Source organism: Sceloporus occidentalis, unplaced genomic scaffold (genome assembly GCF_023333645.1).
Source record: "Sceloporus occidentalis isolate IW3139 unplaced genomic scaffold, rSceOcc1.0.p SCAF_6, whole genome shotgun sequence".
Taxonomy (NCBI): Eukaryota; Metazoa; Chordata; class Lepidosauria; order Squamata; family Phrynosomatidae; genus Sceloporus; species Sceloporus occidentalis.
This window is the reverse complement of record NW_028316986.1, coordinates 33,379,960-33,524,138: the sequence shown is the minus strand read 5'-3', so window position 1 is coordinate 33,524,138 and position 144,179 is coordinate 33,379,960. Positions and strand designations below refer to the sequence as shown.

General features: G+C 41.6%; 2 protein-coding genes across 4 annotated transcripts; one reads left to right on the top strand and one right to left on the bottom strand.

Annotated features, from left to right (window-relative positions):
• Positions 1 to 44,470: 44,470 nt before the first annotated feature.
• On the bottom strand, positions 44,471 to 79,597 carry LOC149310591 (denticleless protein homolog). 2 transcript variants are annotated; one of them, XM_089528316.1, is made up of 15 exons: positions 79,326 to 79,597; positions 77,265 to 77,390; positions 76,162 to 76,260; positions 75,353 to 75,414; positions 73,375 to 73,495; positions 72,542 to 72,607; positions 72,237 to 72,352; positions 71,278 to 71,351; positions 69,700 to 69,803; positions 67,528 to 67,632; positions 64,327 to 64,439; positions 56,966 to 57,055; positions 55,104 to 55,239; positions 48,065 to 48,873; positions 44,471 to 45,004 (listed from the first exon to the last, which is right to left on the bottom strand). In XM_089528316.1, the coding sequence occupies exons 1-15, from the start codon at positions 79,459 to 79,461 to the stop codon at positions 44,936 to 44,938; spliced, it is 2,226 nt and encodes a 741-aa protein (XP_089384442.1). In that variant the 5' UTR covers positions 79,462 to 79,597; the 3' UTR covers positions 44,471 to 44,935. The 2 variants fall into 2 exon arrangements, with proteins under 2 accessions (XP_089384442.1, XP_089384443.1); XM_089528317.1 differs by lacking the exon at positions 79,326 to 79,597 and adding an exon at positions 79,067 to 79,165.
• A 69-nt stretch (positions 79,598 to 79,666) lies between these two features.
• On the top strand, positions 79,667 to 134,534 carry INTS7 (integrator complex subunit 7). Of its 2 annotated transcripts, none has more exons than XM_089529259.1 (20): positions 79,667 to 79,882; positions 81,225 to 81,354; positions 82,454 to 82,600; positions 83,904 to 84,041; positions 84,996 to 85,042; positions 87,483 to 87,682; positions 88,912 to 89,034; positions 96,255 to 96,372; positions 97,869 to 98,003; positions 100,506 to 100,603; positions 103,150 to 103,389; positions 106,847 to 106,984; positions 110,268 to 110,474; positions 117,448 to 117,642; positions 119,754 to 119,857; positions 122,334 to 122,402; positions 125,491 to 125,623; positions 127,499 to 127,597; positions 132,224 to 132,409; positions 133,070 to 134,534. In XM_089529259.1, exons 1-20 carry the CDS (start codon positions 79,792 to 79,794, stop codon positions 133,367 to 133,369), a joined length of 2,898 nt encoding a protein of 965 aa, XP_089385385.1. In that variant the 5' UTR covers positions 79,667 to 79,791; the 3' UTR covers positions 133,370 to 134,534. The 2 variants fall into 2 exon arrangements, with proteins under 2 accessions (XP_089385385.1, XP_089385386.1); XM_089529260.1 differs by lacking the exon at positions 79,667 to 79,882 and adding an exon at positions 80,757 to 80,890.
• Positions 134,535 to 144,179: the final 9,645 nt, after the last annotated feature.

The window sequence follows — 144,179 nt, the reverse complement described above, 5'->3', positions numbered from 1 at the left end:
GTAACATAAATAGTTAAGTAACAGAGATTAGGTGAGTCTATGGGTGTGATACGCAAGGATAGATAAGAAACTTAACAGAGAAAGGGGAGTCTTAAAGGGAGAAAAAGAAAAGAATGTGGACTCCTGTCTGGTTGGGCTGGCATGCAGAGATAAGCCCAATCATGGTAGATTGTTCCTCTTGCCATCCCAGAATGAACCTTCTCAGGCCCCATTCATACTGACGTTTTTGCACTGGAAGGTACTGGGAAGATTCAGTCCCCCCCCCCCCCCAATCCCTCCGGAAGCAAGTGCCCACTACCTCAATCAGGGTATTTTCATAGAATCATAGAATCATAGAATCATAGAATCGTAGAGTTGGAAGAGACCACTAGGGCCATCCAGTCCAACCCCCTGCCATGCAGGAAATCCAATTCAAAGCATCCCTGACAGATGGCCATCCAGCCTCTGTTTAAAGACCTCCAAGGAAGGAGACTCTATCACCCTCCGAGGGAGTGCATTCCACTGTCGAACAGCCCTTACTGTCAGGAAGTTCCTCCTAATGTTCAGGTGGAATCTCTTTTCCTGTAGCTTGCATCCATTGTTCCGGGTCCTGTTCTCTGGAGCAGCAGAGAACAAGCTTGCTCCCTCTTCAATATGACATCCTTTCAAATATTTAAACAGGGCTATCATATCACCTCTTAACCTTCTTTTCTCCAGGCTAAACATCCCCAGCTCCCTAAGTCGTTCCTCATAGGGCATGGTTTCCAGACCCTTCACCATTTTTGTCGCCCTCCTTTGGACACGCTCCAGTTTCTCAATGTCCTTTCTGAATTGTGGTGCCCAGAACTGGACACAATATTCTAGGTGGGGCCTGACCAGAGCAGAATACAGTGGCACTATTACTTCTCTTGATCTAGACACTATACTTCTATTGATGCAGCCTAAAATAGCATTGGCCTTTTTAGCTGCCGGATCACACTGTTCACTCATGTTCAACTTGTGGTCTACTTGGACTCCTAGATCCCTTTCACATGTAGTTTCATTCAGCCAGGTGTCACCCATCCTATATCTGTGCATTTTATTTTTCTGCCCTAAGTGCAATACCTTACATTTCTCTGTGTTGAATTTCATTTTGTTAGCTTTGGCCCAGCTTTCTAGTCTATTCAGGTCATTTTGAATCTTGATCCTGTCCTCTGGGGTATTAGCTATTCCTCCTAATTTGGTGTCATCTGCAAATTTGATAAGTATGCTCCCAATTCTGTCATCCAGGTCATTGATAAAGATGTTGAATAGCACTGGGCCCAGGACAGAGCCCTGTGGGACCCCACTGGTCACTTCTCTCCAGGATGAAAAGGAGCCATTGTTGAGCACCCTTTGGGTTCGGCCGGTCAACCAATTACAGATCCATTTAACAGTTCCTTTGTCTAGCCCACATTTTACAAGCTTGTTTGCAAGAATGTCATGGGAAACCTTGTCAAAGGCCTTACTGAAATCAAGATATACTATATCCACAGCATTCCCTCCATCTACCAAGCTGGTAATTTTATCAAAGAAAGAGATTAGATTTGTCTGGCATGACTTGTTTCTCTGAAACCCATGTTGACTTTTTGTGATTATGGCATTGCCTTCTAGATGTTCACAGACTCTCTGTTTAATGATCTGCTCCAGAATCTTTCCTGGTATTGATGTCAGACTAACTGGACGATAATTGTTGGGATCCTCTTTTTTCCCCTTTTTGAAGATGGGGACAACGTTTGCCCTCCTCCAGTCTGCTGGGATTTCTCCTGTTCTCCAGGAGTTTTCAAAGATTATTGCCAATGGCTCTGATATTACATTTGCCAGTTCTTTTAATACCCTTGGATGGAGTTCATCTGGTCCCGGAGACTTAAATTCATTTAGATTAATAAGGTGTTCCTCTACTATCTCTTTACTTATTCTGTGCTGAAATTCCCCTATTCTGTCCTCTGCTCCATTATCTTCAGGTTGAGCACCCTTTGCCTTTTCTGAGAAGACTGAGGCAAAGAAGGTGTTGAGTAATTCTGCCTTTTCTCTATCTCCTGTTAGCATTTTGCCATCTTCTCCACGCAGTGGCCCTACCGTTTCCTTCTTCTTCCTCTTGCTGCGGACATATCCAAAAAAGCCCTTTTTATTGTTCTTAACCTCTCTAGCAAGCCTGAGTTCATTCTGCGCTTTAGCTTTTCTGACTTTACCCCTACACATGCCTGCTATTTCTTTGAATTCCTTTTTTGTGATTTCCCCCTTTTTCCATTTCTTATACATGTTCCGTTTCAAACTTAGCTCAGTTGAAAGTTCCTTAGTCATCCATCCTGGTTTCTTGAGACGCCTCCCGTTTTTCTTTCTCACTGGAACTGTTTGAAATTGTGCCTTCAGTATCTCTCTTTTGAGAAACTCCCATCCATCCTGAACTCCTTTATCTTTTAGTATTTCTGACCATGGAATCGCCCTCAATACTTCTCTAAGTTTACTGAAATTCGCTCTCCTAAAGTCTAGGATGCGTGTCAGACTATGCCTGGCTTCTCCTTTCCACTGTATTACAAACTCCAGGAGAACATGGTCACTTCCACCTAATGATCCCACCACTTGCACCCCATTAACCAAGTCATCCTTGTTGGTTAGGATCAGATCTAAAATAGCTGACCCCCTTGTTGCCTCTTCCACCTTTTGGACCATGAAATTGTCTTCCAGGCAAGTGAGGAATTTGCTAGACCTTGAGGATTTTGCTGAGTTTGACTTCCAGCAAATATCAGGGTAGTTGAAGTCGCCCATCACTACTACATCTCTCCTTTCTGAGTGTGTGGTCATCTGTTCTAGAAAAGCATCATCCAATTCCTCAGTCTGACTTGGGGGTCTGTAGTAGACTCCCACTGTAACATCCTTGTTGTTTCCCTCCCCTTTGATTCTTATCCAGATGCTCTCCACCTGGCTTCCATGATTGATGTCCTGGATCTCTTCACTGGTGTAAATATCTCTGACATATAGTGCTATTCCTCCTCCTTTCTTGTTTGGCCTATTTCTCTTAAAAAGGTTATACCCCTCTATTTCCACATTCCAATCATGAGACTCATCCCACCAGGTTTCAGTGATGCCTATTATATCATATTTGCTTTGTTGTACTAGGAGTTCGAGTTCATCCTGCTTATTTCCCATGCTCTGTGCATTAGTGTAGAGACATCGCAGACCATGGTTCCCTTTTACTTGCTGCCTGTGCAAGTTTTTTTGCCTCCCACTGTTGGGTCCTTGCACTGTTTGCCTTGTTTCCTCTGTGTCAGTTTGACTAATTTCGCCATCCCTTTCGCCTTCCTTAATTTTAACCCTGGATGCCCTCTGAGCTCCTGCGGAGAAATCGGTTTAAAATGCTGTCAATCAAATTCAGTTCCGCTTTCGTCATAGGTGACGTTTCCTGCACCCATTGGGCAATCGGAAGTGTGCTTCCCCCCCTCCTTTTTTAAAAAAAAAAACAGGCGCCAGTATGCGCATATTTTGTAAAATTTAAAAACCTCCAGTGTGCGTTGTGGTGACCTCCTGTGTGTGTTGTCATGATCAGGGGCAAGTTCATATTCGCCAAACCCATTTTTTTTCAAAAGATACAGCTTTTACCCCGCTTCCAAATGACCCATGCTAAGGGGCATTTGCCCCGAAATGGTTGTGGAAGCCTCGGATTCATTTGTTGGAGATTCAGGGCGAATATGAACTTCATGTGCATAATTCGGTTCCTGATCCGGGGTAAAAGGTAGTCTGAATGGCCTTTCAGTAAGTATAACATCTCATTTTCCCTCTCTCCTACCTGCCTTCTCTTTATCCAGGGTTCTCCCACTGGCAAAAATCAGAGCAAGGGCTCTGTGTTCCCCATCCTACCCTATGAAAACTGTAATGTTAGTAATTCTTAAAGAAAATAAAGTGGCATCAGAGAAACTAAATGGCAGTCTTGGCACTCCCCCTTTAGGCAGTATCATCTGCCTTGGCAATCAAAGGCATGGTGAGTTTCCAGGAAAGAAGCATTTGTATCCAGTATGTACAAATATGGTACTGGTCCCTATCATATGTGGGCGAGGGTAGTTGTCAGTTCTCCACATCAGATAGCTTAAGAAACAGTACTGTAGGTGAAATATGTTGGTGTAACTGAAGTTACATTAGCAACTGCACTTTTGGGGTTGTTGCAGAAGGAAGCATCAAGTAGCTCTTTGCACAACCTCCTTCTGTGCAACAGCAGTTTCATGATGCCAGGTGACACTTCCACAACCAGTTAGTGATAGGGGAAAGGCAAGGGACACATGGAAAGCATCTGCTGAAGTTGTAGACCTAAGTGTGTGTGTGGGGTGGGGGGGAATCACATTTAGCTTTCCAGAGATGCACGGTGTGCTTAAGTACATTTCACTGGAGATAAAAAAGAACAAAGGCTGTACAACAGTAACTGGATGCTGCTGAAGTGCTTCCCATGCTTCCCTAGACCCTAACTGGCTGTAAAGCACACCTCGTGCCATCAAGCTGTATAATGGGAGTGGAACTCCAGAACTTTATCCTCCTCTAGGATGCTATTTAATGTCAGCCATAGAATCTTAGGGGGAGGGGGGGTTTGCCAATAAAAATGTAAAAACCCACTATTATTTTTACCTGAGAAAACACCTCTAAGAATCTCCAGGTACTCCAGTGTAACTCTATGGTCAACATCTGCCAAAAGATAACAGAATCATGCTAGATGACCTACAAATGCTAATAGAAGAGTTTTCTCTAGGAACTTGTAGGTTCTCCAGCAAAACTCTATGGTCAACTTCCGGCGGAGATGCACTAGAGGCCCTAGAGATTTCTAGAGGGAACATATTAACACCACAAATAATCAAATGCGCAGAAGTCAAAGCCGCAAATGTGGAAGGCCAACTCTAATGCTTTTGGCGCTAATGTTACTGCTGTTGCACAGAAGGAGCCCTGGTGGTGCAGTGGATAAATGCCTGTACTGCAGACACTCACTCACAAACCATAAGGTTGCAAGTTCAATACAAGCGAAAGGGCTCAAGCTTGACTCAGGCTTGCATCCTTCTGAGGTTGCTCAAATGAGTACCCAGATTGTTGTGGGCGATTAGCTTACACTTTGTAAACCACTTAAGGAGTGCTTAAGTGCACTGATAAGCGGAAGAAATCTACTTGCTATTGATATTGCTATAGTGTTACTCATAAATCATAATTCCGCTATATCACTGAATGTAATGGTAATAGTTGTGACATAAACAACTAGCAATATTAAAATTATACTTTTAAATTACAATATGATACATACAGATGAAATGTATTTACATCTACATAGTTTTATGTGGCTAAAGTGAAAAATTTGGTAAGATGTGATTTTAATTTTTTAAACAATAATAACTAATTTTTCAAAAAAATATTTTAAAAAATCCCTGGGTCCTTTCCTTTCTCTTCCCACTGAGCCTCACTCCACTCACACCATCTCTTCAGCATTTTCAAGGGACATAGGCAAACACTACAACCCATTTCTGCCAAAAACTGCATGGTTGGAAAGCATTAGTATCACACCCACACCGGTCATCTGGTGTCACTTGGTGTGCCCTGCGCCCCCCAATAGTCACGCCTCTGACATATGTATGCAGTTGATGATATTTTATTTAAAGTGTTTAATTAGGAAATAGCTTTCTAATTAGAGAATTGTCAGTTAACCTGTGTAACACTACTTTTTTAAAATAATTTTTTTTCAGATGTTCAATAAAATAAAAGCCAAATAAAAATAAATAAATAAAATTGATTAACCAGGAAAACAAACACACAGCTACAATTTATATCCTGATGAAGACAGAAAAAAGACAGGGAAAAGTGAGTGAAGGGAGGAGTATTTCCTTATAGCAAGTGAGCCTACAACTGAAGTCCAGACTGAGAGTCATCAATGATAACGAACTGGTCTATTTATTAATCTGTTAAAAATGCATAAAAATGCAAGTCTAAATGGCATTTGTTGAAAATTCCATTTGTTGTCAGTAGACATCAAAACCAGGAAACCACAGTTCCAAAACTAATCTGGAAACCTTTCCTACTGTGCCCTTGCTTTGTGGAATGAATTTGTTGACAGTGAATAAATCTCATATTCTGTCAAAATACTGCACAATAGAAGGGTGTTTGTTGTTCCTTGTGTATTCATGTGTGTATACAACCAACAAAAATAAATCAGTTCTACTAGCTCTGCTGAGAATCACTTGTGCATGGGTAACTTTGGCAGAACTCATTTTGGACTCATTAAAGAACAGGTAACAAATAATTAGGTTTTTTTAATGAAAGATTCAATGTCACTTTTTATCCTAGAGCTCTCACAATTCCCTAGTGACTGCTGGAAGATTTTGGGAACTGTAGTCCAAAACAGTAACTTCTCCAAGTTTTGTTTGTAGTCAGTTTCTTTTTCCAATGATGAAGATATAATTTAAGTTGAATTACAGTTGTAGCTTAATGAGTGATAACCTCAGTTCTTTTATGATTTAATTATAAATCAGCTGGGGTTAGGTGTACAGGACCCCCATGAATGTGGAAAAACTGCAAATAACAAAAACACTATGCTTTTACCTGAGAGAACAGCTGTCTAGGAATCTCTAGGTCCTCCAGCGCAACTCTGTGGTCAACATCTGCCAGACATTGACCATAGAATTGTGCTGAAGGAACTACAAATGCTTAGTGGAGTGCTTTTTCTAGGAATCCTTAGGTCCTTCAATGCGACTTTTGGTTAAAGTTTACCATAGAGTTGCGCTAAAGGACCTAGATATTCCTAGAGAGAACATATTAATAAAATCCGTGGATAATCAAAGCCTCAAAAGTTAAAGCCACAAATTTGGAGGGAGAAGTGTATTAGTTTTAGCCAGTTCTATACTGTGGATGGCCTTACTAAATGCTGGAGGAGGATTACTACATGGTTCAAGTCCTAGCTCATGTACAGAGATGCCATATGCTGTTGCCTCATTGTTTCTTGAGGGTGTTGAGGCAGTGACCAGTTGGACAGGAGGAAGATGTGTTTTCTGCCACAGAGCAGTGGCTTGTAGCATTCAGATCATTTTTAAGTAACTGAAAAGTAAATAGATCCATGCAGGGACATAGCCAGGATTTTGGGAAGGAGGGGGTCCAGACTAAGTGACACCATTATAATGGGGCTTGGGTGTGGCGGCGCAGCAGCACGCACCATTCATTTTATCTAACGGAAGGGGGGGATCCGGACCCCAAGAACCCCCCCCGGCTACGTCCCTGATCCATGTGTATGGTGCGTGGCCCCTGGCCCACTCCCTTTCACCTCATGTGGCCTACTAGTTCTGGTTCATTTAGAAAAAGATATTCTGAAAACTATAAGTCACTCCGCTGTCATTAATTTTATCTGTTCAACACCCGCAACAGGATTTAAGGCAGGAATAAGAGCCAGTGTTTCAACTGTAGGATATTCCTCCTCCACCATTTAGTTAGGCCGCAACTCCGCACCCATAAAATTAAATAAAACATAAGTTATAATACACATGGAATATCCTTCCTTATCCCCTATTCAATACCAGTCATAAGGTGATGTAGTTAAAACTTGGCTATTGGGGAAATGAATACATTACAAATAATTGTTGTGTGTAAATAGCTCCTTCCATGTCCTAGGAGCAACATGGTCTTGTAACTCCTCGATATACCTGGTTTGATGACAAATGTTAGAGGATAACCCTTAACAGATTTTCAAAATTTTTCACTTAGGATTCTCAGTTTCTTCTGAAGCATCTTAGTTCCACAGAAGTTGACATATGGTTGCAGATGGTGGCCTGCCGTGGGCCAGAACAAGCATGCTTCACCTCTATTCAGCCTTTATATCTTCCGTTTCCAGCACCCTTCAGGGCCATGTGCAGCCTCATTATTAGCATTAGTCAAAGAAAGTGCCATCTCACGCTAGGTCTAAAGCTAATATGTTTGTAAAAGTTCATTTCTCTTACCAAACAAGAATCCTTTCTGAATGTATTCCCCTCCCCCCCCCCCCCCCCCGTTTCCTAAATTAAATTAACCGAAGACTTATTAGGCATTCAGATGCTCATAACAAATTGTGATGACTGTATGAACGCTACTCCCTCCTGTCCCTGCCAACTTGCAGAAAGGGCTTAAGGGAAGCTATCATGCTTCAGTTGTTTTCCTTCAAACAACTCTCAGGTATAGCACTAAATGCTGTTTTGTTTCTCAGAATTTCCTTGTCTTCTCCTCTGACTTAAGTTTTCTGGTAGTTTATATATTGAATGGAATTGAAAAGCATGTTTTAAAAGCTCTCACTCCTGTTTACCAAGGCAAATTGACAGAACTAGTACAGGTTGAGTCCCTCTTATATAAAATGCTTGGGACCACAAGTGTTTTGAATTTTGGATTTTTTTGGATTTTGGAATGTGTGTGTGTATGTATCCTGGAGATGGTATCCATGTCTAAACATGAAATTCATTTATGTTTTGTATACAGCTTATACACATAGCCTAAAGATAATTTTATATATAATATTTTAAATAATTTTGAGCATGAAACAAAGTTTGTGTAAACTGAAATATCATTGTCTCACCCATCCATGTGGATAATTTCAGATTTTGGATTTCAGAATTCTGGGTAAGGAATTCTTATAAAAATAAGAGACATGTTAATTTATATCTTTGACAGACAGAATCATAGAGTTGGAAGAGACCACAAGGGCCATCCAGTCCAACCCCTTGCCATGCAGGAACACAAAATAAAAACACTCTGAACAGATGGCCATCCAACCCCTGTTTAAAAACTTCCAAAGAAGGATGCTGCACCAGACACCAGGGCAGTGTTTTCCATTGTCAAACAGCTCAAACAAATTTTCTTGTGAGCAGGGCCCACCCTCCCTTTAGACAAAGTGTAAGAATCACTCGAGGCTGCTTTTGCTCAGAGATGGGGAGCAATGGTGAAGATCTGGAGGACAGAGTTGTTGTGTGCCTTCAAGTCATTTCAAACTTATGGCGACCCTAAGGCAAGTTTATCACAGGGATTCTTGGTGAGATTTGTTCAGAGGCGGTTTGTCTTTGCCTTCCTCTGAGACTGAGAGAGTGTGACTGAGAGAGTGTATGACTATGTCTTTGGGGACCTTGGGCACAAGGTCCCCAGAGACATAGTCCAGCACTCAAATCACTAAACCACACTGGCTCTCAGAGCATTTTATACCTATCCTGTATTCCTCAAGGTATCCTACTTACCTTAAGTAAAACAGAAAACATTGTCATATTGCCTAATTAAAGTAAGAGCCAACTGACAATTTGGTTGGCTTCTTAACGTTAAAAGTGTGGAGATACCATTCCTCTTCTTCATCCTTTTCTTTTAGAGTCAGCAAAACGCCTTAACATAGCTTTATATGAAAGTAAGTTTCACAGTATTCCCTATATGTAAGTGAGTTTCACTGCATTCTTCTAGGAAAATACGCCTAAATACTTGTTTGTTTGAAACTTTAAATAATAATAATAACAAAAACCTCTTCAGCCAAAATGACCTCTAGAGTGGTTTACAAAAATTAGCAATAAAACAGATTCTGCCATTGGGTTTATTGTCTGAAAGACACGGCATAAAAAAGAGAGAGAGATTGGAAGAGCAAGGGGGGGGGAAAGCTAGTTATAGAAGCTCTCTTAATGATCAGAGGGAATGAGTGGGGGTCCCATGTCACTGAGGTGGTGAATCCATTCTGTTTTTTATTTTGTTATTTTATCTCTCACCTTTCTCCTAACACAAACTTTAAAGAAGCTATTCATTTGCTGACTCCCAGTTCATTAGGGCCCCCAAGGCAATTAACAGTAGGTTAAATACATTATTTAAAACATTAAATACAAGCAAAACATTTTTTAAAAAAACATCAACTTTGATAGGCTCATATAGAATAAGAAGGCATTTCCAAGGTGCTAAGTCTGTTTTTGTGTAGGCTTTAGTGCCTTGGATATTTCTTTTAAAATTGGAACTGAAACCCAGAACAGATTTGTCTCACCAATGTAATGGAAGTCACTAGCTGCCACTGGGTAGAAAAGAAACTTTCACACATTGCCCAAGGCACAGGGGGTGAAGAGTAACTGACATTTCTCTTCATTTATATACGGAGGGTCCCCAAGATCAAATCACAAAAGTCTCCATTGCTCACCATTTCCTGCAGGGCAGCAATTGCAATTGCTGCTTTCTTATGTTTAATAAGTGGGTATTTATCTAACTGAAAAGAAATCCCACCTGTTACAACCAGTCTGTGTTTATAGAAACTAGGCTGGTTTGTTTGGGGATGGATTAGGACATTTTGTTCCAGGTCCAGAATATTTAAGCATAGCGAAAGAGCGATTGTCTTTCATTGTGTCCTCTAAGCGTCATTTCTCATGTTTTAAACAAGAGGCCACAGTGTTATCACTGGGTCCATGTTCAAAACAGAGAAACAAAGTGTATGTTTAAAAAATCTACAAGCACACAATGCTACTTTTATTTGATGCCTCTTTGAATTTCTCTCGCTCTCTCTGTCTTTCTTTCTCTCATATTTCTTTTAAAAAATGTACATGACATCGATACTACTCAGAGACTGGGGCAAATTGATTATGTTTTACTTTTCCTTCTTCTTTATATTTTCTTTCTAATTTATCCTTTACTTTAAGAATAGTGCACTCTAAACTTTGTTGCCGTGATATTTATAACAAATTCATATGAGCCCACTATCATAAAAAATAACATAAAACCAAAGTGAACATAAAAGTGTCATATTTTAATATATAGAATCATAGAGTTGGAAGAGACCGCATGGGCCATCCTTTCACTAACTCTGGCTGAGATTCCAAGAACCAATGTACACAAGGCAAATGTCTTGGGCATTTATATTCAAATGCAACATTTCTCAACATAGCACACACCTCCAAAGGTGCTGGGCTACAACCTCCATCAACCCCAGCAAGCGTGTCCGTTGGCCATGCTGGTTGGGGATGGTGTGAGCTGTGGTCCTGCCCATATTGGGGGGTTCTGGGTTCAGGAAAGCTGTTCTAGTGTAATTTAAACTAACACCTTGCCTGTATAAAAACTAAAAGAGAAGTGGCTGAAAGTATCCCATAGTTGCAGAGTAAAATAGACTTCACTTTAGGCTGTCAAGAAGACAGAGGGCATGTCCAGACGAAAGATTCCCACCCAACACAGAGAATGCCAGGCTGTAATCCAGTGATTATATATAATCCTTTTCAGACCAGCACATGGAGTTTAATAAATGCACTTAAAGGAAAGAGCAGTGGTATTGCCATGGGATACCCTAACCCTGGGCTCTCACCTACATTCATTTAGTTCACTCCTTTAAAGATCAAACTAAACCCTGAATTGGATTCACCATCCCAACCACCATGGGAGCCACTGGTGCTATTGCATAGCTGAGGAGAAAGGCTCTAGTAGAGGGTAGAATTTGTACTATTCACTTATTATAGCTGTATTTTGCTGTTCCTGTGAGATGCTCAAAGCAACACTTCAGCCTAGGGTGGCCATGAATCCTGCTTTGAGGGAGATATGTATATTATTCTCCCAAAGGGCATTTTTAGTGAAAATCAACTGCCTGGATTGTAAACAGAAGAAGGAGAATAGTTGGAAAGAGCTGTTTTCCCTTCCAGCTGTTTCCTTAAAATCACTCCTTCAAGTATCTTTTACTTCCTGTATCCTATTACAGTCTCAGAAGCTGGTTTTGATTAAATGAGGAACCCCTTTGAGAAATCATCAGGTCTAGTTTGGCATACCCCATACAAAAGTCTGGTAAACACACTATCCAAGATCACGAGCATTTATGTTATCTCCAGTTTCTGTCATGAAACACTACCACAGGAAACATCGCACGATGATTCATGCTTTATTCTAGCTATAACGTGTCCTAAAGCAATAACCTCTCAACACCATTGTATTCAATAATTTAACATACAGAATTTAAATTCAGTTCTTGGTAATGAGGTATATCCTTTGTTTATCTTACAGATGATACATTTTAAAAATGTAATTCTTCATTCTTTGGCCTCCTGGGGAAAAAAAGAAACAAAAGGTAGATGCACAAATCCTGTTAAAATGCATATAGATCATAGCAGAACAGATAATGTTTACTAGTTTTATAATGACAGACAGAGCGCCAGCGGGGTAAGTGATTCAAATTTCAGATATAGTAAAACAATACATCAAATTCCTTCTATGTTGTTGTAAAATACTACAGCTTATTGCCTTCCCATTTTGGGGGTGGGGGTGGGTGAGAATAATAATTGATGGACATCAAATTGTTGTTGTTGTTGATGATGATGATGATGATGATGATGTTGTGTGCCTTCAAGTCATTTCCAACTTATGGTAACCATAAGGTGAACATATCATGGATTTTCTTCAGGGGAGGTTTGCCACTGCCTTTCCCTGAGGCTGAGAGTATGTGACTTGCCCAAGATCACCCTATAGGTTTCACGGCTAAGCAGGGAACTGAACCTTGGTCTCCACAGTTGTAGTCCAACACTCAAACCACTATGCCATGGTGGCTCACCTGTATGTCTAGGGATATGTTTTTTTAAAAAAACCACCCACATTTGGTTTGGATTTCATTCAGCATTTCAGAAAAATGATCTAGGCTTGCTTTGGATAATTCAACCTGGTTAGGGTTAATCCAAGTGAACCCAAGTCAAGATTCAGAAATATCAATATCTGTGTCTCTATAACAGGCAATACAATAACAGGGCTAAGCTAGCCTACTGCTTTAGGTGTTATGGGTTCAGTTCAGTCAGATTTTCTACTGAAGGGAAACAGTACAAGGGGGAAAGTGCCATCTTGTCCTTTGTCTTTGACCTGGGTCCACTGTGGCCTTCAGTAAATACAGGCTTCTGCCCCATGCCATAGTGGCTGCTGAATTCCATATCAGTGGAGTTGTTGAGCCACTCAGGAGTTTAGTCTAAACTTTAAAAGAACTATCCTACTGCGGAACCTGGAATCTCCAAAATAGCTCCTTTCCCATTTGGAGTAAAACTCAGAGCAGATTCACTGCTGCCACTGACCTGGCAAGACTGAGGAAGGGGAGAGCGAAAAAGGCCCAAAGGAAGATTGGGTCTACTAGTATGAAGTCTTGTCATACTCTACTACCAGGGCAAAGCCCTCCCTCCCCAAGAACTGACTTCAAAGTTAAGTTGCCTCTCATTCCTAAAGGAAGGATGTCTCTTTGATAAACAAGGCCTTCTTATTATATCTCAAGGAAGATTAATTTGTATCTTCCCGTTCCTTTGCCATCGCTTTTCTTTCCCCATGACCTTGTCTCCTTAGATTGTGTATGCCAGCAGGCTGGGTTTGTTCTTTTTAATTATATCACTGTATCATGCCTAGCTATTGAGGTGCTTTATAAATAATCAGTATAATTAAGTAAAGGAACAGGAGCAGAGCTTGGGATTTTACTTTTAGGGCTTCAGCTTCCAGAATCCCCTAACCATCATAAGGCTGGTGGTTTCTGGGAGCCGTTAGCCCAAAATGTAACTTTTTCCAGTGCTAGGAACGAAGGTTGGAGACGAGCCAGTAGCACTGAAATTACCTCTGGCAGCACAGTAACAAGTTTCCACTACTCTCTAACTAGCTCAGAACTCAGGTAATCGTAATAAGCTTGTCAATGTAAAAACTATAGACATATACCTCTGCCCTGGCCAGGCCCCTTCCAGTATATTGCACAGCCTCAAGGCAAATGTATTTCCAACCAGACATGCAGCTATTTATCAGAAACATGATGGCCAAATTGTGTTATGAGCTGAGCCAAACAGCTTCTTCTTCATCATCTTGGATCTTTTCTGTTTAATATTTCCAAAACCAGTATGAATAACAAAGGAGACAGTGGGCAACCTTGTCTTGTTCCCTTCTTTATATCCAAAAGGTTTGTCCTTTCGCCATTGATTTGAGCAGTTTGTTCTCTATAGATATTTTCAACCGATGAAATAACATCTTGGCCCACTTCCATTCTTCACAAAGTCTCTGTCATAAAGGTCCAATTGACATTATCAAAAGCTATCTCCACATCCAGGAATATTATTGCCAATTTTCTTTCATGGCTTTTTTCATAGTATTCAGTAATGTCCAACACAGACCTTATATTTGTTTTTAGTGAGCTATTTGGGAGAAAACCATTTTGATCTGGATGTATTAGATTTCGTAATATTTTTTTCAATATAGCTGTGATCCCAGAAATGAGAGAAGTGGAGAAAACATGGAGGAAAGTAGAGGTGTGGGGCAGGGCAAGGGAAAGACACATTATTCCCCTTTCCATTAACTCCAGTCTTTGTTTAACACTACAGACCTTTAATCACACTGGCTACATCTAACAGAATCCTGCAGTTTAATGAGGTACTAGAGTTCTCTGGAAAATAATTCTATATACTTCCCAAAACTACAGATTCCAAAATTCCATTTAATGGAGAAACAGTATTGTGATATATTGTAAATGTTAATCTATCACAGAGAGCCAACATGGTGTAGTATTTTGAGCATTGGACTAGAACTCTGGAGACCAGGGCCTGAACTGTAGCTGAGCCATGTAAACTCACTGTGTAACCTTGATTAAGTCACACTCTCTCAGCCCCAGAGGATGGCAATGAAGAAACTTCCCAAGAAAACACCATGATAGGCTCACTTTAGGGTTGCCATAAGTCAGAAATGACTTGAAGGCCCACAACAAAAGCATCTACAGATTATCTTTGTATCATTTCTCTACCTCATTTATTTATTTTAACCTGCCTTTTACTCGGCCTCAGAGGGAGCGATCAGGCAGACCCAGCAACATCAGGGACTGCCTGAAGGAAGAGGCCCCTCCCTCCTCAACTGTCATCTCGGCCTCAGAGGGAGCCATCAGGCAGACCAGCAACATCTTGGACTGCCTGAAGGAAGAGGCCCCTCCCTCCTCAACTGTCATCTCGGCCTCAGAGGGAGCCATCAGGCAGACCAGCAACATCTTGGACTGCCTGAAGGACGAGACTTCTCCCTCCTCAACTGTCATCTCGGCCTCAGAGGGAGCCATCAGGCAGACCAGCAACATCAGGGACTGCCTGAAGGAAGAGGCCCCTCCCTCCTCAACTGTCATCTCGGCCTCAGAGGGAGCCATCAGGCAGACCAGCAACATCAGGGACTGCCTGAAGGAAGAGGCCCCTCCCTCCTCAACTGTCATCTCGGCCTCAGAGGGAGCCATCAGGCAGACCAGCAACATCAGGGACTGCCTGAAGGAAGAGGCCCCTCCCTCCTCAACTGTCATCTCGGCCTCAGAGGGAGCCATCAGGCAGACCCAGCAACATCTTGGACTGCCTGAAGGAAGAGGCCCCTCCCTCCTCAACTGTCATCTCGGCCTCAGAGGGAGCCATCAGGCAGACCAGCAACATCTTGGACTGCCTGAAGGAAGAGGCTCCTCCCTCTTTAACTGTCATCTCGGCCTCAGAGGGAGCCATCAGGCAGACCAGCAACATCTTGGACTGCCTGAAGGACGAGACTTCTCCCTCCTCAACTGTCATCTTGGCCTCAGAGGGAGCCATCAGGCAGACCAGCAACATCTTGGACTGCCTGAAGGAAGAGGCCCCTCCCTCCTCAACTGTCATCTCGGCCTCAGAGGGAGCCATCAGGCAGACCAGCAACATCTTGGACTGCCTGAAGGAAGAGGCTCCTCCCTCTTTAACTGTCATCTCGGCCTCAGAGGGAGCCATCAGGCAGACCCAGCAACATCGGGGACTGCCTGAAGGAAGAGGCCCCTCCCTCCTCAACTGTCATCTCGGCCTCAGAGGGAGCCATCAGGCAGACCAGCAACATCAGGGACTGCCTGAAGGAAGAGGCCCCTCCCTCCTCAACTGTCATCTCGGCCTCAGAGGGAGCCATCAGGCAGACCCAGTAACATCAGGGACTGTCTGAAGGAAGAGGCCCCTCCCTCCTCAACTGTCATCTCGGCCTCAGAGGGAGCCATCAGGCAGACCAGCAACATCAGGGACTGCCTGAAGGAAGAGGCCCCTCCCTCCTCAACTGTCATCTCGGCCTCAGAGGGAGCCATCAGGCAGACCCAGCAACATCTTGGACTGCCTGAAGGACGAGACTTCTCCCTCCTCAACTGTCATCTCGGCCTCAGAGGGAGCCATCAGGCAGACCAGCAACATCTTGGACTGCCTGAAGGAAGAGGCCCCTCCCTCCTCAACTGTCATCTCGGCCTCAGAGGGAGCCATCAGGCAGACCAGCAACATCTTGGACTGCCTGAAGGAAGAGGCCCCTCCCTCCTCAACTGTCACCTCGGCCTCAGAGGGAGCCATCAGGCAGACCCAGCAACATCTTGGACTGCCTGAAGGAAGAGGCCCCTCCCTCCTCAACTGTCACCTCGGCCTCAGAGGGAGCCATCAGGCAGACCAGCAACATCTTGGACTGCCTGAAGGAAGAGGCCCCTCCCTCCTCAACTGTCATCTCGGCCTCAGAGGGAGCCATCAGGCAGACCCAGAAACATTGGGAACTGCCTGAAGGAAGAGGCCCCTCCCTCCTCAACTGTCATCTCGGCCTCAGAGGGAGCCATCAGGCAGACCAGCAACATCAGGGACTGCCTGAAGGAAGAGGCCCCTCCCTCCTCAACTGTCATCTCGGCCTCAGAGGGAGCCATCAGGCAGACCCAGCAACATCAGGGACTGCCTGAAGGACGAGACTTCTCCCTCCTTTAACTGTATTTTTTATTGTATTACGATTTTACTGTACACCGCTATGATCATTGCGGAATAGCGGTCTATAAATAAAACATATTATTATATTATTATTAAAATTCTTTTCCAGACGTTTTAAATGAAAGAGAGGCATACCCCATAACACCATAATGTATTAATGTTAAATTTAAAAGAAAAATGTATTAAAACCATTCCAGTCACATCCATTAACCTTATTGCAGTAAGGTTTTTTAAGTTTTTATTAAAAATATAATTTAAAACTTACAAACCTAAAACTCCATAGTTGGGGGAGGGGAAGCATTATTGTACAATAGTGCTAAACTTTTCTTTATTTAAAAATATATAGGCAGGAAATTATTTAATATTAGTTATTATATCAATTAAAATCAAAAATTAGTTGCACCCATGAGAAACATTAGAGTAAATGGCAGGAATCCTATTTCAGCTACTTAGTTAAGTAACAATCATGGATACAATCATGAATATTAAACCATTAAAAGGTCAAGGTTTCCCTTTTGACAAGGTTGTCAAGTTGTGTCCAACTGTAAGGGGCAGTGCTCATCTCTGTTATTAAGCTGATGAGGCAGTGTTATCAGAGACAAGTCTGTGACCATGTGGCCAGCATGCCTGCAGAGAACGCTGCTACCTTCCCACCAAAGTGGTAGCTATTTATTTACTTGCACTTTTATATACTTTTGAACTGCTTGGTTGGCAGGAGCTGGGACTAGTGATGGGAGTTCACTCCATCATGCTGTGTTTGGGCCTTGACCTGCCAATCTCGCAGTTTTCAGAGTCAGCATCTTGATGAGTAAATCTAAGTAACTGTTTCATATTCACAATTACTACTTATTCATGATGGTAACACTACTGCAATTGATCACAACTCTCTCCTCCACCTATTGTACTGGGAATCAGCTCCATGGGGAGAAGGAGATCTATTCTGCCAGTGACAGGAGCACAGGTGAATGACATTTGCATCAGGTTGGAGGAGGTGGGACAGGAGAGATTACTTAATTAAGTATACTTAACTATGGCTGCATCCACACTGCAAAATTAATGCAGTTTGACCCCATTTTAACTGCCATGGCTCTAGAGAGAGAAAATTCCAAGCTTGGAGTATCCAGACATTGCTGGATTATAACTTCTAGAATCCTTGACGATTGACTACGCTTACTGGGACTTCTGGGAGTTGAAATCCAACACTAGTAGGGAATCTATGTTTGAGAAGCACTGGTCTAGAGAGAACATCTTACATGGTGAAGGTCCTGACAGTGAGAGCTGTTCGACAGTGGAACACACTCCCTCAGAGAGTAGTGGAGACTCCTTCTTTGGAGGTCTTTAAGCAGAGGCTGGATGGCCATCTCTCAGGGGTGCTTTGATTGTGATTTCCTGCATGGCAGGGAGTTGGACTGGATGGCTCTTGTGGTCTCTTCCAACTCTATGATTCTATGATTCTATACATGTTGTGACAGAAATATGGATTCCTGAACCCATGATTCCCAAGTAATATTACTAAGCAACCTGAGAAGGAATATGTCCTGCAGAGAATCAGGTCATTGGGAAATGTTTAACTCTTCCATGCTCTATAGATGCTTATCTGAAAATCTCCCTCCTTGACAATTTTATTTTGTTCCCTTCACCAATAGAACTATGAAACCATGTAACATGTTGGAGAGCTGAATGCCCTTCCAGGATTTGCTGTTTGGTTAAGAAAGGTTTTTATTTTGGGGGGAGAAGGGAATCCCACCTGTCTAACAATCCTCTTCTAGAAATGTCTCCTCTTGCCTGTGCATTTGTGTTACTTCAGCAAATGAGGGTTTTAGATCATTGTGCGTTTGCCAGGATAATGTCTAGCTTGGCTCTCCCTCATCTTGCAGGAGCTGAAAGGCTGGTTTGTTGTGGAGATGAGCCCATCCAAATACTAAAAAAACTTACGTGCTGATTATTATTTTTAAGGAAACATTATCTGAACAAAGACCTGTTTTGTATTTTAAGAGAAAATTGAGGAAGTAAAATCTGAGAGCTACAGCTACAGAAAACAGGATTTCAATTTAAGCGAAGCATTTGGACAAAGCAAAAAGTTGGCTTCTGGCAGCGACTAAGGTGTTATGAACATTTTAGGAGGAAACTTGGGAAACTTACAATTCTCCTGTACTCCCATGAGCTATTGGCTCTTTGAACCAGCAGCTGCATTACTTCAAGTGAACCTACAAGAGCTACAAAGTGCATTAGTAGAACAAATTGAGCAACACTGAATATTGAATGACAAAGTATATCATAGATCATTTCATTTAGAAGGATATTTGTTGAGTAAGGCAAGCAAGTAGGGAAATTCAACTAAACAAAGCCTCTCCCCTTGCTATTTTCTTCTTTTTAAATGGCCTTTTCCCTGCTCATGCAGACCTGGCATGCTTCCCAGTCTGCTGCCATATGCTGTGGAACAGGTTTTGGACTTCAGACAGAAAACAGGCTAAACACGCCCTGTGCTGGAGGGGATGAAATGTCCTTCCTTCTCACCTGCCTTATAATTGGTGAACTGGCCTGTAAAAGTAATTGGCAGACTTTATATAAAGTAGGCGTAGGCAGAATATGTTATATAGAGTTAGAAGGAAACAGCACACAGTTGGAATACTTCGAACAAATGAGACACTGAACCTGTATTTAGAGTGTTCCCTCCTGTGGTGAAAGTCATTTAATTGTAGAAATGTGTGGTTTCCTCACCAACTATGCATCAAACATTTCCTGTGCTTTGTTTCAGCTGTAGGATGTTGTAATTCCATGAGTTATCTTCTCACCATAGTGAAACAGTCAAGTCTCCCGCTTATCCCACTTCCTCACTTCTTTCTCTTCTTTTGCCTACTACTACGGTTAAAGGCAATTCCTTTTCTAGCATCCTGTTTGAATTGTTTTCTTCTTCTTTGCAAAAGAATCCTTCATTCCCATTGTAGACACCCACAATACCAGTTTAGCTAACCCAGTATGTGAGAAGGGCTACATTCTGAGGGTTGTAGGATTTGAGCAGGGAGTATGGGAAATGCTGAATCAGGCCTTCCTAGAATCATAGAATTGGAAGAGACCACAAGGGCCATATAGTCGAACCACCATGCCATGCAGGAAGACATTATCAAAGCATTCCAAACAGATGGCTGTATTTCTATTGTTACAATTTTATAGCTTAATTTATTTTATATTTGTTTTGTTTTAGGACTGGGATGGGGGGAGTCGTCTAGGGATTAATTTTCAATTTTATTTGACTTGTTTTGCAATCTTGTATTTTATTTGACCTTTAATTGATATGTATTGCATTGTAGTTTTTTATTGTTATATTGTATTTATTTATTGTTGTAACATGCCCTGATTCTACGTAATTGGGCAGACTATAAATAAATCCTTATTATTATTATTATTATTATTATTATTATTAGTCTCTGTTTAAAAATCTCCAAAGAAGGGGACTCTACAACACTCCAGGACAACATATTCCACTGCCAAACAGCTCTTACTATCAGAAAGTTCTTCCTAATATTAAGGTAGAATCTCTTTTCCTGTAGCTTGAATCCATTGCTCTGTGTCTTAGGCGCGTTACAGACCGCCTAAAAGTGGCGGTCTGCCGGCGCTGCTGGTTGCTCCATGAGGGAGCCGCAGCAGCCAAACCGCACGGCTCCCGCACGTAGCAAAAAAGAAGCCCCAAAATGGTGCTTCTTCCCGCAGCGCGGTTATGATGCCACGAGGCGCCGATGGCGCACTCACGACATCATAAGCGCCATGCAACATGTGGACGCTATGCGTCCGGAACGTAATAATGGCGGCGCCTGTGTGTATAGGGCGCTGCCATTATTACGCCCCCGTCACGTGCTAGGGGTGAGGCCGGTGTGGACGCTAGGTCCCCGGCCAACCCCTGGCACATGATGGGGGCGCCTCAAGAGCCCATCTGTAACGGGCCTTTGTCTCTAGAGCAGCAGAAAACAAAATTGTTCCATTCTCTATAGAACATCCATTGAAATATTTAAACATGGCTATCATGTTGCCTCTTAACCTTCTGTTCTCCAGGCTAAACATACCCAATTCCCTAAGCTGCTCCTTATAGGGCATGTTTTCCAGACCTAGTCCCTCAGAGTCAAGATTTGTGGAAGGATCCATGGAGACTTAAACATTTTGGCATTCCACTCTGTTGTCACCTGAAGTGTTGGAAACAATGCCCCAGACACTTACTATGTGTAGATTTTTGTCCCAACTAATTGATTATTGTCTGCTTTTCAGATACTCTCCCCCTCAAACTAATATAATGTAGTCTGAATCCAGACTCAGTCTGAATCCAGAGAAAATGGAAGTACTCGTGATAGGTTCCCCAGGCCCGAGGAAGGAAATTTATCCACCTGTCCTGAATGGGGTCACACTTCCCCTGAAGGACGAAGTTTGCAGTTTAGGAGTACTTCTGGACTCGTCCCTGCAGTTGACATCTCAAGTAGATGCAACGGTCAGAAGTGCTTGCTATCAACTTTGGTTGATAACGCCAACTGCGACCCTACCTGGGCCAAAGGGACCTTGAAACTATGGTACATGCTCTGGTAACCTCCTGCTTAGATTTCTGTAATGCGCTCTACATGGGGCAACTCTTGTACCAAACTCGGAAGCTTCAGTTAGTACAAAATATGGCAGCCAGATTGGTCACCGGTGCTTCCAGGTTTGACCATATAACACCTATTCTGAAAGATCTGCACTGGCTGCCTATTCGCTTCCGAGCACAATACAAGGTGTTGGTTATTACCTATAAAGCCCTACATGGCTTGGGCCTGAGTTACTTGAGGGACCGCATCTCCCCATATAATCCGCCCCACACACTCAGAACAACCGGGAAGAACTTGCTGGAAATTCCACCTTCTAAATATGTTATTACATCCCAGATGGCCTTCTCAGTAGCGGCCCCACAAATCTGGCATAGCCTCCCTGAGGAGCTCCGTCTGGTCACCCCCCTGGAAACATTTAAAAAGAGGCTTAAATCCTTCCTCTTCTGTAAAGCCTTCCCCCCTGGAAAATGAAGTTATGTACTTGATCCCATCGACTCTCTGCCTCACTCTATTCAATTATTGTTTTTATATCTCCATATTGTACATCATGTTATTGGTTTTTATCTATTTTATGATATGTTTGTAATTGGTTTTAATTCTATGTAAACCGCTTTGATTTTTTGGAAAAGCAGTACTGTATATAAATAAAATTATTATTATTATTATTATTATTATTATTATTATTATTATTGGGACAAAAAACTTTTTAGCAGTTCATGTAATCCATAGGATTCTCCTCTAGTGCCACATTTCAAATGAAATATTTATCTTCCTGTCAGCTTTTTTTTACTGCCCAGCTTTCACAGCCATACAGAGAAATCAGAAATACTGTGCCAAAGATGATTCTGACTTTGGTATGTAATTATATATCTCTACACTTGAAGTTCATATCTAGTTTCTTCTTAGCTACCCTTCCAAGTTTTGTTGTAGTGCTCCTGTTTTCCTATTGCGTTCAACTTTACTTAGAATTATCATCTTTCTAATTAATGTTGTTATCTCATGACATGTCCAAAGTACAATAGCCCCAGTTTAGTCCTTCTAGCTCCTAGAGCAGTGATTCTCAACCTTCCTAATGCCATGACCCGTTAATACAGTTTCTCATGTTGTGGTGACCCGCAACCATACAATTATTTTCATTGCTGCATGCAAATATATGTTTTCCAATGGTCTTAGGTGACCCCTGTGAAAGGGTCGTTCGACCCCCAAAGGGGTCCCGACCCACAGGTTGGGAACCACTGCCCTAGAGGGAGCTCTTGTTTGATTTGCTGCATGACCCATTTGTTTGTTTTCTTTTGGCAGGTCATGGGATCTGTAGAATTCTCCTCCAACCCCACATTTCAAATGAGTTTTCTTCCTGTCAGTTTTTTGTTCAGTAGAAATCAGTTACCGGTACAGTATATTATGGCATTCTTCTGATTTTCTTTTTCTGACAGTTTTATATATCTTGCCAGACAGCAGATAGGAGGGAATGGTGGCAGAAACCTTCCTCATTGTAAACAATCACAAGAACAGGTCTCTACAAACCTAGAGGTGGAAGTAGCATCAAATATGACTGATTTGATGTGACCCCCTCAGTTATTCTCAGTTGGTTGCCTGTACTCGTTGTCAGGTGTGTTGATCAAGGGTGGACAGGCATCTCAGTGGCAGAATAGCTCAAAGCTAGAGATCTAGAGGCACTGAGAAATGACCGAGCTGTAAACAGCAATAAACTGCCCACGCTGTGGAAAGTAAGTAAGTTTTTATATTCCATAGTAGCACCACCAATTCACCTTTCAGCATTACTTGACTTCCAAGACAGAAGTATCTTGTGCTGCTATGTCAAACATTTGAAGGAGTCTCACAGTGTATTCGCTGGGCATGATGAAGGTTGTAGTCCAACACATCTGAAGGAGCCCATGTTTAGGAAGGTTGATCTGCATCATATAACTTGTTCTATATTGTAATGGTTCATGTTGCCCAGTTTTGTCAACACTGACTGGCCACAACTTTCTAGGGTTACAGGCAGGAGATTTTCTAACAATACCTGGAGAAGTCATTGATTTAATCTAGAACTTTCTGCTGGCAACACATGTGGCCCATTCCCATGTCTCCTTTATTTTTTAACTCTGTCAGTCATGGTAATTTTAGAAGATAGTCTCTGTCATTTCCATAGAGCTTTGCAGATGTAACTGAAGAGCTCAAAACTAAAAAAAAAAATTACGTAAAATTAACTATTAAGTAATTACTCTGTTGGTAACAAGAATTCAACAATACATTTTTAAAGCAACCTAACAAGACATGGCAAAATTACTTAATTAGTTTAACAAATAACAATTTAAAAATTGTTTTAAGGTCATTTAAAGAGGCATTTTTACAATACTAGAATTTTAATGAATATAATTGAATATTATGAACTGCATAAGGAGAAGAAACTAGGTATTATACTACTTGATTTAGAAAAAGCATTTGATGATGTTAATAGGCTCTTCTTGAAGGAGGTATTAAAACAAAGTGAAATTGGAGAAAGATTTTCAAACTGGGTTAATACAATATACGCAATCTCCACTGCATCCTGTAAGATACTGTGAGTAATGCTACCCTTCTAGGGTGGATCTTAGGTGGACTACCATGCCAATCCATTACAGCTGCTCTTTTCTAAAACCCATCTCACAAGTCAAGAGCAGTAGCAGCAAAAAGAACTAAGAGTCTTCTGGCATCTTAAAGTCTAAAAGATTTACAGTGACCTCTTGGTATCTGCTGGAGTTTGGTTCCAGGACAACACCAGCACACACACACACACACACACACACACACACACACACCGTGGATACCAGAATCCATGGAGGCTCAAGTCTCATTATATACAATGGCATAGTAAAATGGTGTATCTTGTAGAAAATGTTAAAATCAAGATTTGCTTTTGGGAATTTTTTTAATGTTTACAAGCTGAGGATGGTTAAATCTGTGGATACAGAGGGCTGACTGTATAATAATAGTCAAATCTTTATGGGGCAAGAGCTAGCCATGTTACTTTGTGCCTTTTTCCTTCATGTTGTTCCCTTCCACATTCCTTGTTCAAAAGCTCCTTGGAATAGCAGTTGAATCTCATTTCAATACTGGCTATGAAACAGTGTTCCACCAAGCCTAGGATGGCAAGCTTCTCTAGGAGGGCCTGAAAAAAACTGGTTCTCCTATAGAAATAGCCTAGAAATGTGGCAGGAATAGCTAGGAGGCTGCCACTAATACCCACCATTACCTATTGCTTGCAGTGACTGCATCACTCTGCCTAATGGGAGGGCTGGTCTTGTTTACAAGCAAGAGCTGACATCAGCGGTTGCATAAAGTAATGACCCCTAAATGGTTAGCTAACACTGATTTCAATCCTGGGTACAAGGAGAATTTTTTTCCATCTTATAGGGTAAAAGGCAAAGAAAAGAAAAGGTCAAGGAATGCAAGAGATTGGTATCCTAAACCACCCACCTACCCTTCAGGCTACATATGAAGCAGCTAAAACTAGTTTGCCCAGTCAGATAACAAGGGTATAGTGGCAAGTAAAGTTGAAAGGGATAATTTGTGTGTCAGGCTAGCACCTTAAGAAAATTTGGTGGAGTGCATTGTGAATATGTTGTTGGGACGGCATAGATGGTACTGTTTCAGAACCTCTAACACAATTTCTTAAGCTCAAAATTCATTGTGTTCCGCAGGGAGCAAATTCTCTCCTGCTGCTATAATGTCCAAAGGAAACTGACAATGTAATAGTTGGTTTAGTCTTCCCACTGCCTTGTGAAAGGGAAACACAGAACAATAGATTATTCCTAAATGCTATTTCACTGTGCCATGTATGCCAGACTATCAGAAAGTATAAGATATGTTACGTACCCCAAAAGGGAGTTTTCTGTTATTTTATAAGGTTGTTGGCATGCTCCATTTGATTAAAAACGACTTCATTTCCTTCCTTAAACTATTATTTGAGGTTGCTGTGGAGCAAAGAAACTTTGCCAGAGCAATAGAGCAGGAAAGAGTTTTAATACTATTTTATATAGTGTTAGAATTTTCTGTATAGTATGAATTGTTTGAATGGTTTGCTGTACACTTTGAATAGTGTTTGCTCTACAGTAACAAATATCTCACAGTGCCATGGGATGGCTTAGTTCTAGTGTTACCACCAAAACATGTTTGGTTCTTGAGAACATGTTGTGAAATTGTGTGTAGTTTCTTCTCCTCAACCTTCATTTGCTCTGTTTCCCTTCTTCACTTCCTGCTTCATAATAATCAGTTTGTTTGCTGTGATTCCCATGTTGAGTGAAGTATGATTCTCACTGAGGCCCCATTCCCACTGGGGCTTTTGCCTCCAGGTAGACCAAAACTGCAGGTTAAGGTGGAGCCTCCTTGTTGTCAATCAAATGATGTCAATGGTGATGTGTCATGCAGCCATTTCTCAATGGCATAAGTGTTCCGCCCCACTTTTTTAAAAAAAACCCTAGTGGCAAGGTTTGCATATTCTGTCAAATTGTCATTGTGTTTAATCAAGCTTCCTTTCCATGGGAATTCCCCTCCGATCTACCTCAAATCACAAGCATCCTTGCCCTGGGGTTTCTCCCCCGATCTGCCCCCAAAGAAGCCTTCCTTTCCATGGGATTTCTCCCCCAATCTGCCCCAAACCACAAGGATCCTTCCCTGGGGTTTCTCCCCCGATCTGCCCCCAAAGAAGCCTTCCTTTCCATTGAGTTTCTCTGCTGATCTTCCCCAAACCACAAGCATTCTTGCCCTGGGGTTTCTCCCCCCAATATGACTCCAAAGAAGCCTTCCTTTCCATGGGATTTCTCCCCCCCCCCCATCTCACCCCAAAGAAGCCTTTGCTTCTTTGCTTTTATTTTGGCTGCTGTGCCGGCCCAGCTGCAAGCAAACAAAAGGGAAATGTAGCACAAGCATACACATTCTATCAATATGTATCAATCTGTAGCACAAGCATTTGCATAATCTGTCAAAATAAAAATTACCCCCCAAAAGAGAAAAAGCCGCTTGCAAAGCAACCGGTGTGAGAGGGGAGACATGTCCCACCCACTGCCCACCCTCTGACCTAAATCCCTCCCCTGAACTCGACCCAATCATAACCGGGGCCAAGTTCACATTTGCCGGCAGCAGGGAAGAAATGGGTTTTCCAAAAAGAAACGGGGAAAAATCCACTTTCCGAAAATCTGCTCCTTGATCTGGTGTGCAAACCCCTGATCCGGGTGTATTAAAACCGGCGCCAGTGGGAATTTCCCACTTTTAATCCGGGTTACAATTCAGTGCAAAAGGTAGTCTGAATGACCCCTAAGATAGCTCTTTCTAACCTCCATATCTGTGGAAATCTACAGTTTTGGTTCTTCCTAGCTCACATGGTTGTGTCTGTAGTGGTTTAGGTTAATGGGAAGTGGCATCTGGAGAATCCTGGTTGATTAAAACAGCCACACACAGAGAAGAAACCAGAAACAGAAATCTTCAAATCATATTTCTTAATTATCACTTGAAAGCACTGTTGTGGCCATAAACCAGAAAGTAGAGAAGAAGATATCAGCAGAACTTAGAAGAGTTGATTTTTTTCCAACTGGTACCAGCTGGGGAAATGTAGGAGTTGTGATCCAAATGTAGGAGTTGTGATCCAAAAAAGATTCTGCAGCTGAAGGTTAAGAGGTGATATGATAGTCCTGTTTAAATATTTGAAAGGATGTCATATTGAGGAGGGAGCAAGCTTGTTTTCTGCTGCTCCAGAGAACAGGACCCGGAACAATGGATGCAAGCTACAGGAAAAGAGATTCCACCTGAACATTAGGAGGAACTTCCTGACAGTAAGGGCTGTTCGGCAGTGGAATGCACTTCCTCGAAAGGTGATAGAGTCTCCTTCCTTGGAGGTCTTTAAACAGAGGCTGGATGGCCATCTGTCAGGGATGCTTTGATTTGGATTTCCTGCATGGCAGGGGGTTGGACTGGATGGCCCTAGTGGTCTCTTCCAACTCTATGATTCTATGATTCTATGATTCTTTATGAACACAGTTTGGCCCTGGTACGAAACCAAACTGGTCAGTCAGATGGAGACAGGATACTAGAGTGATATCTCCTTGAATACTCAGAGCTGTGCTGCAAATGCACAAAGAAGGTTGTATAGCTCCAACCAAGTCCAACATACTTCTTTTTTAATGTAATAGAACACGTAATGATGTTTTACTATCTAGACATCTCTCACAAAAAGGCAGAGGGTTTAGTACACTCTACACAAACTGATCAACTATTCCAGGGTGGGAATCATGTTGCTGGACTACAACTCTCACCATTCCTCACTATAGGCCATGCTTGCTAGGACTACTATGATTTACAATCCTGCAACATTTGGAGAGCCATGATTTATACTCTTGAAATATGCCAAATAATTCAGTCAGTTGCAGGGATTCAATAAATCTTATGTCTTGCTGTCTATTTGGTAATACACTGCAAAATAAATAAATTGCTGCAGTCTTTTGTGTCTCTTTTTTTATGGATTGGGATGTATATACATATTATATATGTCTGGCCATAGACTCTCAGAATTAGAAGGAACCACAAGGGCCATTTTATCCAATCCCCTGCCATGCAGGAATATACAACTGAATCACTCCTGAGAGATCGCCATCCAACCTCTGCTTAAAGACCTCCAAAGAGGAGAGTCCACCAAAACCTTCTGAGATACTCTATTACACTGTTGAACAGCACTTATAGTAAATAGGTTCTTCCTAATATTTAGGTGAAATCTTTTTTCTTTTAAGACTTGGTTTTGTAGTAGGTAGCCTGACAGCCACTTCTAATCCATTTAACATTTCCAATCAGTCCTGTAAACAAGGGCACTGCTTGACCCGTAAAGGAATTGGTGTCTGGGCCTATGGGACACAAATTTGTGTAAATTTACCTCTCCTCCTTCCTACGTTAGGTAGGAATAGATCTTGTAAGCCTTAGGAAACAGATTCAGAGAAAGGGTTCCCTGAGCCCAGGCCTTGTAAGACTCTTGAAGGTATATATCTTCTTCTACAATCACCATTGTTGCCATCTATTTTATTTATTGTTTATGGCACATCACTTCCAGAAATCATGATTCTGTGTGTGGTACTGCAGATGCTCAAGCATGTATGTAGGATTTGTATTGCATAGATCTATGCCAGTGGGCCATATGTCTGGTAATGCCTTCCAGGGTAGCAGTTAATGGGCTGGGTTGAACTGTCTTGCCCCCAGTGCAATACACAATGCCCTTCTTCTGTTAACCTTCAAGCCCTTGTTGTACAAGTGAGTGGCTGATGTAGCCCCTATGGGGAAAATCACTGCTGGAAGAAATTCCAATCCTTCACTAACTGTGTCATTTAATTTTTTAAATTTTATTATTAAAATACATATAAGATAGGACAGACAGCAAAACATTACCTACATATATACAGACAAACTTATCTCTAAACATTTAAATAAAATATACTTCCCTTCCTTTACTTTGGATATTGTGTTTATGTATAGAGCTGCTGCCTGCTTAATCAAATGCAGGTTGAGAAGGTTTTGTGTCAAATAAAACATGTCAGATTTTAAAAATCCACAAGGCTCTTTTTTTGTTTTTTCTGCAATAGACTAATACAGCCAGACACACGCCCCTAAACAACAGCCATCATTATTGTTATACAGTAATGTTATTTTAAGCCACCTTGAAACTTCTCAGAATTATCATGTAAAATATTTTTAAATAAGTACCGCAAACAAAATACCCTATTGAAATGTATCATTAAAAGGATGATATATTTTGTTCAGGTGCTTGCTAAAATAACTAAGTGTCATTACTTTTAACCACATCTTTAATCAGAGTTGATGAAGTCTATGGATATTTATGCTAGAATAAACCAGTTAAGTCTCAATAGTACTACTGGCTTCCTTTAACTCAATACTTTAACCACATTAGTGGGGAAAGGATATGTATGTACATGTTTATGAGAAGGGCTGCCAAGTCAGGACTATTCCAGACCCTGAGATTTTAGGGCCAAAACCTGAGAACTAAGGATGACCTCTTGTGAGGTCACAGGAAATGAGCCCTGGTTCTGTTACGGGAATTATGTTACAAGGGACAACTCCTCATGAGGCCATTAAGCATGATACATTAAGCATCAAACACAGTTGCACAAAGCATACAGTTTAATTTTAAACACACACACAAATGGGGAAAATGCATATACACAGACTTTTCAAGACAGTACTCTTTTCCCCCTCCCCACCGCACTATTAATAGGGTTGCCAGATCTCAGGCTCTGAAGACAGTTCATATCCTGAGATGTAGAAACTTTATTTATGAGAAAGCTCTCTATTTTATATTTCTTTAAGATCAACTAGCAGTAAAGTAGCTAAAGAGTACTTTACGGTCCTCCAGATGTTGTCAGAATATTGCTCTCATCACCCTTTAGCTGGCATAGCTAGCAGTGAGATCTGATAGAAGCTATAAACCAAGAACATCTGGAAGGCTATAGGTTGCCTGTCCTTACTAAAAAAAAAAAGTCCCTGTCTGTTATTTGTCTGTGCAAAAGGTTCAAATAGATAGGCATGTAGGCATCAAGAGTCTTCCACATTTAGCATGCAATACAGTTGCCTCTCCGTTTGTGTGGACTTCATATCCGCAACCTTGTTTACTCGCGAGGAGCAAACAGAGGAGATTAAAATGGGGGGGTGCGCCCGAGGAATGCACCTGCAGCCACTCCTGGGCACGCATGACCATTCGAGCCTGTGGGGCTTGAATATTATGAGTTTCCATTTTTGTGCCCCCCCCCCCCCCCAGAATGGATCTCTCATGAAATTGGAGGGCTGACTGTACTGTCGTCTCTTTGCACAGCAGATTTATGCTGCAACAAGAGTTATCTGAGCTGCAATCTCATTAAACCCAATGGCTGTAGAGTCTACTGTGGCTGTACTTTTTCATGAGCAGCATATTTGTGTAATACACTCCTTTCCTTCACTTCTGTTCCTGCTGTCTTTTTCTTCCTGGCCAAGGACACCAGTTTAAGTGAAGATTCAGATGAAGTCAGCCTTACTTCAGTGCTATAACCATGGACTCTGGAACTGGGAGGAGAGTGGCTCTTCTGGACTAGAAGCGCTGATCCCTACCCTGAAATCACCATTAAAACTACTATGTCATCAAATCCCATCAGGAATTATAAATCAGAAATGAAGGAAACATACATACGACATTTAAGAATATTACTGTAGCTGACTTCCAGGAATATCAAAGGTTGAGTGCAGTCCATTCTGTGCAACCTTACTTGGGAGCAAGCTAAACTGAACATATGGAGAGGTCTTCTTAGTAAACACTATGCTTGTAACAGTCTTCATGTTCAAGGATGACTGAATGACAATAAACGGGAGAATTTGTGCTCCTGCTGACTATGTCCTCAAGATCTATGACAGCTGTTGTGATGGCCTGACTGGAGAATCTGGATCACAATAGCAGCAGAATGTTCTTCACGCAGTGGCCCAAGGAAACATCTCTGCTCCCTTAAAGAGTTGTTTCACAGAGTTAAGAGTGGACTTGGATGGGGCAGGAAAATGAGGCTAGGAAGCTTTGCAGCTGTTTTTTTTTTTTTTTAACTATGTGTGCTAGAGAGAAATTTGAAGAAAAAAGTCCTACTACATATTGAGACTCAGAGTTATCCTTGAGTGAGCAGCATCCAAAATACGTTTTTTCTGTAATGATCTATATGTGCTCTGGGTCTAGTTTCTCTTAGGGCTTTAAATGACCATTCGGAGAAATACAGTTACAGGTAAGCAACCTGTCCATCTATGACTGTATATAATAAAAGTGAGGAGGAATTGTTACAGGGATCCAAATTGCTGGATTGTGGCACCAAAGATTGCAGGTGGGAATGGAAATGTCAGTCTGCTACACCTCAGTCAACAGAAAAACAGACTTTCATTTATAGTGGCTGCTGCCAGGTAAATCAGGTTTGGGGGACTTTTGTGATCTCTGTGTATTTCCTGCACTATTTACTATGTAGTGGTTATGAATTGGAATTAGTTATGGATGTGTAACTCTAGGTTACAGATTCGTAACTGTGATTGTGAATTCCAGCCAGTGTTTGGTAAGTTTAGATTCTGGACCTGCCTTACTGGATTGAGAGGTGTGATGTTTAGATCATCATAAAATACTGTATTACTCCAAAATGTGGAAAGGTATACTTGGAGGCCTTCTGTTAATTATGACTTTCTAATTCTGCCCAAGATTCTTACTCTAACTATCTTAACTAACTAACTACTAACTAAAACTAAAACAAATAGTATGTATTTGGAAATTAGTACCCTGTATCCAACCCCAGTCAGGATATTTAGAAGAATAACAACAAAATTTTGAAAAGCTGCTGGCATATTCACTGAACAAAATTGGATCTCTCTCTCTCTCTCTCTCTCTCTCTCTCTCACACACACACACACACACACACACACACACACACTCAGGAGAAGATTTATATTTAAGCCTGCCTTACTTTTCAAGAAGTTAGTCCTGGAGCCAGTGATGTCATCCAAAACATGCAAAGATTTGGCAAAGCATAAGGAAAATCTACATGGTGTTATATATGAGGTTTTGGTTGTCTTGGTACCAGCACCTAGTATCTCTGATATTATGGCAATATCATCTGAATGAAACAGAATGCAAACGTACTAAATTTAAATGATAATTTAAAAATTACCCACTGCTAGCTAATGATCAAAGAAGGCAAGAACATGAAGGAGGTGATAGTGGGGAGCAGAGAGAGAGTACAAAACAGGAAAATCCCAGCTCAACAAGGCCAAATGGAGCTGGTTAGCAAGCTGCCAAAAGTACAAGCTGTCTGAAGTCTTAATAGGCCAATCCATCAGTGTACAACAAATCATTTGTGATGCTACCTCCACCCACACCCAACTCCACAGCCAGGAAGTGTGTGGGATCCTCTTTGACTATCAGTCATTTTACATGATTAGCTCCACTATATTGCAAAGTGAGGTAGTTCAAAACAGCTGCGGACAAAAACAACCTGGCACTATCAACAACATTATTATTATTATTATTTTAAAAAAAGGGTGAATAGCATATGGCAAGAGTTTGTCAGTTTAGAAATTATTCTTCAAACTATGATGTAGAGCCCTAACTAAATCAATCTCATCTCTTTTGGTACAGCCTAAGTTTTCACTAACTGCCTTAAAAACTCTATATCCTTCTAAATTATACTGCCTTCTGCAGTTCCAGCTATCCAATAGTGAGACCTGTGGAACAGGTAGCCTTCCTTAAAATACTACCTTGGAAATTATGGATTGAAATACCTTATCTAGCTCCCTAGCTTCTGGGATTTAACTGTGTCAGGCTAACTAGGCAGTGTGTGATGCCTGCAACCTTCACATCTGAGAGCCATCACTATGAGGACATCATACCACCACAAACGTATTCATGTAGGACCATGGCGCACAGTTTGTGAGTTTCTAGAAAGCCAGCATGTTGTAGTGGTTTGAGTGCTGGACTATAATTCTAGAGACCAGGTTTCAATTCCCCACTTGGCCATGAAACCCACTGGGTTTCAAATCACATGCTCTCAGCCTTAGGAGAGGCAATGACAAACCATTTTCTGAACAAATATTGCCAAGAAAGCTCCATGATAGGTTTGAGGCAGGATTATAGCAATAAAACAATTTCATATAAAATACAATTGTTAAAACAATGACATTACTATTAATTCATTAAAATAACGGATCATCAACTAATATTCACACTAATATTCATACAATCAGCACAGAAGCGGAGTACAGGTATTTCAGATCTCTTATAAAAGATCAGGTGGGTAGGTCCGCGGGAAGAGATCTGTCTTTAGTGCCTTCTTGAAGGCGTACAACACAGAGATTTTGTTGGAGTACACTCCCATCAACCCTAGCCAGCATAGCCAATAATGAAGAAAGATGGGAGCTGGAGTCCAATAACATCTGGAGGGCATCAGATTATCCACTTCAGATTAGGTTCTTAATGATCTGCCATTTAGCATTATTCACCTATCCCCTAAGTATATTCTTGACATAAGAAAGTTTGTCCACTAAAAATGCCTCCCTTATGTGGGATAATTTCTCTTTCCCTTTCCTCTTACTTCTCTTACTAGTAGAGGGTATTGGTTCCCTCTAACCACAGAGAGATTGTCACAATGGGAATGGTGGTTGCCTCTGCAGCAATAGTTTTAATCTATCATGTGCTCGAAGGTCTTATACATCTCTCTGCTCCTCTCCTCCATACCTCTCCTCTTTCCTTTTCAGGCCAATCACCTATATTTCAATGGGAGGGAAATTCCTTAAAGCCACATGCTGTTGCCTAGTCTCAGACACCCATCATTTGTAGCTATGAACACAATTCATCTGTTTCTTTAAAATGTCTTGTTATACCATCCAGGCTGGCAGCAGTACAAATTCTTAGAGGTTATTCAGGGCCCCATTCTCACTAGCCCATTTGCTCTGGGTAGAACTGGGTAGATCCGGTTGCCCCCATATCGAATCAGCCCAGTTACAAGGCCCACTACCCTTTGCCTCAATTGGGGCAATTTGCCCCTCTGAAGTTCACATTTGCAGTACCGCTTTAAAATTGACCTTTGTGGTCAATCAAATTCACTACCACTTTCGTCAAAGGTGACATATCCTACAGCCATTGGCCAACCGAATGGGTGCTTTCCCCCCTCCTTTAAAAACAAACAAACTGGCGTCAGTGTGCACATATTCTGTCAACTTGTCAAATATAAAAACTTCCAGGTGTGTGTGTGTGTGTATTGTGTGTATTTGGGTCACTACAGATTATGGCAAACCTAAAATGACCCCATCCTGGGGTTTTCTTGGTAACATTGGTTCTGAGGAGATTTGCCACCGCCTTTCCCCTGAGGCTGAGAGAGTGTGACTCCCCCAAAGTCATGGGTTTTCACAGCCTTCCCTCTGAATGCCAGCCTCAAGCTTCCCCTTTGCTTCCAACCCAGCATTTCCTCCTCTTTGGAAACTCTTCCCTTCCAGCCCAATGCCACCTCCGAAGCCCTTGCCTCCCCCTCAGATGCCAGCCTCTTGCCTCTCCTTCGCTTCCAGCCCAGCATTTCCTCCTCTTTGGAACATCTTCCCTTCCCTTCCCTTCCCTTCCCTTCCCTTCAAGCCCAATGCCACCTCCGTAGCCCTTGCCTCCCTCCAATGCCATCCTCTTCCCGTCACAATAATAATAATAATAATAATAATAATAATAATACCTCAACTCAGAATGCCATCTCTGCATCCTCTTGCTTTGCTTTCCCTCTGATTGCCACCCAAGAATGCCTTACATACACATATACACATGTAGCAAAAGCATTTACACATTGTATCAATTTGCCAAATTTAAAAGGAAACACATTCACATATTCTGTCAAAACACAAAAAAATAATTTAAAAAAATGCCACTTGCAAAGTGACCTGCCATGCTGGCAGTAAGGAAACAAAAAGAAATGTAGCACAAGCAGACACATTCTATCAACATGTATAAACCTGTAGAAAAAGCATTTGCATAATCTGTCAAAAATAAAAATACAAAAGAGAGAGAGAGAGAGAAAGCTGCCTGTGAGAGGGAGGCATGTCCCTCCCTCTGCCCTCCCTCTGACCTAAATCCCTCCCCTGAACTTGACCCGATCATGACTGGGGCCAAGTTCACATTTGTCAGCACCCGTTTTTTTCTCAAAAGATACAGGAAAAACTCTGCTTTCAAAAGACCTGCGCCAAGGGGGATTTGCCCCTGAATGGGTGTGCAAAACTCAAATTCGAGTGTAAAAGAACCAGCACCAATATGAACTTCCCGCTTTTAATCTGGTTTCTGAACCAGGGTAAAAGGTAGTCTGCATTGCCCCTCAGATGGCAAAAATAATCCTGGTAGAAAGTGTGTTGAATCTTTGTTGTTCACATGCATTTTGAATGCACCCAAGTAAATTTTTGAGCACTGCCAAAAAACACACTTAACCTGAGATAATTTATCTCGGGTTCCCCCCCTGTGTTTTCCTAAAAGATTCACATTGTGTTGACAACTGTGCAAATAGATCCGAGATAAACCAGGATAAAACTTCATGCCTTGAATGTGTTTTGAATACATCTGCCTCATTGATTCCATCTTTCTTTGAGTGCTGACACATGTGAGCCACAGAACTCGCAGAGATGCACACAGATATTTTCAAAAACAGTGTGAGCAACAAAACCAGAATGTGTGAGTGAGATTATTTGATAGTTGGGCTAAAAACACACACACCCCATGTGAGAAACCTCTTCTTTTGGAGTGGAGGAGAATGGACATTGTTGCAATGCCACAGAACGAACACACCAGATGCCCAACCCAGGCAGCCTGTCCTCTCGTGATCCTGTAACCTGATCTATAAAGACTCTCATAAGGCAATTGCTTAAGCGTTTAGGTCCCATTTTAAAAATAACCCTGGGATGAATTTGTCTGAGGTTGCCTGAAGGGAAGAAAAACATTCCATTTTTAGCCAAGGTGCATATTCTCCTAATAAGAAAAGCAGAACTGAAGAGGTTGCATAACATTTGTTCGCCACAGTACAGAAAGATGGTTGCCTGGCAACAAGAAGGAAATGTGCTAGCACATGAGACAGGCCTGAGATAAGAGTTTAAATTGGGAGCAAGGAGTTAATGCTGGCCACAAAATTTGTTCCTTATGCCCAGTATATGAAACTTTTTGCATCCTGCCCATTGCTTTCAAGTGTGTTTGGTATGTCTGATTTCTGGGAACAGTGCTGCAACTCGTCAAGAATTACAGCTTTTGAAACAAAGGGAGATCTCAATTGATCTCCAAAGAGAGATCTCCATTGATCTTTTGGAAGCTATTGCTCTTGAAGTTGTGCTAGCTATGTAGTTAGGAGTGCTAGTTGTGTAGTCCTGGGGTATTCCGCAGAGTTGCTTTTGTTTAGTTTGATGGGTGATTTCTTACCATCACACTGGGATCTTTCACAGATAGTTCCCAAGGCTTTTTAAAATGCACATACAAGGCAGGAACTGTTCTTCATTATTAACTGATTTGTTTTAAATGCTCTCCAATAGCAGTGGTAGTCACCATAGTCATAATACACCCAGCCTTTTGCCCCATTAGCCTAAAACAGCATATCTTCTTCCCTACACTATCAGGGGTGTAACTATTGGGGCAGGGGAGGTGGCAAAATGAGGGCACTGTCTACCCAAATAAGAATTTTCCCTTCAATCCCCAAATTTCTAACCTTGCAGTAAATTAAACCTTCATTTTAGAAATAGACTTTAGGCATCTAAAGTAGAGGGGTAGGCAAAGTGACCAAGAGAATGTGAACACAGCCAGTACAAGAGTGCTAGGTGTCAACCATTTTCAGTGTCTCACTCTGCAAAGCTAGAAAATTATGTCTGTGGATGCATGAGACAAACAATGTGGATAGTCTTAAACAAATACTATGAAAACTGTTCCTGAGGCCCAAGATGGACTTCCCTTTTTCAGGACTTGCCCAAGATCATCCAATGGATTTCTGTGTCTGAGTGTGATAGAAATGCCAAGGACTGAAACCTGAAACTCCTGCATATAAAGCACGCACTCTGCCATTACTGTGCTACTGCCATGTGGACACATGACTACATGGAGTTTTTCTTCAGCGCCTAGAAAACATACCCAAAGTTTTGCCACATGGCATGAAGCCACAAGGAGGCATGTGACAGCAGCTAGAAGTAAGAATACAACTTCGCTGAAATGGCTGCCTTTCCTCTTGTTCAGATCCAAATGTATTACAAAGCACTGCCTTGGTTTCTTAATCACTTCCAAAATGTAACCAATCGATAAAGCAATTGTCCAGACTCCAAGGCCCCAAAGGGTTCTCCTTCAGGGGTATTACTTTGATCATGCTAACATATATACACTTCATAGAACTGGAAATGTTTTTTAAAACCCACCATGCTTTAAACAAATATAATTCAGAAACTGATATGAAATGTCAAGATAGTTGCTTGAATGCACAAGAGAAATGCCCTGTGATACATTACTTTAAAAGATGTATTAAAACCTTGACTGTGACTTCAGAAAAACAGGCATAGGCACGAGTCCTTTTTAGAGCAGAGAGAGGTGAACAGAGGAGGGAGAAACTTTCACTGTTCATCAACTTTTCTTTTTCTTTTTAGCAAAAACACATACTTGTGCTTCAGCCAACTATACACAAAAAGATTTTCTGCATGAGTAGAGGAGTTACTTTTTTATTCATTTTTAAGATGGACAAATGTAGATGAAGACAGGGTTCTTGTACCTTTAATATTATTGAAGGAGGAATTATTTTCACTTGTTAGGAAAAGCTGCATTTACTGAAATCCCCTCTTTTAAATACTTTATTGGAATGTATGACTTTTCTATTAAATATATGTTTAAAACAGGAACACTAATAGGGAAATCTTCCTTAAAACTCAGATTAAAATATTTTGGTGTTAACTTTTTTGATATTTGTCTGCCCTACTATTTCAAGTTAGTCTGTAGAATCAGTACATAGATGCATCTGAGGAAGTAGACTGAAGTCTACAAAAGCTCATGCTACCAATTTCTGCATTTCAGTTAGGACGTTATCAGACAAGGGAAACTGGAAGTATAATCCAATGGCAATCCAAACGGAATCATGGGGTTTCGCGTTTTTGTGTGATAGACTACCACACGCAATTTTGGGCAATGGGAAGTCAGTTCGAACGCAATTTGAATTCATGTAAATTCGCTGAACTAGCGAATTCATGTGAATGTGTTCTGGCCCCACTTTCTTTTCATTCGAAATTAAGAGAAATTCCTCCTGTGTGATAAACTCCTTAGTCTCAAAGGTGCTACAAGATCTCTCTACATATCTACTATTTTGATTTGTCTTGCTTTGGGGTACAAAAGGTGGTTAAAAATGTTGCAGTAGTCTGTGACAGGCCAGAGTGAAGGTGCCTGCACTTTATGTGAAAAAGCATTTGAAACAGTAAAAACTGTTGCATGTGTCAGTACATGAAGCCAGTCCCACAGACTATTCATACGTTACAACGAATGTAAACACAGGGGGAAACCATGGATGGTTTCACTGACAAAGAGAGATCTTTCCCAGCTAGTGGGACAACATTCCTAGCAGGAGGCTGTTTGACAGGGGGAAAATGTGCTCATTGCTGTATTCTGAGAGGATTAATGCCAGGTTTCGGTTTCTTATTCTTCTGTGACTGAAGTAATAGTCTTCACTCTTTGGCAACAGTATCTTTGATGCTCAGTTCCTTTCCCTCAGAGATCACTTCATCAGAAGACATTAGGAGTTTTGTCCCTTGTTCCTTTGTCTTATTTTTGCCAGGAACCACAGGGTAAGATCAAGGCCTGAAACAGATGGGCCAAAGGATGTGATTTCCTGCAATGTTCAGGGTGTAGCATTTAGATGATGCATGCCCTGACTGCGGCTGGAAACTGTGCCTATGCCACATCTTTCCAAAAGAACCAGGCCAAAAACAAGTGGTAAAATACCACTCCTTTTGCTGGAATGGTTCAAAACCATGGTGGCAGCCTGGATCAGGGCCTAGTGTATGCGGCCACCACAGCCCTGGTGCAGCCCCCCTGTGGGTTTTTTGGCTCATCTGTTTCAGGCCTAAGTTCCAAATTTTAAAATATCTGTCTCACTTTGGTAGAGAGCCAGCATGGTGTAGTAGTTTCAGCATTGGGCTAGCCCTCTGGAGAACAGGGTGTGAATCCTTGCTAGTGTTTCCATGTCCAAGCAGGAATTTGAACCCATAGAAACTGACTGGGTGACCTTGGGCAAGTCACTCTCTCAGCCTCACAGGATGACAGTGGCAACCCCCCACTGAACAAATCTTGCCAAGAAAACCTTGTGATAGGTTTGCTTTAGGGATGCCATAGGTTGGACTTGAAGGCATACAACAACTCATTTTGGTACTTCTGTAACTTGCCTTTCCTCAGCAGAAGTAAAGGAGGCATTCGTATGTCTCCCTTAGTGGCCAAAGGACTTAGAATGGGAGCCCCATCTCCTAATCATCACTACATCACGCATTTTCTTGCCCTTGAAAAAAGCTATCTTCTGTGTCTTCCCTTCATAAATATCTGTGCCACACATAGTGCATACGTGTATATATCATCCTTCAAACCTAGAGCAATATGTATGCATGTGTAAGGAAAAAGATATTTTATTTTTACAACATTGTGAAGTAAATTAGGCAAAGAGGTTATGTTTTGCCCTCTATCAAACCTTCATGGCTGTGTGTGGTTTGAAGATGAGTCTCTCCCTGTTATCCATCACCTTATCAGCTAGAACACTGTTTCTAAGGTTATCTGACGGGACCAGCTCTCCCCCCCCCCCCCCCAATGTGCCAGGCTCTGGCACCATATTTGTGCCATTTGGCTACAATTTCTTACCTGGAAACTCATCAGGAACTTACACCCCAGTGGCTTTGGGAATACCACTGGTCCAAGGACCACTAGCATTTTACCCATGCTCAAAAATTATAACTGGTTAGGTGGAAAAAAGCTGTGGTTAGGAGAGAAAAAGCAGATTCTCTACTTGATATTAGTTTCTCATTAACACCTGTCTTCTTTGGCTTGTTCTTCAGAATTTATAGAAATGCCAGTTTTGTCAGAATGACGAGTGGGAATGAAAGAAAATGATAAACATTACACACCCTTCCCCAGTGCATGGACATTCATGAAACATTTGTCTATGTCCTCCATGGAAAATTTATTTTCTATGACATGTTGCCACAATTCCAACACAGATTAGACCCAGCAGGTTTGGGTCCTTTAAATTAAACCAGGAGTATGGCCTCCAAAGCTGTAATTGTGGCCCTTGACCAATTTAGACTCACAATCCACTTTTTTCCCATTTCAAAAAAGGTGAATGGCCTCTCCCAGAAGACTCCAGGAGAGTCAAAGTGTCTTACAGTTTGCAGAACCTCCCCGCTCCCTGGGAATATTTAACATAAAAAAGATGGACTTTCAAGTTTTGACATTATATTTTTGACAAATAGTGTAACCCCCATCTGAGAAAACAGGCCCCCAGAACCCACTGTACTTGACAATCCTTGAAGCAAAGGTTCTTTTTTGTTTAGTAGGATGCTGATTAGAAGGAAAAGACTGATGCTGCGATCTATGAAGACTTTGTAACACCAGGACTTTTTTTTAGTCTGAATTAAATACCAACCTGGGAATAAGTGCATTTCAAAAAGCATGAAAGTAATCCCTGGTTAAACAAATTGATATTCAGCCAGCTAGAGTGGTTTAAAAGGGGGGGGGGGGGTAGAGCACATAGTTTGTACACATAAGATTACAGATTCAGTCCCTGGTATTCCCAAGGACTGGGGGGAAATCTATCAAGCAGCCTGGAGAGCTGCTGATAACATGCAGTAGACAATACAGATCAAGATGGATAGATGAACGTGTTGCCTATGTGCTTGGACCCTGCACCCTTAAATCAGGAGTGTGTAACCTGTGGCATTCTGTATGTTGATGCCCACTATCTCATCATACTTGACCACGGGCCATGCTGGCAGCCGGAGTCAGGGTTCACCAGTAGTAGGAGGGATGCAGGTTATCCACCCTTGTATTAACAACATCCAAATGAAATTAATATTAATAATCTCACCATTCATCTCAGGAAAATAATAAGTTTCAAATATTGCATATGGGTCCATTCAGAAATACCTAGGAGCCTGACAATATAATCATGAGCATTTGTTGTTGGGGGCCTTAATGTTGTTGACTTATGGTGACTATAAAGTGACCCTATCACAGGGTTTTCTGAGGCTGAGAGACTGAGTTGACCAAAGTCACCCAGTGAGTTTCCATGGCCAAATGGGAAATTGAACCCCAATCTCCTGAGTCATAGTCCAACAAACCACACTACTATGCTGGCTCTCCTGCTCCGAAATAAGCCCAATGGCCTCAGTGATACTTACATTTGAGTAGGCTAGTATAAGATTGTGCTATAAGGTGCTTGGGTTTATAGTCCTCCTTCCTGAAAATGTAGGTGAGAATGATGTGTGCTCAAGAGTTAGTTACTTCCTTGAGGAACTACATACTTTTTTGCAGTCCATTTTTTCCTAGGTGTTATTCCCCCCCTCCTATTGAAAACATTAAGCTGGAGACCCCTTCCTTTCAACTCAACAGTATTAACATCACTGCGTCCTAGTGCCCCACTAATGCAATATCATTCCTACATGATTTTCTGAAGCTGTTTAAATAGTAGGATCTGTTCCAAGGGAAAAGTGATAACAGAAAGATGCAGTTGTTCCCATTCACTACTGTCCTTGGAATAGGCTCTTCTCCCTTCCTGTACAGCAGGAATAGGAAACATGTGGCTGTCCAAACGTTATTGGATTGCAACTTTCATTATTCCTATTATTCCTAGAGCTCACTATATTGCTAGAGCTAATAAAAGTTGCAGCCCAACATCTGGAAGGTCACCCATTTGCTATTCCTAATATACAGGGAATTAAACACAAGAACATGTTGAACTGTTATATGGTATTTATCAAATTGTGTCAGTATGAATACTGGCAACTTGTATCTGCAGAGCTGTTAAGACAGATCTCTTCCGGCAGGCCTTTCCTGAATAGTTGCCCGGTCACCAAAAAGAAAAACCATATACTGACCTTGATCGGCTGTTGCTATGTTTTATGGTGTTTTAATTATTGTTTGTTATTAATTTTTAATATGTTTTAATTATAAATTGTTTAATCTTATTTTAAGAGGAGGGATTGGGGGGATATGTAATGTATGACTTTTACTGTTGTAAGCCGCCCTGTGCAGAGGAGCGGGATAAAAAATAATTTTATTATTATTATATAATACAATATTCAATTATATTTATTGAAATTATCAGTAAAAGTACCTGTCTGCAGATACAATATCCAACTGGTTGAAAACTCAATAGGCCAAACTTAAAATGCTATATGTAAGAGCATTTGTAAGGAAACAGTTACATCCTGTAAATAAATAAATCTCAGGTTTGTATATTGGATGCATTCCTAGACATGAACCTGAGCCTGGATGCCCAGGTTTCAGCTGTGGCCAGGAGTACATTTGAAAATGAATCCAAGTAAGATGGGGGCTCTGCTGATTGATGGCTCTTGAGCAAACAGCATGCCTTAGGTGGGGTTACACTCCCCTTGGAAGCACAGGTACACAACTTGGGAGTACTCCTAGATCTATCCTTGTTACCGAGACCCATGATTGGCATCATATCCTGTCTATACAGAACTCAAGTCAGCAGTTGAGCTGCTGTATTTCACACTAGCTGAAGCTTCCAAGTCTTCTTCAAGGACAGCCCAATGTAGAAAGCATTACAAATAGTCTAACCTGGAGGTTACCAGTGCGTGAACTATTGTGGCTAGGTTATCTCTGTCCAGGAATGGCCGTAGCTGAGGCCAAGAGCTCCATGCATGTCCATATACCACTTCATGGCCTCAATAAATTACAATAATGGAGTTATAAAATCAGAGCTTAATATGACATAGTCAAGACAAGTGAGAAGTTGAACCTGTTTTTTTAACACTTTTAATATGAAAAGAAATGGACTGCAAAGTTTTCCCTACATTGAGATTATTTGGGGCCAACAGCCAGAAAAATAACTTTAAATCCTTATGGACACTATAACCCAAAGCAAAGGTATTTCCTCATTAGTACTTTATACATGTGGCTGTTTTTTGATAATTAGTGTAGGACTGGTATCATTAATCCCAATCCATTTGGAGGGGGAAATTCTAAGTAGTACAAGAATTATTGGCACCTGTACTCCTGTATCAGAAGCAGAGCAAGACATTTCCATGACAAAACTTGGACGAAGATAAAGAAAATAATTTAAATTGGAAAACTGAATGGGTCTTGTATTAACAAGAGCTCTCTTCATGCCAAAGGTTTATTCAAACTGAACAAGCCAAGAACAACTTAAAATTCAGTAGTATTTTGTTCTTTCATTTTCTGATTGAAAATCCAGATTCCTGTTGAGCTAATAGGGAAAAGTTAACTCGCATATTTTCTTTGCTGAAGAAACATATTTTGCTTTGCTGAAGAAACATGAACATTTGGCTGGTGCTGCGTGTATTAGCTTTTCAGTGCCAACTTGAATGGTTAGCTTGCACTGAATCTGTACAAAAATGTTAAGTTAGTGCAGAAAAACAGTATCATACCCTCAGACTGGGAACAGGCAGACCTGACACTGAGCTGGTGGTCCTGGTTCAATTCCAGAGCAAAGAGGCCTTAGTGTGGGTTGAAATGGCCAAATTAGCCCAGAACGAAACAACTCTGACAGACTGGACAGTTCATGCATCTCTTGCCTTCCCCCATGATTTCCACTACTGAGCAGATCCATCACCACATCTGACATGGAAATGGGGCACCTGGCCACCCCGCACTGGCATGGGGACTGACCTGGGTCAGGTCAAGACAGGCTTGGCCCATGCTATCCTGGCACATCTGCCCAGCCCCTAAGTTGCAGTGGAGTGGCTGCAGTACAGAAAATAAGCAACCCATGTGCTATATCACCCTAAACATTAATATAAATAGCACAGTGAGCTTTTATGAGTTGTTTTTTATTTCATTTAATACAGAGGCGAGCAACTGTGGTGAGTCTGGGGAGCCAGTCTTAGTAAAACTCATACTGTACAAACGAGGGGAGGATACGCATAACAGAGGGCAGTTTTTGCGCCTGCACGGGAATATTTTCTCCCAAAAAGGAAGTTAGAATTCACTTCTGGTTTACACTTCAACTTTGGAGGAATATTGGCAATGGTGAACTTTGTAGTCCATCATAGGTAAAAGACCACAACTAGGGAAGATGGATACAGATTGTCATGGGAAGCAAACAGTACACAAAGACATGATCACATCAGAAGTGATCAGTTTCTTTTCCACGGGCATGCTCTGTTTAGGCATAGTGAGAGAAAAAGCCAATTATATCTGCATAGTAGTCAAAATAATGCATGTTTGCATACTAGTGTGCATCAGTATTGGGAGTCTGAACTGCTTCTATGATGAAAAGTAGTTCCTGCACCCAGGAGTATTTCATGTGCCAATATATTAGTGTTCCTTTCTCACCTCTTTGAAAGTGGGATGGACATATCTTGAATAGTCCAATCCTTCAACTGCTAACATACACCTCTAATATACACCCATCCTCTGCCTATTCGTATCTGGTCTATCAGAAATGAAAGGGAAAAATTCACTGCACTGTTAAAAAAACACCTTTATATTTGGTAGAGAACAAGGTCACTTTTACAGTGTTGCAACATGAGGACACTGCTGTACAAAATATACACATTTCTTTCAACAGGAAACATTCAAGTCAACAGCTTCTCTGATGATGATCCTCTTGTCCATGGGATGTTGCCTTTGTGTTTGAAATCTCTGCAGCTGATGTGGCAAAATTTATTTTCAAATAAAATTAAAAAATACTTTGAGAAAACACTATTTTGTTTTTTTTAAGCCTAAGCATGTATTTTAAAACATATTAATACCTTTATATTAAATGCACATTTATCTCGTTAGTCTTCTAATTAATTAAATGCAGTAAGTGAGCAAAATGTTTTAACAACCAGGAAGGTAAAAATCTTAATTTTAACCAAGATCCAAGGGCACTTGTGTTTCTTCATGGGTGGTGCAAAATCCACTTATGGTATTACATAATATAGTATAGCATTAAGGCTGATCTAGAAGGACAGTTATCTTCAGTTTTTCTGTGATTTTCTTTCAAAATATGTGCAAATCTTCCTCATGGGCACAGAAGTAGCTGAAATCTGGCACAGGAAAAAAAAGAGTTTTACGTCAGATACAATTCTGAGCACTGGAGACTTCTCTTTAAAAATTCTACCCTCTCCAGCATGCAGCAAAATCAGCAATTACTCATACATAATTGGGAGATATTAGCAGGTCCAAAAGAATCCCAAGATATATCAATGTACAAAAGAAATCTATGGGGAAAATTCCTAAGGGGATGCCAAAGAACACAATGAAGATTGAGCATGCTTTGTGGATACAGAATGCTGACACCCAGAGGATGGAGAAGCCAGTTATACTAGAAGACATTAATAGGAGCAGTCCACACTGCATGTTCTACAGGTCCTACCTATGTTTTATAGTCCTCATCTCCTTCACTACTGTGAAAACTAGTTCACTTATTCATTACAACATTATGATCCCAGCATTTCACAAAGCAACCTTTGCTCTTAGAGGTTCCTTTACTCTCCTCTCCAGCTGTTTTAGACTACAACTCCTATCAGACTCAGCTAGCATAGCTACTGGTTGGGTCTACTGGAAGTTGTAGTCCATATAGGAGCCCTGGTGGCGCACTGGTTAAATGCCTGTACTGCAGCCATTCATTCAAAACCACAAGGTTGCGAGTTCAAGACCAGCAAAAGGGCCCAAGCTCGACTCAGGCTTGCATCCTTCCAAGGTCGCTAAAATGAGTACCCAGACTGTTGGGGGCAAATTAGCTTATTTGCTAATTAGCTTACTTGCTGTTCACCACTATGATCTTTGGAATAGCAGTATATAAATAAAACAAATTATTAATTATTATTATTATATTTGTATTATTGTATAATGGCTGTTCCATTGATTAAGGCTACTTTATGTTTTAATTTTCAATTTAACATTTTCCATAATTCTTATGCTAGCATATTCTTACCCCTTAATATACCCAAAATCAACAAGTTTAGATCTTGCCTGAAAGTGTCAACCTAGCACATACCCTCACCTCCCATTGTACTATCTCAACCAAACCTCTCAAGCTTGTAACAAATCGAGGATTGGCCCCAGGTCACCCAGTGAGAGGCTCTGGGATCTACTACCATTTTCCTTTTCCACTAGAACCTCAAGGTCCACCAATTGAATGCAAGTACAAATTACAGGCCCTCCCGTATCCACAGATTCTGCATGCTTGGATTCAAACATCCATGGCTTGAAAATATACACATATATTTTAAAATTCAAAAAGCAATCTTTGATTTTGCCATTTTATATAAGGGACACTATTTTACTATGCCACTGTATTTAATGGGACCTGAGCATCCACACATTTGGGTATCCACAGGAGGTCCTGGAACCAACCCCAGCAGATACTAAGGTCCCACTGTGCTGTTTCAAAAGGACAAACATACAATATTGCTAGATTCTCTGGAACAAGATGCCTCAGAACACAGGACTCAAAGTATCTGTTTCTCCATCAAAAGTAGGCTTAAAGCCTTTTCAGATAACCCCCCCTCAAAAAAACAAACACCCCCCCCCCAATATCTGCTTATACTTCAAGTTCTCTCAATTTTTTGACTTCCCTACAAGCCTAGTTAAAAGAGGATGGGGGACAGGACACTTTTTTGTTCTTACTGTTGAACAGGAATGGGCAACCCAAGAACTGACAAAAAGGACAGTTAAAAATTTTACCCTGCCATCTGTCAAGAGTATCAACTTGCTTCTTGATGAGCCAGGAAGGAACCTTTAACTCAAGCTCAACAGAGCTGATACCCCTGAGATGTACTGAACTACACCACAGAAAACAGGAGCCCTGTTTATGTTTTGGTCTCCAAAGACTGAGAAATTGTTTTGTCCAAAAGTGCACTTCCTAACACTGAACACAATGCAAGAGCCCTGCTATAAAAATGTTTCTTTTCACTTTACACAGCTCAGCTCTACTTCCTTGTATCTACTGACAGATTGTCTTGTTGCATCAGAAAAATAAAGCAAACTCTAACAATGGAAGTTTTCCTTCCTGTTCTCAGCCAGACAGAACTTTCAAAAGGACAGGAGTTAGAAAGAACCCTGAAACATATAAGCCATTCTGATCTGTGGAAAATGGTGGGCTATAGATTTAAACATGGCCAACAATAAGGGATTACAGTAAGTTCCTACATAACTGGAAAGCCAAGTTCCCCAACTCCTGGTTTACTTATCTACTACTATCCCCAAACACTAAGATACGACATGATAGCCATATTTGAAAGGATTTTGTATTGAGGATCAAGCAAGCTTGTTTATGCTGTTCCAGAGCCTAGGACTTGGAGCAATGGATTCAAACTACTGGAAAGAGGTTCCACAACAACATTTGGAAGAACTTTCTAACAGTAAGACCTGTTTGACAGTAAATACCCTGCCTTGGAGCATGATGGAGTCTCCTTCTTTGTAGGATTTTAAGCAGAGGCTGGATAGCCATCTTTCGGGAGTGCTCTGACTGTGTATTCCTATATGGCAGTGAGTTGGACTGGATGGCCCTTACGGTCTCTTCCAACTCTATGATTCTAAGCGTTGTAGCCTAAATTTAGGCATTTTGGCTTCTAAGGAGAGTTCAGGTTTGATTTGTTCTTGTACCCACTTATTTGTCTTATACTGTATTTTAAAAATATAATTTGCAAAGCACTGAAACAGAGTTTTAGTTATAACTTTAGCATTTGAATGGGGAGCAATTTGTTTTAGAATCAGAGGTCAAAGAAATTTATTTTTGCACTAAAATGTTCAGAATTCCCCCAACCAGTATTTCTGCACCAGAAAAGTAAAGGTGAACAGATACTGGCAGGACCAGATGGGCTAGTGCTGTTGAATTGCAGCTCCCATCAGGTTTAGTGTAACCAAAGGTGAGGCTGATGAGAGCTGTAAGCAACATAGCTTATGCATCCTTGGAATAAACCAAAATACTACTTATATTTTTAAATCACTTTATCTGAAGATTTCCAAGTGGTGTACTATAATCAAACATACAGTACTAAAAACACACATAAACCTGAGGTCCAACATTTATGTTACCCAGGAGGTAGGTAGTAAAGGTGAAGCAAACTAGCAAAAACTCATCAGATGCTGAATTTACTTACAGGTCCTCCTGTCCTGCTTTCCTGTTGTTTTGTGTCCAGATTCTGAAACGACTGATTTCTGCTGCATGTTCCATTTGGGCTTTTAGACTTGTTAGTCTGCAACTTATACCCCAGAGCAGACAGCCAGTTTCTTTTGTCAGGACAACCATTCTCCTTGTCAGCCATTTCATCACAGGAGGACTCGAGACGAGAAAGATTTTGGAAGCGTGCAGAAGAACCAGGGCTTCCAGGAGAAGGAAGAGGTTCTTTCATCAGGCTTTCTGTGGCTTGGGCTGATCCACCAAGGGTAAGGCAGTTTTCTTCACAAGGCTTTGAATCTGCCAGAGTGTCCTGCTCTAGCCTGGGCTTTTTAGAGACCGGGTGAAGTTCAGTGACACAGTTGCAGCTTTTCAGGCACTTTGCATTTACCTCCTTGCTTGATTCCAGCCTCCTCTTGGCTCGCACTTCAGACCTCAAGTGTGATGACTTAGAAGCAAATGTGGCCTCAGAAAGTTCCTTCTGTGGAGAAAGCACCTTCACTCCTTTCACAGGAGGAGATGAACTTGGAGTCTTGGTAACCCACTGTCTAATGGACATCGCTGAGGAAGGTGCTGGTTTGGGTGATGTGCCTTCCATCTGCTGCTTTGCTGGAGCAGAGGTACTTGCTGTGAAGGTTGGAGTGTTGTTTGAAGACCATGTAGGTGTGTTGGTGGGAAAAGGAAGATCTCCTGTGTAAGCTGGAGCGCAAACTGCAAGCTGTGGGGAAGAAACAGAGGGGCTTCCTGCTGGAAGTACTTTGGCAGGAGTACTGTGTCTTCTCCAAAGAGTTCCTTAAAAAGAAAGGAAAAGTATGCACTCAAATGAGGAAAATGTATTACAAGTGTCAATGAAGCAAAGTTACACTCAATGGCCCAAAATATTCTGCTCCAAGTATAAGTGGCAATGCTACCATCCATGTTTTATTCCATGCAGAGAACTTGACAAGACAGGCAAGTTAATCTTATTTCTCCACTGTACTTGAAGGGTGCAGAAACATTGTTGTTGTTGTTTGCCCTCAAGTCATTCCCAACGTATGGTGACTCTATCGCATGATTTTCTTTCCCCCCTAATTAAATAAATAAAACACACAAACTCTGTAGAACAATGACAAAAACAATAACAATGACAATTAACTAGAAGGGCCAAGGATATGTATCTTAAGAACAGTTATTCTAACACTGAAACTACTATGCCATGTGGCACATACATTCCTATTAATTCCACACATCCCAATGTATACCACCTGAGGTAATAAGTCTCAGTATCTACTAGCTAGGACTTTTCTATCCAAGCTTGTAGCAGCCCTTGCATCTACATTGTCAAACACCAAAGGCTATAAACCTGCCCTTTCAAAATATGGAAGACAGACACACTCAGAAGGCCATTTACACCAAGCCTACACACAGGTACAGATCTGAAAAGAGCTGTATTACAACCAGATTAGTAGTTTTTTCAGAAACAACACTATGAATTTGTGCCAATGAAGTGCATGGGAACCTCTCTAAATGCATATTTTTATCTAGCTAGACTGTGAAATAGAATTTGGTTAAGGCAGCTATGAATCAGAGTACACATTGCATGTGCTGTGTGTTCAAATAACCAAGGTTGGCAGGAAGTTTGCTTATGTTTGCAAGGTTCATGCACTTCCTTTTCCATTCATGGGCTGTCTCAAAGCAGAAAAAACGAAGAGGTATGACATTTTACTAACTGAAGTGCCAGCTTTGACTGTAAAGACCAAGCATTCACACTACTGACAGTTTTCAAGCTGGGAGATTAAATAACCTTTGCGACATTTACGTAACTAGGAAACATTTTAAAAAGGGGGGAGGGGAGGACAGGCTCCCAAAGAGGACAACGGTGCATGTGGATGCAAGATACACACACCAAGAAAGAGAACTGGCACATACTCTCCTATTGTTCTGCAGGCTTCCTGCATATGAATTCTTTGATGGCAAAAGAATCCTTACTACATTCCTCCCACTGAAAAGAGGCCATCTGGGAGAGTAAAAGCACATTAAGAGATGGCAGAGGTCATCATATCAGCTAGTCTGAGCCCCACTGGGAGGGAGGAGGTATATAAGAATAAATTCCAGCCTTCTAGTTTGTACTGGAACTACTTCCTGTAGTTTGGACTCCTTCTCTTGCAAGTCCATCATGGGGCTTTCCTTATGCCTTTTTCAAAAGGCATGCTGAAACCCAGGATAGAACTGAAACAGCCCTTCTTCCAATTAATCAAGATACTACTGTAGGTATGGTGTCAATTATTTGTACACACAGTTGAAAACTCAGAACTTAGGAAAGTTACTTTCTTGGCCAGTAACTCTGAGAATTTCCTGGCTACTGTGTTGACTGATGGTGGGAGCTGTAATCAAAAAAGGTTTTTCCCCCTGAAAAGTGTGATGCTATTTAGCTTAAGGGGGAAAAAGAGATGAATATGGAGAGCCATGCCAGGGGGTATAGTGTTATGCATGATGTGAAGAAAGCAGATAATAGGAAGATATTTTCCCCCCTGGGCCATTGGTGGAAGATTTAGAATACAAAAAAAGGGAAATATTTCTTCACACAGGTTAAAAGTATGAAATTGACTAGTGCAAGACTTCTCAGTCATCACTGACTTGTATATCTTTAAAATGGAATTAAACAATTCACAGAGGAATAAGGCTATCAATGGTTGCTAGTTATGATGGCTATATATACCAATGTCAGTATCAGAAATTGTATGTTTCTGAATATCAGAGGCTGGGGAACACAACCAGGAAAGTGCCACTGACTCATGTTCCACTTATGCTCTTTGCATGGGCATCTTGTTAGCCACCCTGGCAAGAAAATCTTAAGACTACTTAGGTGAGGGGTGGGTGAAGAGTTCTGTGAGGGTTCCCAAGCAAAATTTTTAGTGTAAAAATGGCCAATTGTGTTCTCAGAAGCTTTCCATAGGCATGTGGCTAGCTATGTAAAGGCTATTTCTTCTTTCCCTGAACTGTTTTAGACCCCAAGTAGCCTTTTTATAAAACTGAAGTGACCAGAAGGTTGTTTGACATTTGTTAAAGTGTGTACTTTGCAAGAGATGTGGGTGTAGCCTTTAGAGGTTCAAGAGACAATGAAGACATTGGACTCTTCAAGGCTGCCCATGCCTGAGGTCTTTGGTTTGACAAAGCTGGTTTAACAAGGCTAATTTATAAGTGTAAAGTACTGCACTTAGGGTGGAAAAATGAAATGCACAGATATAGGATGGGGGAACACCTGGCTGAACAAGACTACTTGTGAAAGGGATTTAGGAGTCCAAGTAGACCATAAGTTGAACATGAGTCAACAGTGCTATGCGGCAGCTAAAAAGGCCAATGTGATTTTAGGCTGCACCAATTGAAGTATAGTGTCTAGATCAAGGGAAGTAATAGTGCCACTCTATTCTGCTTTGGTCAGGACCCAGCTGGAATACTGTCTGGGCACCACAATTAAAAAAGGATGCTGAGAAACTGGAAAGTGTCCAAAAGAGGGCGACTAAAATGGTGAAGGATCTGGAAACCATGCCCTAGGACAGTGATGGCGAACCTATGGCACGCGTGCCAGAGGTGGCACTCAGAGCCCTCTCTGTGGGCACACATGCCGTCATCCCAGCACAGAGTTTGCCAGAGTTCGTTACTAGAAAGCCAGAGGGACATGGCACTTTGCAATAAATAAGTGGGGTCTGGGTTGCAGCTTGGGCACTCGGCCTCGTAAAGGTTCACCATCACTGCCCTAGGAGGAACAACTTAGGGAGCTGGGGATGTTTAGCCTGGAGAAGAGATGGATAAGAGGTGATATGATAGCCTTGTTTAAATATTTGAAAAGGGATGTCATATTGAGGGAGCAAGCTTGTTTTGTGCTGCTCCAGAGAACAGGACCTGACCCGGAGCAATGGATGCAAGCTGCAGGAAGAGATTCCACCTCAACATTAGGAGAAACCTCTTGACAGTAAGGGCTGTTTGTGGAACACACTCCCTTGGAGTGTAGTGGAGTCTCCTTCTTTGGAGGTCTTTAAACAAAGGCTGGATGGCCATCTGTTGGGTATGCTTTGATTGAGAGTTCCTGCATGGCAGGGGGTTGGACTGGATGGCCCTTGCAGTCTCTTCCAACTCTGTGATTCTATGTTTAGTGATTGGGCCTTCATTAACTGCTGCTATCATCACAGAGCATTGTTTAAGTTCTAGTTCCTATTTTTGGAGAACCAGACTTAACAAAATTTATTTATTTATTGGATTTATATCCTGTCTTTCTCCCAAAATGGGATTCAGAGTTAAAGACAATATAACATGGAGGCTGTGGATTGGGGTGGAAAGAATAGGAACTTCAGAAACTCCACAGCTCCTGTAAGGCTATAGACTTCCCCTCTTCCTGAATGAGTACTATCCTCTTCCTACCCTTCTACTATTGCTCTTCTTTGTAAATAAAGATGATGAAGAAAGAATGACCCTGTCTTGAGTAAGTTATAGTCCCACCTCTGCCTATGCTTAAGGAACCACAAGACAGAAAAAATCAAACCCTCCATTTTGTGACCTGAATTCAACACATGTTCTTGCTGTTCCCATTGCCCTCCATTTTTCTCCTTTGCCCCTGCAGTTTTGCCTGTGTTGAATACTACAGTGAAAGGGCTCCAGGGTAGTGATTTCTCTTGCTCTCTCACTGTGAAGTGCAAACGTGCCCATTGAGAGCAGTTTACAAAATAAACAAGCTATGTAAATCTGTGTAACAATCCTGCTCACAATGGAATTTAAGAATTTTAAGTTACAGTTTAACCACTTAAATCCTTGCAATTGCAACCAAAGAACCAGCAGGATACAAGCTCAGGAGGTATTCAAAACTGAACTAGCCTAAGGCTCCTAATTATTTTCAGACATGTGGGTTTTCGGTGAAATAAAGGGGTGGGGTGGGCCAGAAGGAGGTTGTATGCTTTTAGCTTGGAACCATCCTTGCAATACTAGATAACTAAAATTCCTGTTTATTCAAACATTTCTATGTCCTACCCAGAGGATTTAGATAAATATGACTTTTATCATTATCATACAAGCCAGTCTGAACTGGGAAACTATGTTTAAAGTTTACATTCTTTGCCTTTGTATTGTTCTCGAACAGCAATAAATGCACACATGCCTGTCCCCAAAGAAATCCTGACTAAGTAAGAGCGCTTTAAAGATAACCAGATACACAAAGTGATTGCTGCTGCTATTACTTTTATAGCAACTTTGAGTTCCATACTATATAGGCATGTGAAACTTTAGGAGCTATTTAACTAACCTGGCAGGAGATTTAATACCCTGCAGGGCACTTTTGTTTTCAATTTGGCAACATGCAGTTCCCTTTTCATTTAAGCAAAGCCAAACATTCCATTTCCTGCAGAACAGGTGCCACCCTTCTGGACTTTTGTGTGTACAAAAGCTGCTACAAAGACTTGAGCCAACTCCACCTGGCTTCCATCCAACACTGTGTGAGCCACCCACCACCCATATAACATGACTCCCTTCCTTCGTCTCCTTGCTCATACAGCTCTTTGCACTGCCTCCAAACTTGCTTGGAAATGTAACCAGCTCTCCAGAACTGGAGGCATACAGAAGAGATGGAATATCACCAGTATCTACTCTACTTGCATACTTACACACAAGGACACAGTTGGATACATCCTGAAAGCTTCAGGCTGTAAATACGTTAAATTCTTTCTGTCACTACCTCAGCTGGAATTTGTTTTATATTTTATTTTCATAATTGGTTTTAATTAAATAAATAGTTTGAATAAAATAAAAAAAAACTTACCAGTTTTAGAGAAATTGATTAAGTGTAAATACAGATAATGTAGCTGATTTTTAAAAAAATCTTTTATTTTATAGATTTTAATAAAAATCCACAAAATCACAAGTGCTGTGATAAAGTCATTTAACTGCCTGAAAAATGGCTCCTGGTCTTTTCAGTTTCCCAGCACTAAATTAAATGCATCCAATAAGATGACACACAGGAACAGAATGTGACCTTCCCTGGGACGCACCTGCACCAGCTGTACAGTCCCCAGGATACAGCGCTTCCAAACATGAAGCTCCATTACAGAGCATGGTTAATACCTACTGGTAAACATGCTTTGTGAGACCACTCTAACTCCTTTTGAAGCTCCTTTTAAGGCAAGACTCACTGTGTTTTGCAACAATGAATTACATTCTTTAATTATGCAATGATGCATATACTTTCCTGAGTTTATAGCTGCTCAAGTTAAACTTTTATTTGTCCTCTCTATTCCATTTACTATTTTGAAGAAGTCATCCCATATACAGGTTAAGTCTCCCTTATCCAGAATGCTGAAATCCAAAATATTCCAGAATACAAAATTGTTCACAAAACTATTAAAAATATTGCATACAATCACCTTCAGGCTATGTGTACAGTTCGACCTCCATACCCCCCCCCCCGTGCAGATACCAAAATCCATGTATGCTCAAGTCCCATTACAGTTAATGGTAGTGCGCCCGCTAGCATGGCTGCATCCACACGCCACCATCAAATAAAGCTTGCTGTCCAAGAATGGCAGGTCCGCCAAGAAGGAGGGAGGACTATATAAGGTGTGTATGAAACATAAATGACTTATGTTTGAATTTAGGTCTCACTTCCAAGATAGCTCATTATATATGTATATGCAAATACAGGTATTTCAAAATCCAAAATACTTCTGGTTTCAGATAAACACTCAACCTATATTGATAAAATACTTACTGTAATGCTTCAGCCTCTGAAAGGCACTCCAATAACCTGATAATTGTGATCACTGTTCAGTACCTTTTCCACTGTTAGGCTGGCTTATTATAATTTTATCTAGACTTGAAACATGTTTTAGATTAGTGTTCAGTGAAAAGCACCTTCTGCACATATCTCCACTACTTTTCAATGGTTAAGTTGTCTGCTGCAGCTGGTACTTCACAGATATAACCTTCTACTTTCACTTTATTATAAGGTGCCAGCACCATAGTCTACAATAGAAAATTTGTCAAGTCACAAGTGATCTTACCAGTTCCATTTTGTCCTTGCATTTTCTTCTGGTAGGTCCAACCTACCAAGCTTTTTTTAATTCGCCAATCTGCTTCCACACAGCGTCTGTTTATGCGCCATATCTTGACGGTGTTGTCATCTGAACATGTGGAAATCTGCAAAACAGGAAATAAGAGTCAACTGGAAAATACTGGACTTCCCAGAGTGTGCTGATTCTATGGGCAGTGAAAGTGTGAAGAGTCTGAAGCTAGTACATGCTAGGAAGGAAAATTCATAGCACTCTTTACTGAAAATTTCAGATCTGACTTTTAGGGGAAGCGACACACAAAATTTTAGTTAAACGTTTGCTGACTTACAAGCCATACTTCTTTCCACTCCATGATAAAAGGATAATAAAAACTCAAATAGTTTTATCTTTTTTAAGCAACAAATTTATAAACCGTCCTTAAACCTAAGTTTCCATATAATTTCATAGGATTAAAAAACAACAAAACATAGCAACAGAGGGGGGGGGGGGAATCCATTTATAAAAATTGACTTTGCCCTATAACATCTGGTTCTAATAGCTGGCTGAGATGCCTTTGTACTGTTGAGATGCTAGCTGTAGTTATTGTTTATGTTTCCTGCTGGTTTTATAGATTTATAAGTCTTTGGTTAATGCTACACAGATTTTGTAACTGAATTTTAACATTTTATTGTTTCAGCAGTATGTTAAGATACCGTTGTCTATTTTCAGAAATGTCAGATTATAAATCTTTTAAAGATTTACATTAAGAATGAATGACTAAACAATTATAAGGAACATAAAATTAGAGTAAAAATCCAGGGGAGAATAAAAAGTTGAGATGGTATGTAAACTTTACAGGGCAACCATACAAAATGGGTATGTTGTGGCATCAGAATGCTCTGACAGAGAAGGCTAAATGTCTAAAAAGAAAAACCCTACATTCCCAAAGTGTCATAGCACTGAGCCCGAGCAGTTAAAGCTGTGTCATACTGCATTAATTCTGCAGTGTAGGTGCAGCCATGGAGGCACTTGAAGAAGAATTTTGGCTGCCTGACTCAGGATGGACAGAAGATAGATTTCCAATTTCCAATGGTTAAACAACAGCAACAATGAGAAGCTTTGTGTGATTTGTGTCCAGGCTATGTGACAGGCAGTATTTTCCTCTATGAGCCTACCAGGACTTTGAGATCTTTATGGGAGAATCTTCCCACCCCACCAGTCTTGGAGAAACATTTTGGTGGGTATGCATGAGAAATTTCCTATGCCTACTCCCAGATCCTTGAACTCCTTTGCCTGGGTTATCTCCCCAGTTCCTTTTTAGTTAAACTGTTTTATGTTTTAATTACACCTATTTTGTTTGATTTTATTGTTAGTCACCTTGAATTTCATTTTGGAAGAGAAAAGCTAATAAAGAATAAATACACAAATAAATAAGCTTTATTTTCCTCCTGAAGCAGGCTACTGAAATCAAGAGTACAAGGCCAGGCAAGTGTGCTTATGTATGGAAAGGACATGCTATGTACAGATTTTTGTGTGAAAATGGCATCTGTGAACTTCTGAGCTGAGCATATACACAGAGGTATGGTGTTTTGCAATTCTAAGTATGCCTTTTGGGACATTATTTTTCACCTGGCTTTGGTTGCTGTATCTCCAAATTCTTTTAAAAACAACCCCACAAGGCTGAAACATGCCTTTCCTTGCTATAACACATAGCAATATTTAATTCTATAAAACCCAGCCCACATATTTGCTCAGTAATCTTTTAATTTCGACCCATGCTTTGAAAGAATATGCTGGAGTTTGGCTTTCATCAGTGACCCATCAAGAATTTCAAAAGAAGACACAAAAACAAAATTTGGAATATAGAAGCAAACCTTAGAGAAGTCAGATGGACACCAAGCAACAGAGGTGACTTCTAGACCATGACCATGGAGCATAATGGGAGGAAGATGGGGCTCAGATACCTGAAACACAATGAATTACGAGTACTATCAGAAACAGTCATTACTCATTGAGAAGCAGTCACATGCTATGGAAAAAAATGAGAAGACAGGATGCTGGAGTATCAAGGCCTCTAGCTGTTGTAGGAGTTCCATTAATCTGGATCCAGACTGCAACCCAGACTACAATCCCTCCAGTCCTAAAGGGACCTTGAAACTGTGGTACATGCTCTGGTAACCTCTCGCTTAGATTTTTGTAATGTGCTCTACATGGGGCTACCCTTGTACCATGCCCGGAAGCTTCAGTTAGTACAAAACATGGCAGCCAGATTTGTCACTGGTGCATCCAGGTTTGACCATATAACACCTATCTTGAGAGATCTTCATTGGCTTCCTATTCGCTTCCAGGCACAGTACAAAGTGTTGGTTATCACCTATAAAGTCCTACATGGCTTGGGCCCGAGTTACTTGAGGGACTGCATTTCCCCATACAATCTGCCCCGCACACTCAAAACATCTGGGAAGAATCTGTTGGAAAAATTCCTTCGTCAAAATATGTTTCCACTTCCCAGATGGCCTTTTCAGTGGTGGCCCCGCAGATTTGGAACAGTCTTCCCAAGGAGCTCTGTCTGATGACCCCCCCAGAAACATTTAAAAAGAGGCTTAAAACCTTTCTCTTTTGTCAAGCCTTCCCCTCTGAAGAATGAAGTTGCGAATTTTCATTCCCATTGACTCTCTGCCTTACCCTCTTGAAGGATTGTGTTTAGAGTTTATTTATTTGTATGATTGGATTTTATCTATGAGATGGTTTGTAATGGTTTTAATAGTCTGTAAGCCACTTTGATCTATGGAAAAGCGGTATACAAATAAAATTTATTACTATTATTATTATTATTAATCAAAGAATTTAGGTCTCACCATGGGAGAAACAACAGAACCACTTTTATCAAGAAGGACATTTGCTCTATTTACAGAAATTCTATAACTATAATATATGCTAACTTTAATGATACTACATTGGTTCTGGTTATGTTAAATGTGGAAAAGTAGCTCCTTGGGTTGTGCACCCCAAAATGTCCCCCATTATTTCTGAAGTTGCCCACCCTTGACTTAGAGGAAGCAAACTGGGGAAGACTGCTTTGCAGTTAGCAGACCACATTATCTCCAATCAAATACAATAGATTTAATGCAGGAGTAGGCACTTGGACATTCTGGGAGCTGTTGTCCATAAAAGTAACATTTCTAAGCTTTGAAAAGAACAAGTGCAAGACACCAAATTCCTCCTTCTAGCCACTGACATATTGGTGTAGTGTATACACTAATACTATAGATTTGATTTAAAAGAGAGAGAAAGAGAAGAAAAGGTGAAGATTCTCACTCTAGAAGTCTGTATACAGTACTACATTGTGCTTTCTTATTCTGTAGAAATCATAGAAACCGTGTGTATACCCCCCATTGCAATATAAAGAAATATGGGTATAATTATCCTACTTCTTCCTAGCCTCAGGCTTTCCTACTTAACATTGCTTGTCCAATAAAATGGCAGAAAAAGAATTTAAGTCAAAAATATGCATGTACTGGGTATATCTTACAATACACAAGCCTAAGATTGTGTACCCAGTGGCCTCCATTTGCCATTAACAATTTGCAAAATAAAGCAGTTATGCGTAACATATTTCACATGCAATCTTCCCATGTACAAACATTCTAGAAATGTCTGGAGTGGTAATATTTAAAGATGAACGAAGGGAACAAGGGTGGTGGGAGGAGAGAAGAGTGGGATTTCAAACATGTTTATATATCCTCCTGTAACATTCCCTCTGGCTCCCAGGCAGGAACCCATCCATAGAGCTTACAGGGCTGAAGCTGCTTAGCTTCAGCAGTGTAACATGTGCATTCAGAGTATTTTCTAAGCACAGTAGAACACTATGAGTCAAAATCCCTTTGCCTGCCTCATAGCCCATCCTGCTAGGATCTGCAAGTCACCTGATCTGCTAGCACATTTGCAAATCCATCTTGCAAATCCCTCAAGACAATGAAGCATAGAAATTTACTGGGAGAAATAAAGCAAAGATCTTGCTGCCCAGTTCTGTAGCAGATTTCAAGTTACACAGTAGGCATGCAAAATTGCACATCTCCACATACAAATCTCCTTCTAAATCAGAATTACAGCACAACCCCACATCTATCTACCCAGAGGTCAAACTCACTGCCTTCAATGAGACTTACAGGCAAATGTAAGGGATTGCAGTCTAAAAACATCTTTTGACAGCCCTTACTGTTTTGAACACAATAAATTCAGAAGCCAAAACAAGCCCTGCAGCTAGATTTGCTTACTGTGACTCCACACATAATAGAAAGGAAGACATATTCTGTGGCAGAAATTTAGAGGTGGATACAAAAGGCCTTTGGTTCGCTGTGCTAAGGCATCATCAACTGCTGTTAAGCCACCTTTTTAATGAACTGAATCACAAGGAGATGACATTAAGCCTTGGAAGGACGAGAAACTTGTGGCTCTCTATAGCAGAGCCCGGACAAGTCACTTTTTCATCGACAACTCCCAGAATTCTCCAGCCTAAATTACCAGTGGCTCAGCAGGGTGGGGGATTCTGGGAACTATAGTCCCAAATGTAGCTTTTCTAACCTCTGATTCAAATGTTATTGGATTGCAGCTCCCATGAAGGGTCAACACAAGGTCTTCCCTTTCTGGTGCTTCCATGCCCTATCCTGTAAGAGCCACAGTCTCCATTCTGGCCAATTATTTGTAGTAACCAAGCCAGAATACCCAGGAGCACCTTCTGAAAATGGCACAGGTGAGAGAGCAAGTGATTTAATTCCATTCCACCCAGTCTAAATCCTTTTACCCAGAATTAACAGGGAGCAACCTAAGCTAACCTCATGCAGAAGAATCTCAGATGCCCATTTCTGTATTTCAATAAGCTCTACTTCCTGAAGCTATGAGTCACTGTTAGTAATGTGATATTTGATGGGGATTTGCACTGATGACTAAGCAAACCTAATAGATTCTTCACCATGTGTGTAAATGAAGCTTGCAAGGATGTATGAAAGGCACAGAGGCATGAAAGGATGCTCCATTTTGCCTGATCCAGTTCTTTTTCAGAAGCCTTTTTTTTTGGTTCTGGCAGCTTGAAAGCTATATATAAAGTTCTTAAGGAGGATGCACAATATTGGTTTGAGTCAGGTCAACTCATTTGAAGAGGGCTTTCCTTCCAAGTTTAGATCTGCTTCTTGCCTTTTATTTTTTTTTAAATGTCATGTTTAAAATCCAACCTCTTTGTCAAAACAGGCAATACCATGGAAACCAAAGCCCTTTTAGGGAAGACAGCTAAGCTCTTGGTAGGGAAAATACCTTTGTTTACATTTAGCAGATTTTTCTCTCCAATTTGTGTAGCAAGATCTCTTAATCCCTCATTAATGAGAGCAGGCAAAAGAACCTTATTTCCTGTTGGATCTAGATTCAGAAGGAATAAAATGCATCTGTGCATCTGGACAGCTTGTGGAACTTAAGGGAAAAGACACACAAAAACGTATCCACTGACAAAATGTTCATCTCACGGTTATAATGACTGCAAGGTGGAATGAACATGGGAAAAGTTCAGCTTTGGCTTAGAAGCAGTAACATAACTGCAAGCCTTCTTCAGTTCTTTGGAAGGAAAAAAATAATCGTGGAGCCAATCTATACACCAAATACTTTGGTGTTGCCTAAATCATTACTTCCAACAGCTGAATGCTCCAATTTGCAGATGGCAAGCCTGCTGATACGGAGGGCTGACTGTACGTCTGGAGATCATACAACAGGATTCCAGTTGGAACAGATGTAGTTGCACAGACAACAGAAATAGCTTCCTGTGTAGCATCTTTTAGAGCAGCATGGGGACCTTTAATCCTCCAGATGTCTCAGTGAGCAATGAAAGGGGATTATCAGCGATGCCTGCAGTTTAAAACATCTGGAGGGCTAAGGTGGTGGTGGCAGCAGTGTTTTTATATGCTATCTTCAGCCTTTCCTCCAGCCCTGGGACAGCTTACAAAACTTTTGCCTAGGAAGCACCAGACTAGCCTCTCTAGGAAGAATTCCTGAGTCTGGAGCAGCCACCAAGAAGGCTCTGTTCCATCCTATTATATATATCTGCAAGGGTGGTAGGATAGAGAATAGGGGTCCTCCCATCGTATCTCAAAACACAAGCAGGTACATGTGTTGAGATATGATCTGTCAGGATTGTGCCCAGAAATGGGTTGGCAGTCAATGAAGATATTGGAACAAGTGAGTTGCGTGCTCCCTTGGACAGAGGTTAGCCACCTCTGTCCTAGAGGCATCCCAGATAGCCAATTCTTCCCTTATAAAACCTATAATGTAGGCACTATAAAAGCAAGCAGTTTATACCATTTCCATAGAAGATTATGTGGCAGCAGGATGTTGCTAGTTTTTCCACGGGGCAGTTTTAAAGATGGCACTTACAATTTAACTTAGTGCTTAATAGTGTAGAGCACAAACCTAAGTGGTTTCCCCACCACTTACTGAAATCCATCTGCATACTCATACACACAGCAGAATTGTAGGACAATTGAGAGTCAGACATGACGCCAATGAATTCTTATTGGGGTTGGCAGGAACATTTTTTCAGATGGCACAGGAATGGCAGCATCATGCTATGGTGAAAAAAAAATCTCCCAATTCTAGCTCTTAGAGGAAGTGTAACAAAAGCTTTTTAAAAAAATATATACAATCAGATAGTTGGATACCTTGCTATGAAGAGTAATTCAACGGAGCAGCATTGCCATGATTAGCTGCTGAGTCAAGTATGAAAAATTGTTGGGCAAAAAATAAATGTCATTTGTGTCTCTGACCCAATGTCAATGTCTAAGGCTCAACTTAGGCAGACAGCCACAGCCTGAGGCAGAGCACATGATTTACACAAGGGCCAGCCCTTGTTAGTGACATACAAAGGTCTAAATTGCACTTCATGTGTTGAATGCTGCTGTTCTTTTTTGATCTGTGCACAATAGTCATATCCAGGTGACATCCACATAAGCAGAGTTGTCCATTGTACATTTGGTAGTGCATTAAAGTACAGAGAGTAGTGTGTGAAAGGCCATTACCTCTATGATCTGCCTTTGCGCATTGCGTACTGCAATTGCAGAAAGGGCTGTCAGCTGTGTACACTAACCAATGATCCACATAGATTGTGCTATGTTGGTGTTCCATATTGGGGTTGCATAATGCAACTCTGCCAGTGGATATTTATGGTACACTGAAACAATGTAGGATCTCGGTCATCAAGTCTAAAGTTCAGTCCCTTGTACTCCAAGTAAAGTTGAAAAAGACTCCACTCTAAAGACCAGAAGAGTCCCTGCCAGTCAGTACAGTTCGTTCTAAGCAAGTGAAACAATGGGCTGACAAGTTACAAGACAACTTTCTGTGTTCATTTGATAAAAGATTGAATAGGCAATATTTCACTGCTTAAGTATTTTGTATACAATGCAGTGCCATACTTAATGAAGAACCCAACTCTGTTTGCAGGCTTGCATTCCAAATCAACTTTCCTAAACCTGGTGCCCTCCAATGCCGGACTACAACTCCCATTATCCCTGGCCAGCATGGCCTATGCTGACTGCAGCTTACTGGAGTTGTAGTCCAACATATATGGAGAACATCTGTTCATTAAGGCCGATTTAGATACTAAAATAACCCAACATGCTGAAAGCTCATCTGTATATAAGTGAAGATTTGCATGTCTTCCAGAGGTTTCATGATTTGTCCTGGAATATGTGGAAGGTCCCGTTCTCTTCCTGCAGGGCCGGAAGAGTTCTTAGCATGGGATCAATTTTTAGACATAAATTTTTAGACATATAGATGAGTATATATGGTATGTTTTTAAGGTAGTGCTAAGAAGCTTAGGAATTTTATATCTGGACAGACCAGCTATCTTCCTTAATTTTCTACCAAAATACTTAAAGAGTGTCCTCTTCAGCTGGTTTCCAGTGTAACAAAATAACAGAAGTGGATTGGGAGAGAAGAGGAACCTATTCAAGAAGCGTGCAAATCTTCCCTTCCTTATACAGATGAGCTTTCACCATATTGGGTTATTTTAGTTTTGACACAGAAATTTGATTTAGCAGAAAACATTTCATTCTGGTTATTTTATACTTGATGGGGCTGGTCCCAAAATGTCTAAATAAATGTCCTTGAGGGTGGAAAAATAATACATAAAATATTTGCATTTCTCCACACATCAGCTCAGCATGCCAACTAAGCTTCTCAGCTGTCACTCAGTACTTAGGAATTTTGCTCAAGGCTGCAGCTGAGCCCTTGCTATAATAATGCAGAGGCCTTAACTCTGGGAAATTAAGCAACCCAGGGGCAGGCATGGGGTGGGGTAGAGCAGACACAAGTCTGATGCAAGAGCTTGTGAACAGGGGAAAGTGCTAGAGGAACAAGAGAGAGAAAATCAAAACAATTAAATCCATCGGACTCTGGTGAATGCGGACTGCTGTTAAATATGAAGCAAGAACTATCACCTTGTCGTAGCTAAGCAGGACTGAAGAGGAATTTTTAAACACCCATTAAAACCAGATTAAGATCAGCAACCTCAAATAAGCAGCAGCAAGGAGAAGAGCAAGGCAGAAATTTGGCTCTGCTTTATATCGAGGCTTTCTCTCAGCCATGACAGCTATCTAAGATATGCACAGCATGCCACAGTGAAGGCTTTTTTCTTCTGGACTCCCAGAATCTCCTAGGCTTTGTCTACATGGTTGATTTACTCTGGAGTTTCCCCTGGCTTGCTGTGTTTTGTTTATAAAATGCAGGGCCAAAACCTCAAATCGGGTCTGGATTATCTTCACAATTCCTGCGCCAAATTCAGGGCTTCCTCTCTTAACTTACATTCAAATAACTCACTTTTTGCTGCAGGATTTCAGGTCTCTTTGCAGTGACAGTGGTGGTTGTCTTTTCACTCACAGTCCCTCTGAGCTGCCCAGTGTTGATTGCATGGTTGGGCACCTTGTTCTGACTTCAGTAGTGGCATTGGGCAATGAACAGAGGTTGCGTGGAAAGGAAACCACCCATCGTTTATTGCAAGAGCTGAAAACCCACAACAAGAGACCAGATGGGGCGAATTTGGGTCCAGAGTATTTTAACAAGTGTAGAGCTGTCCCCAGCCAGCATCCTCCAGTGATGTCCTGTGACTGCCTTCCCACCTTCTTAGCAGATGTAACAAACACAGAGAGAAGAGAGCAGAACTGTTGGCAGACCATTTGCAGGGATTTCAGTTGCTTACCTTCCAGATACAGGGATGTGTGTTGCTGGAGCCACTAATCAAGAACTGGTCATCTGGACTGATGCTGGATTTGACATAGAAGCTGGAGTTTTGATGCCCACTGAAAACTGAGACTGAAGTTCAAGGGGGAAAGGGGTTGGGAAAAAAGAACAATCAGACACAAATTGAGTGTAAGTCAATTATACAATATAGGCCAATAATGCAGGTGTTTCCTGCCTGTTCACACCCCAGTCTAAATTGTTAGGCATATTTCTTTTCACTCTAGGGCAAATGGCTTCTTCCACTAGCTTTCATGGATATTGACAACTTGAAAGGCTACAAGGAGGAAAAAGTCAAAAAGCGAAGGCAAAGATGGCAAATATTAGGAGGCAAAGCAGGATTCCAAGCAAGAGTCTGAAAACTGTAATTTTGGTTGTCACATTGCCCTAGTATTATCACATCTGTCAGTGTCACCACGGTGCCATAACCCTTCCCCCTCAGCTCCTAGTCTCACTAACTTCACCCATCATCATTTTCACTAGATCCCTTCAAATGATTTCCACTCATGAAAGAAGTGGGAGCAGGGGTCTGCACTCACTGGCCCCAAACCTTATGGATGTATCTCCAACTGCCTGCTTCACCCCAGTCCCAATGAGCTAGTCTTGCTGCAATTGATCTGGAGAGGTTTAACGTCTACATGAAGGAGTAGATCCTAGCACACTGTTTCTAGTCTGAGACTGCTTCAACTGCACTGGCTCAGTGCGAGAAAATCCTAGGAATTGTAGTTTATTGTGGCATTAGCGCTGGCAGAGAAGGCTAAATGTCTCCCAAAACTACGGTTCCCAGAATTCCCTAGCATTGAGCTGCATTTCTCTGTGTTTTGGACCAATTATCCTCTACTGTTCCAAATGTTTAACCACACAATGAACACCAGCAACTTTTAATGCAGGTAATTCTGAATGCTGGCTCTAGTCTACCTAACGACTCAAATTTCTCATCTTGTGCCTATATGCTGAGCAATATCAGCTGGGGCCTACTTCAGTCAAATAAATATGGTTCTGTATGCAAGAATTATTTAGTCCCCATATGATCCAGGAGGCTCTTATATTCACTTGGATTCTCAAGACTTTAAAGATTTGTCAGCAATGAGATGTATATAACATGCCCTTCAACTGTTTCTCAAGGCAGTTTACACTTTCAAAAAAAATTAAAACAAAACAAAATGCGCTTGCTTGTCTGGTCAGCTTCCTTAAACTTGCTTCAGTTCCATTTTGCACCAATTACTACTACCTTTCAGTCCTCTGGCATTGATTATTTTAGGGAAGCTGCTACTTATTTCCTGCAACTGATATCTTATTTCTTGAGGAGGATATGCACAAGCTGAATGACATGGGTCACACTGCTATTTTTAAGGACTCTGTAAACTTTCCCTGATCTGTGATGCCTTGGAACTACTGTTCCAAATATCTAAGGCCCCTGGTATGTCAAGAACTGGAAGTGCCTGTCACTAACTGGGGAAAGTTATATCCAGATGCAAAGGGTTGACTGTAGGAGTGGAAAGGACACATGTCTGAACTTAGCACAGAATGTAACAGGGGGCATCTATTAGGAATTGGACAGAAAAATGTTACAGGTCATCTTGGACCAGAATTTATCCACTTTGCACCTCCATGATTTGAACAAACTGCAACTAGTAGCTGGGAATCATAGTTATTAGCTTGCAGTCTGAACTGTACACCTAAAAAATAGTTTCAGCAAAGGTGAGTGCCAGTAAAATGCATACATTTTAAAAGTACACACAAGCACACTTTGGCTAATGGGAGAAAAAAAGCACAGAATTACTAACTTTGAGTTAAATAATCCCTGCCCCACTAGGGTAGCACAGCGAGGTAACCTATGCTTCTGTAGTTCCTTTCTGCCGACAATGCATACATTTCCAAAAAATACACACAGAAGTACACATTTCAGTGCAAGAAGAACACCTCACAATCTGACACACACTTGATTCAGGTTGAACTGTAATTTTTATTTGTTTGCACACCCCTAACTTCTATGAATCCATAAAGGGAAGCTACACATGTTGCACCTTTTCTTTAAAGTGTACACATTGTAAGCTGCCACAGTAGCTGGTTTTCTCGTGGTAAAAATGGCAGGATTTTATAGTTCTCCTTAGCATTCAAGTGTACAGGATACAGTATGAGCTCAGATGGTTGGAATGCAGGCAAGTTTCTACAGAAGGTTTCTGTGACCTAGTTTCTTCCAAAAGGGGGAAAAGGTGAAGTAATTATATTCTAGAAACTCTTGAGGCAAAGAAGTAGTTCAATCAGATGAAGTACAAAAAGGAAACTAGCAGCACCTGCTCTTTTCAAACTTATTTAAATCTGCCTTTCGGTATTTGCTGCTCTCTGGTGGCCTGAGAAGAGATTCTGCTGAGATACAGAAGAAAAGCCAAGCACTAAATAAGATAGGGGTTAAAACACATTCAAGGTATAGCGAAAGCCACCAAGTTCTACGGCTTTAAAAGAGGGCTAGATATGGCTTTCAATGGATGCCTGTCACAAAGAATACACACTGTCTCTATGACAGGGGCAGCATGCCTTATATACTAATTGCTAAGAAAAATGAGGAAGAAAGTTACTCATGTTCTTCTTGCTGTTTTCCCAGAAGCACCCAAAGCTCATAAGTCAAATGCATATTCCAGTTTACCTAAAAGTATTGATTTTATCAACCAAATCCAATTATTAGACCCAACTAGAGAGTTTATTTAGGTACTGAGTTAACAAACCCCACTGATTCAATGGGTTTACTCTTAACTGGCCAAACTATTTGATTTAGCCCCATGGACGTGACATCTGAATTGTTTTAAAGTATTTTAACTGATTTAGTCTGTCTTCTTTTAACCTGTTTTAATGCCTTTCTAGCTTTTAAAATCATTTTTACTGTTCAGGTTGTTTTAAACTGATTATGATAATTATATTGTACACTGCTCTGAGATCTTTATATAGACAGAAAGATGGCTTCGGGTTGCAATTGCTTCAGGTTGCAATTCTATGCCCTAGGCTAGGCATCACTAAATGTAGAGAGGTTTTCCTTTTAGGAAACATGCACAAGATTATGCTGTTAGGCAATGACTGACACAATAAATCCACACATCATACCCTTGCAAATTTAAGAAGTACCTAATGTTATGAATGAACTATCTTCTAACAATACCATTCTTACCTGGAGTGGTCTTAAAGCTTGACATGCTAAACATGTATATATTGTCATCGGTACAATTAGCAAACAAGCTGGTACCAGTTGAATCCAGAACAAGACTAGAATAACCTAGGGGAAACAAGATTACCTATTTAAATACATTAAATATTGAATTGAATACATAATCTCTCGCTTCAGAAATGATAAACTTGAGAAGTAACAAGTGACACCTGCCACAAATGTTGCAAACCACACAGTGTTTCAGTGTGCCACCCAGTAAGCCCATTAGAAATGCCTTTTCCTCACTGGCCCGCTTCCATTTCCCTTCTCCTCTGGGTTTTCTTTTCCTTTCCCCAAAGGTAGTCAACATCCTGAAGCCATATTCTGCCTCATGGTGTTCTCACAGCTTCACCCACCTGGTTTTAACCTCTGAACTTTTTTTTTCAATAACAAAATCTTGCATGTATCTGGAATAAGGAGTCCTTCTATGTATCTAAATAAGTGGGCTCTAGGTCTATGAAAGTTTGTACTGAAATAAACTTGTTCTTACAATGCCAGATAGAATCATAGAATCAGCATTTGAAGAGACCGCAAGGGCCATCCAGTCCAACCCCCTGACATGCAAGAAATCCAAATCAAAGCATCCCCGACAGATGGCCATCCAGCCTCTGTTTGAAAACCTCCAAGGAGGAAGATTCCATTACACTCCGAAGGAGTGTGTTCCACTGTTGGACAGCCCTTACTGTCTGGATCCTAGTCTCTGGAGCAGCAGAAAACAAGTTAGCTCCCTCCTCAATATGACACCCCTTCAAGTATTTAAACAGGGCTATCATATCACCTCTTAACCTTCTCTTCTCCAGGCTAAACATCCCCAGCTCCCTAAATCATTCCTCATAGGGTCTGGTTTCTAGACCCTTCACCATTTTAGTCACTCCAGGGCGCTAATGGCACCTTGGCAGTGGCGCAGAAAGGAGATGCATTCCGCAGCTCCTTTTTGGAGTGCATTTTTGCCGGCGTCTCAGCGCTCCTTTCTACCCGTCTGTATCCCCCCTAAATTACCAAACCACTAAATAACTAATAAGGGCTAAGGTTTCTGAACATGGAAAGACAAAGTCCCAGTTTTATCTGATGGAAGATCATGGAAAGAACTTAAGGATTCAAACCTGGTCTCCCATACTCCTAGTCCAACATTTCAGCAACTACATCATGCTGGCTCTAACAATACCGCCATCTTTCCAGATTTTAGTTTGTTCCCACCACTACTCCCTTCTCCTTTTGTGTGGTGCCATTTTAGATTGTAAGCCTGAGGGCAGGGAACCGTCTAATTAAAAAGACTGTATATACAGCGCTGTGTAAATTTACAGTGCTTTATAAATAAAGGTTAATAATAATAATAATTCATGAAGACTATTAGATTATGGTGGAGTCAACAGATGGCGTGTCATACTACCATGCTAAGAAATCCATTATGTCACAGTGGTTTAATTAAGGGCAATGGCAGGTGTCACTTGGTTTGTGGGGACAGCCAAAAGGATGCGTTCGCCCTTCTCTTTTGCCATGGTGGCGGCCACCTGAAGAGGAAGTTGCAGCTGTGATGAAGCCAGGAAGGGCATGCCTGCCTCTTCTCATCCCGTAGTCGGAGGAGGGCCCGACGGTGTCACTTGGTGTAGGCCGTACTCCCCAGGGATGCCACAACTAAGCACGGGGTAAAGTATGGGTCTCTAGATATTGCTGAACTGCAACTCCCATCAGTCCTTGCCAGCAGAGCCAGTTGTGAGATATGTTGAGAATTATAGTTCAGCTACATCAGGAGGACCACACTTTGTCCACCCCTGGCATAGATTTTGTGAAGCACAGGAACCAATGAAAGATGGCTGTATCACCATTTAAGATGATTTCCATAGAATTAAACAGTAGTTCCCAAATATGTAAACACTAACATCTGCAACCAGTATTCTAGTTAACAACAAAATTGTTGAAATACAATGCCTTTAAAACTCCAACCCCAGAAAGCCAATCCATTACATGACTTCTTTTGATACAGCTCATCAACATGCCATTTTCAGTGCCAAAACTTAGACGGATCCAGAGAATCAGATAAAGGCATAACTCTAGTGTGGGAATGCAAATTAGTCAGTATTTAAGAGACAAACAGAGATTGAGAGAGATTGTTTCCAACACACTTTTATGCCATACCTAGTTTACGTGTGCTATTCCCAGGATAGCTGAAAGACCTGGAAGGTAATGGATCCTGACGGTAAGTGGTGTAGTTCTTTCGCAAGTCCCATACCTTGATGACACTAAAATTTGAGACAGAGGTTCTGCATCACTGTCCATTTTCATTTATTTATTATTTTTATTTATTTCATTTGTATGCAGCACCAAGGACAATACAACTTTCTGTATGATCAATTAACCCAACATGCCTTTAACAAATGTATTAAAAGTGAGCGACAATGACTGACTAGTACACAACATTAATGGCTTCTTCCATTTCTTTAACACATTCAGCAATGAAATAGCTAGCATAAAATCATTACCTAGCCAGAAAAATGAGATTTCATTAGAGCTTGAAAAATCAGCCACCATGAAAATGCTTTCTACTTCATTTTTTAAACTAAAGTTGCTTTATTGCATTATTCAAGACAAGGCATGCAATGAACTCTAAACGTCCATTTAATCTGTACAAAGCTGTGCAGCTAACACTGGTTGAAATAAAGGGTTTCATTTTTAAAAGCCTGTTATGCCAAAGTCAGATGCAGCATACTAAAATGATTACCTGTAAGCTCCTCAGCCATCCTGTAAATCTAACTTTGTAATGAACAAACAGACAAGCCAATATATGGAGTGCTGGCTCAGTCGTCAGGACTTATGCTCTCCATCATGCATGAGGATGCCTCTCTCAATACCATCTGGGGTGGATGGTTGTAGTCCTACAGAGCATGTTGGTAGGGCCTCTGGCTCCTTCTCCCCAGCACCATTTTTTGGCTTCCAGCTATCTTGGAGAGAAAGCTGGAAGCCAAGAAAAGGCAAGGAGGAGGAGGAATGGGAACGCGCATGCCTGTTCCTCCCTCTCTCGGCCCATGCTTGGCAAAATAGTGTCGCATAGGTTCGCCATCACGGGTATAGTGGTTTGAGCACTGAACTATGACTCTGGAGGTCAGGGTTTGTTTTCCTGCTCAACTCTGGAACCCCACTGGATGACCTCGGGCAACTCACACACTCTCAGCCCCAGAAAACCCTGTGATTTCGCCTGAGGATCAGCATAAGTTGGAAATGATTTGAATGCACACAACAGCAGCAACACTTTAAAGTAGTATCTTCTCAGACAGACAGCACAGTATAGTGGTTTGGGTGTTGGACTACGACTCTGGAGACCAGGGTTTGATTCCCAGCTCAGTCAAGAAATGCACTTGGGCAAGTCACATGCTCTCAGCCTCAAGGGAAAGCAGTGGCAAACCTCCTCTAAATAAATCTTGCCAAGAAAACCCTGTGATAGGGTTGCTTGAAGTCGGAAACAACTTGACGGCAAGCAACAGTAAGTTCTCAACTATTAGACACATCCTGAAATCTTTTCAAAGAGTTGTTATCTGAATACAAGAGAGTTACCTCAGCAGGAGTAGGCTCTACTATGGTAACACTCATTATGAATTAAAAGTCCAATATAAGAGGCATTCAATAAGTCTGTAACACACATATCTCTTAAATGTCCTCAGTTCAACACAGGAGAGTTAAGAAGGGTTTTTAAAACTTTTTCAAAAATGGTGTTCTTACCCATCAACTGCCCCTGCTGAAATTAAGGTGTGTTCATCCTGAAGTAGCACCACTGTCACACTTTGCTGAAAGTCCTTAAAAGAAAAGAAAACGGTTCCTTTCTGCACTGATTTGTCTTGGCATTCTCAATAAACATAGTTTAACAAACTGCTTTTTCTTCTTTACTGTTAATGAAATTATCCCTCATTTACTGATGACTAGCACTATAGTGCTACAGACTGATACAGTGGCTCCATCATAAATATTTAATCTACACATAACAGTCATGAACAAAAGAAAACATATAAGACGTAAGGTAGTTAAGGTTGTATACCTACTACAAGTAGGTATATCAGTGATTAATCACCACTGAATACAGTACAGAGGACAGATATAGGTCTCTGCAGGTGTACAAGTGGCCTCTGATGATTCTGAGTGAATGTGTTGTTTTTGGGGGTGTAAGTGAAAGAAACCACATAAGAGGACACACAAGAGGAAAAGAAAGATGTTTGCGTGCCAGACTGAGGGCCAAAACACACTGCAGAAATAATCCAGTTTGAGACTGCTTTAACTGCCTTGGCTCAAAGCTAGGGAATTCTGAGAATGGTAGTTTTGTGTGACATATAGCCTTCTCTGTCAGAGAGCTCTGGTGCCACAATAAACTACAATTCCCAGGATTCTCTTAAAGCGGTCTCAAACTGGATTATTTCTGCAGTGTGTTTTGGCACTGAGAAAAAACAATTGTTTTGTGGAAATCCGAACAAAACTGTCTTGTGATGTCACAGCACTCCTTTTTTCCCTTCGGCCACCTTTCAGCATAATTATTACTGAAGCCTTTGCTCACTTATTCCACCTAGCATTTATTACTTCCACAGTTTACTTTTGAGCCCAGTGAGATTTCAATTTGTTACAGATTTAGAATGTCTTACAGAACTAGCCTTTTAAAAAAGCAAGATATTCTATAACTTCCAGATCCTTACCACTGACGGAGCAAGCCCTCTTACGCTCTGCTTCTTCTTCTTTAGATTAGATGGTGTCTGCTTGTCTGTTACGTTGTGGGCACCACTTATTTGTTTCACCTGTCTGTAAAATCCATCTGGAAAGCAGTTTCAAGAAGCAATGTTAAAAGAAACGTCCATTGAACCACACTTGCATGCATAATATTAACTAGTCATCCTCTAAATTTCAAGGCTATATTTATACCTCTGCAGGGGGAAAAACTTTACAAAACTTTATGAAGGCATGGTACTGGGGAGAGGAGAAAATAAGTAGATATATAGTATACCTTTCTTATTGCACCGAACATCCCAGACCATTATGTTTCCATCTCTTCCTCCAGTACAGAACACCGCTGTGAAATATAAAAATGGGACTCATTAATGAAAAAAAAAAGACAGCCAATAGTAAGTTCCTATGAAGAAGTCTCTATCTTGGCCAAGGTGTATGACCAGGTCTACAGAAAGGACCCATCAATCCAGGCTAAGATCACCCCTCTGCCACACGCTCTGCAACACAATTAGGTTTTAAAAAGAGCTGACATGGGCATGTCTACATGGACAACTGAAACTGGTTTGCCCTTGCTGCAACCTATCTTCATGGGGCAGTGCCAGATTCAACTAAGACGGTCTTCACAAGAGAAGGCCAGTTCCACACTGAATCCAGGCCATCCTTCCCTTAAACTGGTTTTTAAAAACCTCACCTTTTGCTCTAGAACTTCCAGAAAAAACTTCCTCTGAGATCACAACAAGGCACCCAGTCATATGATTTAGTCTGGGTGACTTGTTTTTAACCTCAGAGGGAGGAACCTATGACAGCAACATCTGCACCAGGTAGCACATTGGTACACTGTGTAAACAGCTGCCTAGCATCGCTCTGGAGTGCTCAGGTAACGGGGAACTTGGGGCAGTGTCTGGGCCAGAATACTCCCCATCATGGCTTTGCTGCATGGGCATCATGGCTCTGCTGATGGAAAGGAGGAGGGAAAGGAAAACTTTTGATGTACATGGGGAAATCTGCTTCCATTACAATCAACTCAGCCGACAACAGGGCAACTCTTATGTTCCACTTGTTCTCCTCCTCTCAAAAGAGAAATGCCAAGATTTACTGATGATGACTTACCTTTCTCAAATTTAGAGAAAGCAACTGACTTGAGACTGCACTGATGTCCTTTGCATACCCCCAGCAATTCTTCAGTCATAGCATCCCACAGTTTCGCTGTCTGGTCTCCTGAGGCAGTAACCTGAGAGATAAACATGAATTAGTTATTCTATGCAGTAAGAGAGAACAAGTCATTTAGTACCTTAAGACACTATTAACATATTGAGACTGAGTCTTTTGAAGCCAAAAACTGAAAATAGACTGGCAAAATGCAGCATCTTCCCAGTGGTTTGGGGGTGTGGTGTAAACACGATGCATCTCGCCCAAGATGCCCCGCTGCCCACACGGTGGTGGTTTTCAGCAGCACAGTGTTTAGATGCCACATGGGCTCTGATAAATTATTACAGCAGCAGCAAAGGCACCATTTTCCCAGCACATAAAGGAGTGGGTCTCTGCCAGTTTTTTGTGCCAGAAAAACTGGGTTGAGGGCATGATGTGGGGTTGCTGGGGTTCCGCCACAGCCCCAATCTAGTGTTTTTGGGCTGTCTGTTTCAGCCCTTCTCAAGCAAGCAGGAAGAGAACTGCTGCCTCAGAAGGTAGCAAGCATATACATGGATTGACTTGAGGGCACAAGACTGAATGATAATAGAAATGCAGCTAATGTGTCCCAATACTCTGAATGCAAGAGAAACACCTTAAAGATTTAATAGAGTTAGAAGGGTCTTGGAAGTCATCTTGTCCAGTGCTTTGCAAGCTATCTATTGCAGGAACCAGTTGAAATATATTTGTTTTTCTTTCCAGGAAACTTGTAGAGTGCTGATGTGCACTGATGACATATTATGGCATCCAATGTGATTTGTGCCATAGTATGTCATCAGTGTCCATCAGCGCTGTACATTGGGCAAACAGGCCAGTCCCTGCACTAGAGGATAAATTGACATAAATCAGACATTAGGAATGGGAATAGACAAAAACCGGTGGCAGAACATTCCAATCTCCCTGAGCATTCCATGTTGATCCTCATAAAAGTGGTCCTTGAACAAAAAAACTACAAATGTAGATTGGAAAGAGAAACCCTGAAAAGGAGCCCTGGTGGCGCAGTGGTTAAATGCCTGTACTGCAGCCATTCATTCAAAACCACAAGGTTGCGAGTTCAAGACCAGCAAAAGGGCCCAAGCTCGACTCAGGCTTGCATCCTTCCAAGGTCGCTAAAATGAGTACCCAGACTGTTGGGGGCAAATTAGCTTATTTGCTAATTAGCTTACTTGCTGTTCACCGCTATGATCTTTGGAATAGCGGTATATAAATAAAAAACAAAACAAAAAACAAACACACAAACAAAAAACAGCAGAATTGGAATTCATCCATAAACTACAGTCCCTCAGCAATGGTTTGAACAGGGACAATGGCTTCTTGGCTCATACACCCATTTCAACACTATCTGACCCCACCCTCATGGGGGCATCCTGCACTCATCTATTCTCCCCTCCTGCAGGCAAGTTTCCAAGGTCAAACTGGTCTTGCCATCTCATTTCCATATCCAATGGCTATGTCTTTGTCCACAAATGACTGTCGTTAAAACTGAAGTTGCTACTTCATTTCCATACCCAAAGGATTTTGAATTTGAATTGACATTCTTACATACCTATGGCATATATATGTCTGTCCCTGGCTTCTACTCCACCAAAAGCATCTGAGGAAGTAACTGAAGTCTCAGAAAGCTCATGCTGCCAATTTTTTTCTTTCATAGTTTTTTGTGGGTTTTTCGGGCTTTATGGCCATGCTAGTCTCAAAGGTGCTACAAGCTCTCTACATACCCATTCATGACATGCTGTTTACTCAATTCCTGGACCCAAGAAACATCAATCCATAGATCCCTCCATTTGTTGGCATACATTCTCTTATGTTCTTGCTGGATTACAGTCAAATAGAAAGAGCACTGGAGTTTGACTTCTCTTAAATTCTGTTACACATAAAGAAGAGATAATACTATACTCACAATTATGTGTTCTTTGGGCATCCAGGCAAGATCAAAAACAGCATTTGAATGAGCTTGCCACTCTGAAAGCAAAAAAGAAGCACACATTAGCTTTAAGTATGATGGTATCTTTCAGAATAGAACATCTGATCATGAAGAATGATAACAATTGTCTTTGCCAAATTTACAATCCAGTAAGGGGATGATTATCTTGTGCACTTTGTACAATAGTGTGAATTCTCAAATATCATCTTTCCCCCTTCCCTACTGTCATTCCCTTCTCCTTTTGACCATCCATTAAGAACCCAAGCCCTCCCTCCAGTCCATCTGCCTTGGTTCAAGCCTCGGAGGTAGAGAAAAACTGCCGGACCTGATCCCCTTCCCCACCACCTCTCCCTTCTCCTTTTGTGTCGTGTCTTTTTAGATTGTAAACCTGCGGGCAGGGAACCATCTAACTAAAAGGTTGTATGTACAGCGCTGTGTAAATTTACAGCGCTTTATAAATAAAGGTTAATCATCATCATCATCATCATACTAAAATAGTTTCCTATGATAAAGTCTTCAGGAGGGAAATCGAAGAGCAGAGTAGGAAAACCAAGAGGGAGAAAGAAGGCTGCAGCAAGAGAAGGCATTAACACTAAAGGTTTTTCATACCATCAGCAGAAATAAGTAAGAGTCAAAGTTAGAGTTAAAAGAGTCTGCTTATTTTGAAAAACTTTTGCACACTACGAAATTCAGTTTTTCAAAAATGTCAAAGTCAAAGGAGACACAAATTTTCCCCCTGCATCTATCAGAATTCAGCACAGGTAACAATCAAGTGTTCTGCTTACCTCCAAAAACTTTTCTGTAAGTTTTTTGAGTATGAGTATCATATAATCTAACGATTCCCTCTTCATTTGCAACGGCAAGGATATGTTGTGCACCTGAAGCTGAAAAATAATGAAATGAAATTTGTGTTTTAAAAGCTTTAAAAAGCCATAGGGCACATTTACCTGACCTGGTTGTTTTGTTTCACATTTACATACTGTTAGTTTTGAACAAAATGGCCCTTGAAACATGTTCTTTTTTCTGGTGGAGAAACTTATCCCTATTCTTTCTATGTTATTTCTAACTCTGGTGCCAAAGTTTCTATTAAAAAAGTAAAGGAAAGCCTAGAAACAGATCAACATTGGCCCCATACAGAAAGGCCAAGATAAAGCTGCTTTGGGTCACTTTGTCAGAATGCTGTTTAAATGATGTATGCATCCTAACAGTCCAGAAGCTGCACCAAAGACACATTCCAGTCCTTTGTTATGGGGCCTTTGTTAACTGAGATATGCCTGTACATCACTTAGTTCATTTCTTATTCATTCTGGAATCTCAAGACTCCTAATCTTTATCTAAATGCAAAAGAAAAAAGCAACAAATACTGTATATACTCATGTATATGTCTAGAAATTTTAGTCAAAAAATTGACCCAAAAAACCCTGGGTCGATTTATTCACGGGTCCATAGAAGTACTGTACTTTAACTCTTATCTATATATAAAAGGAGCCATGCCTATCCCCTTTCTCTGAATAAAAGGCAAGAGCATAGTCCATCCTGGGAGCACCAAAAAGAAGCATGGCTCCCCTCTACTCTCTCATCCATCCAGCCTTTAGGATGAGCACAAACAGTGATGCCTGCCAGAATTTTCTAAGTTCTTTGGCATCACTTTCCTTTCCATCATCCTTTACATCCTTGGTTACACGCCCCAAAATTTTACCTGCAACTTATCCAGAGGTCATATCAAAATCCATAATTTTGGCCCTAAAATCTGCCCTTGACTAATAATAATAATAAAATGTATTTATACCCCGCCTCTCTACAAAAAGCAATCGGGGCTATACCTGAGGTCATCTTATAGTCGAGTATGTATAGGTGTTCACAAATGAGACAACTTCCTCCACTTTACCTGTTGAAAAGGAGCACCCAAAAGGAGGAACTGGTAGCCCTATTTCTCCATAAGATGGAAAGTCATCTTCTATAGCACAGCAATACCCCTTTAGAAGGTGCTGTACGGAAATTCTGGCTGGCAGACCTAAATAATAAATACAGCAGTAAATAATAATAATAATAATAATAATAATAATATGTTTTATTTATATGTATTTATTTATATGGGAATCTGGCAGCATACAGCAGAGGGGATAATAGAGGGGGGAGGAAGGAGGGGATCAGGTCCAGCATTCTTCTCTCCCTCTGAGGCCTGGACCAAGGCAGATGGACTCTGCTTCTTCAAGTGAAGACTATGAAGTGAATAATAATTGGTTGTTAATGCTTTGGTTTTCCTGAAAAGCAAGCAGAAAACTCTGCAAACAAGTTTATAGGACAGTACAGCTCTCCATTCAAATGTACGATGTATTATTTTCAGTGATGCCAGTTTTCCAGAGAAAACCAAAACTGGAAAATGTTAAAGAATGCGCTAAATATTGTTATTGTCTGAGCATGCTGCTAAATGTCAGCCCCAAATACATTCAAAAGGTAGCGTTCACAGTATTTCATTGGAACACTTGTGGTTATGTAGAGAACAGCATGCACTCCCAGTATATGTAGTCAAAGGTAAGAAGGCCTGAAAGGACATTGGCCTTAAAAACAGAAGCCTGCAGGGCTAGCTGCGTTGGCCATAGAGCAAAGGCAGCAACAACAAAAGTGCACCCAAAGGGAAGGGTTTTCCCGGCAGACAATGGTCGCTGATTAAGCAGACACTAATCCTCTTTGCCTATCTTCCCACCCTGAGGCCCCGCCATCAAGAGAACAATGCACCGATTGGCATGGAAATCACCTCTATTGTGTTTATGGCGAAGAAGGCTATATTGTTTAGAGAAGCGTTCCCAGAGGTGACCCAGGAAGCCTCCTTTCAAGCCTCCATTAAGAAGCCAAGCCCTCCTCCAGTCCATCTGCCTTGGTCCAGGCCTCGGAGGTGGAGAAGACTTGATGGACCTGATCCCATTCCCCACCTCCACTCCCTTCTCCTTTTGTGTCCTATCTTCTTAGATTGTAAGCCTGAGGGCAGGGAACCCTCTGACTAAAAGATTGTATGTACCGCGCTGTGTAAATTTACAGCGCTATATAAATAAAGGTTAATAATAATAATAACAATTAATACACACACACACATATATATATATCTATACTCTGAAGAGTGGGGTCTAAATACTACTAACAGGCAAATGCCCCACTCTCTCTGATGCAGCCACAGATGCTGGCAAAACATCAGGAATAAAACCACCCTAAAATACAATTAAGCAATTGCCTGATAGAAGATGTGCTTAAAAACCACACAAGAGAGAGAGAGAGAGAGAGAGAGAGGGGTGGGAGATGTTAGTCCATGCCCCCCCTTTGCAGCCCGTTCTCGGTCCGGAGGGTCCTTCTTACGGCCGGACCTTCCTCCTCCTGGCCATGCGGCTCCTGGGAGATCTTACTGGGCCTCACAGGGATGGAGACATCGCATCCTAGAGCCGGAAGAGGCCGCGAGGGCCACCCACTCCAACCCCATTCTGCCATGCAGGAACTCTCAATCGAAGCATCCCCAACATTCTCTAGAAAATCTTTCTCTGGCTCTTTGCTATGGAATTCTGGGAGTTGGAGTTTGTTGTGGGGCCTTCCTTCCTTAAGCTCCGCTCCGCTCCGGGCCCACAACAAACTCCAACTCCCAGAATTCCATAGTAAAGGAGCCAGAGAAAGAGTCTCCAGTATGGATCCCCAACAACTCACCCTGAGGCCCATCCTGGCAGCGGCGGAGGAGAGCGCGACACAACATGGCAACAACCGCAACGCAACTGGAAACGACTAAACTCTTCTCTTCTTCTCCCGAATTCCCGCCAGCCCGAACTACGCGCCAAAGCCGCCTCCTCTCCGCCCATTGGCTACCACGCGCCGGGAAAACACGCCCCTCTTTCCCCATTGGCTTTTCATTTTCCATCAACCCCCCCTGAAGCCACGCCCACCACTCCAGCGTTCCATTCAAACTAACCCTTTTTTGCAATTGCGCATGCGCAGAAACATTCTCTAAAACACCGCGCCGTTAGTCGCTCAAGAGAGTTCTTCTTTACGCTCTCCACGTCACGTATGCGTAGTAAGCGCGAGAAGGCGGTGACCCAACCGCGCATGCGCCGAAGATTGCCACTTCGGTCGCTGGCTTTTGTTCTTCAGTGAAGTGTCCACACCACGCACGCGCACTAGCAGCGAGTCCTCGTGAACGTAACTGCGCACGCGTGAAAGATCTCGCCTTTGGTTGCTCTTCAGAGCAATCTGCACAGCACGCATGCGCACTAGGAGAGCGAGCTGGATGGAAGGCCAAGGCGCGTGCGCGGCGCGTAGTAGTGTGGCGCCTGCACATGCGCACTAGCTTCTGCTGGGGACAGTAAACGCGGCGAGCACCGAGGCGCTGTATTTCTGAGTAAAGGCGGAAAGGGAGCTTTTGTCTCGTACACAGCACCATGGCCTCCGCTTCTAAGTCTTTCCTTGCCGACGCCGGCTACGGCGAACAAGAGCTAGACGCTAACTCCGCCCTCATGGAGCTGGATAAAGGTGAGCCAGAAAGCGAGGGGCGTACGCCATGTACGCATGCGCCGGAGTCACGTGGGCCACGGTCCGTCTGTTAAAGAAGCCCCGCCCCTTTCCTGTCAGGCGGGGAATTTGAAAGCGAGGGAGGTTCTCATGGATCGGAGCGTGTTAGGCCCTAAACCAGGGATCCCCGAACTGTTCCCTGTACTTGGCTGAGGCTTCTGGGATCTGAAGCCCAAAATCTCCTAAAGGAGGCAGTTTCGGGACCACTCTCTTAAACACAGCAACAATAATCCAATTTGAAACCGCTTTAACTGCCCTGGCTCAGTGCTAGGGAATTCTGGGAACTGTAGTTTTGTGAGGCGTTTAGCATTCTCTGTCAGAGAGCTCTGGGGCCACAATAAACTACCATTCCCAGGGTTCCCTAGCACTGAACCAGGGCAGTTAATATGGTTGCAAAGTGGGTCATTTCTGCAGTGTGTTTTGGGCCATGAAACCCACTGGGTGACCTTGGGCAAGTCACTCTCTCTCAGCCTCAGGGGAAGGACATGGCAAACCTCTGAACAAATCTTGCAAGAAAACCCTGTAATAGGCTCACCTTAGGGTCACCATAATCCAAAATGAGTTGGAGGCACACAGGAACAACACACATTTGTCACACATACTGCTTTCAGGCCAGGTGGCCCATTCCTCCAGTGTAGAATCATTATGTAGACAGGTCTTGTGGCACCTTTGAGTCTGACTGAAAGAAGTTTTCAGCGTGAGCTTTTGTAGACTTCAGTCTACTTCCTCAGACCAAAAAGCATCAGAGGAAGTAAACGGAAGTCTATGAAAGCTCATGCTTCCAAGACACTTGAGGTTTGTGTAGCAAAAAAGAAGAAAGAATTGTCATCCGCATCTTCTGCCTTGATCGGCACAAGCTATCAGAGCTTAAAATGTGGTGATGAATCTGCAACTCCTTTCAAATTGTTGTGCCAGTCACCAGAAGGGGTGCAATGACTGGGCCTCCAGACATTGGAAGACGTCTGTCAGGTAATAAGAGTAATCTGGGAGGGAGGCACATGCAACCGTCTAATTAAAGATAATAATTGTAAGCTGAAGGGCAGGGTATAAATTACCATAAATAAATGAAATAAGCAATGACATCACAGCTGACAGAAGGCTCACATTTCAAGGGGGTGAGAAGAACAGGCATGTTCAGAGTTTAAACACAGAGCATTTGCAGCAAATGCTTTCACTACATGAAACGTCAAAGCAGAGCAAAACAGCCCCTCATGTATTGTGCATTTCTTGTATGTCCATATTATATATTGCAGTCTGTATAGTTTGTTTTTAAGTGCTGTGCTGACATTATTGTTTGTTACAGGTCTCCGATCTGGCAAACTGGGAGAGCAGTGTGAAGCTGTTGTCCGTTTCCCCAGACTCTTTCAGAAATATCCATTCCCGATTCTAATTAACTCGGCATTTTTAAAGCTAGCCGATGTTTTCAGAGTTGGGTAAGTCAAAATGTTCTATCCTGGATGCTTACCATTCTAGCAAATATGATTTTTATTCTGTTACTGCTGATAATCTTTTCCTAGCCCCTTCCAAGGCCCTTATGGCTAGAAACAGGCTGCCTGCAGAGTGTCATTCTTCCACATGAGCCATTCTCACTCAGGAGCAGAGCAAGTGTAAGTTCTGTTGCCACATGTTTTCTAGGAACCAGGGAGAAAACGTGAAGTCGAAGGCTTTCATGGCCGGCATCCATAGTTTTTTGTGGTTTTTTCGGGCTGTGTGGCCATGTTCTAGCAGAGTTTCTTCCTGATGCATTCCCAGGCTCACACAGTATATATGCACCCAATTTTTCCAGGCAAAGCATTCTCTGAAGATGCCACCACAGATGCTGGCGAAACGTCAGAAAGAAACTCTGCTAGAACATGGCCACATAGCCTGAAAAAAACACAAAAAAACAGGGAGAAAACCTTTGGGGATACCTGTTACTTGGCATTAAAAATTCCTACTGAGGAGACATTGTTTTCTCTCTTTCTTAATAGCCTGCTGAAGTATGGCAAGGTCATCCTTTTAAGAACACTTCTGTACCATAACTTCTGTTAACTTTTCTTGTAGTTTTCACTCTGTACTGGAATTTTAATTATGATTATTAATTTATTTGCAAGAGCCAGTGATTTAAGTGGTGGTCTAGGACTCAGGGAGGCCAGGGTCTGAATGCCTGTTTGACCATGGAAACCCACTGGCTGCTATTGGGGTAACTACACTCTCTCAGCCTCAGAGGACAGCAATGGCAAATCCCCTCTGCATAATTCTTGCCAAGAAAATTCTACAATAAGCTCACCTTAGGATCTCCATAAGTCAAAAACAACTTGAATGTACACAGCAGCAAAAAAACTCAGTTGCAATTCCTGTCTGATTGCATGTACCTTTGGTGGTCCCAGCCCTGCATTTAAATGTTATTTTTCCACCTCTGGGCTTTCCCCTCTGCTTGTTATTCTGATGTAGTTGTAATTCTTTGGTATTGCTGGTTGTTAACTACCTTGGACTTTTTATAGAAACTCGAGGCATAACAGTTTTATGTCATTCAAATGTATTTTGAAACAGAAACAACTTCCTGAGACTCTGTGTTCTGAAAGTTACTCAGCAGAGTGAGAAACACTTGGAGAAGATCTTGAATGTGGATGAGTTTGTGAAAAGAGTATTCTCAGTTATTCACAGCAATGATCCAGTTGCTCGAGCCATCACTCTCAGGTATGTGTATGTAACACAGCAAGGGTCTACCCAGCTGCTGTATTCTTCAGGATGCTGCTACCAGTGAGCCCTGTGAATATATTAGGCTGCCTTGTTGAGGAAGATTATTAGGTTGTGTAACCGCCTGCTGCTTACTCTGACTCCCAGGGGATCTTCAGGGTCTCTGATGGGGCCTCAGTTCTACCGCATTAATTCTTTCTTAATTGTAGAAGCAGGAGATTCAGTGTGATGTCCCCATGCCAAACATGTGTTCAGTTACTGGATTATGATAATTCCTCAAGACATAGGTTAATGGGCACCTTATCACCCTTTCTACCATGCACAGAATGATATTGCCTTTATTTGGTTCTTTCACCACCAAAAGGCACACTTGCTGGGACATTGAATTTCTCTTCTGCTGCAGTCTTGTGTGTCTGACTAGAATTCCAGAGAATATAGAGGATCATTTGGCGCATATTTGGGGTCTGTAGGTGGAATGAGGATGCAGGAGAAATAGGAGCACAAGAGTCTCCTGTTTTGCTTTTATAACATTGGACTTAGTCCTCTGTTTGCATTATGTCTTTTTAGGACTCAATTGTGTTTTTATGCTGGGGGAGAGTTGGGGATTTTGGAATTTTCAATGCATTTCTCTTTTAATTGTGTGTTATTTTACTGCTGTAATCCACTTGGATTCCCTGAGATTATGCGGAATATAAATAAATATATTATTATTAATATTATGTTATTTTGCCTATGTTTTGCACATTTTAAATATTATAGATGAGTTTATAAGAATTTCCATTTTAGCAATGTAAAGAAACAGCAGTAACATGAGCCAGAATGGATTGTGAGTTTATGTTACCTAATGTATAATAGGGTATGATAGCATTGAAGAGACAGAAAAAAGAGGACTTTTTGATTTATGTTTAGGGCTTAAAGTTTTGCACAGCTGAGTAGCTATTTTGTCTGTTTCTGCATTCAGCTGGCAAAGAACAGTTATAAGACTGATTCTAGCGTCGTTGTTTGGTTCTGTGTTTAGACACACCTACCTAAAACAGGATTTATGGTAGCAGCAATATTGTTGTAAAAGGTGGTAAAAGTAGTGAGAAAATGCCAGGATACAAAGGTGGCCTCTGACATTTTAGGGGTAGTAGGAGTGCTTTGATTGTGAATCCCTGCATGGCAGGGGATTGGACTGGATGACCCTTGTGGTCTGTTCCGACTCTATGATTCTTTGATTCTAAAATCCTGAAAGGGTGGTTCATTATAAACAGGTTATATTTTCCCGAGCTTCTTTTTGACAGTCTTCTGTTTTATTCTCTAGGATGTTAGGTAGTATGGCATCTATAATCCCAGAAAGGAAGAATGCGCATCACAGTATTCGTCAGAGCCTGGATTCTCATGACAATGTAGAGGTTGAAGCTGCTATTTTTGCTGCAGCTAATTTTTCTGCTCAATCCAAGTAAGTAGAAAGTCCACAGAACACTGATTTTTCTTGTGAGTTAAGGCAGTACTTGCCATTGATTGTGTGGCATTAATATGGTAGTTTATCTAGGTAAGTTCAACAATCCTCGCAACAAATCTGTCAGTGATTTTTAATGTTGTAGAAGGGAGAAAACTGAGACTGAACAGTGATTGTTTACCCACCATGATTGTATTGTTTTTATGCTTAGTTTTATAACTGCATAAAATATTTTTATTTTACTATAAACTGCTGCTACAGTTGAAGTGGTAAGAGCGCTAATGTTTAAATAATAAAATATAGGTGATCTTGTAGCAGGCATTGTGCCATAGACAGATAAAATTAATACAGAATTAATTTCGAGTTCAAGAAGAGGACAGGATATAAACCAGGGGCTTCCTCCTTTACTTTTCAGACTCTTTTGCACTCAGTGGAAGTTTTCTGTAGATATCTATTCCATGTTCTAATTCTTTGACTCAGTAATTAGGATTTCTGGATTTTCTGAACAATCGAAGGGAAAAAGTTTGATTCCCTTTAAACATGCTGAAATGATAGTGGTACAGATATTAAGAAACCATCTGAGAGTTCTGCAATCTCTCACCAACCCTGCTGAGAAAAAGAGTAATGGCAGACATAATTATATCAGCTTATCATTTATCTTTTAAGCTTCTCTGTTTGGCCAGTGATAGTTGACAGCAGGGAAAGATTAAAGATCTAGTTTGCACAATTACTGAAGGCCATTCTTGGCTGTCACTTTTGCTTTGGATTGGTTCACTTACTGTATTCCCTCTATGTTTTTAACACTGCTGTTTATGATGACAATGGCATAATGTGAGCAAACTCTATAATCAATTAATAAACATCAGTGCTAACAGTGATTCAGAAGAAGCAGTATCTGACTGCCACTGTTTTGTAGCTTGTTCAGTTCTATGACTATTTTCTTCTTCTTGACAGAGATTTTGCTGGAGGAATATGTAACAAAATCAGTGAAATGATTCAAGGTATACACATTTACCTAATAATTAATAACAATAACAACAGCTTCATTTTGCTATTAGTATTTGTGTTTATGCTTTTGAAATGGTGGTGTGGGTTTTTTTTTCATTGTTTGTTTTTAATTAAAATATTTGGACTTTTGACTGAAATCCAAAAGTGAATTTACAACTCAGTATGAATCCTGTGAAAATACCAATGTTTTTCTCTCTCTTTCTTTCTTTCTCTTTTTTTTACTTCAGGGCCTTAGCATTTTGTTTGTTTGTTCATTTGTTTGGCATGTAGTGTTCTAATGTCTATTTGTAAAGAAGTTCTCTGGGTAATATATATTATTGTTTTGTTTTATATTCATTTCTTATGGAGACAGGTAGGAGAGTATGGAGATATTGAGAAAGATTTAGAGCTCATAATAAACCATGGAGGTCCAGGGACCATCCCGACCCTTATTGTAGCCCCTGGCCCCCTACAGCTGTACCCACCACTTTCTGGGTTCGCTTCCAGTTTTCCCAAGAGTACTGCTGGTCCCAGGTGTGGTGGCATGTGCTTTGTTTTGGTTAGCATCATGGCTTCTGGTGACATTTGGAGCCACAATTCTGCTTTTCTTGGTGTTTTTTTTTTGGGGGGGGTTCTGTTTGAGGGGCATTATTGGGGGGATGGACTATGGCTTTTCAGGGATGCGTGATTTCTGTCCCTGCAATAAGCTATGGTTTATCAAGTGTGAACCTTCAGCAGGTCAGAGAGCTAGTTTTCTCTCCCTCTAATTTCTGGTGGACACACAGACTGTCTAAAAAGCAAAAAACAAACAAACCCAGAAGTGTCAGGCTCTTTTTGATTTTGAAAAATGGCTCTGTTTATATTAAACCATGCTGGTCCTACAGCCCATTTAAATGATGACTTGTTGCTCCTAGAGGCTTTAGGAGTGGCAATTCATCCTTTTTTGGTCAACAGCTGGGTGAGTCTCCAAGGAGATCCTTTAGTCCACCTCTGGTTTTTTGAGAAGAAACTACAACATTGGGCTCTCATAGTATGACACTATGATTTAATACTGTGGGAATTCTTAGACTCCCACAGTATGACAGTTCCTCTAACGCGGCTGCAAGACTAGAAAGTTTTATATCAGTCTTTATATCAGCTTGTTGTTTCGCTGAGCTCAGCAAGTTATGGTTTAAAACATGCTAACATCACACCATGGGTTGATACTGGCAGTTAACATTGAATACTGAATAACAGTTTATATTACTAATATAAAATTAAGGTGTGGTGAATAAAAATGAAAGTGATTTTCAGTTCAGTCTTGTGGCTGTGTTGGTGGAAGAATAGGAAGGAGAAACATGCATACTCGGACTTGCTAGTATCTGTTCCATCCTGATATTCCATAGTTTATTATGCTTTCTGAACTACCTGCTAGCTGAACTAGGCAAAATTAGGTTGGATTTTTCATGAATGACGTAGCCTTTCCTTTTTATCTCCTCCATTTGCTCCTGCTGTGGTCTCAAATGAAAGAAAGCTTGCTCCCAAATAGGGGTTCATGGCTGCACGTGAAAAAATTACAGCATATTCCATTCTTTTTTCTGTTGAAATAAATAGTGATGATTAAGCAGTCAGCTGCATTTCTATAATAACTGCTTTGAATAAGCTTGCTTTTAAGCTATAGTTGTAGTCCTGCAGTCTTATATGCTTTTTATAGAATCAGCCTTTAGAATTTATGTGGTTTCTTGGCATCCAAGGTAGTTGTGAGCTCTGAGAAAAGAGTGAGCACTACCTTACACTTGAGGCAAGTGGCTATTGCTTCATGTGAGTAACCTTAGTAGATGTTCTTCTGTGGCAGAGAGATAACCACAACCTTGCTTGCAATAATTGTATTACTTAACATTGAATGTATGCAAAGAAGTCCTGCTTTTGCTGCCAACTAATGTAATTTTATAGTTTTTTGTGGGTTTTTCAGACTATGTGGCCATGTTCTAGCAGAGTTTCTTCCTGACGTTTCACCAGCATCTGTGGCTGGCATCTTCAGAGAATGTTTGCCTGGAAAGGACTTGGCTATCTATATTGTGTGACTTGGAAAGGCAGGAGTGATTTGCATGTGTATTGTTGGTTGCTAATGGCAGTCCTCAGGGTGTGAGGGTCTGCACAAGAGGATTAATGTCTGCTTGATTAGTGCTCATTGTCTGCTGGGAAACCCCTGACCCTGGGAGATTTCTCATTTGCATTTGTTTTTATCTTGCTATCTTTCAGGACTGGTAGCCAAACCTTGTTTACTTTAAGGGATTCCTCTTTCCTGTTGAAATTGTCCAGGTGTTTGTGGATTTCAATGGCTTGAAATCACTATGGATGCCGGCCATGAAAGCCTTCGACTTCATAATGTAATTTGTTATTGGTGCACTGCATGACACCCACTTCTCCATCTATTTGATTTCTCCTGAAAGTAATTTTTCATTCATATGCCAGGTTTAGCTACTCCAGTAGACCTGAAGCTGAAGTTGATCCCCATCTTGCAGCATATGCACCATGATGCCAGCCTGGCCTCCAGTGCTCGCCAACTGCTTCAACAACTGGTGACATCCTACCCTTCCACCAAGATGGTCATTGTTACTTTGCACACCTTTACCTTGCTTGCTGCCTCCTCTCTAGTTGATATTCCTAAGCAGGTAATACCTTCATCTTTGTTTAATCTACCTATCTCTGTATGTAGAATTTAAAGATATAGCCGTGTTAGTCCATAGGGTTAATATGTATAGAGATTTTGTAGCACCTTTGAGACTAACTGGGAAAAATGAAGTTTGTAGCATGAGCTTTCGTAAACTTTAGTCTACTTCATTTATTTATTTATTCATTCATTCATTCATTTCACTGAATGAAGTGGAAATCGGTCAACCTTTTCAAGAAATTTGCTCAGATACAGACAGATATCTTCTTTCTTAGCAAGTGCAAACAATGCGATGTCATTCCTAAGGACCTACATGTAGGGAGCTCTTTGCAAACTACGTATCATGTAGAGGTCATGGGTTCTACTCATGCCAACATTCCTTTTCAGTTTTCTTCAGTTAAACTCCTGCACTTCTGTCAGTGCCTGGCTTCCACTCCACCGTAAGCATCTGAAGTAGACTAAAGTCTATGAAAGCTCATGCTACAAACTTTTTTTTCCTAGTTAGTCTCAAAGGTGCTACAAAAATAAATAGCAATATGGATGAAGGCCATATCTGAAAGAAAGTAGATGTCCAAAGTTTTTGGCAGGTCTTCATTCAAATAGAGGACAGACGTATTTCGATCTGTCTTCTTCCTCAATAGCCAATGACATTCTTATATTTTCAGGTTCTTTCTTCAAGGCAAAGGATTCTGGAAATGAAAGAGAAGAAGCACTTTTATTTTCTCAAATGTTCGTGCTGATGTATTAGCCTTTGTCTGCTTTACTTCAGTTATACTGACTTGTGTATTGTGAACCTTTGCCCTTATTGCTGTTTATAAGATTGGGCTGTGTATTAATTTGATTAATTTATTATTTAATAGGTTATGTTTTTTAATAGTTGTTATATACTTACATATATATTTTATATTTATATCCTAACTCTTATCTGTTTAGTTTTCTGTAACATTTCACATTTATGCTTCATTATTACAGTTGCTCCACGATATCCATGGATTCTGCATTCAACCATCCATGGCTTGAAAATACTCCCAAAAAATTCCAAAAATCAAGCGGGACACCATTTTAATATGCCATTGTATATAATGGGACTTCAGCATCCATGGATTTTGTTATCCCTGGGAAGGTCCTGGAATTGAATCCCAGCCAAGAGCTCGCTGTAATTGCTTTTATTTGCATGTATACTGAAAAATACAGTGGTCTAGTCAACAGTAATTTATTTTAAATTTACAGATACAGCTCTTGCTGCAGTATTTGAGGAATGACCCACGAGAGGCTGTAAAGAGGCTTGCTATCCAAGATCTAAAATTATTGGCAACTAAAACTCCACATACTTGGAACAGAGAGAATATTCAGGTATGTAAGCACCATCTTCATTTTGGAAATGAACAACTAGGGCTACATTTCGTAAACACCATTTATTGGGAAATAAAGCCTATTTAGTGTGGTATGATTCATTCATGAGCAAATATGCAGTAGGGCAGTGGTTCCCAACCTTCCTAATGCCGCGATCCTTTAATACAGTTCCTCGTGTTGTGGTGACCCAAACCCATGAAATTATTTTCATTGCTACTTCATAACTGTAATTAAATAGGTGTTTTCCAATGGCCTTAGGCGACCCCCATGAAAGGGTAATTCGACCCCCAAAGGGGTCCCGATCCACAGGTTGGGAACCACTGCAGTAGGGGTTCATAATAAGATTAAGCATACATGGAGGGCAGCGTAATAAACATTCCACTTCTCTCAGAGGGGCTTATGCTCATAGGTATATTTTAACCTTATTCTACATGTTTGAATACCATTATACAGAAAACAATGCACAGAACACTTTCAACTATATAACAGACTAATCTTCACTAAACCAGTGATTAGTAACTGTTATTCTAGACAAACCTAGCCTACAGCGAACACCTGGTATGCTTAGTTACCCATGCCTTGCTAGCTGAATGACAGAAAAAGAATTAGGGGCTATACAGGCTGCTTCTTTCTTGGCTGGATCGGGGCCACGGCAACCTCATGCCATGGCCCTCATCTAGCCTCTGGAGGGTGCAAAAAGGAGCTGAAAAAGTGGCTCCTTTTTGCACCCTCCAAAGGGTGCCATAGCTGCAGTGGTGCAGCTGTATCCTGCCCCTTTGGCGCTGCATCATCTGGAAGCAGCACCAGAGGTGTGTCATGAGGTGCACGGCGCATCATGGCGCCCTGGGGGCAGAGTTAGGACCTATGTCATCAGGATGCTGTGCCCTTATTCTACCCACAGGCCAACCTTTTAGGTTGGTCTGGATAGCCTCTGCAATTCACAACTGGCTTCAGGAAGGTGAAATATTGCCAGAAATATTTTTTTTAATTTGTGCCTCATATTTTGAATAGATAAGGAGTTCCCTAAGCATCATCTCAAAATTACAAAAAGAGCAGGCGTGTTGCTTCATTTCTGTTCATGCTTTTATCCCTCTCTGAATACTTTCCAGTAAGATTAAAGCCTGAGAAAGATATCGTAACTACTTAAGATGTACAGAAATTACTTTTGGTGTGCTCAGTGGCTATGAATTGTCAATTTTCTATAGAAGTGGGGATGGGGAGAGAAGGGTAGTAGAAAGGAATATGTGTATGTGGCATATACAGTGCGCCCACGTCATGCTCAATTTTTAATGGGGCTTGAGCATACATGGAATGGATCCCCGTGTAAGGGAAGGGCCCACTGTATAGAATGACTGAAATGTCAAGAAGAAATGCTTTGTGCTAAAACATTTTGTTGCCACTCCCATTTATGTGCTTTCCAATAAAATGTTATCTATAAGAAGGAAACCTGGAAAATTAAAACAAGTGGGGCAACATTTGGGAATTACCTTATCTACTCATCTATATGTCTAAAAAATTATGCCCAAAAATTGACACTCAAAATTCCAGGTCAACTTATTTATGGGTCAGTATGATAATGTGATAGAAACTCTTTCAGATTTCCCTATGCGGTGGGAAGAGTTTGTTTTTCTCTTGAGCCAAGCAGAAAGAGTCCTGAGTGATTAATTGCTGTTAGACAAACAGAGTCCCTCTCCTGCCCGTGCTGCCCATCACTGTCTGGGTGAAGGCTGAAGCAAAAAGCTTCAATTGAGTCTTGCTGTACACACACACTTACTGAAGGAGCTTCCAGATTTTACCCTCAACGTATCCATGGGTCATGGCAAAATCCATAATTTTGGCCCTAAAATCTACCCTCAACTTATACACGAGGTCGACTTATAGATGAGTATACGATATGGACTTTGTTTGAATGCGCCACCCAGGGCTGAATTTGAGCTGTGGTTCAGAGCTTGTTCTCTCAGAACAGAAAACAATGGTGTCACTAGGATTAGTGCCTCCTTAATGCGGTAACTCACAATCAGGCAGCCACCCCAGTGGAGACAATGGGGCTTTCTAAACAGCCCTTTGGGACGTCCTCCGGACGTCCCATTTTAAAAAAGGGGCGTCTCTTTTAGACGCCCCATGGCCTAGTACGGACTCCGTCCGTACAAGATGGCGGCGCCCCTTCTACATGGGCGCCGCCATCTTTACGCATCGGACGCACAGCGTCCAGACGCGTCGCGCCGCTGCTGACGTAGCGAGCGCGCCCCTGGCGCCTCGCTACGTCGCAAACGCGACGCAAAAAGAAGCTCCATTTTGGAGCTTCTTTTTTCGGTCCGCGCGGGAGTCGGGCCGTTTGAAGGCTCCGGCTCCCCCGCGGACCTTCTGGCGGCGGTGCCAGACCGCTGCAAAGCGGCGGTCTGTACCCCGCCAATATGGGGAAAGAGCTAGAGGGGAGAAGACAGCAGAAGGAGAAGCAGCAACAGGCAGGATGGGATGGTGAGCAACTCTTCCCCCCCACACACACACACTAGGTGTTTCCCTCCTGAAGAGTCACCTGGTGTGGTACACACACCCTGCACACCCTAGTGATGTCCCTGTGAGAAAATATAACTAACCATTGTACCTCTGTTATCTGGAATCTGTATCCTTTTTACTTGGGATTCAGGGAGTCTCGCAGTTGAAACTGTCCTGGTTCCCTTTGTAGATAACCTGTGCTAGATGTGGGAAGTGTTAGTTCTGCTGCATTTGATATATCGTGCAACATTTGTGTGATAATGGATATTGAAGGCACTGCTTTATGGTGGTTCCAATTTTTTTTGGCAAGGTGTTGCGGGAAGGTCATTCTCTTGCTTGGTTTCCTAACTTATAGTGTATGGGGTTTGTTAGAGGCCACTTGGGGTAGTTTTTCCAGGTTTTGGGGTAGATATTGTTAACATGCCTGTGGGCACACGGCTATCTTTCTCTTTTAACTGATCCCAAGACTGTGGAATTCCAAAATCCCTGTCTGGCTGCAGTGAGAGGTTGAAGGCTGACGAGATGAGTAGCAACTGGTGAGGTGATGGGATTTTAAAGAAACTGAGGGGGCATCTATACAGTAGAACCTCGCCTTACGTGGGGGATCTGTTCAGGACCCCCCCCCTCCGTATAAGGCGAATTCCGCCTATGCTCGACCCCATTATAGTGAATGGGACTCGTGCATGTGGTGGTGAGGCACGCTGTACTAGAAATAATGCACTGTCACCACCATAAGTGCTATAGCTCAGTCCTGTGGAACACTGGGATTTGTAGTTTTACAAGGTCTTTGGCCAGAACCCTAGTAGAATCCTAATGGAGAAGCTCCCTGCTCAGGAAAGTAACATTAGCTCCTTCCTTGTTCTCCTTTAGATAGGTAGTGAAGTCTGTTTTTTTCTTTAAGGTGTTTTGCTGCTCTTTAATTTTAATTTTGCTTGTAAATTTTATTGTGTCAGTTTGTTCTTTTATTCCTATAATTTTATATAATGTTAATGTTTCTTCATTGTACAGAGCCCTGAGCACTTTTTAGGCAACAGTATAATTTTATAAATCTAATAAACAATAATATATCTGGGAATTAGAGACCAGGATTTTCTGGCATGATTTAATATCTATACCTCTTTCTGTAGAAACCAGTTGCTGGTACTGGTGTTCCTCATCTTTCATCTAGAGAGAGAACTCAGAGGATGCAATTACAGTATTATGAAGATATTATTTACCTTTTGACAGAAATCTTTGCAATCCAGTCTGTTAAGCTTTCTTCGTATGCTTATTGGCATTGAGGCCAATAGTAGAATTATGTCCTTGATTTTCTAATGTAATGGGAAATTGTTCTCTGAAAACAATTAGTAGTTTTTGTAACTGTTTAATAGCTATTGTCTACTAAATGTGTCCAGAACAAAAGCTGAAAGCTAGTTTCTGGTAAGCCAGCTAGTATGGTGGTAATAATGTTTAGGATGTTAGGTTGGGATTTGGGAGACTGAGGCCTGTTACAGACAGCCAAAATAAAGCTGCTTCGAGTCACAATGGAGATATGGTGTTTCAATGATGCATGCGTCCTAAGAGTCCAGAAGCCACACCAAAGCCACGCTCCAGTCCTTAGGGCTGAAGTGTGGCTTTGGTACGACTTCTGTGCTCTTAGGACGCATGCATCATTGAAACACCATACCTCCACTGTGACTCGAAGCAGCTTTATTTTGGCTGTCTGTAACAGGCCTGAGATTCAGATCTTCATTAATTAATGAAATTCAGTGGATGTCCTTCGGTCTTTTTCTTTCTTTTTCATTCTTTTTCACAAGGATGTCATGATGATAAGGGGGGAAGCCATATATATTGCCATTAATATATTGAAAGAGCTGATATATCAACATAAATAATTAGGGAGAAGGGGAAGGCTTCTAAAGGTGCTAAAAATCCAAATTTTGTGTGTTCTTACTTTAGGTAATTGAATTTCGTTTCAGTGACTTATAAAATAGATTCTTCTGTAACAGTGCATTTGATCATCATAATATATTTATTAATATTTATATCACTCTGGTGAAAAGTCAATAATGTGGTTTCCTGATATAAAAACCAAAAGGGAAATGGTGGGAAAATGTGAATGATTGGTGCAAAGGCTTCATTTTCCCCATGAGACTTATTGTCAATGCTCAGATTAATGCTGTTGTGGCATTGTTGTAAAAAGAAAATGCATACCCGATTGAGGATTTTTAAAAATGCATTCATAGGGGGACAATTAGATTTCACTTTTAGGAGGTTTTTTTTTATTCCCGGCTTTGTATGAATGAAATCCCATTTATTATTGTGTGAAAGTTCCAAACTGCTAGCAAGATACTGCTTTTTCCATCTGACATGTTGTGATGGAACAAACGTTATTGTTTTGGGAAATCCCATGCAGCACCCTGTGGGAAGCAAATTTAATGATAATCTGTGTAGAAAAATCTTCTTGTTAAATGTAATTTACAAAGTGCCACCAAATTTTAAATGATGGTCTTGTCTTGCCTTAGCGTATACTTTTTTGGATTAACCCTTTTATGTAGATAGGTTCAGGAGCTATGAGTATATTCAATCATGAGGGAAATTAGCTTCAGTGTTACCTTAATTAAAAGCCTATATTGGCTTTTATTTTTTATTTCTGCAGCACAGAGCTTAAGATAGTCTATTTGGTTTAGTGTTTCCTAATTTGTAGCCATGATGTGTACTTCAGTGACATTTTCTTTCCTAATATAAATGGATGGGACTACATGAAATGTATAGCATGATGATTCTTATTTCTTGTAGTAGCTTCTCTGGTAGATTTCATACAGTCATGTTCATCAGCAGTGATGATTTGCATGTACGAAAGAGTCATTTTAAATGAGAAACAGCACAGGTGGAACGTTTCTATACCTCACATCAGCTGAAACCAGAATCTGGTATGATACAATGCTTGAGAGTGTAAACTGTGGGCAAAGTTCTAAGTCCCAGCCTAACTGTCTGATTGCCTTTGCTCCTCTTGTGAATAAGAGCAGCTTTACTAACCAGAAAGTGACAGTAAAACAAAACTTTTTTTTAGCTCCATGCCCAGATTGTAGCTTGTTGCTCTGTTGATAACCAGACACAAGAAACCAACCTCCACTCTTGTGCTTAGACTCTTCCTTGTTTGGGCTCTGATCAACCTGATGTCCAAATTTTGAACGCCTATGGTGCGTTACAGACCGCTCCTTTGGGGCGGCCTGTAGGTGCTCCTTTCCCCACTGGATCAGGGCCTTAGCTGCCAGAACGGCAGCCTCTGGGGCCCCGGACCGCCGTTTTCCAGGCCACAGGGAAGCGGCAAAAGGCCGCTTCCCTGCAGCCTGGAAAGGGGTGTCCTTGGGGCTTCATGCCCAAAGGACACCCGACGGTGGCGGGGAGGAGGAGAAAGGGGCCACTTGGCCCCTTTCTCCCTTGTGTCGCTGGTGCAGCCGTCTAAAGGCCTAAAGGCTCTGTGCGCCCTCACGCAGCGCAAAGACGTCATGTCCGCGCCGCCCCGTTTGGAGGTGGCACGTTCGTGACGTCGTAATGGCGGCCCCGTGTGGAATGGGCGCCGACATTTTGTATGTCCTGGGAATGTATTAGGGTAAGGCACGCACTTTCCCTAACCCTAGTACGTCCCCAGGACGTACTTTATGCCCGTCTGTAACGGGCCTATGCTTCCTTTCTCATTCCCAAAAGTGGGAAGAGACAAGTGGGGCAGCTGGGCAGTTCATTATATGATGAACAATAAGCTGGAATTTTCAGCAACCTCATTGTATTGTCATTTCCAAGCATAGTCGATGCATATGAAACAGTTTGAATTTTTAATATTACTACTAAAATATTTTTCAGTGGCAATACTTCACATGGCCAGTAGTGAATTGTCAAGTGATGTACATATGTGAATCAGCAAGTTAGCAGAATGTGGTGGAATCTCCTTCATTGGAAGTTTTTGAACAGAGGCTGGATGGCCATCTGTTGGTGTTTTGATTGTGTATTCCTGCATGGCAGGATTTTGGATTATAGCTCTTGAGACCTCTTCCAACTCTATGATTCTACGATCAACATGTATTGAGGGTTCTTACTGTTTTTCATATGGAACATCCAGAAGGGACCATATCACTCCGGTTTTGAGGTCCCTCCACTGGCTGCCTATTGGTTTCCGGGCCCAGTACAAGGTGTTGGTTATTACCTTTAAAGCCCTAAATGGCTTGGGTCCAAGCTATCTCAGAGACCGCCTCTTCCCATACAATCCTCCCCGCGCTCTCCAGTCCTCTGGGAGGAACTTGTTGCAGCCTCAAAAATCGAGGCTGCCGGATGAGATCCGTCAATTAACATCTTTGGACAGCTTCAAAAAGGCTGTCAAGACGGATCTCTTCAGGCAGGCCTTCCCAGACTGAAATATCCCGGCCTCAGGATCTTAGGATTTCCCCCTCCTCAGTAATGTCTCCAAAGCCCCCTTTTCTTTAGAACTGAAGTTGCAGTGGTTTATTGGTTGGTATTATTTTGTTTAATTTATTGTTATTTTAACTAGTTATTGTGGTTTTAAATTAGATATGTTGTTTAATAACTTTTTAAGGGGGGAGGGAAATAAATTGTTTTTATGCTGTATGTTATTTTAATGCTGTAAACCGCCCGGATTGGTTCGCCACAGAGCGGTATATAAATAAAAATTTATTATTATTATTAAATTATTTTCTTGTACTAAAATCATGGTTTCTCCTGGCTTTCAGGCACTTTGTGAATGTGCCCTTCAAACTCCTTATGACTGCTTGAAACTAGGCATGCTCTCTGTACTTTCCACACTGTCCGGGACAATAGCCATCAAGCAGTACTTCAGCATTGTTCCAGGTATGACTAGATTATATCAGGACAATTTTGGTACGTATACTTTCATTTTTCAGTAAAAAATGATATGCATCATGCTTTCCATTACTTTGAACACTGTTGTTGACTAGTGTATGCCCAATGAATGCACTGGGGTCATTCACAGACTGCCAGGCTGATGTTATTTGTCTTGTGTGACTGCAGTAATGACTGAAATAATGGAGTGTGTGTCCAGTTCAGCGACTTGCCATTAGAAAATTGCCAAGGGCCAAGTGGGTGTGGGCATGGGCACAGGTGCAATAAGTGCTTTGTTGCACAGTTTATTTCCACTCTACTTTACTGCTGCCTCCCATTTCAGTATTCCTGCACTGTGCTAACATTGCATATTCGTGAGGTTGATTGTACCTTTTGACTGAAAGCACATTAGGCTGCACATCTAATTTAAACAATTCTTAGCAGGATAAGGTTTCTCAGGGTACTAGAATATCAATGCCCAGTCCCAGGTTTAATTTAATCAGAAGATTGATGTATCCATAAAGTCAACTTGATCTTTGCTTCTTTTGCATTTAAATGGATAATTTCTCATCTCTGTATCCAATTGTTCCTGTAAAGTGCTTGGAATAATGTTTTGATCTTGAAAGGCCAAGCAGGCTGAGAAATAATGAGCTATCCCAATAGCACCAGTTAGACAGGTTTTTCCCCCCTGCAAAGATGTGGGTATCCCTGCCATTCCATTTAGAAAAGAAAATAGAGTCGAATACAGGATCTTTTCTGGCAGTCTAGACTTGGATTTCTGGCCACATGACCACGGAATCATTTTTGACAATGCTGGCTCCCTTGGCATAGTAACAGAGATGAACACCACCCCCTACAGTCAGATGTGTCAAGACAATCACGTCAAAGGGGAAATTTTTACCTTTAGAGCACTTCTTTATTGCCCAAGAGACTGATTTGAAAAAAACAGTCAGGTAACAGGATCCTCAAATTTCAACTTAACTTACTAGGTAACATTATTTCTGTTCCTATCTTGTCCACAAAACCCTGCATGCATGTTGCTTGTGGCTTTCAGAAAAATTCTCACGTAAAATTAACAAAACATAACTTACTCTTTGCTAAGTTTTGTGCTGAGCATTTGTGTGGGAGAAAGGGATTCTTATTTCGCTTCCTGTTGAGAACTGCAGAAGTCAAAAATTGCCATGAATATCTTTTCACTCCCTTCCACAATGCCACTAGAGGAATGAGGAAGCGGGACATTATGAGAGCTACTAGTTCTTATTCTTTGAAGACTTTGAGCCGTGTACAAAATGGGTGAGCTGTTCAGCAGCCTTGGTTCACTGTTTTCAAAAATCAGGGAGTCTTTTGTATCTTGGAATCTTTCACATACTCTCTCCTGCAGGCTGAGCAGTGCTTCTTGACAATACAAGACCAAGTTCCTACTTTCCCACTCATATTCAAATTGTGCACAATATATAATTAGTATTACTGTACTTTTTAGAAATGTCTCTCTCCTTCTCACTTAGGAGTGACAGCTACTACAGCAAGATCATCTGATCTAATCAAACTGGCACAGGAGTGCTGTTACCACAATAATCAGGGCATTGCTTCTCATGGAGTACGAGTTCTGACAAATATAGCTGCTTCCTGCCAGGAAAAAGGTAATTGTGGAACATATACATAGGAACATATACATGGAGAGATGCACTGGGGGTCCTCCATGTTTGGCATAATGTGCTCTTTTTTCCTTTGGGAAGCAAGCTGAGGTGCTGTGAAGTGTTATCTTAGCTGCTAAATTTGAGAGTTCAAACTCAAATTCAGTTTTGTCATTTTTTATTGCTAATTAGTTTTCTCTGACTGATGAAAGCTAAGTATGTCTGTTATGCTTTGCCACTATAAATACAATGGATTTTAGTGCAATAGTCTTAAGCTGAAAATTCCATGTGTGAGCCTCTATCAAAACTCACAGTAACCCTGAGCCATTCCCCTTTCTTTGGGGTTTATCCAAAGCTTGTTGTTTAAAAAATCAAATGTCAGTTTTAAATCACTACAGATTAAGCTGTTCAGTATCTGGGAAAGAAAGGCATCTGACAGAAAAGAACCCATATTGTAATGTTGTGCTCACACAGGGAGAAAACTATAGTTTTCCAAAGCTAATATTCATTTCCAGACCAGTTTTCCAGCAGCCAGCTGAGTGCAGAGCATCTCTCCTGTTGAATACTGCCTGATCTTAAACATGGCTTCATAGATTTTTATGTTTTCCTAACTCCTGCTAGAAAAACATAGCCTCCTGCTTCAGTGCAGTTGGAAGAAACATCCTTGTCCCCATAGCAACTGAGACACTACCCTGTCTTAGTTCCATAGAAGCACCTGCATTGCACACAAGTGATCACTCAGGTCCTGTTCAGTTTAGGTCCGAAAGTTATACTGAAGTAAGACTAAAGAGTGATGCAGACCTACCATGGTTGCTCTGACTGATGACCTTCGTCTGGGCATCGACGGGGTAGTTTGACCCTGTTGGTGTTACTAGACCTCTCAGTGGCTTTTGACACCATGACATCCTCTTGAGTCGCCTGGGAGGGCTAGGGATTGGAGGTACTGGATTGCAGTGATTCCATTCCTTCCTCTCAGGCAGATTCCAGAGGGTGATGCTCGGGGACAGTTGCTCTGCAAGGAAAGAGCTTAATTGTGGCATCCCACAAGGTGCCATCCTGTCACCGATGCTTTTTAACATATACATGAAGCCGCTGGGAGAGATTATCCGCAGGCATGGGGCGGGGTGTTATCAGTACGCTGATGACACCCAGATATATTTCTCCATTTCTCGGTCATCAGCTTTGACTTCAGATGGTGTCTCTCTCTCAGTGACTGTCTTAAGGCAGTAATGGACTGGATGAGGGAAAACAAATTGAAGCTGAATCCAGACAAAACGGAGGTACTTACTGTATCGGCTCCGAACCCAGGTATCGGGATACAACCTCCAGTCCTGGAAGGGTCACACTCCCCTCAAAGGACTGTGTTCGCAGTCTGGGGGTGCTCCTAGATCCGTCACTTCACATGAAGAATCAGGTGAATGCGATGGTCAGGAGTGCCTGTTATCAGCTTCAGCTGATATGCCAACTGCGCCCTTTCCTGGAAATCAGGGATCTTGATGCACTGGTAACTTCACACCTTGATTTCTGTAATGCACTCTACATGGGGCTACCCTCGTGCTTAGTCCGGAAACTTCAATTAGTGCAAAACATGGCAGCCAGATTGGTCTCTGGTACATCCAGAAGAGACCATATAACACCAATCTTAAGATCACTTCACTGGCTGCCCATTAGTTTCCAGGCCCAGTACAAGGTGTTGGTTATCACCTTTAAAGCCCTAAATGGCTTGGGTCCAACCTGTCTTCGGGACAGTCTCCTTCCATATAATCCTCCTCGTACACTTAGTTCCTCAGGGAGGAATTCGCTACAGCCTTATAAAACAAGGCTGTCCATGATCTCCCAAAGGAATTTCTCAGCTGTCATGCCCCAACTCTAAAAAAGCTATAAAGACGGATCTCTTCTGGCAGGCCTTTCCTGAATAGTTCTCCAGCCATCAGAAGGAAAATCTAATTGCTGACTTCTGACTTTACCACAGTTTATTGAATTGTTTTTAAGTATGTTTCATGTTTTAAATTCCACATTGTTTAATTGTATTTGGGGGAGGGGGGGGTTGAGGGTTCGAACTGTATATTTTAACCTTGTAAGCCACCGATTGCATTTTGTAGAGAGGCGAGAATATAAATAAATTTTATTATTATTATTGTTATTATTTATGGCCAAATCAAATAGTTATTTTCTTTACATGGCTGTTGGCTGCCTCTTGCCAAAAAGGTTGAGCATGCTAAGTGAGACTGAAAAAATTGCATTTGTGTTTCAGCTGTGTTAAATCTTATGAGATTTGTTTTTTAAAAATATTTTGCTTTTGCTGTCCTGCAGTAAGATGCGTCCTGTATTTCAGACTTGCAGATTTAAGGAAGGGAATTGCTTCTCTGCCTTTTGACCACGCTCAAGTGCAAAATTAAGAAAGGGATGAAATCAAAAGATCAGTGTTATTTTTCAGTCATGAGCACCAAGGGGGCAGAGTAGCTAGTATTAGAGTAGTATGGAATAACATATAGATCTTTGTCCTAGATCTTCTGCCACTGGAGCAAGATGCAGTCTTTGGCCTTGAATCTCTTCTTGTTCTTTGTAATCAAGACAGCAGTCCAGGTACTCAAGCAACTTTAAAGGTAAATAATGTTGTTTTGTGTTGTTTTATCTTAAATATGTAAGTAATGAATTTTGGTGTTTATACTGAAGATGCTTTGTGGTCTGATTAAATTCTAGTTCTAATCTTGTTCTGCATTAAAAGTAGATGTGTATACTTGAACATTACATAACGTACTCAGAACAAGGTCAGTACTCAAGATCTAAGTAAGTCCTGAAAGTGGAGCCTTGGGGAAGTATCAAGGGAGGATTTGACCTGATTTGATTTAATTCAAATTTGATTTGACTTAACCACGACTGAAGAATAAAATTACAAAAAAGTAACTTTCTCCGTCTGTTCTTGCACACTTTCTCGCTTTTATCATAGAATCTTAGAGTTGGTAGGGACTACAAGGGTCAACTACTCCAACCCTTACCATGCAAGAACTAAAGCATTCCTGAAAGATGCCCATCCAACCTCTGTTTAAAAACCTCCAAAGATGGAGAGTCCATCATCTTCCAAGGCAATCTTCTCCACTGTTGAGCAGCTCATACAGTAAAAATGCTCTTCCTAATATTTAGGTGGAATCTATTTTTTTGTTATTTGAATCCATCGGTTCATGTTACAGTTCTTTTATAACTAAGGACTAAAAGTTGACAGGCCGATGAAATGACAACTTTTATTGAACCAAGTACACACACTGTTTCGTTTAGCTGTTTAGCACATTGATGAGAAATAATGTGTTATACTTTATCTATATGTAATCTTAGGCCTGATGGTAATGTGGCAGGTAAAAGATTGAAAAAGAAGTGGAACTTACAGTGCTGTCCTGTATATGTTTAATTAGAAGTGAATTTCACTGATTTTCTAGGGAGTCGCTTCCAAATATGCAGAGTTCTGCAGCCTTTGATTTCTTTGATAAACACCTTTTAAATGGGATTTGTTTTTCAGTAAATTTGTTTTTAAATTGTAGTATAAGATTTACTCAGATTTACATCCTGACTTGGATGTAACACTGAACGGTGATTTTACACATGGCTTGGGAACCTCTGGCCCTTTAGATGTTAATAAACTCTTACTCTCCTCATGTTTCACCATTATCTAGACTGGAAGGTGGTGATGGGAAGTGATGTCCAACAATATTTAGAAGATTCCATTTTCCCCACCCTGGTTTAACACTGCAAAGATGTTTAATCAACCCTCTTCTTCTGGCATGGCTGCAAGAAAAATCAGCAACATCTGTTTTCCATTCAAATGTGGAACTCTGGTTAAATAAACCAAGGCATGTTCAGAAACCACAGTTTGAGTTTGGCTTTTTCTAACAAAGCATTGTTCAAACCAGGGATGGGTAACCTGTGACCCTCTAGGTTTTGTTGGACTGCAGCCCACATTATTCTTCAGCATTGACTCTGGTAGCTAGAATCAATAATATCTAGAGAGCCACAAATTACACACCCTGGTCCTTGGAACAACAACATGTCGTTAGCTTTAAACCAGAAAGCCATGATGCATCCATTCTCTTTGCAGTAAGCTAGGGGAGGAGACAGAAGGAAAGAGATGATCAGGAGACTGAGGTTCATTAGCATAGCACTAAAATCCAGTAAATGCTGCACTGAGCAACAGACAAGAGAGCTCCTCTCACAGCTACAGGAGTTTGCCGCATACCATGTAGCTGTGGACAAGTCTACATAGGGATCACCGAACGCAGTGTACAATAACGAATCGAGGAACATGAGAGACACTGCAGACTGAGTCAGCCAGAAAAATTAGCAGTAGCAGAACACGTTATAAACTATCCTGGACATAAAATACTGTTTGATAACACAGAAATTCTGGACCATGTCAACAACTATCAGGTCAGAATACACAGGGAAGCCATTGAAATCCACAAACATCTGGATAATTTCAGCTGGAAAGAAGAAACCCTTAAAGTGAACAGAGTTTGGCTACCAGTCCTGAAAAATAGGAGAATCAGGACTCTGCAAATGAGAAACCACCCAGTGTCAGGGGCTTTCCCAGCAAACAATGATCCCCAATTAGCAGACACTAATCCTCCTTGCATATCCTCCCAACTTGAGGCCCTGCCAACAACAATACACAAATTAACATGTAAATCCCTACCCATGGTCACACTGTGTGTGTGTCCAACTCTCTTCCATCAGCATTCTCTGAAGATGCCAGCAACAGATGCTGGTGAAACATCAGAAATAAACTCTTGTAGAACATGGCCACATAGCCAGAAAAACCCACAAAAATCTATAGCACTAAATTGTTACTTATTCAGTTCAAAGTGCTGGCCATGACCTAAAAAGCCTTACAGTTAAATAAATTAAATAAATTAATTAAATGTTATTGTAAAAATATTTATTTATTTAAACAATTTTATCTGTGAGTTGCCTTGGGTCCCTTTCTGGGAGAAATGAAATTGATGATGATGAAGCTTTTTATTATGTGATCATATTCTTCTGTATGTTATGCTTCATGTTGCCACTTCTTAGTAACCTGAGTACTGTGACCTGATGTTAGCACCTGTTTAAAAGTGACAGATGGGGAATGAATTCTGAGAAAGTGTCACTTGTTTTATTGCAGAGAGCACTCACCTGCATGGTGAAGCTGGCCAAGTGTCGCCCCCTTCTCAGCCAATCCATTGTTGAATCCTTGTTGACACAGCTGCACAGCACTCAAGATGCTGCCCGGATTCTCATTTGCCATTGCTTGGCAGCCATCGCCATGCAGTTGCCTGTTTTAGGAGATGGAATGCTGGGAGACCTGATAGATCTCTATAAAGTGATTGGACGGTCAGCTTCTGATAAACAACAAGAGCTTTTGGTGAGGAAAATTGATTCAAGATAATTATTCTCGATAGCAAATGGGCCTGGGTAGAATCAGGTTGAATAATTGCTTAGCAAGCTACTTACAGAATAGGTTGTAGCTTGATAGTTCATTTAGCAGTTTGCTGTCTTAGTAAATGGAGTGAAAAGAATGACATGGTAACAAGACTGCTGGATTTTTGCCACCTGTTCTCTTCCTAGGATCTTTTTTCCCTAGGAAAACCTCATGGAATGTTTATATTGTGCCTACATTTCGGGCATTTTATAATTGTAATTTTCCATTTTAAGTACTTGGACTCAAGATTTGTGGTTAAATAGACACAGTTGTTACCCACTATGAGGGCCATGTCCTCTGGAGGACACTCCAAAAAACAATTACTCAAGGGAATTTGTTTTTAACTGAAAGGTAGGGGTGGGGGTAGACAGCCCATGAGATCTTTTACTAGCTATACCAGTTCCTGATTCACAGAACTCCAGAGGCAGGTTTGCCAATAACAATGATAATTTTATTAATAGGCATTAAAAGGCAAAAAAAAAAAAGCCACACACACATACATATATACTGGGGAGGCTAAAGGAATCAAGGTGTTCAAAGAGGAACAGGTCAGCTGTGAGGCTCCCCTCACAGTTACCTGAGATAATCTGGTTTTCTGACTGGGGGTCCTTGATGAAATGTGGGATTCTGCAGCTTCCATGGCACAGGGGAGTTGGGCAAGCTGCAGAGGAACTTAGCCAGAATGACCAACAGAGATTCTGCCTGCCAACTGACTAAGCCCATGATTGAAGCAAAATGGCCTAGTATAGATGTCCCATTTCCACCTTGGGGCTAATCCCAAGGGCAAATGGTTGGGAAATGACTTCAGCATTGTTTTTCTAAGTTACCAAGACAGATAGACTTAATGTGCAGTCTTGACAGGGCTTTGGTTGTCTAAGAACTCCTTAGCCACTTCCTTTGTCCCAGATCCCCTTCAGGGTGATTGATTCAATCAGGCTGGTGCCTGCCACTCCAATCTTGCTAACCTTGCCTGGAATTTTCCACCTAGACTCATGACTTTCACATAGGTGTCATAGGAAGGTCATACAGGCTATGTACTTTATCATATTTTCAATATCAAAGTATTGAGGTACCCCTGAGAGGACCCATGGGCCCATGTAGCATAGTGTATATAAAGAAGAAGGGGAGCCATAGGGATTTCTCAGTTCAGCACAAGGAGAGAGCTGTAAAAATCAGTCGGGGATAGTGTGAGACACAATATCTGTTTTAAGAAGCTTCTTCAACATAGGAAAAGAAGAAGTAGGATGCAGGAAGGACATGCCAAAGTAGGACTGTAAACCAAGAAAGTCAGAATAGGAAAGACCACAGATAATAAGGTGTGGCTTTAACAACCCTAGGGGTAAAATAGGGGGAGGTACTGTTGAAGAGGAGATGAAAGAGGGAAGTAAATGAATTGGGTGAATTTTATAAAGAAATTTAAATAATGCCGTAGGTGAACAGAAGGCTATTAACTTTACAACTTTGACATATCACTCCTTTTCTATTGTATTTACAAAGAAGGCCTGGCTTAGACATAAGTTCTTATGTAGGTAATAAAGGAAAATGAAAAATCTGTACCCCAATTAGAAATATGTTCATACTGGAATAATAAGTCCCATCAGTTTCAGTGTGACTTTTTACTAAATAAAACTGTAGCTGTATTATTCTTAATTCCTGTTCAGTCCAGTAGGTGGCACTTGTTTTACATAAACAGTGATGTTTATCACACTATACTCTTAAAGTGCTACTATTCCACTTTGACTCCTCTAGCTGCCTCCTGTTGCATTCTGGGATTGGCAGTTTTAAGGAGGGGTATTTAGAATTCTCAGGCAGAGTGCCTGAGAATTCTAAATACCCCTCCTTAAAACTGCCAATCCCAGAATGCAACAGGAGGCAGCTAGAGGAGTCAAAGTGGAATAGTAGCACTTTAAGAGCATAGTGTGATAAACATCAGTGTATGGTCAAACATAGGAGATTTGTAATATTGCTGCCTCTTTGTAGAATTAAAAATATATAGATTTTTGTCATGTTTCCGCATGCTGATTTTCTTCTATATCTTCTGTGTATATGTATGATAAATCAGATAAACCTTAAGATCAGCATTAAAATGGTCATATTTTACATGAATACCCAGTTATTCAAAATGATGAAAGAGCTCCAAAACCTTCTGTTATTTCTCACTCTTGGCTATGCTGTCTAGAGCCAATGAGAATTTCAGTTCAACTTTTAGAGGGCCATATGTTTATTACCCTTTCTTGAAAACATTCTTTTCTTATAATCCAGAATCTCATATCACAGTTTGAATCTAGTTCATCATTATATAAGGGTTGCTGAACAAGAAAAGAAGTGCTAATTATCAGCATATAGGGAGGGATGCTCATGTTGACAATGCTAAACCATATTCAAAGATAGAGCTGTGTTAGGCCCTTTACAGACCAGCCTGAAAGGCCGGCATGGGGACAGAGTCGGGGTGTAGCGTCCTCTTGACGCACGCCTGACTGGCCCCCCCAAGGTGCCCTGACACCATGTGCCACTCCATAAGGTGCATGGTGTCATGGTGCGCCTCCGGCGCTACGTCCAAATGATGCAGTGCTGAAGGAGCGCCATATAGTCCTGCTGCCGTAGCTATGGTACCCCTTTGAGGACACAAAAAGGAACTGCTTTTTGCGGCTCCTTTTTGTGGCCTCGAAAGGCCGGACTGGGCTGCGGCATGAGGTTGCCATGGCTCTGATCCAATTAGGAAAGGGGCGGCTGGAGTCTGCCCCTTAGGTGGGGTCTGTCGAGCTCCTTAGTTTGTATCAATATATGGGTCACTTTGGAGGTATGCTGTTTAAATGATGCATGCATCCTAAGAGGCCAGAAGCTGCACTGAAGCTGTGCTCCAGTCCTTAGGACCCATAGTCTCAGGCCCTGAGTAGATTGGCGATAAATGTTGGCATCGGGCAGAGTGGGAGCGTGGCGACTCATGGTGCATGCCCAGACTCTGCCCCATACTGGCATGACGCTGTGCACCCCACGTCATGTCACTCCCTTGGCGCAATGTGTACATACATTTCACCAAAGGAGCACCAAAAAGCCATGGCGCTGGTGGCTATGGGGCCATTCCATGGTGCAAAAAGAAGCCAGTTTTTGCTGCTTCTTTTTGCGCTGCAGACCTGCTGGGTTAGGGGCATGGTGTGCTGTTGCCACGTCCCCGATCAGGGAGGGAAAGGGGCAGCAGGATGGGCCGTCTGTAAAGCCCCTCAGTTTCCTTCATGAGATCAAAGCTTATGCTACAAAGCTTATGCTACAGATTTCTTTCTCACTCTCAAAGTTGCTGCAAGATCTCTTTGCTATCTCTTTGTATAATGTTAAACAGTTCACTTTTATTCTTGAATAACTTCATTTAGACTTGTCTGGTTAATTTTTTTTTCTTCATCAGGTCTCTCTTGCTACAGTGATATTTGTTGCTAGTCAAAAGAGTTTATCATCTGATGTAAAAACTGTTATCAAACAACAGCTTGAAAATGTCTCCAATGGATGGACAGCTTATAGGATAGCCAGGCAAGCTTCTAGAATGGTATGTGTGATCAATGGCTGTGTTCGGGTTTTCTCTATATAGAGTGATAATGTATAGTTAAAATTTAATTTGTATATGTATTTTAAATTTTAAATTATAAATTTTAAATTCCATGTGGAAATATATTTTTAGAGAAAACTCTGCACTGGAAGCTTCTATCTCACTGCTGTGGTGTATAGTGGCTGCATTTTTTGCTGTTGTTGTTTTTACTCTATCCCAAGGCAAAGCAGAATTTAAAATAGAATTAAGACATGTGACTGGGTGCTAAAATAAAACTATTCTGAAACTATTCAAAAGCCAGCTAATGATAGATAAACTCTCATTAGCTCTTTGGCAAATCCAGCTATTTTTTTCTTTATGCCAGAAAGCTGGGTAATGTTCATTGGCAGCATATGGGGATCTGACAGGTTTGTACCTTCCACAACCTGTCAACCTCCCAGTGGAGTAGATTCAAAGCCATCTACATGAAGGGTTGGGTGCCTGGGGACTGGAACTTCACAGAAGCTGAGCCCTAATTGCAATTTTCCATTGGTTGTTAATGGTTAGCAATAGCAAGCAATAACAATTACATTTCTATGCCGCTTATCAGTGGTGAACTAAGTACTCTGTAAGTGATTTACAATGTGTAAGGTAATTGCCCCCAACAAGCTAGGTGCTCATTTTAGCAACCTACAGAAGGATGCAAGGCTGAGTGGAGCTTGGAGCCCCTGAGATCGAACTCCCAACCTTGTGGCTGCAGTACAGACATTTAAGCACTGTGCCACCACAGCTCCCTGTCGTCGACTTTGACTTATGGCAAGCCTATGAATGAGAGACCTCCAAGTTATCCTATCATCATCAACAGTCCTGCTCAGGTCCTTCAGATTCAGAGCTATAGCCTTCTTGGTTGAGTCAGTCCATTTATAACGGGGGTCTTCCTCCTTTCCAGCTACCTTCTATTTCGCCAAGCATTATTTGATTTTCTAATGAGCCATGCCTTCTCATGATATGTCCAAAGTATGACAGTCTTAAGCTTAGTCATCTGGGCTTTTAGGTAGAGATCAGGCTTCATTTGCTGTAGGCTCTCTATTTGTTCTATTTGTCTTTTTTGGCCATCCATAGTATCCAGAGAACTCTCCTCCGGCATGACCTTTCAAATAAAATGATTCTTTGTCCTGTCAGTATCTTTCACTGTCTGGGTTTCACAACTGAAAACGCAATGCCATGGAAAATCCTGACTTTGATATTCAATGATATATTACATCTTTATACTTGAGAGTTTTTTTCCATTACTGTAAGAGAAAAAAATGAAGATAAACTGTAGATCATGTCTCAAGATACATATGAAAACTTATTTTCTTATACATCTGTTGTTCAGATCTTGTTAAGTTTGCTGGAACCAATGAGAAACAAAATTTGACCTGCTGCACGCTGTCTTTTCCCCAGCCTAAGACCTTTCTCTAGAACAGAGAGAATGCACTTGTGCTGTTAAACTAGGATTGTGAGAAAAGAGATCTCTTTTCCTTCAGTTAACATTAACAATCATATCAAAAACTGCAAGTCCTTGAGTTTCTTGTGCATTAGACAAGGAAGAATACCTGGTGAGAAGGGTAAAACAAAGTGCCATAAAACAGTGAGAACAAAAACTGCTGCTTTTTGTACTAGGATTGCAGTCTCCCAATTAAATATCTATTTCTGAAAGGTTTGGACCATGTCTTGTGTGACACTTATTTGCACATGTCAGTGACACTCAAAGTGTCAGTATCTGGAGTGATGCTAGTCCCCAAGCCATTGGCTGCTTGTCTGTGAAGAATTTCCAGGAAAGAAATACATAGTTCTTAAAGGGGACAAAAAATGTTGCCAGTCCCTGGCACATTGGAGCAAAAAACTCTCTGCCGGTCCCCAATATAAAATAGCTTAAGAAGCAGTGCATTAGATTACAAATTTGAAACAAACATTCCATTTAGTCCTAAAATATGGCACTAGAGCCTGAGGAACTGGAAGAAATTTCTAAATGTTTACTTCATATGTATCCCAGAGTTCTTTCTGATATTTTGTTTTGTGAAATGTTGCACCTGAAAAAATATATATATTCAACTTTAGAAAAGGATATGAACTATCCCTGCTTATATTTTAAAATGAGATTTATTTTTTAAAAATTGCAACTAGTTCCCATTGCCATGTGCATACCTTTATATATGTTTTATAATCTATCAACAACTGTGGCAGAAACCTCAAGACATTTCAGCAAGGCTTGCCATAAGTCAAAGTCGACTCACCAAAACCGGTAGGCATTTCTCAGTGGGATAGGAACATTTAAGCCCCCTGCCCATCTTGTCTGTTGTGTATAAATTTGCAAAAGAAACTGATTTCAAGTGGTGAATTCATTGTTTTGCATTGGGAAAAATCGGGGAGGGGGAGGGGGAGGTAGAAGATACATTATACAGTAATCCCTTCCCTTACGCTGGGATCCCTGCATAAGGGAAATTCCGCATACACTTCAGCCCCATTAAAGCCAATGGGGCTCATGCTTGCAGTGGTGTGTGGTGTGTGCACCATTGGCATGTTCACCATTACTCTTTCTGACACGCAGCACCACTTCTATCAGTGCAGCTTCCATCATATGCTGGAAGCTGTGTAAGGTGCACCCGCGTATGACGTAGGCGCACTGTAATTAATTGGCCTAGCCTAGTGTTTAGAGTCACATTGGTCCAGTAGAATAAAAAAAGATAATGAAGGACAGTCACTTTACTTACAATCAGAAAGTTGCAAAATAGTTAGTAAACTTGTAGGACTCTCAGGCTGGGCATTATTATTAAACAACAGGGTGAGTATTCTTCAGAAATGTTGAATATAATTCTGCAATTTCAGAATTTAAAACAAACTTTTTCCATGGCTGATTAGACTGATAATATGAGATGAGAGATTATGGATTAAGTGTGGTAGTGGCATGTGTGGGGCACAGGAAGAATGGTTTACAAACCGAACCAAAGAAGATAGGGAAGAATCCCTGAATGGATTATTACTTCCATCAGCACCATCCTAGGGGACATGGGGGCTATAAATCAAAAGATTACTTAGTTGGAGCATATTTCTGAGCAAGGCAGGGTTGGGAGATACCCCAAAAATATTCAAAATTCTTGAGTTTGTTCAAGATAAACACTGCAAGATTGCTTTTAACATGCACGTGCGCGCACACACACACACTTTGAGGTGTGTGTGTATCCATTCCTGTTGTGTGCTTTGTGTTAGATATGGACAGCCTCATGCTTTTTCAATTACAGTCTCCTGTTTCCCTCTGTAGGGTAACCATGGCATGGCCAGAGAGCTCTATCAAAGCTTGCTGACTCAGGTGGCTTCAGAACACTTCTACTTCTGGCTGAACAGTTTGAAGGAGTTTTCCCATGCAGAGCAGTGCTTAACAGGGCTGCAGGAGGATGATTATAGTTCGGCACTTTCTTGCATCGCTGAATCACTAAAATCTTATCACAAAGGAATAGCATCCTTAACGGTAAGTGTAAATCCCCCCCCCACACACACACACGTTACTTATTATACATATGTAAGTTAAAGCCGTTTTCCTCCTCACTTATTGTGTTTTTAGTTAAATTCTTCAAAAACACTGGAAATATCAGTGGTGTGTTCATTCTCTGTTATCCTGAGTCAGGTAGTACTATGCACTAAGGAGTTGTACTTTCAGAGGAGCTGTCACTTTAGCAGTGATTCATCTCAAACCTGTGTTCAGGTAGCTGGGCACTTTTTCAGTAACACATTTGGTGTGGAGACTACAGGTCCTCTCACTGAAATATTTAGATCCTATGTCATCTCAGGGTTGATAACAGTGTAGTGGTCTATTGAGAGGTCATGATCTGTGGAGTCTGGGCAGATCTAGGCATTGCTGAGATTTGACATACTTATCGTTTTAAGCAGGCATAGTCTACTCCATCCATGTTGTTGTGTGCCTTTTAAATCATTTCTGATTTATGAGAACCGTAAGGTGAACCTATTACGGAATTTTCTTGGCCAGATTTGTTCAGTGGAGGTTTGTTATTGCCTTCCCCTGAGGCTGAGAGCATGTGACTTGCCCAAGATCACCCAGTGGCTTTCATGGCTGAGCTGGGAATCAAACCCTGGAATCCAAAGTCATATTACAACACTCAACCCACTAAGCCACACCATCCACAACTTTAAAAAATAATGGAGGTATCTCCCCGTTCCCCCCCCCCCCCCCCCCCAAAAAAAAGTTAATACTGTACTTTTCTTTCTGGGAGCTCAAGTTGACTATCAATACAATCAATAAACTTAACAGCTTAAAAGATTTTTCCAATTTAAAAAAGAAATATACCTGCTGAATATGAAAATGTCAAAATAATAGCACAGTAGCTCAACAGTAGGAAAGGTATTTCAAATCATAGAATCATAGAATCGTAGAGTTGGAAGAGACCACTAGGGCCATCCAGTCCAACCCCCTGCCATGCAGGAAATCCAAACCAAAGCATCCCTGACAGATGGCCATCCAGCCTCTGTTTAAAGACCTCCAAGGAAGGAGACTCCACTACACTCCGAGGGAGTGCATTCCACTGTCGAACAGCCCTTACTGTCAGGAAGTTTCTCCTAATGTTTAGGTGGAATCTCTTTTCCTGTAGCTTGCATCCATTGTTCCAGGTCCTGTTCTCTGGAGCAGCAGAAAACAAGCTTGCTCCCTCTTCAACATGACATCCTTTCAAATATTTAAACAGGACTATCATATCACCTCTTAACCTTCTTTTCTCCAGGCTAAACATCCCCAGCTCCCTAAGTCGTTCCTCATAGGACATGGTTTCTAGACCTTTCACAATTTTTGTCGCCCTCCTTTGGACATGCTCCAGTTTCTCAATGTCCTTTCTGAATTGTGGCGCCCAGAACTGGACACAAAATTCTAGGTGGAGCCTGACCAGAGCAGAATATAGTGGCACTATTACTTCCCTTGATCTAGACACTATACTTCTATTGATGCAGCCTAAAATTGCATTGGCCTTTTTAGCTGCCGCATCACACTATTCACTCATGTTCAACTTGTGGTCTACTTGGACTCCTAGATCCCTTTCACACGTAGTTTCATTCAGCCAGGTGTCACCCATCCTATATCTGTGCATTTTATTTTTCCGCCCTAAGTGCAATACCTTACATTTCTCTGTGTTGAATTTCATTTTGTTAGCTTTGGCCCAGCTTTCTAGTCTATTCAGGTCATTTTGGATCTTGATCCTGTCCTCTGGGGTATTAGCTATTCCTCCTAATTTGGTGTCATCTGCAAATTTGATAAGTATGCTCCCAATTCTGTCATCCAGGTCATTGATAAAGATGTTGAATAACACTGGGCCCAGGACAGAGCCCTGTGGGACCCCACTGGTCACTTCTCTCCAGGATGAAAAGGAGCCATTGTTGAGCACCCTTTGGGTTCGGCCGGTCAACCAGTTACAAATCCATGTAACAGTTACCTTGTCTAGTCCACATTTTAAAAGCTTGTTTGCAAGAATGTCATGGGAAACCTTGTCAAAGGCCTTATTGAAATCAAGATATACTATATCCACAGCATTCCCTTCATCTACCAAGCTGGTAATTTTATCAAAGAAAGAGATTAGATTTGTCTGGCATGACTTCTTTCTCCGAAACCCGTGTTGAGTTTTTGTGATTATGGCATTGCCATCTAGATGTTCACAGACTCTTTGTTTAATTATCTGCTCCAGAATCTTTCCTGGTATTGATGTCAGACTAACTGGATGATAATTGTTGGGATCCTCTTTTTTCCCCTTTTTGAAGATGGGGACAACGTTTGCCCTCCTCCAGTCTGCTGGGATCTCTCCTGTTTTCCAGGAGTTTTCAAAGATTATTGCCAATGGCTCCGATATTACATTTGCCAGTTCTTTTAATACCCTTGGATGGAGTTCATCTGGTCCCGGAGACTTAAATTCATTTAGATTAACAAGGTGTTCCTCTACTATCTCTTTACTTATTCTGTGCTGAAATTCCCCTATTCTGTCCTCTGCTCCATTATCCTCAGGTTGAGCACCCTTTGCCTTTTCTGAGAAGACTGAGGCAAAGAAGGTGTTGAGTAATTCTGTCTTTTCTCTGTCCCCTGTTAACATTTTGCCATCCTCTCGACGCAGTGGCCCTACTATTTCCTTCTTCTTCCTTTTGCTGCGGACATATCCAAAAAAGCCCTTTTTGTTATCTTTAACCTCTCTAGCAAGTCTGAGTTCATTCTGCGCTTTAGCTTTTCTGACTTTACCCCTACACATGCCTGCTATTTCTTTGAATTCCTTTTTCGTGATTTCCCCCCTTTTCCATTTCTTATACATGTTCCATTTCAAACTTAGCTCGGTTGAAAGTTCCTTAGTCATCCATCCTGGTTTCTTGAGACACCTCCCATTTTTCTTTTTCACTGGAACTGTTTGAAATTGTGCCTTCAGTATCTCCCTTTTGAGAAAGTCCCATCCGTCCTGAACTCCTTTATCTTTTAGTATTTCTGACCATGGAATCGCCCTCAATACTTCTCTAAGTTTACTGAAGTCCGCTCTCCTAAAATCTAGAATGTGTGTTTGACTCTGCCTGGCTTCTCCTTTCCACTGTATTACAAACTCCAGGAGAACATGGTCACTTCCACCTAAGGATCCCACCACTTGCATCCCATTAACCAAGTCATCCTTGTTGGTTAGGATCAGATCTAAAATAGCTGACCCCCTTGTTGCCTCTTCCACCTTTTGGACAATGAAATTGTCTTCCAGGCAAGTGAGGAATTTGCTAGACCTTGAGGATTTGGCTGAGTTTGACTTTTATTAAAATTGATGACATTAAATGGTAAATTTGAAAACTACATGTTCTGTTTGCCTTCTTAAAAAGGAAGATTTCTGCAGCTTCCAAAAGGTTTTAAATGAGGAAGTGAGATTTAGATATAACACCAAAAAGGCCCTTACTCTTGTTCCAAATAAGCATGTTTCTGGGTTGTTGAGGCACACAGGAGGGCCTTCAGAGATAATCTCAATGGGCTGGGAAGTTCTTGAGATATCACTATCTCAAACCATTCAGGGCTTTCAAAGTTGTCACCAATGCTAGGAATTAGCTCCAGAAACTAATTGGAAGCCAGTGGAAAAAAAGAGTTACGTGCTCCCTGTACATGTTGGCCTCAGCTGGATAGAGGCACTCCTTGGCTGAAACCAATTCCCGGTCCGGACAAAATTTAACAATAGTTATTTGCTTCTATATTGTCTAAACTGTCCCTCAGTAGTGTGGTCCTTATGGAATTAGCTGTGTGGTCAATACAGAAGTAACTAATTTTATTCAAGTAGTTGCATCATTGGTAATTTAGGTAGTTTACTCTAGTAGTAAATCCAGGTATAAATAACTGTTTTGGGAGAACTGCTTTAGTTCCTGCATTTTTTAAAATTCAAATTCGCATAGAGAAGGCCAAGTCTGAACAATACCAGTCTTGGCTGCAATTTGAGGAATCTCTGATTCCTTGTGTAATCAGCCAAGTATCAGAGTTCCCTTCTGTAAAATGAAGAGCTTTCCTCCCTCTTTTGTTTTCCACATTTAATCAAATGTTGCATTTGCTGAAGTGGAACTAATTTCTACATATGTTAAACTGTTAAACAAGAAGTGCTAACTTTTCTTGTTGTATTAGAAATACACTACAAGGAGCTACACTTATTTTATATTTAGGATCCATAAATAATAAAAAAATAGTTTTCATGTCATTAACATTTAATACACTGGAAACTTAGCTTCAGCATTTTATATAACATTCTTCTCTCATAATGAATTGCAAATCTGAGAAATGCCAAATCCACCACTTAATTTGAAATGGGATTAGGAAATAGGAGAGTATTAAATTTGGACAAGTAAAACTTTAGGAATAAAGTGTTACTCCAAATGTAAGTCATGAGAGAATGTAGTGGCTAGAACACTGGGCAAGTCCCAATGGGATTTGGGGTCAAATCCCCTTTCATTGGAGAATAAGAAATGACCTTGGGGTGGTCATAGTTTATCTGTCTCACAGGTTTGTTCCTGTAACCTGACCTGACTTTGGAGAAAAGGTGAGGTACACAGGAAATACATAAACACAGCTTTGACAGTATTCATTTAGTTGTATGTTTGTAGAAATCCCTAATTTCCCCTCGTGGAAGAAGGAGAGCAGGCAAAAAAGTGGCAGCTGTGTATGTGTGTGCATATTATATTTAGTTGTGAGACGTAGCTTGTCTGTATTTGATCTCTAAAAATAAATAAATTGCAGGATGTAAAAATTACCATCAAAGTTGGTCTAGTGGGAAGAAGAAGACAGGCACAAGTGTGGTTTAACTTCCCAGTTTCATTAAATTGCTTCAGTCTTGCATTGCACAATGTGAGTGAAAGTGTTTCTAATTCTGGAATAAGGCTGTTTGTCACAGTGGCATCACTAGGGGGTGCATACTTCATTGGTTCATCCCATCAGAGGCAGTGGCACTAAAAATGACTGTCTATAAAATTTTTGTGTAGTGTTTCAGCAGAAATGATTTTTTAATAAAAATATCCCTTTAGTTAGTTATAACCACAAAAGTTTTTTTTGCAAGCCAAGCTTACATGTACTGTAGCAATATACCTACAACTAAAACTCTTATATCTGTGACCCACATATGGTGGTGCTTCAATCAAAACCTGTGGTGACATCTGTAGTCCTTTTTATCTACCTGTGTTAAGGATTCTGAGGTCCTGTGCATCAGGAGAAAAGTGGGCTTTAAATTCAAGAAACAAGTAAATGTAAATAAATCTGAATGACTGTACCTTAAATCCTTACGGCATCCTTCACAGGGATGGGACAAATACCTAATACTCACTTCCAGTATACATCATCCTTCCCTGCCCTTCAGATTTTCTGCAACTAGCTACTTGTTTCTTTAATTTACACCACTGGAAAACTGCATCTGATGCTCCTCTTTTTCCCTGAGATAAATTAATGGCCACATTAATTTTAAGTTATCAAATTTTTGAAAAAGCCTAGTAAGATAGCCTTGGACATAAATGGAAATTGTAGGAATTTCAAAAGCCACCCTTGGCCTTGCTGAATATTACTGAATAGTGATCATAGATTAGTGACTAATCTAGTCCAGATAAGTTCATATATACAAAAAACACTATTGTTGATGTCTTCTGAGTTTTCTGGACACAACAAATCTTTCTTGTCCATGCTTGCTCAAAAAGGAGATACATTTAATGCTAGTGTACCCTAATGAGTCTTGAAGAAATGGTTACATGTTGAAAACAAGTACAGTGGGCTGTTGGTATCCACTAGGGTTTGGTTCCAGGATACCAGAATCCATGAATGCTCAAGTCCCATTACATGCAACGACATAGTACAATGGTGTCTTTTATATAAAATGGCAAAAATCAAGATTTGCTTTTTAGAATTTATCTATTTTTAAAGTATTTTCAAGTTGTGGATGCTTAAATCCATGGATAAAAATATCCATAGATATGGAGGGCTGACTGTAAATATAAAGTAAAGTAACCCAATGCTTCTAATCAATAATTTCACTTTGTCCCTCGTAGCTACCTGACATGTCTATGAGTTGTTCTGTTAGCATGTTAAGACAGTCCAGCAACCCACATTAGCTGCACATCATTCTGTTGAGGGCAGGCAGTTTTGCCACATCTTGGATTACTGTAACGCACTCTAGGTCTGCCTTTGAAGCATGTTTGGAATGAAAGTTTGGTACAAAACTGCAGCCAGAGGATTAAATTGGGGATGGTTACTGGAACCATGCAAATCACTTGTTACAACATGTCCATTGGCTACTGGTCTGCTTCTAGGCACAATTGAAAATGCTGATTATGACCTTGGCCCTTATATCCTCTGGAGGGGCTCTTCTCTAAGTCCCACCATATTCACAGGCACAATTAACGGGGAAGCATGGCAGGACCTTCTTGTTAGCTACCCTGCAGTTCTGGAATTCCTTTCCCAGAGAAAGTCCTCCTTTAGGGAGTCAGCCTTTTTTTAAAAAAAAAAAAAATTCAGGAGGCTTTGAGAACTGAAATATTTCTTTTTTAGGAAAGAGCTTTTAAGAGGATGTTGTACTGTTTTTTTAAAAAAATATTTTTATAATTTTCAACTGTATGTTTTAAATTGTTGTTTAAAGTTGTTGATAGTTTAATTCCTTTTTAATGTGGATCTCTTTTATCTTTTTTTTTGTAAGTTGCCTTGAGTTCCATTTCTGGAGGAAAGAAAATGATAATATTAATAATCTTTATGATGTATATAGTATGCCATGTATGTTGTTGAAGAAACAAGATCAGAGCCATATGGCAGCCTCCCAAATGAAGTATAACGATCTCACAAAAGCAAATTCCTTTATTTTCCCTGTGGCGAAATGATTTCTGAACTGTTGGAAGGGAGCAATTTACTGATATTTTGCTTTTGACCCAGATTATCCACCTCCAAGTCTTTATTCTGTGGTGTTGTCTCTTTTTCCCAGGCTGCCAGCACACCGCTTAACCCTTTGAGCTTTCAGTGCGGATTTGTCAAACTGCGGATTGACCTTCTTCAGGCTTTCTCTCAGCTCATCTGCACCTGTAATAGCCTGAAGACTAGTCCACCACCTGCCATTGCCACAACAATTGCCATGGCCTCAGGTAGTGACCTCCAACGGTGTGGACGGATTTCCAACCAGGTAAGTGCTCCCTTCTGACTCTGCTGTCATTATGCAACTATATTTTTGCTTGGACTGGTGTGCTAAGATAAGGAAAGTGAGCTCTCACACAAAACGTGGGGAGCTGTCGTTGCTGAACTATATATTGTTGGAGTATGAGACTCCCTTTGCAACAAGCTGCTGGGTGGTACAGGCCTTCTATAGATAGAATATTGATCTTATTATCTAGCTTTACAGTGGGATCTTCAGTGTGTGCTTCACCCATGTTGGTTGTAAAAATTATTAAAATACACAAAGGCTGGGGAGCTTAAAAGGGGAAGAAGGAAGCTACTAGAGTGGACAAAGAAGACAGAGAGAGGAGAAGGCATGACTGGATTCTCTTGAGCAACAGGAGAGAGTGGGAATGCAAACATGCTGAGTGCCTCACTGTCCAGCACAGCTGCTGCTGAGGGTCTGAAGTAAACACCAGGCAGACATAGAGCTGGAGGAATGACATTACCACCTCCTTGGATCCCAGCAGGGAGACAGTAAACATCCCCAGGTGAAGGGACACTGGGGGGACACATTTACACATGTAGGCAAAAATATAAACATAACTGATTAATTATTTTCAGTGACACCACTGTGAGAATGATATCCCTAAAGAACGTATCCTCCTTTTCATGTAGTCTTTACCCTTTTATATTTCCCTTATATAAAATCCACAAAAGTTCATACTTAAATATATCAGCTAGTCTTAAAGGTGCTGCTGCATCCTTTCTTTCCTGCCTACCTTTTCCTTTATGCCCTCCCATATCTATTAATCCCCCTGTTTCACTTGGCTGGTATATTTGCTGAAGCAATCCAAGCCTGTAGTTTTTTTAATTGATTTAAAATAAATAAAAGACAATTAGTAACAGTTGTTTTTTTAATGGTTGTTATGTATTTGTGATTTTATTTATGCTTTTAAATTCATGAAGAATACTGAAATGTACAAAAAATGGTATAGTGAAATCGTATCCTGTATCACAGCATACAAGGAGCTGTGGTAGTAACCACAGCAGAATTTTTAAAAATGCATAAACTAGTTCTGAATTGGAGCAAATTAATAATACAAATTAATAAAACAGGGCAGCATTAAAAAAAAAAACCTTCAGTCCCCAGATTCCAAATGACTGGTAGAATTCTGTGGCTTTCGTCTGCCTTTTGAAGGCCAAAATAGGTCTAGCCAACTAGTGGGCTGTATAGGGAGAGTATTCTAGGAAAGAATGGAAAAGATTCTGCTCCTAAGGGATATTTACCGAAACTCATATGGGTACAGGAATTGTTGAGAGGGGGTCAGAAGCGAGGCAAGACATGGATTGTATAAGCATAAAAGCTTAAGAGCAAATAATGGAGAAGAGGAAACAAGACTAGGCAAGTTTCAGTGCAGAAGCAACTATGAAGAGAGGTAATGAGCTTGAATCACAAACAGTGAGATCTAACTGGATTCTGAGCAGCCTGCCAAAAACCTCCTACCACTTCCATTTGTATGGCTGGTGGGAGATAGGAACCAAAGAAGATAGGGAAACTTAACTAAGGGCCAAAACAGACAGCCTGGTAAAGCCAGCTTCTTCCTGGCTTGGGGGCATGGCATTTAGACACGCCATGCCCCCGAATCACCCGGAAGCTGTGCCAGTAATTACATGTTGACTGGCATCTGGGTGACCTGGGGGCGTGGTGTTCAGACGCCACTTGGCCCAGAGCCGATGAAAAGCTGGCTATAGAGCTGAAGGGGCGGCTTTTTTCTGCCCCAAATAGGAGCTGACTTTTTCTGCTTCTATTTGAGGCAGAGGATGGCCAGATTGGGGTTGCGGCATGCAGTTTGCATGGCTCCAATCTGGCTCTGGCAGGGGTAGAGTTACACCACCCCTTCAGGGCTGTCTGCTTTGCCGCTAATTTTAGATGAGGAATGGTGGAGTTATGGAGTGATTTTTTCTGAGACAGACAGCATGGTCTCTGGAGCAGAGTCTTACTAGTTGAACTAAGGAACTGAAGACTTCAATCAAGGACACTGTGTATGTTTGATCTTTGTTCTTTATATTCTGTATAATAAGTCATGAGCAGTGTTTTATTTTTCTTTACCTGTACCCCCACCCTGACCACGGCTGTAGATGAAATTCTCCATGGAAGAATTCCGGAACCTAGCTGCAAGATACGGAGATCTTTATCAATCATCCTTTGATGCAGACTCGGCAACTTTGAGGAATGTGGAGCTGTATCCTGCTGTTTAAAATGCAGGGCCCAGTCATTTTTCCCAAGGGGCTATGCTTTCAAATAAAGGATTTATTAAGGGAATTCAAGAGTTGCAAAACCTGAGGAACGTTTATAAAGAGATTTCTACATACCAGTTCCTCTTCAAAAACAAGTTGAATGTTATTGCAGTTTGTTAGGTAGAATTCAATGCTAATAACTTTGCTACTAAGTCAAATTATTACTCTTAACTAGTTCAGCAGAGTTCACTCAATTCCATCCATCCATTAGTTATGGGTTCTAAAGTCTCAGAGATAGGACTTTCCCAATTGTTATCCCCGAGGTCCTTCCCTCTTCTATTCAGTTTATGAAACCTGCAGCCAAATAGAACTTAATATGAAATTAGTTTTGGGTTTTGCTGGGCAGTGAGATCTTTCAATACAAGTGGCCCAGAATCTGCCTAGATTTTTTTAAGAGGCTCATATTTTTTGAAGTACAAGTTGTTGAATCCCTTGGAAATTTCTGGATGGCATAGCCAAAAATTTTTCCCTAGTTATGCTCATACTGTATGCTCTGCTACTCTCTTTTGAGGACAGTTTTTGTTTTCCTTTGGCTCTGGGAGCTGCTGCAGCAAATAATTCCTCAGTTGCAAATGTGAATCTTGTCGTATGATTGTAAATGTACACATGGCTGTTCCAGAGTTCCTGGACCACATCCTCTGAACTGTTCATCCAGGCCCTTCCTGTGTTTAACACCTTTTGAGTGTTTTTCACAGCTATGAGAAACTATCATATATACTCAACTATAAGTTGAGAAATTTATGCCAGAAAATGGACTCAAATCATGGGTTGACTTATATATGAGGGAATAGGTTAATATTGCTTATAAATGTAAAGTCGAAGGCTTTCATGGCCAGCATCCATAGTTTTTTGTGGGGCTATGTGGCTATGTTCCTTGATTCTTGTTTGCACACTGTGTTTGGTAATCCTAAAGGGAAGGTACTTTTACCATACATCAAAGGAGTCACAGAGAGAATAGGCAAAGTGGTGAGGAAGCATAACCTTCAAATGGTTTACAAACTGATGAAGAAAATCCAGCAAATGCTTCGCTCAGCCAAGGACCAAAGAGATCCTCTCACAGCTGCAGGAGTTTACCGCATACCATGCAGCTGTGGACAAGTCTACATAGGGACCACCAAATGCAGTGTGCAAACAAGAATCAAGGAACATGAGAGACATTGCAAACTGGGCCAGCCAGAAAAATCAGCAGTAGCAGAACATGCCACAAACCACCCTGGGCATCTACCCCATTTTGCAGGCCATGAGCCTTGGAAATCGTGGAGGTGAAGGGAAGAAAGAGAGAGAGGTTTGTATCCTGTTTTTCAAGCCATGAGCCTTGGAAATCATGGGGGTGAAGGGAGAGGCAGAGAGAGAGAGAATGTGTATGTATGTGTGTGTGTGTGTGTACGCCGAGGTTTGTTCCCCATTTTCCATGCCGAGACTGTGACCCTTAGGAGAGAGCTGAGAGAGAGGAGGAGGGAGGGAAGTGGTGCTTGGTTTTCCCCTTTAGATCTTTTGTAACTTGCCCCAGTGTTTGACCCTCGACTTATCCATGGATCATATCAAAATCCATGATTTTGGCCCCAAAAACTGACTTATACAGGAGATCAACTTACACACAAGTATATACGGTTCTTTTTCTATTACATATAAGCTCAGATTCCCTAGATCCTGATCAAGACAGAGTTACTGCTTACATTGCTTTATAAAACATACTGTGTGTTTGTAATATGAACTTGGGCCTGAATACATCTTGCTGCCATGTGTGCATAGCATAATCAAGTTGTTTGGCACCAAATAACAGCCTTGTTCAAACATAAGACTTAAAAACTGCTGCCCTCTTTTTCTCTAGTATAGTCACAAAGAGATTGGAGCCATCTACTTGCGGGTTTAAATTAACTTCAGTTTCTTACTGGGTCAGAACCTGGTAAAAATTATGTTCTTTTTAAATTAGCCATGATGAGAAACAACAGTTTTGTCTTTGATTGGTTCAATCAAATTTATGTTTAAATTAACACAACTTGTCCCAGTTCATATGTAATAACAAATTGTCCTATAGCCCCCTGGTATCTGCTGCAGTTTGGTTTCAGGGGGGGATATTTTCAAGCCATGGATAGTTGAATCAGTGGATACAGAATCCATGGATACTGAAGGCCAGTTATAGTTAGTTTACATGAGGAAGTAGAGTCTTCCAGTCTCCTTGCCCAACCATGCCCAAGGATGAGAAGGGGTTTGACTGGATTGCATGTGTGATATCTTCCAACTCTGATTCTGTGATTTGAATTACTTAAATCAAACTCATGATGACCTATATCTCCCTCCCTCCACTCACTGTAATGAAGGCCGTTTTGATTATAATAACTCATGGCTGTCATATTACGTATCATATAATATAAAACAAATTTCACACATTTCATTTGTTCAACTTTAACATTACATCAGACAACAGCAGAGTTGTTTATTGATATCACATGCAATTGAAGCTCTAATTTTAGATCCTGACTCTGCAAGGTAAGTGTGATGAAAATGTACTTTCTTCACGCCCCTCCCTTTACCCAGCCTTTTCTCATTTAAATTGAAAAATTGCAAGAGTGTAAAAAAACAACAGTAGTAGTTTATCTGTTCTATGTTGCTATAATATAACTTATGTAAAGTTACCCAAGTGTCAAATGTATTCCAGTGTCCCTTCAGATTATCATTTATTTTATTTGGTCATCTTTAATTTAAATTATGTTTCACTAAAAGCTAAATGGGCCTTATTAATTGAACTTAACTGTTTTGCCAATATTCATCATTCACTTAAATTTTGGGGTTTTTTCCCTCTACTTCACAGTGAAAATGGTTAGTTTCTTTTGCTTTTTTCAATGTACCAGCAGCCATATTAATGAAAACTATTCTAATTTTAAAAGATTTAATAATAATAAAAAACTATTATTTTCAATAAAAATATGACATTTCAATATTAATATACATTAATATCTTGGCACAGTGCACAAGTGGTTGTTTAGACACTAATCAAAACAACAAAAATACAATTCTGTTTAAATCCAGATTTCTTTGAAGTATAATGATGATTGGGTTAAATGATCTTTCATGGGAATGGCAGAAAAATTTAGAAAAATAATTGAAAAGCAATGGTTATCCTGCTTTTGTACAGTGTTCAAGACAGAACTAGAAGAACTCTTGCCTATGCCATGGGGCACCTGGATGTTATAGAGGCTTCTGGGCATTGCAGTTTGAATAGAATTAGGGCATGAAATTCCAAGCCTATTTAATTTGTGTGTGTGTTTCATGGCACAGGGCTTTCTTGAATAGTCTGTAGAATTCAAAGACATTAGCTGTGTTTGAATTGATTAGCATGCAAAGGGATCTTGTAGCACCAATGAGACTGAGAGAAAGAAGGTGGAAGCATTATGGTACCAACTCTTTCTCTCAGTCTCAAAGGTGCTATAAGATCCATTTGCATATTGAATCACCTGCATTTTCTTCCTTAGCTCTTCCAGTTCCCAAAATGAACAAGATATTTAGTCTTTGTTGCAATGCCATTGACAAATATGGAGTTACATGACAACATTAGTAATATAAGGCTAGCACTGATTTAAAAAATACCCCCTTGGGCCTACTCTGATATTTGTTGATATAACAGATGCTAGATCAGATCCTTTGAGACTAAAAATTGGAAAAATTATCTCAAAATGTACCTCCATGGGGATACCACATACAAATAAACTTCAATATGTTTTGTTTTTTTCCAAATGGTTGAAAATATTTTTTGCGGGCACGAGAGCAATACTATATTGCTGAAACTAACGGAACTGTGCATACATTTTCCAGGAGCACCTGGCCACAGTGTTCACCTGGGTCGGGATGGGTGGCATGTTTTACACACCCGTACCCCTGATGGCCCAAGACTCACTACTGGTGATACTGTCGCACACTCCTTTCCTTGCCATTTTGCTGGTATTGAGAACCTCTTCATCACCATTTCTGATGTGGAAACGGGGCACCTGGCTGCACCCATGTGGTCAGGTTCCTCTGTTTCTGCATCGGACGTGATAGGGGGCTTCTCAATACTAGCGATGGTGCGGCAAGGTAAGGAGCATGGGGGACCATGTAAACAGGCAGGGTTTGCAGCAGAGTTTCCAGGTGTGTAAAATACCTGCCCATCCCCATGTCAACCTGGGTGAGCACTGTTGCCAGGTGCTCCTGAAAAATGTATACACAGTTCTGTTGCAAAGATAAATGTATACACAGTTCTGTAGTAAACCAGGGTTCAAATTGACCCTGGTTAATGGCTGTTTACCCTGGGATTGGACCAGATCCATTGGAACTGTGTTCAGTATGGTAGGATCAGGCCCAATCCTGGCCCCAAAGTTTTGACCTGTGTTGTCTGAACTGGAAGATGCGAAGCCGGAGGGAACACAGGCCTTTGGGCCCATGCAGACAACCCCTTCCTCTCTTATATTTGAAGGAGAAAAAAGCAGCACTGCTTTTGTTCTGCTCTAAAACCCAAATGGAATACAGAATGTTTTTCCTTTCTTCTCCCAGGATGGAGGTGAGGAAGGGAAGCTTTCATGCTGCATTACTAACAGGCTACAACTCATTCACTCACAATGGATGGGTTCTGTAGATGAACATTTTCCTTTTGCCAAGAGAGATAGTCCACTCTGCAGATGCCATCCATGCATCACTGCTGGGTTGCTGTGACGTTTCTCATGGATTCAGTTCTTTGTAAAAGTGTTGAACATGGTGCACAAGCAGCTACCGTGCACGCATGACTGAGGTATATCAAGAGAGAGATTTTTTTGTAAAGATGTGCAAGGAAATTTTAAGGGGACTGGAATGTTTGGATTAAGTGAACATTTTCATCTGAATAGCAAGATTAATATTATTTTCATGTTAAGTGTTATAGTACTGAAGACGCCTGTGATATTGTAGAAACCACCCAAGGAGATTGTGCTAATTACTTGGGACACCACATTTCCCATAAATTGTTAATTTTATTGGATACTATTTGTTTTTCACGTACAGCAAAGTTATTTGGTTTTTAGAGCAAACACAGACCCCATAGTTTAAAAAAGTCAAAGTTACAGTGTAAAATAAAGCAAAAGTATAGGAAGATGTGATAAACAGCAGAATATGATCAATGATGTCAAACATAATTCCATAGATTTGTCAGTTTTCAGGGGTTATGTATCTTCACTGTTTTCATTGATGTACTCAATATGAAGGGAAACCAATTACTTTACTGTGAAATCTGCCATATCTTTGTTTATTTAATTGCTATCTCTAATTTGGGAGGTCCATTTTTGTATGCATACAATATCATGTTTTGAGTTATCTGATGCAGGACAATAATTTTTTTCCCACCTTCTTGCTATTATGATGCAAGGTGGTACACCAAGAAAAGTTTTTTCTAGGTCTCTGTATAGAATTATAAAATCTTCATTAAGAGAGCAATTAATATTTTTACTTTGACTGTTTGTCATGTCTTTTCTTTCAATCGTGAGACTTAAAGGGTGTAAAAGTTGCGAAGGCTGTGAGGACAAGTTAGAGAAAATACAGATTGGGCATCACTGGCATGTAATTTCTTCTCTAGCTTTCAGGAATATGGTTCTGCTGGAGTGGCACATGTCACAAGTGAATATGAAAGAAGAATGATGTCTGTGTTCAGTCATGTGCTGGAGGAAGTGGAATCACTGAATAGAAAATACGCACCTGTATCTTACATGGCAAGTAATTTCTAGTTTGTCATTGAGGCTTCTAAAATACTGGTATTGTAAATTTTCTCATGTCAAGGAGTTAAGTCTTCAGGTTAACTTTAAAGGGACAAATCAAAAGTGCAGTAATCTGTAATTCATTTTCTGAAACTATAAGAAACCATACAGCAATGCCTGGCTATCTGCATTGAATTGATTCACAAATATTTGTTCATTTGTTCAAAAAGTCACTGAGCCAAGCCAAACAAATCTGGTTCTGTGATGGCTATAAAACAGTAACTTCATCTGTGAAGCCTCTTAAAGGCTGCCTTTACTTTTATTTGTTAAAGCTGATTGTGTTTCTGTAGAACTTTTCACCAGTGCAGAGTGTCTCTCATTGGACCCGGTCATCCAAGACCACATGTACCATTTACACTAACTTCAGTACAAGGTGGAGAACAATTTCTTTTGTCTGGATGAGGTTATTCTGTTGCCTATACAGTCAGCCCTCCTTATACATGGATTTTTTATCCATGGATTCAAGCATCCATAGTTTGAAAATATTCAAAAAAAAGTATGAATTCCTGATAGAAAACCTTGATTTTCAATTTTATATAAGGGACACCATTTTGCTCTGCCATTGTATTTAATGGAACTTGAGCATCCACAGATTGTGTTATTCATGGGGGATCCTGGAACCAAACCCCAGCGGATAACAAGGTCCCACTATACTTGGAACCAGGTCTGATTTCAAGTCTGAAATCAGTACTGATTTCAATTAAAAAGATTGTATGTACAGTGCTGTGTACATTTACAGTGTTTTATAAATAAAGGTTAATAATAATAATAAATAATAATAAGTCATTTCCATTTCATCCCTTTGAGAAGAAAATAAGATTCTCGTCTCTTAAGTTTGAGCAGAGAGAGGCATACTTACTATTTTAGTTGTGTGAACTATTGTGGAAAAGTAAAATAAAAATAAGGCTGAGCACCAGCAAGCAATGGTTATTGTTCTCGTGTCCTATTTTTAGGGTTTCCAGTGGCATCTAGATAGGCCTTTGGTTTGATCTTGACTTGGTAGTTCTGGTGTTCATTTCTCGCTGGCCACTTCTGCCATTTCATAACAGATAGCCCCAAGGGCAATCTGTCCACAGCATTTTGGCGTAGCTGTTCTTCCTAAAGTTTCAGGATTTTCCTTCAATTAGTTTCCTGTTTAGTTCCTGCCATGCTTTTCTTTCTTTCTTTCTTTCTTTCTTTCTTTCTTATGGTACTTACTTTCTAAAACTTTACTCATTTTCAACCCTCCCTTTTGAACTGCTGTGTCTGGCTTTCCATTTTGCCTCTGCAGATCCCCAAAAAACACCTGTGTAAAGCTCCTACAAATCAGTCTGCTTTGGCTTCTCCTTTCTTTCCCATAATTTCATGATCACATTATGTACCTAGGAAAGGTATATAAGAAGAATGATGTCTGTGTTCAGTCATGTGTTGGAGGAAGGAAAGGAAGAAAGCTCAGGAGAAAGAGCATTATTGTTCTGTCTTCCAAATTACCTTAGAGCTATTAAAGGGACTGCTATCTTGTAGAGCAATGATCCTCAAACTGTTCCCTTTAAGAGATTTTGGATTTCAGCTCCTGGAATTTCAGACTATTGGCCAACATGGCTGAGGCTTCTGGGAGGTGAAGTCCAAAATCTCTTAAAGCGCACAGTTTGGGGACCACTGTTGTAGAGGAAAGCAACTGGATCTGCTGGGAAGTTTTCCAGTCTCTGTGCTGTTCATAATCCTAGCGATGGTTTGTCTTGATTTCTTAAGTGCAAGCAACTGTGGGGATAACACTAAAGTACATGCTATTTCCTGTCCCTGCTGTAAAAAGGATTAAGACTGATCTGGCCTGGCATTGTTTTGTTCCAGCACACAGCTTGTCTATGTAGTGCAGTCATTGCCTTGTTGAAAGTCCCCATGTCGTTTCAGAGGTATTTTTTCCAGAAGCTACAGTCAACTAGCATTAAGGTAAGCTATAGTCACACTGGATTTCAACTGCAGTTAAAGAAAAGATATTCTGATTATAATCTGTGTAATGGCAGGCAGGAGAAAGAGTGGGACGATTGCTGATCCAACTATCTAGTTACCTGTTTTCTGCAGGGTAAAATGTTACCTCAAATTCTTACTCAGCTGATATTCATAACTGAACTGGAAGTAAATGTTAGGCTGTGGAAATTATTTTTAAAACAGACCTTAAACTGTTCCAAGATATTAGTCAGCAGAAATGATATCCATTAGATTTTATGCTCTCCTTCCATGTAGATGTGTAATTCAAAACTTGACTATATTTCTAGTTGTAATTTCCCCCTCACACAAATTTTTCTCTGTAAAGAATGTGTGAAGGAGCACTTCTTTCCTTCCCTTAAAAGGGCAGCATGCTGATCCTATGAGGGAAATATATCAGACTTTTTTTCAAGTGTGAGGCAGATTGTATTTTGCATTTCCCTGTCAAATAAGTTCTCACTGCTGTGCAGCACTCTTTCTTTATCCTCAAGAAAAAGTATACGTCTCTACTGTCCAGCTACCTTGATTCCGTGAAGCAGGGAAAGATATTATGGATAAATTTGTGTTCTGCACAGCCTAATAAGATTGCTATAGCTGAATTGTGCCAGCTCGCAGCAGGAGTCAAACAAGATAGGGTATCCTTTTTTCCCCCCATGAGACAAGTAGCAGTATGGGGAGGAGTATTTCCAACAGATTTACCACTGCCCTAAATAGGTTTGGATAGGGACACACACATTGATTTTATTACTTTCTTTTGTTTTTCTGTAATGTGAGAGATCCTGTTTGGCTCTGTATCTTCTGCCCCCTTTAAGACTGGGGAAAAGAACATGAGCGAACAACATCTCTTTCCTCCTAGGTGGCAGGAGCAGTACAAAGCTATTGTGACTGTCTCCCTCATTTTGTATAGTACCTGATACAACATAAGCGGGGAGAGCAAAAGAGACAGGTGGGAGGAAGGGGAGAGAAGGCGGTATAGAAAACTGGGGAAATGACTGAGTTGTAAAATAAGAGTGACTGGGGTGTAGCCCCTTCAGTCCTCAAATTTTAAACATTGCAGAGACAAATCTATTGAGACCATTCACATCTAGAACTCTTGTATGTATTTGCTTATTCATATTTCTTTAAAAATTTTGCCTCCCCTTTCCTTTGAGTGCCTAAACTGTATTTCTGAATGCTCAGGTGAAGTTTTGTGTCACTGCAGTGCTAGAAATTTGGCAACTGAAAGGAAGTTTCATTTGGGTGGAGAATTCTTATTTGAAGTCAGTGTTATCATGTTGGTCTCCTGCCCCCAATAGCTATGCCCCTTGGAAGTGGAGCTAATCATAATTAACAAAAACAGTTATGCTGGATGCAGCACAGTAATTATTTTCAAGGCTTACTATATAAATATGTATTTGTTATGTACAATTTTTTTCACTTCTGTAATATTTCTGAAAGAAATATGTGAGAAAGCCTGTGCTGTGTGTTCTCATTTTTCATTTCCACTTAGCGCTGGTCACTCTAAAACGTTGATGGCATTCCTAAGCTGAATTGGGCCTGTGAACTCTGATATGTTTGTGCAATAAAATTGGATAGTTTGATAGATTTTGATATTCACTCATGTATCTTTTAAACTCTTGTGGTTTATCTTATTGCTTCATTTTTCCTGCCTCATTTTAATGGTTGGTTTTATTGACTATCCATTTGGTGTAATGTTGTCTCAAATGCTGTCATGCCATTAACCTCATATCCTTCCTATAAAGTAAACATTCAGGGGTAGCTGTGTTGGCCATTTAAGAAATACAAACAGAATTCATCAGTGATACCTTTATTGGCCAACCAAAATTCACAGTATACCATGGAGCTTCAAAAGCTTTCAACAAACATATTGTGCGTTTCGGTTGGCCAATAAAGGTATCACTGATGAATTTTTGTTTGTATTTCCTATAAAGTAATTAAGTTTCCAAGTACACATGCAGATTTTCTATACAAATAATGTATATATTGAAAGGAACCAGCAAAGACTATCCATGCTGCCAAAGAACACCTTTTCTTAGTTGCATAAACACAAGATTCATGTTTTAGAGAAATCCAAACATGTTTTATTTGCATATTTCACATACAGTCTACAGATACTTTAGCCAGGTGGTACTTTTGACTGTACAGAAGATATGCTGTCTCTGTGTCACAGTGCTGTATTGTGAAGAATCATGAAGTAGAATCTCAGATAGTGCCTTTTCTTTCTTAGTTTTCTTATAATCATTATGGTGTTGATTATAGTTGCATATCACTACACTGTGTGTATGTCTTGTGTAATAAAGAACAACACAACCTCTCTCTGTTGTTGTTGTTGCTGTGTGCCTTCAAGTCATCTTGTCAAGATTTGTTCAGCGGGGTTTGTCTTGCCTTCCTCTGAGGCTGCAAATGTGTGACTTGCCCAGGGTCACCCAGTGGGTTTCCATGGCTGAGCAAGGATTTAAACCCCAATTGTCCAATGCTCAAACCACTACGTCACTCTCTTTTATTTAGCCTTATAGGCATGTTAAAAACATGGATTAAATTTAGTATATGTTGTCCTTCACTGTTCCATGTGCAATCTCAATGTTTCATGCAAAATTGTTTTGACTGACCAGCAAATCTGGAGGTTTCCAGGTTGGAAACAGCTGCATTAAATCTCTTTAGAGCAGGTATGCCAAGTTTTGGACTTCCTTCTTTTAATCAGTTGGCTGTGTCAATAACAGCTGAGTTAACGTCTGTTTGAAGTTACTTGAACTATGTGTATTTATTTAACAGCTGTCAGAGTCAAAAGTTAAGGGTCCTTAACAAGCAAGAGATCTTACCAAAAGATTGTAGACGGTTGGTAGCATTCATTCCCCAGTGCATAAGGCTTTCTTCCATTAAGGATTACTGGAATTCCTTTCATCCACAGTGACAGCAATGTAAGAACTATTCTTCTGTTTCTTTATTCTTTATTTAAAGTTTCATGGCCCCAAACCAGGCAGAGCAGATTGCACAATGTACATGAGTGTATATACACACACACACACACACACACACACACACACACACACACACACACATTTTATTGACCCCAGTGGTGCAGTGGTTAGATGCAAGTACTGTGGCTATACATTCAGAAAACCACAAGGTTGTGAGTTCAATCCCAGCCAGGAACTCAGGGTCAACTCATCCTTGCATCCTTCCAAGGTCACTAAAATGAGTACCCAGCTTGATGGGGGCAACTAGCTTACAGTTGCAAACCATTTAGAGACTGTCAATGCGATATGAAGTGGTATATAAATGAAGCTGCTATTGCTATTGCCCATGTGGTTAGGTTGAAAAGGCCCATGCAAATGTTGTTGGGCCTTTAAATGCTACAGTACTGCTATGAGATGAAGCTGTGATAGGATTGCCTTAAGTTTGCCATAAGTCAGAAACATCTTGAAAGCACACAACAACAGCAACCACCAAGCCAAAGTACACCTGGCCCTGTGTCATTAAATATACTGCTGAGTTCAATCTGCTGTCAGATTCCAGACATGAATCTTAAAGGACTTTTTTTTTAAAAAAAAACTTCACATATCACAAAGCAGGCCAAGCTGAATTTTCCTCTCTGAAATATTCACTTCTTTATGTGTGGGAAGGGTTTTTGAATTGATGGGTGACATGGACCCCTTCTCCATTTTCAGTTGTTGCCTGAAGTAGCTCAGTCTAGAGAAACCTTTAAAGCTTGGTTGTGCAGAATATTTAACTTCCCCCAGTATGGAACCATTATAGCTAGAGTCTTATTTATGGAAAATAAAAATATTTTCATTCTATGGAAGGAAGCAACATACTGAAGTGGATTTACAGCTGATAATGCACTACTGCTCATGATGATAAAATATGACCCCAATGCCCTTTATCTAGAGCACTGTAAAAGTCTTTGCCCTCTGCTCCCTTCTGTTTGTTTTCACTGGTGGAATTTGTCCTTGCTTTAATTTTTTGCCTGTCATCTACCCTCCATCCCCAGTGCCATTAAGACATTTACTACTGATATTTAATTACAACAATCTTGAATTGTATTCATGGTACCCTGTCTCCAAACTGCTGGAGAGGATTTAGGGAATGCTGAACTTACATGTATATGTGCTGGTAAAATACCTTGCAAAGGTATTTCATTACCTTTCTAATGCATTTCATGATGTATCTATCTTTTTACCAAATTATCTTATTTTATTAACATGGGTGAAGATACTTGCAAAGTTATTAAAGGTATTTTAGAAAAAAAGGCATTCAAGAATGCAATACAGTGAACCCTATGGGAACCGCCCCCCCCCCCCCCATATATATAATCAAAATCCATCTTCACCCATGTTAATAAAATAAGATAATTTGGTAACAAGATATATACATCATGAAATGCATTAGAAAGATAATGAAATTGGTTCCCATTTATCTTAAGGAAATCTGAAGTTCTCTGGAAAAATTTAACAGAAAATGAGATGACTGCAATAAGATTCTAAATCAATCATATGTAGTCTGAAATTAGTTTGGGAATGAGCATATGTTTTCTTGAGTGAAATGTAATATTTTTTTAAAGAAACTGCAGTAAATATAAATCTATTTCAGCTTGCTCTGTCACCATCTCCACGTAACCCTGCTGAGCCCATTGTAGTTCAGAATAACCAACAATTGGCCTTAAAGGTAGAAGGAGTAGTCCAGCATGGCTCCAAACCAGGCCTTTTCCGCAAAATTCAGTCTATCTGTCTAAATGTATCTTCAACACTGCAAAGCAAATCTGGGCAAGACTACAAGGTAAGAAAAAGTATAGTCATAAACTATCAGCAGTTGTGCAGTCTTAAACTCATGAGAATATGGATCTCAGGTTTCCTTTCATTTGTTGGATGGCAGGTATTTCCGCATCTTGTTTCTATAGTGTTTTAATGTGGGTACAAACTTCTCTGAGAATTTTACCCCTTTTGAAAATTAGACCCTTGAATATGAGCTGGCCTAGATGTTTCTGATCACATCTTCATGGGAAACTTACCCTCCCTAGTGTATCATTTACATCTTGGAAGTAAAGGGTGCTGGAACAGATAATCCTTTTCTCCACTTGCTATTTTGGCAGTGGTGCTGAAATGCCCTAGCATTGTAATCTGCCAAGATCACACAGCTGTGTGGCAGCAGGAAACAAATTTATTCAAATGAGAAAATGCTGATCACTTGGCACGGCCAGTCAGAGATTCCCAAATCCTGTTTTTTAGATATGGACAGCTGAGCAGTTTAGAATAATTGTACTTTGCTTGCACTTTGCTTAGGCTTGCTAAATGAAGATGTAGCATATAGATCATCATCTTATTTAATCCTTTTCAGGAAGTTGTAATGTTGTTTGAGGAACCACTGTGTCCTATGTAGCAACTGAATTCTCTTTTAGAGAAACATCATGAAATGCTGTTCTGACTCTTTGTTTTTCAGATGCCCATTGACACCCTGACAAATGAAATGGAGCAGATGGTTGAGCCTCACAATGATTACTTCAGCACACAGTTCCTCTTGAACTTCATCATTGTTGGTACCCACAGTATCACAGTGGAGTCTTCTGTTAGAGATCTCAATGGCATTATATGGAAGACAGGACCGAAAACCACTCTCTTGATTAAGTCTCTTGAAGATCCATATTCACAGCAAATTCGACTTCAGCAACAACAAGGACAGCAGGCACCACAGCAGCCACAGTCTCAGCCTCAGTCACGAACTGCATATTCCCGCTTTTAGTTGTCAGTTATTATCCACGTGAAAGGCATCCCATTTGATTTGATGCTGTCATTTATCTCACTTATTCTCCAGGATGGCTACCTTTCTTTTTTCTGGGTCAATACATGTTCTCGTGCATGCACACACACACTCACACTCTTGTTTTTTGGGGGCTCAATTCTCACTTGTAAAATGCAGAGTGATCCTGGATAGAGCCAGAGCTATGTCCATGTGGCAGACTAATTGAGTGAGATGGTTCTCTTCAGAATTCCAGCAATGTCCCACTATGTCACTTAACATGTGGGGAAATTACTAAAACTGAGTGAAGCCTTAGTTGTGTTTTTTTAAGTGTTTTTTAAAAAGTGTTTTTGTTACTCTTTTCTATGTGGAGAGGCAATGAAATGAATTTCTCCTAAAATGGCTTTGTCACAGCCATCTGATCCTACCACTGTGAAATGCATGTTTGGGATGATGTGACGAGTTGAACTCGTCACATTACATAATCCAGCCAATCACCTATAACCTTTTCCATATATCTGGAAATTTGCATTCTACTTCACAAAAAGTCTTGTGTGAACTGGTGCTTTACTGAACTTTCCCCATTCATATATCACCAGTGAGAGCTCCCTCTTGGAAAACACTGAGTCATCAAGGAAGTCTGGAAGCTATCTGGTTTACATGGCTGCATACTGGCTCTTTGAGCCATTACGTTACCACTTCTGGAGATGCATGATTTCAAATGCTGCATTTGGGCTCTCACATCAGGTGGAGATTTATGTGTGTATCAACCTCAACTGTTGTCAGTATTACACAATGCCTCTGCAAATGTAGGTTTGACACAAATACCCAGACATCATCTCTGCGTAACAGTAAATAATCCCATTAAATGTTGTCAAGCTGGAAAAGAGTAGAGTAGCGTATCATTCTATTTATTGAGATGGTGTCCTTTTATGCTTCTGAATCTTACGGCTACATACTTTAGTTGCTTCTTTATAAAACAAAAAATATATTTAAAATAACCATGTTTATATAACAGTGCTCTGGCAATGCCAGTTGGAAAACAAGATGATCTTGTTTAACAGGAAAAAGCATTTCAGGCTGTGGAGGGGGGTTCCCCTCAAGAAAAAAAAAACAAATTGGTTTCTCTGAAGAGTTGGAAAGCTTTGTGTTAGAGAAATAAAAAGGTTAGTATGGCCTGTTACAGACAGCCAAAATAAAGCTGCTTCGAGTCACAGTGGAGGTATGGTGTTTCAATGATGCATGTGTCCTAAGAGTCCAGAAGTCGCACCAAAGCCATGCTCCAGACTGGAACGTGGCTTTGGTGTGGCTTCTGGACTCTTAGGACGCATGCATCATTGAAACACCTTACCTCCAAAGTGACTCGAAGCAGCTTTATTTTGGCTGTCTGTAACAGGCCTATATAACTTTTTAAAAAGCTTCTAGTGTAGAGGGCATAAATACTAACAATATGCCAGTGCTTTTGAGAGGAATATTTTCTCAAACCAACTAGTCCTCTCAACAGATGTGGGCTGCAACTCCCATCATCCCCCAGCCAGGTGAGAAGACTGCTCTAAAGTAAAAAAAAAGCTTACATAGATCACATATGGCCTTTGCCTGCACACTATAATCTGAAGGGGATACACTTTGTATGGATTTGTGTGTCATCTCGTCTAGGGCTCCCTATAAAAGAAGGCCCTGCCACACCCTGAAAGGCAGGGGTGTCTCCCATTCCCTCCTACTTTGTGAATTGACGTAGATGTAAAGGATGTGAGTAGGTCTTCGTTACTGAAAAGGGCATGTACTCTAAATAATTTGTGAATGGTGTGTCACAGCTGTGCAGGAAGGAATTGCCTTTTGCATTCTGTTATTGACCACTGTTTTCAAGGGCTGGTAGTTCGGTTGGTTATTGAAGGAGCTGAAGAGTAGGGTGGTGGTTGGAGTTCTTGAAAGTGCTTTGGGACGTGCTTGGAGTCTAGCACATCAGCAACATTTTGTCCTTTTATATTGGGAAGGTTTACTTGGCCTACTTGGATAATTATTATTACATCAGTTGTTGTTAAACAGATTACATTCTTTGTTATGTATAGAATATTCTAACAAAGCATTTGTTTTCAATTTGAAACTGATGAACAAAACTGTACATTCTTGTGAAGAAGAATGTATAACGTTAGTTATTCTTTAAAAGTTGAAAGTTCTACCATGAGGAAATACTGTAGTTCACATCTTCCATCTACACCAAGCAAATTAATTTGTGAACCGTTAATAACTCAAAGATCAGATGAGAGAGGGCCTGTCTAACCTGGAGAGATCTTCCTGAGCAAAGTAGTTGCCTCTTTTCATTTGTTGATTATGCTGATCACGAGGAAGCATTCAGTCTTTTCCTAGGAGCTGAATGGACAAGCTGTTCCCCTTTAACACCCATTTCTCTATCCTAAGAAGTAGGTAGTAGCCATAGAATCAGGTCAGCTATTGGAAAATACTGCCCCTTGGTGCAACTGTAAGAATCCTCAATGTGTGTATCAGTACAGTGGACTCTTGTTATACGCTGGGGTTTGGTTCCAAGATCCCCCGTGGATAATAAAATCTGGATCCTCAAGTCCCATTAAATATAATGACATAGCAAAATGGTGTCCCTTATAAAAATGGAAAATCAAGGTTTGATATTTGAAATTTATACTTTTTTTGAACATTTTCAAATCGTGGATGTTGTGAATCCGTATATAAAAAATTTGTGTATAAGAAGGGCCAACTGTATTGCTTTTAGTGCATTTATCGTGGCAATTTCTATGGTACACCCCCAAGAAGAACATAAATGCATGCAGTTCTATTGATTCATATCTAGATCATACAACCACAGAGGGAGAAAGAGGACAGTGATACATAGCATATTAACCAATTGATTAGGATCAGCAAATTTCTGCAGTGCAGTTGCAGCCCTAGTGTTTTGATCCAATGAGTTCTGACTCCACTATAGCTAACCACTGGAAGAAATCTGGATATTTGCAGTGAGACACCATCTGCTGTGCTGATGATACTTTTCTCATTTCCACCTGAGTTCAGGTGACTTTGATGTTAATTGCTTTCAAGTCAGCTTTAACTTACAGCAACCTTACAAATGAGAGACATCCAAGAGCCTTGCTCAGGTTTTGCAAACTCAGAACAGTGGCTTCTGTGATTGAGTCAATCCATCTGCAGTGTGGTTTCCCTCTTTTACTGATATCTTTTCTAGTGAGATGTCATACTGTGTTATGATGTGCCCAAAGTATGAGCAGAAATAGCCAGAAGGGGCAGCTTGAAGCTGCCTCTTCTGAAGGCAGATTGGGGTTGCGGCAATTGCACATCACAGCCCCAATCCATGCTGAAGCCACTCAAGGAGCAGCTGGAAGCTGGCTTCATAATGCTCCTGATTATGAAGTGTCATGATGTTCCCATGTGTAAACGGCCAGGCAACCTCCGGGTGGCCTGGAAGTGTGTGGCATGTAAACGCCGTGCTCCCAAGCCTCCAGGAAGGTGGCGCAAAAGGGCTGTCTGTTTTGGCCCTATGATAGCCTGTTTGGTTATTTTGGCTTCTATAAGTATTCCGGCTTTTATATATCTTAGCAGTCTAAGGTATTTGCAGAACTCTCTTCCAAAACCATTCAAACCACTCTACCACCTTCAGCTATCCAGGAAGGCTCTCTTGTATGCTCACCACCATCTGAACCTGGGCTGTTTACTTGTTTGAGTCTTCTCTGGTCTGGTGTCAAGGCTTTGAAATGCACTAACTTGGATTTTTCTTGCCCATCCCTGAAATGTAAATACTAAGCCTTTTAGTTTTCCCAGGCCTTTGACCAGCTGATATTTTGTTTGCTTCTACTTGACTATTTGCTTTATTTTGTTTATTGCCAATGTCTGCTGGCTTCTCTGTCTTGATTTTTTTTTATTTACCCTTTTAAAATGTTTGCTGTATGCTACCTTAAGGTGGGGAAGTGGGGAACAAATTTCTAGTAAATACAGAAAGCTCATAAGTTGCCTAGATTTCCAAAGATAAAAGTGAGAGAGCAACAACCGTTCTGTCATCATTTAAAACTGTGTAAAACCTTTGTTCCTTTCATGTGTATACCATAATAAACCATTAACTGGAACCTTGATCTCCAGAAAGCTGTCGTGCTGGTTAGTCCATGTTACTGGTTATCAAAAAGGAAGACTGAGACAGATCATGCCCAAAAGCCACTATGATTATTGTCTTGCTCTCAGTATTTCTCCTCCAAGTATGTGGCCTTCCTGAAGAGGTGGTCTTCTGCCTGAGGGCCTTTCAGACTACATAATCAGAGTGTTATGTTCCACTTTAACTGTCATGGCAACATCTTGTGGCATCCTGGGATTTGCAGTTTAGGGGGGGGGTGTTTAGGTATCTCATCTGGAGAGCTCTAGTGCCTTCCCCAAACTACTAACTCCAGGATTCCACAGAATGCAGCCATGATAGTTAAAATGGAATCATAGCGCTATAACTGTATAATGTGAAAGGATGGGGGGGAATGACCCCGATGAATTTTAAAAAGAAGTGCCCTACCACCTGGGTTCATTGCAGATTGAAAACATTACTTTTTGGATGACAGCTCCAAGAATCCTTCAACCAAAATGGCTGCGACTAATCGATTTTTGGAGATGTAGTCCAAAAAGTAAGCTTTCCAAGGTCGGTAGATGTGCAGCAGTAAGATTCTGGGACAAGGTGTCCCTCTTTGCTTAAAGTTGCTACAGAACTAGATTTCATGGAAATGTGTTTCTTCTTTGTGGTCTCTGCGAATCATACAAATGGGTTTCACTGTGCCTGCGCAGTGCTGTTCGGAAACTTCTGGAATCACTGGGCAAAGTTTACTTTGCAACATATAGAAACTTTTTGGCGGTAACTCCGCCCACCCGTTATAAGGCCCCTGCCTTCCCGCTCTTTCCCCAGTTCCTTTTTTCCGCCGTGCTGGTTGCTGTTTGGAACTTCGTTTGCTCGTTTTTGGAATTCACTGGTACTTTGACTCGGACTGTTTTTGACTTTGGCTTCTCTTCCTTCCTCGTTGATCGGACCTCGGACTGTTTTTGGACTTCGTTTTTGCTCCTCGACTCCTAGGGATGTCTCCTCCTTTTAAGAAGTGCGACATCTGCGGAGGAAAGGTTCCTGTTCAGGACCCCCACTCTTCTTGCCTCTTCTGCCTGGGCCGGGACCACGACCCCAGGGTCTGCACCCTCTGTAAGTCGATGTCCTCCCAAGCCCGCAAAAATCGGGAGTCGCGGCTGACGTCCGCTATCGCCCAAGGCAAGATTCGGGAGGGGGATTCCCGGCCTGCTTCGGCCGCTTCGGCCCCTGCTCCGACCTCGGCTGCCCAGACCCGTAGCGGCCCTTCAAGTGCGCCTCCTTCTACTTCGTTGGCGCAAGACCTGGCAGTTTCGGACACCGCTCGTCCGCCGGCCCGTGGCTCCATTAAGCCCAGTGCCGCTTCTAAACCCACAAAGCACCCTCGTCTACCGGGGTCATTGGGTTCAGACGCCGCTTCCACCCACACCGAGGGAGTCCCCTCTGAGGCATCGGGGACGTCCCGGCCGACTTTGGATCAAGTCACCCATAAAAAGGCGTCCTCGGCATCGTCCAGCTCCAAGAGGGCCAAGACCAAGTCCGGATCGTCGGACCACTCCAAGCCGGCCAGGTCGGATGACCCCGTACCGAGGAACTCCGCCTCCGAGGAGCCCTCGGGCTCGAGGGATTCCGCCGCCCGAAGCAAGGATCGGGCTGGCCGTGCGGCTGCCATCTCGGAGTCTCCGATCCCATTCTTTCCTCTGGATGCGCCATCTCACCATAAGCCTGCCAAGAAGAGGCAGTCTTCGGCCCCGGACTTGGCTTCTTCTTCTTCTTCGGCCAAGAAGGCCAAATCATCTGTTAAGTCAAGCTCCCATTCGAGGTCCCCTTCCAAGAGGCGTTCGGATGACGCGACCGGCTCCCGAAAGCCCCGCCGAGACCACCCGCGTCCTGACTCTCCGATGTCGACTGACCCTTTGGCCACACCGCTGGTGGAGAACCATCCGCCTGTGAGGACCCACGACCGGGATGCCACCGCCCAAGCTGCGCCGGCCCCGACGCAATCGGCTTCGGCAACGCTTCCCTTTCTTCTTTCGGACGATGAAGACGATGCCGACCACCCGCCGAGATCTCCCTCGCCAGCTTCGTTGGTTTCGCGCTCTCCGGCTCATACCCTTGACAACCCTCAGTACTTCTACGATTCTGAGACAGATCAATTTTTTCTTCCAGTCCCTAGAGAGGTGGCTCTAGCCAAGCCTGTCCAGGCTCGGGACCGTTCCCGTGACCGTGACCAGCCTCGGGACCAGGAGAGACGCCGCCACGAGTACACCGACCGGCCGGGCCCGTCGACGGCGGTTTCATCCCTCCTTGCAGGCAGGCCTGTGGAGCGCCCCAGACCATCTGCTACCGTGGACCTCATTGCTTCGGATTCCGAACCCGACCCCGTCGCCTCAGAAGACTCTTCGGGTGAGGACGACCTGGCCCAGGACTCTCCTCAGCTTCTGCATCATCCCGAAGCAGCCTCCCCTACGGATGACGTCAGGTCGTTTGTCGAACATGTCATCAAAATGTCCAGGGCTCTGGACATTGAACTGGCGTATCCTGAAGAAGAGGCCAAGGACCCCATTGAGCGCAGGGTTCGCAGCCGGGCCCATTCAACACCTTTGGTCCCCTTCCTGCCATCCCTAGAGACACTGGTCAAACGTTCCTGGGACTGTCCTTCCTCACTCCTAGGCCCACCACGCAAGATCGAGTCCCTTTATAAGGTCTCGGCTCCGGCGGCACCATGGCTTACCTCTCACCCCCGCCAGAATTCGGCGATTGTTGAGGGTGCTCAACAAACCTCAACTCAACGTCAGGCGGCGGTACCTTTCGATAAGGAGGCCAAAAAGATAGATGCCTTAGCCAGGAAGGCATATGCAGCAGCTGCTCTCATGGTGAAGGCGACTGATTATACCGCGTGTATGGGGGCCTATATACAAACCCTTATGGAGCGCATTTCCCCCATCGTGCCGGACGTTCCGGATGAAGCCCAGCGGACGCTCACCGAGATAAGAGATGAGGCCCACTCCATCGGCGCATGGCTCATCACGGCGTCCAGGAACGTTGTGGAGTGCTCTGGCAGGGCCATGGCGGCTTCCATCGCCCTAAGAAGGCACGCCTGGTTGCGGGGTTCTGATCTTAACTCCAGCGTCAGGTCCACCATTGAGGACATGCCTATAGACGAATCTGGCCTCTTCCACGCCGAGACGGATGACAGGCTGAATCGGAAATTCAGGCTGAAGGCGGCGGCGAGAAAACATGGTATGTCTGCCCCCGCTCCGGCTCCCTTCCGCAGGAGGTTCCGCCCTTGGCAGCAGCAGCAGGGCCAATTCAACAGGTCCTCCTACCAGGACCGACAGTTCCATCAGCAGGGCTCTCAGCGTCAGAGATACCCATCCCAGTCCCCGTCATCCTCCGGCCGCCGCAATCAGTCTTCTCGGTACCGCAGGAACCGGCGACAAGACCCTGACCAATCTAAGAAGAGGGCATGAAACCTTCCCGCGCACTTCGCCTCCCATAGTTGCTTTTTGGACATTCTTAAGCCCTTTGCCAATGTATGGGCTTCCATCTCCTCCGACTCTTGGGTGCTAAACATCGTCCGTAGGGGCTATACCCTTGAGTTCGAAGAGCTCCCGCCCACCGGAGCTTTCATTTCCACCCCCCCCTCGGACACCCTTCTCGACGAAGTGCGCACCTTAATGGACAAAGGGGCTATTTCCCCGTTATCCCCTGAGTCCTACCATACGGCCTTTTTCTCCAGGTACTTCACGGTACCGAAGGCCGACGGGGGCATTAGACCAATCCTGGACTTGAGAGACTTAAACCTCTTTCTCGAATATCGCCGGTTTCGTATGGTAACCTTGGCCTCTATTTTGCCTCTCCTCCACCAGGACCTGTGGTTCGCGACAGTCGATTTGAAGGACGCCTACTTCCACATCGGGATTCGGGAGTCCCACCGGAGATTCCTCGCCTTCGCCGTCGGCTCCGATGCGTACCACTACAATGTGCTCCCTTTTGGCCTTGCCACGGCCCCACGGGTCTTCACAAAGTGCATGGCCCCGGTGGTAGCATACCTCCATCAAAGAGGCTACAGAGTCTTCCCTTATTTGGACGATTGGCTGTTTGTCGCAGACTCCCAGCAGGACCTCCAAGAGGCAATTTCGTTCGCCATTCAGCTGCTGAACTCTCTCGGGCTGGTGATCAACAGAGAAAAGTCACATTTCACGCCGTCCAGACAGGTCAAATTCATCGGAGCCATCCTCGACTCCGAAAGATGTTCCGCCTTCCTTCCCGTGGACCGCTTCCAGGCTCTGGTAGCATCATTGAACCCTTGCGTCTCACACAGAAGAGTGAGAGCCAGGGATGTCCAGATCGCCCTAGGACACATGGCGTCGACAACCTTCGTGACGCCGTGGTCGAGACTTCGCCTCCGTCCACTCCAGGCTTGGTTCCTTTCGGTCTTCTCTCCGATGGAAGATCCCCCGTCAAAATGGCTGACGGTGCCGAGACCTGTGGCCGCCTCCCTGAACTGGTGGCTGGACGAGCACAACGTGTGCGCGGGGATGCCCTTTCATCAACCTCAGCCTCAAGTGACTTTGACAACCGACGCGTCGCTAGAGGGCTGGGGCGCTCACCTCCGCGACCTAGTTGTCAAGGACAAATGGTCGGACTCAGACAGTCTCCTCCACATCAATGCCCTAGAGATGCTCGCAGTCGAAAAGGCTCTGAGAGCTTTCGAAACCTCTGTCACAGGCAGGGTGGTACTCCTGAGAACGGACAACACCACCGTGATGTATTACATCAACAAACAGGGTGGCACCAAGTCAAGGACTCTCCTCGAGATTACCCTGCGCATCTGGGACTGGTGCATCCAGAGACAGGTCCTCCTTTAGGCGATCCACCTGCCGGGAGAGGACAACGAGTTGGCGGATTGCCTGAGCAGATCGCCCTCGGTGTGCCACGAGTGGAGGCTCCATCCGGAAACGGTCAGCGTCTTGTTCGACAGGTGGGGAACCCCTCGGATCGACCTCTTCGCGACCGATTGGAACAGCCACTGTCCCCAGTTCTGCTCCAGGAGGTCAATGGCCGGATCTCTCGGAGATGCATTCACCTTCCTGTGGTCGGGAGAGCTCCTTTATGCCTTTCCCCCCTTCCCTCTCATCATCAGAGTGGTGTCCAAGATGATGGTGGACCATACGGACGCGATCCTGATCACGCCATGGTGGCCGAGACAGCCTTGGTTCGCATCCCTGCTGCATCTTTCCAGGAGGTGCTTCCTTCGCCTCGAGCCTCGCCCAGACCTGCTGTCGATCCAGGACGGACGGATCCTCCATCCAGACATCGACAGCCTGCCGCTGGTGGCTTGGAGAATCCTACCCTGACTGCCCTCCCTGAGGCTGTGAGGACGGTGATCCTGGCTGCAAGGAAACCTTCTACTCAGCGTTCCTATGCCTTTAAATGGAGGAGGTTTTGCCTCTTCCTTGAGCAAAGGGGCTTGTCTCCTGCACAGGTGTCCACTCCAGTGGTGCTGGAGTTCTTGATGGCACTTTTGGACGGAGGGCTGTCTCTCACGTCCATCAAATGTTACCTGTCTGCCATTTGTGCCGAATACCATTTCGGGGGGAGGGTTTCTTTCTTCAAAGACCCCTTGGTGAAGGGGTTTCTGAAGGGTTGTGCTAACCTTTATCCTCCTGTCTCGGTGCCAACACCGGCTTGGAGTTTGGATTCGGTACTGTCCGCCCTCCAATCCAAACCCTTTGAACCGATGGCCACAGCGGACTTGAGACTATTGACTTGGAAAACCGCCTTTCTTGTGGCCATCACCTCTGCCCGCCGTGCGGGCGAACTCTGTGCCCTGCGGAGAGACCAGCCCTTCCTGAGGTTTCACAAGGACAAGGTGGTCCTCCGAACGGATATTACTTTCTTGCCGAAGGTAGTGTCCGCATTCCATATGTGTCAGGACATTGTATTGCCTACTCTCGCATCCAGCCCAACTTCGGATGCGGAGCGACGCCTGCACTCTCTTGATGTCAGGAGAGCATTGGCGTTTTATTTGGACAGAACTGCTGCTTCCAGTCGGTCCGAGAGACTTTTCCAATGCTACTCGGAACCGAAGAAAGGGTTGCCTGTGTCTGCGCAGAGGTTTTCCAAATGGGTGGCTGGTACCATTCACCTCTGCTATGAACTCTTGGGCAAACCTCTCCCGGGCAGGGTTCGGTCCCACTCCACAAGGTCAATGGCAGCATCCTCTGCATTCCTGTCGGGGATTCCCCTTGAGGAGGTCTGTAAGGCTGCTGTCTGGTCTCAGCCATTAACTTTTATAAAGCATTATAGGCTGGACACCAGAGCCATCCGGGACGCAGCCTTTGGGAGGGCTGTGTTGGTTTCAGGGTTGCATTGATTGCACTACTGATGGTTTGCGTTGGCATTTATGTTCCTAATGCCACTGTTGTACATTCTGTCGAATGTTGATTGCACTGTGTTGGGTTGCATTCTCAATGGGAGAGGTCTTGCACGACCTTACTTCCCCTTCTCAGGTCTAACAATGTTGTTGCTGTGTCTGCATTGTACAAAAACAAGAGACTGACGCATTTTATGGTTCAGGGTGTTTATTGTTACAATAAATATACCTTGGTTTACCATAGCTTTGGTTTCAGGACACTCCCTCCGCCGCACACCTTAGCTTGTCAGTCTAAACCCATTTGTATGATTCGCAGAGACCACGAAGAAGAAGGACAGGTTGCT

Excerpts from the sequence above, each read along its gene's own strand:
- INTS7 (XM_089529259.1), top strand. The coding sequence starts at position 79,792 with ATGGCCTCCGCTTCTAAGTCTTTCCTTGCCGACGCCGGCTACGGCGAA. Across the intron at positions 89,035-96,254 it reads GGAACAGAGAGAATATTCAG|GCACTTTGTGAATGTGCCCT; the intron begins GTATGTAAGCAC and ends CCTGGCTTTCAG. Across the intron at positions 98,004-100,505 it reads TGCTTCCTGCCAGGAAAAAG|ATCTTCTGCCACTGGAGCAA; the intron begins GTAATTGTGGAA and ends TCTTTGTCCTAG.
- LOC149310591 (XM_089528316.1), bottom strand. The coding sequence starts at position 79,461 with ATGCGCGGTTGGGTCACCGCCTTCTCGCGCTTACTACGCATACGTGAC. Across the intron at positions 77,391-79,325 it reads ATGCGCAATTGCAAAAAAGG|GTCTGCCAGCCAGAATTTCC; the intron begins GTTAGTTTGAAT and ends TTTATTATTTAG. Across the intron at positions 72,608-73,374 it reads TTTCTCTAAATTTGAGAAAG|CGGTGTTCTGTACTGGAGGA; the intron begins GTAAGTCATCAT and ends TATATTTCACAG.